Here is a 144,179-nt window from a genome sequence, read left to right as displayed (position 1 = left end):
TCTGGATGAGCACAGATACAAAACTCCTCAACAAAATATTAACAACAAAAAATATTAACAAAATTAAAAACACATTAAAAGGATCATACACCATCATCAAGTGAGATTAATTCAGAGATGCAGGAACAGTTCAACATTTACTAATCAATAATTTGACATTCTGAATTAACAAAGTCAAGAATAAAAATCATGATCATCCCAGTACATGCAGAAAAAACATTTGACAAAATACAGCATCCATATTGTGAAAATTTTCAACAAATTAGGTGAACAAAAGTGAGTATAAAGTGAACAAAAGTGAATATAAAGTGAACATACCTCAATATAATAAAGGCCATAAGTGACAAACCCACAGCTAACATCATATTCAATGGCAAAAGGCTTTCAGCCAAGGACAAGACAAGGATGTCACTTTTGCCACTTTCATTCAACGTAATACTGGAAGTCCTGGCCACAGCAATCAGACAAGAAAAATAAATAAAAAGTATTCAAATTGGTAAAAAAAAAAAAAAAAGTAAAACTGTCACTGTTTGTAGATGACACGATACTATATAGAGAAAACCCTAAAGACTCCACCAAAAAACTATTAAAGCTATTATATGAATTCAGCAAAGCTGCAGAATACAAAATTAATATATAGATATCAATTGCATTTCTATATACTATTAAACTATCTGAAAGAGAAATGAACAGTCCCATTTACAATTGTATTAAAAAATACCTAGAAATATATTCAACCAAGGAAGTGAAAGGGCTCTCTACTCTAAAAACTGTAAGAAACTTATGAAAGAAATTGAGGATAGCAAAAATAAATGGAAAGATAAATTGTGCTCATGAATTGGAAGAAATAATATTGTTAAAAATGGCCATCTTGGGGATCCCTGGGTGGCTTAGAGGTTTAGCACCTGCATGATCCTGGAGTCCCGGGATCGAGTCCCACTTTGGGCTCTCTGCATGGAGCCTGCTTCTCCCTCTGCCCGTGTCTCTGTCTCTGCCTGCCACCCCCCTCATGAATAAATAAAGTCTTTTTTAAAAAATTGCCATCTTAAAGCAATATACAGATTCAATGCCTTCTCTATCAAAATATCAACAGCATTTTTCACAGAACTAGAACATATAATCCTAAAATTTGTATGAAACCACAAAAGACCTCGAATAGCCTATAACCTTGGGAAAGAACAAAGCTGAAGGTATCATTCTCTCAGATTTCAAACTATACTACTTATCTATAGTAATCAAAACAGCATGGCATTGTGATGAAAACAGACCCAGACCCATAGATTAATATAACAAAATACAGAGCCGAGAAACAAACCTATGTTTGTTTGGTCAATTAATCTACAAGGAAGCAATTAATCAAGAGTAGGCAAGAATGGAGAAAATACATTCTCTTCAATAAATAGTGTCAGGAAAACTGGACAACGTACAAAAGAATGAAAATGGACCACTTTCTTACACTATACACAAAAAGAAAGTCAAAATCGGTTTAAGACCTAAATGTAAGACATGAAGTCATAAAACTTCTAGAGGAAAACATAGGCAGTAATCTTTTGGATATCAGTCCTAGAAATATTTTTATGGATCTATCTCCTCAGGCAAGGGAAATAAAAACAAAACCAAACAGCTGGGACTACACCAAATTAAAAAGTTTTTGCACAGTGAAGAAAACAATCAACAAAATGAAAAAGCAAACTACTACATGGGAAAAGATATTTGCAAATGAAACATCCAATAAGGGGTTAACATCCAAAATAATAAGGAAATTTTACAAAACCAAAACAAACAAAAAACAAAGAACAATCCAATTTTTTTAAGTGGGTGGAGGATTTGAATAGACATTTTTTTTCAAAAGAAGATACACATATGGCATTAACACATACATGGAAAGATGCCCAACGTCACTAATCAGGGAAATGCAAATCACAACCTCAAAATAAGGTTTTATGATATCACAATGAGATACCACCTCACAGAATAGCTAAAATCAAAATGATAAGAAATAACAAGCGTTGGTGAGGACTTAAGAAAAGGGAACCTTCATGCTCTGTTGATGGGAATATAAATTGGTGCAGTCACTATAGAAAACACTATAGATGCTCTTCAAAAATTTAAATGTAGAAATCCTATGGAATTCAGAAATTCTACTACTGGGTATTTATCCAAGAAAAACAAAACACTAGTTTGATTAGATATGTGCACTTTTATGTTCATTGCAGAACTATCTATAAGAACTATCTGCCAAGATACAAAAGCAACCTAAGTGTCCATCAACAGATAAATGGGTAAACAAATGTTGTATATACACAATGGAATATTACATAGTTATGAAAAGGAATGGAAACTTTTAAAAAAGTTTAATTCAATTAGCCAACATATGGTACATCATTAGTTTCAGATGGAGTTCAGTTATTAATCAGTTGCATATAACACCCAGTGCTCATCACATCACATGCCTTCCTTAATGTCCATTACCCAGTTATCCCATCCCCCACACCCACCTCCCCTCCAGTCACCCTAAGTTCATTTCCTATAGTTAAAAGTCTCTCATGGTTTGTCTTCCTCTCTGATTTCTTCCCTTTTAGTTTTTCCCTCCTTTCCCCTATGATCCTCTGCATTGTTTCTTATATTCCACATATGAGTGAAACCATATGATAATTGTCTTTCTCTGACTGACTTATTTCGCTCAGCATAATACCCCCTACTTCCATCCACATCATTGTAAATGGTAAGATTTCATCCTGTTTGATGGCTGAGTAATATTCCATTGTATATATAAACCACATCTTCTTTATCTATTCATCTGTCAATGGACATCTGTGCTCTTTCCACAGTTTGGCTGCTGCTATAAACATTGGGGTGCATGTGCCCCCTTTGAATCACTACATTTTTATATCTTTGGGGTAAATATTTAGTAGTGCAAATGCTAGGTCACTGGGTAGCATTATTTTTAACTTCTTGAGAAACCTCCATACAGTGTTCCAGAGTGGTTGTACCTGCTTACAAAAAGGAATGAAATCCTGTTTTTTGTGACAACGTGGATGAACCTAGAGGTATTATACTAAGTAAAATGAGTCAGAGAAAGACAAAGACTGTATGATTTCATTTGTATGTGGAATCTAAAAAAAATGAACAAAACGAAACAGAAACAGGCTCATAAATAAAGACAAACTGGTGGTAAGAGGGTAGGTGGATGGGTGAAATAGGTGAAAGGGATTAAGAGGTACAAACTTCTAGCTACAAAATAAGTAAGTCACAAGGATGTAAAGTACAGCATAGGGAATGTAGTCAATATTTTAATAATTTTATATGCTGACAGATGGTAACTAGACTTTTTCTGGTAAGCATTTCATAACGTAAATAAAGGTCAAATCACTGTGTTGTACACCTGCAGCTAATATGATATTGTAGGCCAACTATAGTTGAATAAAAAAATTAATTTGAGCTAGGAAACATGAGTAATGCATCAATAATATGATCATGGATACAAGAATTATAAGAATAATCATGTAGAATTGGGCCAGGGAAGACACATTGGGCCAGATGTTGATGAAAGCAAAACTGTGGCCCTTTTCCCCTAAACATTTACATTGGGCTATGAAACTGTGGGCCAATCCTAAGTTTTTCACGATGTGTCAGTACTTTGAGCAAATGGCAGGAACATAAACCAGCCATGCTATTAAAACTACTGTCTTTATACTAACATCTGTCTGGGTGGATGTTTTCTCATGGTGTAAAACAAAAAGCACAACAAATTAGGTTTGCCACTCCTTACTGTTTTTTCCAATGTGCATTGAATGAAAGATTTAAAACAGAATTTCAGAAAAAACAGGTGGCATGGGAGCCAGAATTGATGTTAGCCAAATACTCTGTGGCACAGATTCATCCTTTAACCAATTGTCCATCCCATGAAAGCCCTTTACTATCTATCTATCTATCTATCTATCTAGATTTTATTTCTTTATTCATGAGAGACACACAGAGAGAGAAAGGTAGAGACACAGGCAGAAGGAAAAGTAAGCTCCATGCAGGGAGCCAGATGCAGGACTTGATCCCAGGACTCCCAGGATCACACCCTGGAGCTGAAGGCAGCTGCTCAACCGCTGAGTCATGAAGGCATCCCAAATAAAATCTTAAAAAAAAAAAAAAAAAAAAAAAGACAGAGGAAGTGCATGACTTGTTGAATTTCCAGTTCTAGTTTCTGCCTGGCCTTGCTCTACTTGGTTTTCTATTCTTAAATGTTTATGTCTACTCTAACTTAAGTGGGTATTTAGTCTTATAAACAGTAAACTTTAAAAAAAATAGGGTTTCTTAAGTGGTCCAGTTTACCAATTCACATGCAAAGTCAAATTGTGTACTGTTTGGGAATGAAAATACTATACAACAGAAAGGTCAAGAAAAAGCATTCCTGAGCATCATGGGTGCTTTCCTTTTTACTGCACCTAGGAACAAACAAAGCCTTCAGCAGTATTTCCATCCTCTCCCTGTCACCACTTCTGGTGTTGTATAGCTTCTAGATCATAGAAATCATGTCTCCAAGGTTCTTTGGTTAACACCATCATATTTAATTTTACCGTTTGGAGCTATTTGGTCTACTCCAGTGACACCAACAAATCTTTTGAGAAAGAGAAGAGTGTTTCTTTTCCTTTTTTTTTTAAACATTATTCAGATTATTTTCTCAACCCTTTGAGAGTCTCACAAAGATAGCCTGATTTTTCAAAAATTTACCAACTCCTACTCTGATCGCCCACGTAAAAAACAGGTGACATCAGAGGAAATTTTGGGTACCATCAGACAGTCTGAATAAATGACATAAAATATTAGCAAGCTTCAGGAAGCACTGGTTTTACATTTCTCTCTTCTTTTCCCACCTACTAATACATACACCTAAGTTAATTCCCTTTCAACACACCTCGCTTTGCTGCTGAACCACTCCTACTTGAATGAACCCAGCACTGCCTTGTGGCTTGGCATATCCTCTCTTACTTTTTCTCATTGTGAGGCCCAGCTTGTTTTACTCTTTTTGCCCTGTATACGTTTTACATTTTTCCCCTTGGTGTTTCCCCCAACATATCTCACCTACATCCTCACTTGGTCAAAATCCCCCATAACACGAGATGTTCAGGAAAAAGAACCAGACCAAAAAACAGAAGACAACAGCTACCAGTCCCAGCTCTGCCATCAACAAGTTATGCAATCTATTCCTTTGTTTTCTAATTTGTATAAGGATAAAGAGTTCAAACAAGTGATCATCAAGCAACTTCCTAGTTCTAATATTCTGTAACTTAATTTTTTTCAAATGAAAAAGTCTTTAAAAGGTATTTTTCTCATTACTAGTCTTTGTATCCTTAGTACTTAACACAGTATCCTGTACTTACAGTCTGCCTAATAAATACTTGTTTGGTGAATGAGAGTATCACCCCAGCCACTGGTTTGTGACATAAGTGTCAGCAACATTACACTTTTATGTCATCATTGTGATAAAATAGAAATATGAAATATAATGCAATAGAAAAGTGTATTTTCCATAATTCCAGGTGTAAGAGGCAGGTGGAATAAACTGAAGAGAATATTCTCCATTAAAGGAGGAGTCAAACTGATGGGAATCAATTAGAATTTTTAGAGGTCTACAGATCATGAGAAAGGTCTTTTGTCAGAGCCGTGGGCCTTTAGAAGGAAGCAGAGCCTGACAAGTGAGGCAAAAAAATTGATCAGATTGTGTGATGTGATCTCTCCTAACAGCCCTTCAAATTTTCAATAATGCTACTTAATCCACAAAATCATAACCGATTGGATTTTTTCATGGAAAATAAAAAGAAATGATGAAGGTCTTTATATTGACTGGTATAGGCTAAATTATAATGATATAAATATGCTAGGATCGATATATAGGAGTAGCCATGAGAAATAAGTACGGGAAGGGGTACCTGGGTGGCACAGTCAGTCTCTCGGTTTTGACTCAGGTTGTGATCTCAGAGTCATGAGATGGGGATTGGTGTTGGCCTCCACCTCAACGTCGAGTCTGTTTGAGAATCTCTCTCCCTTTTCTTCCACCCCTCTCACCACCTATATGCTCTCTCCCTCTGAAATAAATAGATCTTGAGGAGGAAGGGAGGAAGGGAGGGAGGGAGGGAGGGAGGGAGGGAGGGAGGGAGGGAGGGAGGGAGGAAGAAAGAAGGAAAGAAAGGAAAGAAAGAAAGAAAGAAAGAAAGAAGAAAGAAAGAAAGAAAGAAAACAGAAATTTTGTGGAGAATTCTGTATACAGAGTAACTGAGATATTGAGGGTTTGAACCAAATTTACCTAAATCTTCCAAAAACACCAACTGATATCTGGGTTATACATTCATTTTTAATAAATGGACACAAATGCATCCCTGGTCTACTATTAAAAATGTAATTATAAGGAACTAGTATATCAAAATTACGTATACACACACACACACACACACACACCTTTATACCTGTGATATATATAAATATGTATACCTTCAATGTATAACTGTAGGTAGATATATGTCTACAATGGAATATTACTCAACCATCAAAAGAGTGAAATCTTGCCATTTGCAACAACATGGATGGAGCTAGAATGTATTATGCTAAGTGAAATAAGTCAAAGAAAGAAATACCACATGGTTTCATTCATCTGTGGAATTTAAGAAACAAAACAGATGAACATAGGAGAAGGGAAGGAAAAATAGGATAAAAATAACAGAGAGGCAAACCATAAGAGACTCTTAACAAGAGAACATATTGAGGGTTGCTGAGGAGGAGGCGGGTGGGGGATGGGCTAAATGGGGGATGGGCACTAAGGAGCGCACTTTTGATGAGCACTGGTTGTTATATGTAAGTGGTGAATCACCAAATCCTACTCCTAAAACCACTACTACAGTATACATTAACTAAGTTGAACTTAAATAAAAATGTGGAAACAAAGATTAACAGAAAAAGGGAAATTACCTTATCTTAATAAGTGAGACTATATTTGCTTTTACGTCTATCCAAAAATCCTAACTAAAATTTTAAAAATTAACTCTGGATCTCTGCTTCTTAAACTTTTATCATACCAGTAACAACTGAACCAAAGCAGTCAATGAGAGGAAACCATAAAAGAACCACTTGAATAGGTCAGCATTATTTTGAGGAGCAGATTGAAGCAAAAGATGTTCACTCATCTAATTACTAGGCAGTTTTCAAACTGCTCCAGTTCACATTCAAAAGGAGATCTAACATAATTCCATGTGGTATTAGCCCTGTTTCATACTTCTAACCACTCTTATCAGGAGCCACTTATCATAACATCTACGATTGTCCATCTCAGGATGCACTTGACTTATCAGTGAAATCATTACTTGAAAGGGTAAAATCATATAAGTGGCTGGGAGATGACAAGCCAGAAATTTTTTTTACTGGTGTTATGCTGAGGTTAGCTTTTGAAAATTTTTTTCCCCCGGAACAAAAAAGATAACATGTTTACTGTAGAAAGTTAAGCAATATAGAAGAGTTTCAATAAGAATAAGGTTAAATGTCAATCCAAATCCACCAGAGATGAGCACTGTGTCACTGGTGAACATCCTTTTTCACATCTCTTTACGCAAAGATGTAATTGTAAAAGCATATATAAATAACTTCATAATTCGTGTGAACTTCTTTCTCCCCTTGACTTATCTGCTTAGGCTGCTACGACGAAATATCACAGACTGAGTACCTTAACAAAGGAAATTTATTTTCCCACAAATATAGAGGCCAGTAGAAGGCCAAGACCAAGGAGACAACAAGGTCAGCTTCTGATGGAATCTCTCCTTCTGGCTTGTAGATTCCTAACTTCTCACTGTGCCTTCATATGGATTTTCCTTCATGCATGCAAAGAAAGAGCTCTGGCGTCTCTTCCTCTTCTCATAAGGATACTAGTTCTATCAGATGAGGGACCAACCCTAGTTACATCATTTAATTTTAGTGCCCCTGTAAAGGCCATGTCTCTAAATGCAGTCATATTGGGGGTTATGATTTCAACATTTGAATTTTGGGAAGACACAATTCAGTCCATAACATCACCCATAAAAAATTAAAGATATTTAAATTCATATCTATAGATCTATATGATCATTTCAAGGGTTTCCTAATATTCCCTTGTATAGATGCACTATTGTTTAAACAATTACACGGTTGTATTTTTTTTCTTGATACCATAAAAAATGCTGCAATGAAAATACATATATTGTATGTGTATGTATGCTTGTGCTCTTTCCAACAATTTTCTTATGATAGATTCCAGGTAAAATTCTCTTTGTGGGAAATGAGTCTTTAGGAAATTGGTACCAAAGATGCTGTTGTTCTGGCTCTTGTCATTGATGTGAGTAATACAGTCTTCTTTTTCTGACTCAGGCATTCATGAACTGAGACAGCCTAAATTGTTGGTTTTGCCAGTAATGTAGAATCTCAGATGTTTCCCTGCTCTTGACATTTTTTTTCTTGACAAATTTTTACCACAATTTATGATGCCATCCATTATCCTTGGCAATATAGGGCATTCTCTACCTCAAACCTCACATGGTTAATAGTTTTAAAACAGTAGAATCTTGTTTTATTTGTAATTTGTACAGGTTTATTGGGTATTTCTATCTTTCTTTAAGTATTAATTTTTCTATTATGTCTCATGATTGTTGTATAAAATTGGAAAAGTTCTTTGTACGTGAGGAATATTGGCATTTTGTCATATAGGTTGAAAGAAACCAGTTTATAAGTATTCAAATGTGTGTTTTATTTTTTAATCAAATCTAAACATCTTTTGCCTTGTGGTTTTCACCTCTGTGTCATGTCCTCTCCTCTTCAAAATACATGAACACTGACTTATACCTCTCTAGAAATTCAAGTGGGTCATGGATTAGCAGGAAGAGTGCACAACAAACACACAGACACACACACACTTCTTGATTTATTCATCCACTTCGGTGAAAGTGAGGTCACTGCACAAATGAAAAGCAAATGCTTCATATCTCAGTATAGCTTCCTTGGCCCACACCCCAATACACTAATGACAGGGAGCCCAGTGACAATATTTTGTCCATGCTAAGCCACAATCCTTTTATAGTTGGAACTTATATCCCTATTCAGGAAAACTTACACGAACAATTCCTGAACTTAATTACACTTACAGAGACCCAGATCTCATGTACCAAAACTCAGCTTAATCCTTTTAATCCCCTGTCAGAGCATTAAGCTATCCTCATACTTTCACTTGTCCAGAAAACTTTAAGATTCATTTTTCAAACTTCTCCCTTTCAGTCTCCATCCCTAGGAGTTTAATTATGATTGCATTAAGTATACTATTTTAAGAAAAAATGATATCTGAACATATTGTATATAACTATACATTTTTTCCCCCAAGAATCCTTTCATGTCCCTTACATCTTATAATTTTCTCCTTATTATCCTATACATGTCTTGGTAACTTTGATCTTTATTTTTTTATTGTTGACTGCTAATTTAAGTGGTCTGGACCAAGATTGTGACATAGGGGGCTCCTGAGCCTACCTCCTCCCATGAACATACCAAATCTACAGCTACATATAGAACAAATCACTCTGAAAGAAATCCAGAAACTAAATGAAAGACTACTACACATTAGTGAAGCAAGCAAACACCTACATCAAAACAATTAGGAGAGGCTGAGACACAATTTCTCCATAAACCTCACCTCTAATGCAGCAACTCATGACCAGAAGGAAACTCCTAACTCCCAGCTTCTCCTTGAGGAGTGAAGGGTTACACTTACATCTGGTACTCCAACATTTCAGACTTCACTTTGAGAGAAGGACCCCCAAAATATCTAGCTTTGAAAATCAGTGGGGCTTGAGTCCATGAGGTCCACAAGGCTATGGCAGACTGTGAAATAGTCCTTAACAGGCTCCCATGGACTTACTGAGTTTATCTCCCTGGGGCACAGTACAGAAGCAGCAGACTAAAATGGGCCCAGTCATTCTGTTAAAGGGGCCCATTTTCTTATAAGCTTTGGTCTGAGGGGCAGGCTTCCAATTTAGCACACATCTAGGGGCCAGAGATTAGGGTCTCAATCTCCAGAGACCACAGAGGTTAGCAGTTGCCATTTTCATGCTCTCACTCCGCCTCATTCCAAGTGCCAGTATCTCCCAAAAATGAATTTGTGCACATGACTCACACCCTGACTTTTATGGCTGCTAAGGGAATGCATCCCTTGATTATGTGGATCTGATGGCCAATGGGGCTTAAGTTTGAAATTTTAACAGGACAGTAGCAAACAAATCAAGCAAACTACAGTCTTTAACTATCCTCCCCACCAGGCTCAGTGCAGAAGGAACAGACAGAAACACTCATCTCCCAGTCTCCCCAGAAAAAAAGGTATATTTGCATATTTTAAAAGTGCTGCCTGGGAACTCTAGCTTCCAATCAGCATGAATCTGGACACTGACTGAGATTCTCAACCTTAGAACACTGAGTGGTCTTGGCACACCCTCACCTACTGGGAGCCACTACAAATAAAGAAACTTGCATGGACAATCAAAAGATTCAAGAAACAACTAAGAGTTAGGGTAGAGTAAAACAGTAAGTTTCATCTCCTGCACAAAACAACTTATTCAAGACTAGGAGAGGTCATTGTTTTATGAAATGCATAGAAACCAACACAGAGTCAAGGAAAATGAAGAAACAAAGGAATGTGTTCCAAATAAAAGAACAAGATAACCAAAGAAAAATACCTTTAATTAAATGGAGATGAATGATTTATCTGAAAAAGAGTTCAAAACAATGTTCATAATGATGTTCACAGAACTCAGAACAGTGTGTGAACAAAGTGAGAATCTCAACAAAGAGAAAACATAAGAAATACTCCCTCCCCCCCAAAAAAAACAGATCTAAGGAAAACTAAATTTAAAATTTTAATAGAGGGGTTCAAAAACAGACTAGATAAGGTGAAAGAAAAGATGGGTGAAATCAAAGACCAGGCAGTGGAATTTATCCAATCAGAGAAGCAAAAAGGAAAATAATGAAAAAAAAATGAGGAAGAGGTAGAAAAGTCATTTGATGGAAAAATAGAAAAAAAACTCCCCCCCTCCAAAAAAAAAAAAAAACTTCCCTAACCTGCAGAAGGCAGAGACTTCAGATCCAAGAAATCCAGAGTTCCAAATAAGGTGAACCTAATGAGATCCACACCAAGACACATAATTAAATTGTCAAAAGTTAAAGAGAATGAGAGAATCTTAAAAGTGGCAAGAGAAAAACAACTAGTTGTATACAAGGAAACCCTCACAAACCTACCAGATATTTTCAGCAGAAAAATTGTTTCATCAGAAACAAAGTACTGAGAGAAAACCACTGCCAACCAAGAATACTCCATCTGGAAAACTGTTCTTTAAAATTGGATAAAGAGTTTTCCAGACAAATAAGAGCTGAGGGAATTCATCACCATTGTACCAGTCTTACCAGAACTATTAAAGGGACTTCCACAAGCTGAAACAATAGGATGCTAATTAGTAACAGGAAAATACATGAAAGTATAAATATTAACAATAAAATACTCTAATGTTGTAATAGTAGTGAATTAAATGCTTATAAATTTAGTATGAAGGTTAAAAGACAAAAGTAGTAAGAAAAACATTTTTTAATGGATATACAAGATGAAAAGAGGTGATGGCAACAATCAAAAACATAAAAGGTAGAAGAGAGTAAAAATGTAGAACTTTAGAATGTGTTCAAACTTAAGCTGTTATTAACTGAAAATAGACTATAAATATGTTTTATGTAAGCTTCATGGTAACCAAAAAGCAAAAACTTATGGTAGATACACAAAAGATGATGAGTAAGGAATATAAGCAAACCACTAGAGAAAATCATCAAATCACAAAGGAAGAAAACAATAGAAAAAAAAGTTACAAAACAACTAGAAAACAATAAACTGCCAATACTTACATATTTATTAATAACTACATTAAATGTAAGTAGACTAAATTCTTCAATCAAAACAGAGTGGATGAATGTATTAAAAAAGCAAGACCCAACTATATATGTTGCCTACAAGAGACACTTTAGTTCTAAGGATACAGACTGGAAGTGAAAGGATGCAAAAAAATATTACATTGCAAATGGAATCTGAAAGAAAGCAGGCAGAGGTAGTTACTCTTATATCAGACAAAATAGACGTTAAGCACCGTAATGAGACAAAGTCATTATGTAATGATAAAGGAGTCAATCTGAGGAGAAAATATAACAATGGTAAGTATTTACCCATCATAGGAGCACATATATATATATATATATATATATATATATATATATAGCAAATATTAACAGACCTAAAGGAAGAAATAACCAGGAATACAATTTACACAGGGGACTTTAACACACTACTTTCATCAATGGATAGATTATCCAGTCTGAAAATCAATAAGGAAACATTGGACTTAAATACAACATTACACAGATGTGCTTAACAGACATTTCCAGAACATTCTACCCAAAAGCAGAAGAATACACATTCGTATATGGAACATTCTCTAAGATAGATCATGTATCGGGCTCAAAACAAGTCTCAATAAATATAAGACCAAAACCATACTAACCATCTTTTCTAACCATAAAATGGTATGAAACTAGAAATCAATTACAAGGAGAAAATGGAAAACTCACAAATATATGGCCAATACAAAGCCTCCTCCTGAGCAACTAATGGGTTGAAGAAACCAAAAGAGAAATAGAAAATATCTTGAGATACTTGAAGATGAAAATAAAACATACCAAAATGTATATGATTCAACAAAGGCAATTCTAAGAGGAATGTTCATAATAAACACCTACATTTGGAGAAAAGAAAGATCTCAAATGAACAATCTGACTTTATACTACAAGAAAGAAAGAAATAAAGCAAGCCCTAAATTAATAGAAGGAAGGACATATCAAATATCAGAGTGGAAATTATTGAATTAGAGATAAAAAAAAGACAGTAGAAAAGTTAAACTAAACTAGCATTTGAAAAGACAAATGAAATAGACAAACCTTTAGTTAGACTCACTAAGAAAAAAAAGAGGGGACTCAAATACATATATTCAGAAATGAAGAAGACATTACAACTGATACCACAATATGAGGGATTGTAAGAGACTACTATTAATAATTTTATGCCAAAAATTGGACAACCTAGAAGAAAATTTCTAGAAACACACACCTACAAAAACTGAATCATGAAGAAATAGAAAATCTGAACAGATCAATTACTAGTAAAGAGATTGAATCAGTAATGAAAAAACTCTCAACAAATTAAAGTCCAGAACAGGTGAACCTTACCAAACATTTGAAGAATTAACACCAACTGTTCTCAAAATCTTTCAAAAAATACAGAAACTCATTTTACAAGGCCATTATTATTTTTATTCCAAAACCAGACAAGGACACTACAAGGAAAGAAAATTGCAGGCCAAAATATTTGATGAACACAGATGCAAAAAACCCTCAACAAAGTATTAGCAAACTGAATTCAACAATATATTTAAAATATCATACACCATGACCATGTGAGATGTCTTCTAGGGATGCAAATTAATCAGGGTGTAGCACAATGTGTATTAACAAATGAAAGATGGTCTCTTCAACAAATGGTGCTGGGGAAACTGGAAAGCTACATGCAAAAGAATAAAACTGGTCCATTTTCTTACACCATATACCAAAATAAAGTCAAAATGGATTAAGGATCTAAATGTGAGACCTGAAATCATAAAACTCCTAGAAGAAAACATAGACAGTAATTTGACATTAGCTATAGAAACATTTTTCTAGAGGTTTCCTCAAGCAAGGTAAACAAAAGCAAAATTAAACTACTGGGACTACACCAAAATGAAAAGCTTTTGCATAGTGAAGGAATTCATCAACCAAATAGAAAGGCAACCCACTGAATAGAAGATATTTGCAAAGGATATATCTGATAAGGGCTTAATATCCAAAGGGCATGAGGAACTTGTACAACTCAACACCACAAAAAATAAGTAAATAAAATAATACAACTTAAAATGGGCAGAAGAGCTTAATAGATATTTTTTCCAAAGAAGACATACAATGGCAAACAGACACATGAAAAGATGCTCAACATCCTTAATCATCAAGGAAATGTAAATCAAAACTACAATGAGATATCACCTCACACCTGTCAGAATGGCTAACATCAAAAAGACAAGAAATAACAAGTGTTGATGAGGATGTAAACAAACAAACAAAAAAAAGAGTGCTCACACGCTGTTGATTGGAAAGCAAATTGGCCACTGTGAAAAACAGTATGGAGTTTCCTCAAAAAAATTGAAAATAGAAATACCATATGATCCAGTAATTCCACTACTGGATATTTACCCAAAGAAAATGAAACCACTAATTTGAAAAGATATATGCACCCACATGTTTATTACAGCATTACTTACAATAGCCAAGTTATGGAAGCAAACCAGTGTCCATTCATAGATGAATGCTTAAAGACATGGTAAACATATACAATGAAATATTATTTACCCATAAAAAAGAATGAGATCTTGCCACGTGCAATAACATGGATGGACCTGGAGGGCATAATGCTACGTGAAATAGAGAAAAGCAAATAGTATATCACTTCACTTATACGTGGAATTTAAGAAAGAAAACAAATTTTAAAAAGAGACAAACAGAATAGATTCTTATATACAGAGAACAAACTGGTGGTTGCCAAAGGGAAGGTAGATGGGGGGAATGGATGATAAAGGGGATTAAGAGTACGCTCATTCCAATGAGCACTAAGTAATATACAGAATTGCTAAATAATTATATTATACATCTGAAACTAACACTGTACATTAATTATACTTTGATTAAAAAAATAAAAGGATGAAAATTAGATGATCATTTCAACAAATGCAGAAAAAGCATTTGGCAAATTTCAACATCCATGATAAAAACTCTCAACAAACCAACTATAAAAGGAACATATTCCAACACAATAAAGGTCAATATAACATGAGTTCACAGCTAACATCATACTCTAACAGTGAAAAGTGCAGAGATTTTCTTCTAAGATCATGAACAAGATGAAGATGTCTGCTCACTATTTTTTTCTTTATAGTATTAGCAGTCCTAGCCAAAGTGGTTAAAAAGATTTAAAAAAAAAGATGCCACAAAACTGTTGGGACTAATAAAAAAATTCAGCAAGTTTGCAGGATACAAAAAAAAAATCAATATAGAAAAATGAGTTTGTATTTCTATACACTAATAATAAACTATCAGAAAGTGAAATTAAAAATAAAATGCTATTCAATTGAATCAAATAAAATACCTGGAAATAAATTTAACCAAGGAGATGAAAGACCTGTACATTGAAAACTGCAACACATGGATGAAATAAGATATGAATAAGTGGAGATATTCAATGCTCATGGATTGGAAGGATATTAAAATGTCTGTAGTATTCAAAAATATACAGATTCAATGCAATCTTTATCAAAATTTCAATTGCATTTTTCACAGAAAGAATAAAGGATCCTAAAATTTACAAAGAACTACAAAAGATCCCAAATAGCCAAAGCAATCTTGAGAAAGAAAACTGCAGACATCACAATTCCTGATTTCAAACTATATGACAAAGATATCCTAATCAAAACAGGATGGTATGGACATAAAAACAGACATATAGATCAAGGGAACAGAATTGAAAGCCCCAAAATTAAACCACATATATATGGTCACTTAATTTATAATAAAGGAGCCAAGAATATATACCATGAGGAAAGGTTAGTTTCTTTGATAAATGCTGTTGGGAAAACTGTACAATCACATTCAAAAGAATGAAAATGGACTATTTTATCACACACACACAGTAAAGCGAACATAATTTAAAGACTTGAACATAAGATCTACAACCTAAAACTGCCAGTAGAAAACATAGGTAGTAAGTAAGCTCTTTGACATTGGTCTTGGCAATGATTTTTTAAATTTAGCACCAAAAGCAACAAGAACAAAAAGAAACAAGTGGGATGACATCAAACTAAAAAACTTCTGCACAGCAAAGGAAACCATCAACAAAATAAAAAGGCAACCTATCGAATGGAAGAAATTATTTGCAAATCCTATCTGATAATGGCTTCATGATATATATCATACAAATAGCCAATAGTTACCTGAAAAGATGCTCGCTGTCACTGATCATCAGGGGAATGCAAATCAAAAACCACAATGAAATATCACCTCACACCTTTTAGAACAGCTATTATAAAAACACAAGAAATAACAAGTGTTGGCCAGGATGTGAAGACAGAAGAACCCTTGTGCACTGTTCGTGGGAATGTAAATTGGCTCAGCCTCTATAGAAACAGTGTGAAGGTTCCTCAAAAAATTAAAATAGAATTACCATAGGACCCAGGAGTCCCACTTCTGGGTATATATCTGAAGGAAATGAAATCACTATGTTGAAGAGATGTATGCACCGCCATGTTCAGGGCAACATTATTTACAATAGCTAAGGCATGGAAACAACCAAAATGCCCATTAATGGATAAATGGATAAAGAAAATGTGGTATGTGTATACACACACACACACACACACACACACACAATGGAATATTGTTCAGGGGTAAAAGAGATGGAAATCTTGCCATTTGTGACAACATGGATGGACCTTGGAGACATTATAAGTAAAAGAAGACAGAGAAAGACAAATACTGTATTATCTCACTTACATGTGGAATCTAAGAACACCAAACTCATAGAGACAGAGAAAAGATTGGTGTTGCCAGAGGCAAGAAGGGTTGGGGGTTGGGCGTGGAAGAAATGGGTAAATTGGTCAAAAGGTACAAACTTGCAGTTATAAGATTAAAAGGTACTATAGACGTAATATGTAGCATGATAATTACAGTTAACAATATGGCTTTGTATATTTGGAAGTTGCCAAGAGAATAGATCTTAAAAGTTCTCATCACAAGAAAAAAATTATAACTATGTGTGGTTATTGTTGTTAATTAAACTTATTATGGTAATCATAATATGCATATATCAAATCATTATGTTGTACACCTAAAACTAATGCAGTATAATATGTCCAATATATCTCAATTTAACAAACTTAAGAAGTACTATTATCTGTTACATTTTCCAACTAATTACGACTAGTGTATGCAAAAGTCATTGACTTTTATATATTTTATCGCCATTTAACTTATCTTCTGTTGCTACTAATAGTTTTTCAGTTGATTAGTTGCAAATTATAGTCCTATATCTTTAGTTTTCTTTAGTCCATCTGCCAGATAAAATAAAGGACCAAAAATTATTTGTTCAGTTAAACAATAGATTATTTCCCATCCAATATTTTACAAATATCAATACTCAAAAATTATTTTGTTTTTGTGAAATTCATATTAAACTGGCTGTCCTATATTTTTATTTGCTAATTCGGGCAAATCTAGTTGCATTGCAACTACAAGTGTCATGGTAAATAATAATGATTATAGCATTGATGTACTGTTTCTGATTTTACTAGGAATACTCTATAGTGTTTCTCTACATACTTTGATGATTGCCGATTTTATAAATTCAGCGGGGTAGGGACCACTCACAAATCTGTAAACTCAATCCCAGCATAGAGCCTGCCATGCAGTTAGTTGTTCAATAGATTCTGGCTCAGTGAATGATATGCTTTATTATGTTAGCAGAGTTTGAAAAAGACAAAATTATATAGCTTAAGCTTTATTATTTTGTAGAACTATGTAGGAATGTTTAGCTTGAGTGGTAAACAAGATGAATGCATAATCAGCTGTGAAAAAAAATATAAGAAATCAATAGCCATGAAGAGTTTAGGCTCTAGAATCAAACTGCCTGTGTTTACCTATCACCTCCATTTTTCATTCACTGCCTGATTCTGGGCAAGGTTCCTCTGAACTTCAGTTTGCACGTCTATAGAATGAGAACAATTATTGCATCCACCTCATTGAGTTAATATGAGGCAAATTCATTGTAAATAATTAGCACAATGCCTGGCAGAGAGCATTTTAGGTAAATGTCACCTACTCATGTAAGTTATTATTACAGCTACTCATTACTGAACACTCAGCAAGGGCTAGGTACTCTTCTAAACATTTTACATATAATTTCATTTTAAGTAATAAAAATAGCAACCTTCACCTTAGTGTTTACTCTCTAGAAAAACAAAGCAAATGAATAAACTTTTTTAGAAGTTGTAAGTTGGTAATAAGATTTATAAAAAAAGAAGCCAGTGATTCTCCAGTTGTGTTTCTGGGACCAGCAGCAGCGTTATTACCATGTGTGTTAATTTTCTATTGCCACTCTAACATATTATCACAAATTTAATGATGGAAATAACAGAAATTTATTATCTCACAGTTTCTGTAGGCCAGATGTCTGGGCATAGCATGGCTCAGCTGGTCCTCTGTTAAGAGTCTCACAAGGCCAAAATCAAGGTGTCATCAGGGATGCACTTCTTTCTAGAAGTTCTGGGAATGAATCCCCTTTCCAGCTCATTCAGGTTGTTGTCAGAATTCAGTTCCATGTAGGACTAAGGTCTCTTTCCTTGGGGTGTTTGAAGCTGTTCTCAGTTTCCAGAAGCCAACCACATCCTTGGCTTACCGCTCCCTCTATCTTCAAAGCTAGCAAGGACAGAGTGAATGTTTCTCATGCTTGAACTCTCTCTGACCTCCCCTCTTGCTTTTAAGGGCTCATGTGGTTACATTGAGTCCACCCAGATAAACCAAGATAATCTCCTATTTTAAAGTCAGTTGATTAGCAACCAGAATCCCATCTGCAAAGGCTCTCCACAGCAGTTCCCAGGCTAGATTCTAATTGTATAACCAGGGGATGGGATTCCTGGTAGGACATCTTTAGAGTTTTGCCCATCACACCTGGGAACTTTTAGAAATTCAAATTCTCTGGCCCTAACCCAGACTTACTGAATCAGGACTCAGAGTGGGGTCCACCAATCTGGGTTTTAACAAGCCCTTCAGCTGCTTCTGATTCATGCACACCAACATTTGAGAACAATTGAGATAAGTGGAAGGATTAAAGCATATGGATTGATTTCAAAACTTAAAGCCAAGAAAATCTGTTCTCAATTTTAAAGTGAATCTCTGGAACTTACTTTAATAAATTGTTTTTAATACATGGCTATATTAATTTTATCAACTATTACTGATTCCAGTTTTATTCAACAGTGATGGATCTCAATTTAAGTTTTTTTTTTAAGATTTTATTTACTTATTCACAAGAGACACAGAGAGCAAGAAATGCAGAGACACAGGCAGAGGGAGAAGCAGGCGCCATGCAGGGAGCCCGACGTGGGACTCGATCCTGAGAATCCAGGATCATACCCTGGACTGAAGGTGGTGCTAATCGCTGAGCCACCTGGGCTGCCCTCAATTTAAGTTTTAATGGATACAAATGAAATTTTTATTTCCCCCAAACAAAGTTTTGCCATGTGTACCTTCTTGAAAAAGAGTCTGGTTTATGGAGGAAAGTCCTTAAACATGAGAATACTTTGTAATTAAGAACACATGAGGAGCTCCATACAGGAGCCTCAAAACCTCTTTAAATATGGTTGGGGGGGGGGGTGTCTGAGCAGGACTTTCCAGGCATGACTTGCCTTTATTCACTGTTTACCTCCTTCATTTGCAATTTTTAATTTCTTCTTAACTTCTTCTGAAATATCAATTCTAGTTCTCAAATGAAAAGAGATTAATGTAGAAGAAATGAGATACAAAGGGAAACAGGAGGGAGACAAAAGTGAGGTGCTCGGGTGCCTCAGTCAGTTAAGTGTCCTACTTTTGATTTCGTCTCAGGTCATGATCTTCCAGTTGTGAGATCGAGCCCCACTTCGGGCTCTGTGCTCCGTATAGAACTTATTTGGGCTTCTCTCTCTCCCTCTCCCCCTGCATCCCCCCTTTAAAAAAAAAGGGAAAAATTCCTCTAGAAGATGAGTCTTCAAGTTGGTTTCCCAATTGGCTGGACTGTGTGTACAGACAGTGTGCAAATATAGACCAGAGGGGAATTATTTCCTGACTAAAATATGCTAAACAGACCCTTTTATCCTATATAACTATACTAGATAATTATATCAAATGCCCTAAAGATGTTTTTAAATGAAAGAAGAATAATGTAGCATGAAATATCTTTGCAAAAGAAATGGCAAAAGATTGACAAAGCTGCTCTTGTCTATAATAGAATATACTTTCCTAAATTGTAATGACTTATCTTCACTTAAATTTGCCCATTGCCTATATAAAATTTGAGGATGTGCAGTCATAGTAGGTATTAAATTTGACATAGAAATCATTATAGAGGGCAACTGCGATGGCTTAGCAGTTTAGCTCCTCCTTCCGCCCAGGGCGTGATCCTGGAGACCTGGGATCGAGTCCCACGTCAGGCTCCCTGCATGGAGCCTGCTTCTCCCTCTGCCTGTTTCTCTCTCTCTCTCTCTCTCTCTCTCTCTCTCTGTCTCTAATAAATAAATTTTTAAAATCTTTTTTTTAAAAAAGAAATCATTATAGAATATTTCCTTGAATTTCTTTCCATGCACCTTGAGAAAACTACCAGAACCTCAGTGACTTTGGACATTCAATTAGCTTCTTTTATCATATCTCACACCATAGGATCCAGGTTCTGGATCAAGCTCAGAGAAAACCACATTAGGCTTCTAAGTCCACGATTATAGTTGAGCTAGTCTATCATAATTGCTGGAGACTGAAGGTTTGTGTACCCTCACATTCATATGTTAATCCCTAATACCCATCATCATGATATTAGGAGGTGGAGCCTTTAAGAAGTGATTAGATCACAAGGTTAGACTCTCGTGAATGGTATTAGTACCCTTATAAAAGAGACTCCAAATGTGAGGGCATTAAGAAGAGAGTCACCTATGAGCCAGGACTCTGGCTTTCTTTCATCAGACACTGAATTTGCTGGTGCCTTGATCCTGGACTTACCAGCCTCCAGGACTGAAATAAATTTCTGTTGTTTAGAAGCATTCTGTTATAGCAGCCTGAATAACTAAGGCAATAATGGTTTGTGGGTGTTTTTTGTTGTTGTTGTTGTTTTGTTTTTTGTTTGTTTGTTTGTTTTGCTGTTTTAAGTTTCTTAAATACACAGGACAATTCTCTACCACCAGCCCACAAATCTCAAGAAAGAGTTCATGTAAAACTCCCAGCAGAATCAACTCTATCTCAGGGCACACATACTGGGGACTTCCAGGAATGATGGGTCAGATATCTTGTGCAAATTATTTAAACACACGATGGAGGAATGGACTCCCTTCAATTTGTTTTTTAAAAAATCCCCACTAAAGCAATTTCACAGCCAAACTTGTCACTTGAAGGGGGAGATTAACTTAAAATTATATGAAATGGTCTTTCCTGCTAACCTTTTCTTTTCCCTTGTGTGTTTCTGAAGCAGAAACAGTCACAATTCGATTTCAAGCTTAAAAAAATAAAATAAAAAGGCTCAACCTCATGGTCCTGGCATCGGACCCGGTTTATCCCGTCCCCCCGCAGGCATTTACACAGGAGTATTACCGTTAATGTGGCATGTCAGTAAATGGAGACTCTCAGAGTTAAGGGTTAATCAAAATAATTGAGGTGATAGCAGTTAACTCTCGGGAGAATCGGAGTCCTCATCAGAAGCTGGCTGTACATGAGAGGGGAAGAAGGAAAAAAAATGTTAAAGCCACGGCTCTTTGAGTAGAAACCTCCAGGTCCCAGCTGGCACACGGGCTCAATTATCGGCTTTTAGCTTAGTGGAAAGTCAAGCCTCCCCAAGCCCACTGGTGCTCCAGGCATTTTATTGGCTCATTAAATAGAGGATTTTGCTTTCAGGCCCAGCCAAATGTGATGTGCTATCCAAACAGAAAGTCTGATGAGAAGGGCAATAGCTGCCATAAGTGCTTCCTTTCCCCTGCTCCGTGCTTCTCTTTTTTCCACCCACCTCCCCTACCCTTGATTAGCATCCTGGGATTCTTAGGAAAGGAAACAGCAAGAGGCTCTACCGCAGGTTCTGCAGATTCAGAAAGATGCGAACTTAGTCACTTAGTAGGTACGTTTTCAGCGTGGGTGTGAGATTGTCATTCAGGTATATTTTCCTACCTCAGATGGCTCAGAGACATAGAAGGTGAGGATGAGGAAGACAGACCCAGAGGACTTCGATGTTACTAAATAAATGTCACTTCAGTGAACTAAAATGTCTAAAAGTCAGAAATCATCCATGAACTCAAGAAAATGTTGGAAAGCTGCTTAACCAGAGCTGGAAAAGTTGAAAAAGAGGGTTTGCCTCAATTACTCATCCAAATTAAGGATAACCTCTCTAGATTAATCTCATATACAACAAAAGTTCGACTCATCTTTGAAGAGTGACCTGTTTGAAAGTCCAACCCGAGGCAGGTTGGACTTCCAATGCTAAAATAATAAGCCAATAGAATGAAAGTGGGGGAGCACTGAAGAGAAATGTGCTGAAATTTCTGGATGTGATCCCAGCATACCCTGGAGGTTCCTCCTTCCCTGCACTCTTCCAGATTTTTCCTTTCTCTTTTTGAAGTAAGCAGCTTAGAAAAACTGAAAAAAAATCAATCTAAAAACAATCTGCCATGCCATTTGCCATGCACATAATCCTACTAGATTATTTTTAAAAATAATAAATATTAAAACCATCCAACAGATATAAATGAAGTTGTGGTAATATTGAATGCATTCATATGGTACTGCTGGCATTCCGAAGTAATGAAACGCTTAACTGGTGACATCCTGAGAGCAATCTGGTCATATGTATTAAGAAGCAAAAGTATGTTTATACCTTTCGGCTGAGGGAATCCCACCTAGAAGAATTTATCTGAAAATGAATAAATACATAGAAGAAAAAGTCATATACTGAAATCCATGTAAAAATCAATCAACCAACCAACCAACCAACCAAAAAACTACTGAACTCTGACTCTGTGCTAAATACTTATTACCCCACAAAGATGAATGGGAAATTGTCTTCAGTTACAAACTTCAACCCCTTTACTCTCTAATGGGAGAAGACGGGGACATAAAAAATGGCCATATGATGAAAAAAAATTGCATCACCTGAGGCATTTTCCAGATATCGTAGTTAACACAGAGGAGGTAGGAGAAGAAATAAAGGGGGGGGGGCATTTATTCCACATATATTGTAAGTGCTGCGCTAGGTTCTGAGAATAAGTAAGCAAAACAGATAGTACATGCGTTCGAGATGGCCACAGTAGCCAGTGGTTCCAGGTTCAAAGAGTGGCATATGGCCCCATGAGAATGAAGTACCCTAGTATATTTTGGGGAACTGTATGCAGCATGGTATTTCTGGAGCACAGAGTCAAGGGGTAGGGGAAAGTGAGTGATGAGAGAAGAGAGGGCAGGCTGTGGGGAACTCGTGTGCCAAGAAGAGTGCTGAGACTCCATTCACCCTGTACTTGACAGAGCATCACTGAAGGATTTGTAGAGGAATGACAAAGTCAGATCTGCATTTTTAAAGGCGGGTTTGTCACCAGTGTAAAAAATGAGCTGGGTCAGGGCAGGCATGGGAGTGAGACCAAGTGGGAGTTTGCTCTAATAGCCTAGATGAGAAATCACAGAAACTTGAACTAGATTAGTGCCAGAGGGAACAGAGAGAAGACCAATTCAAAGGACCCGGTACAACAGGCCTTGACATTCACCAGGGATTGGTCCTTGTAAATCACCCATCTGATGACCATGGCAGTGCCTACAGAAGTATCTGGCTTTCTCCCAAATAACTTTCCATTTCCATTTAGAGCTTCCTATCCTGTGCCTGCCTAACTACTATAAAGTAAATAATTTTTCATTTTTTATTAGATCTTGCTCTTCCACTTGAGTAGTCTTGCACCTAAGCAGGAATGCCCACTGAAATTCTTTCATAATGATAAAGTTGGTTATGGAGCTGGCCTGAAACACTGCCAAAATGACGTGCCACTAATTCATCTACCCAAGTGATTTTCTTTAGACTGTCTTCTCTTTTTCTCTTCATTCCTGTCATTAGCAATAAGTAGTTAATATTCAGTTTTAAATAGAACTAATATTTCATAAGAAGTCAAGTCTTGTTTTTGTCACTGTAAATGCTAGGACAAATAAGGAAACACAATGCTGAAGGCAGAATGGTTTTGGCAGACAGCTCAGAGCAGCGATTTGCTTCTGCATAGTAGCCTGAAACATCCTACATTAAATTTTGCCTCAGAATGTAATGCAATAATGCTTATAACGCAGTTAGTATTAGTATCTGGTATAGAGGAAGCATTCCAGAAGTGTTAGCAATCCAATGTAATTCCGAGTCATATGACTAATTTTTTTTTTTCAATTAATGAATATGAACCCTCCACCTCAGGCCAAAAGGATTTTAACTACAATTTCAAAATGCATAAAAATGTTTTTAAAAGGGTTACTCAGGTATCAAAAACCATATGCTAAAAACTATAGTATCCATAAAAATGCCCAATATCAACATTAAGTGAAAAAAGTGCAAGCTGCTGATGTACATATAGCATGATCTTCTCCAGGTAAAAAATATATAAAAATTTTGTCTTAGGGATATATCAGCCTTTACAACTCTTTGCATTTTCAAAATAAAGTGATGAAAAACTTCACAATTGTCTTAGGGGAAATACTCATGTGTTATGTCCAGGATAACTAGGTTTGTATTGCCTGATGATGTTTTTGGAGTCTTTTGCTGTCCAATGGAAGCTCTCTCCCACTGAGAGTGGCTAAGGAGGTTGGAAAGTGACATTTCAGTGGCTGTTGAAGGGATTTTATGTTCACACGCTGTGAACACATGTATTCCCAGAGTGGTGTTTTTCTTTCTTATTTTTTAATCTTTTAAGAGTTCACATGTCTGTAAAATGTCACTTAATGCCCCTGGGATTCATGCAAGTTGAAGCTTCTACCCTTGGTATAAAAATAGAGGTTATTACCTACCATGAAAAAATGTGAATGGGTCATCTCTCTGAGGGATTCCCTTCCAGAGGGAAAGTAGCAGCACATTATCGCTAATCTGTAAGAGCCAAGACTGAAACCTCCTCCAGTAGGATAGAGATGATGTGGGGCAAGAATTCTTTGAAATGTGAATGAACAGGAGCACCTAGGTAGCTCAGCAGTTGAGCCTCTGTCTTCAACTCAGGTAGGGATCCTGAGGTCCCCGGATCAAGTCCTGCATCAGGCTCTCCACAGGGAGCCTGCTTCTCCCTCTGCCTATGTCTTTGCCACTCTCTCTGTGTCTCTCATGAATAAATAAATACAGAAATAAATAATTTTAACAAAAATAAATGCAAATGAACATAACTTTGGGTTGACAGGCTAAGGTCCTGTTACTGTAAGTGTGGTCTTCTAGCCAGCAGTCTGAGCATCACTGTGGGGCTTAGACTCAGGCCCTATCCCAGACCAACTAGATCAGAATCTGCATTTTTATCAAGGTCTCCAGGGAACTTGTGAGCGCATTAGAGTTTGAGGATAGCGAAGCTTGAATCAGTAGTTTGTTGGGTCACTGTCTTTAACACTTTTTTAATGAAAAAAAAATACTTGGTACATTTATTTTTCTATAAATTCTCTATAGTTTACATGACTACAATATGGCTATTCTAACTTATTTGGATAGATATACCTCTGATGCTGCCACTTTTCTTACAGAAAATTCATTTATATGTACTTTTAAATTTTATTTACTTACTTGAGAGAAACACAGAGCACGAGCAGGGAACAATGGCAGATGGAGAAGCAGACACTTTGCTGAGCAGGGAGCCAGATGCAGGGCTCCATCCCAGGACCCCAGAATCATGACCTGAGTGGAAGGCAGATGCTCAACTGACTGAGCCACTCAGGCGCTCCCTCATTTGTATTTTTTTAAATGACTCACTTTTAGGAAACTTAACATCCCTTAATTAAGAAATTACTCTAGTTGGTGGACTTTAAAAGAGCCCAAGAATAGTGCAAGCCACAAAGTCACAGGTTTACTGAGAGGTAGAACTGGCCTGAGTGATACTAAACACAGAGGCAAATAGAAGAGGAATCGCTAAGAGTAACTCCCAGGTTTCTGGCTTAGGCATGCAAATGGACGCTGAAACCCATTTGTGAATGGAGGTATATGATTTGGAAAGAAACATCATGAGTTCAATTTTGGGACATGCCAACCTCTGTGGATTTTCCAACTGGAGATACCTAACAGTCAGTGAGACACACAGGTCAGGCTTGGGAAAGAAGTTTGAGTTGACAAGATAGTGGCCACTGATAAAAGGCCCAGAACAGGCCACTTGAGCATCAGGATTAAGGTCTGGTTCCTTCTCTCCATCTGTCCTCTATCCTAGCCATTTAATAACAAGAGCACCTCTGATGTTCTCCACAATGTCCATACAATACTGAACATGTCAGCAAGATGTGATGTGCCCACCATGAAACCATATCTTTACTCCCTAGCAGTGGAGGGCCTGCTAAGTCCAGTCTAACAAGGCCATTTGGGCAGTTTCAGGAAGTCTGAACTGCAGTGGATTGGATCCAGGCAGGGAAAATACAGTTTCCTGATATTATCCCAAACCAAGTTGAAGATTGGACCTCTTCCTCAGGTTCTCCAGCCTAAACCAGAGGTAACCATAATCACTTCACTGACATATGTGAAGTGTGTGTTTCCTCTCATACCTCGTGCGTCCTGGTTTTCTATGAGATGTCTTCTAACAATTGCATTGGCACACTTGCTTCTAAAATAAATATTGACCTTAGACTAAAGTAGAACTTAACCCTGAAGGGTAAATTCTGGAAAGCTGCAAGTGAGAAAAGAAGGAAATGTGTTAGGTAATGTCTCCCACTATGAAATCACTAAAAAATCTTTCATAGAAAAGTTAACTTTTCGCCATCCTTTATATTTCTTGGTTGTTCAAACCTGACAGTCCAACAAGTGAAGGTATTTCTTTCATTGGCACAATAATACATTCAAATTATCTCAAAGAGAAATGATTCAGTGTGTTTGGGTTTTTGAATTTTTTGAAGTTACCTACTATGCAGTATCAATTATAGAGCACATGTTTATTGGGATAATTTTTCTTTTATAGACAGCACCCACCTAGAAAACCCAACTGCTGCAGGTGTGAGAGAAAAACTGCATTCAAACCTATTTCATAGTGTCTCTTTAATGAAAGAGGATATTTAAATTCTAAAAATAGACAACCAATTCAAGCATGAATGAAACAGCACATCTTGGATAGTAGTTTGTGTTTCAGCTGAGCTTGGCTTTTGGGGGGACTGACTGCTTCTTTCTGCTTGGGGAATACTTTCTCACAGACCAAGAAGAGGGGCTCAGAAAGGATAAATACTACTTCAATGGAGCTTTCAATTGAACCCTATGTCTTGCTTCTGGTACTCTATAATTTCATCAAAATCAATGAAGGAAAGAGAGTCATGTCAGAAAAAAAAGTTAGTCAATAGCCATATGCCTTTTATATAAACTCAAGGAAAATGTCCAAATAATTTAGTCATTTTGCTAGCTAGCTTTAAAAAAAAAAGATTTTATTTATTTATTCATGCGAGACACACAGAGAGGCAGAGACACAGACAGAGGGAGACGCAGGCTTCCTGCAGGGAGCCCGTTGCAGGACTCGATCCCAGGACCCTGGGATCATGACTAGAGCCAAAGGCAGATGCTCAACCACTGGACCACCCAAATGCCCCTGCTAGCTAGATTTTCAAACAGCCATCTACTCACAGTAAACATCTATGGAAAGCTCCAAAGGGACTGCAGAGACGGAAGGCAGGACGGGAGTGTTCACCAGCTGGGCAGAACTTGATCACAGTAACATCAGCTGCTGAGGTAGGTCCTTTTCATAGTGGCCACTTCAGTCACGAAAGAAATTATTCAGAGACATGAGATGATAATGTTTCTGTGAGCTTCCTTCTCTGATGATAAGTGCAAGAAAATACAATTTCAAAAGATTCAGTGGATGAGCTTTAATGGCCCTTGTCTATCAGCTGTATTATTTCACAGTCTCCCATTTCTTGAGCTGCATGCCAGGCCCTATTCCTCACGTACATTATCTCACTTGATGCTCAGCAAGTCAAGTTTCAGTTATAGAGAAACCTATCCTTTTCTATTTGCTCCCACATCTTTACTGTTAACATTCCATGAAGGGGTTGACCTTCATATGACAAGATCCTTATCTACCAGGTCACAGTTGACTTCAGACCTGACATTAGGTAAACTGTGCCAATGAAATTCGTTCTGGTAAGAATTTGTAGTTGTATATAGATCACCAAGTTGGTCTCTGTTAAACGTTATAACCAATAAATGTTCTACTGGAGAGGCCATGTTGGATCCATTTTCAAGTCTTTGGAGAGAATGAAGAATGATACAAAGACCATTTGGCCTTAATTGACTCAGAAGTCACATCAGTGCCAGACTGTATTTCAGTTCCCAGATTCATTTGTTTATGAGGCCCACTACACTTCCTGTCCTTAGGGGTTCATAAGACACCCATATCCTTACAATTATTTCTCCTTTCTTCTTAAACTATCTTGAGTAGATTTCATTCAATACTACACAGTGATCTCAAAGAGAGTATTCATACCCCCACTCTACTGATGAGGAAAGAGACTCAGAGAGTTTAAGCACATTGCCCACGATCATGCAGATAGTAACAAGTAGAATTTAAGCTCAAATCTATATGACTCCTAAATCTGAGCTTTTCACCACTAGATTAATTTAGACCTCAAAATTTCAGCATACATCGAGGACTGCTACAGCCATCTGTGTCTACTCAACTAGAGCCTTTGTGATTTTCAGAAGTCACTGCTGTGTCTTCTTGAAGTTTAATATGCAAAATGAATGTTCATTGGAAACAGACAGACATAGAATGTCCATATTTTTATCTTCATCATTACGTGGAGGGAAGTGAAACTTCCTGCTTTCTAGCTGAGTTGGCCTTCTTTCAAGGACTCCAATTCTAATTGCTTTTGCAGAACATGTATAACTCCAGTAAGTTAGACCCATCTCCTTCTATAAACAAATTTCATTTTCTTCTGATCAATTTTCTATGCACAATTTATCATCACTAGACCATCTTTATTGTTTATCTTCATGGACTGTTTCCCAGAAGAAATTGACATGTTTTTTTTTTTTCTCTTTGTAACTAGCTGCAAACCCAGTACTCCTGTAACTTCTGAGCAGCCCAGCTTTAGAATTTAGCTATTAGCCCTCCTTTATGGAGAAAGAAAGCTCACTTAAGTGATCCTATTACCAACTTCTGAGCTCTCTTGGCTCTTATCCTAGGATGTGAGGCCTCACCAATCCATCACCCAATATAACTGCTTGGCTCAAAGAATCTGGATTTGGGCCACTCTGATTCAGTGATTATGTGCATGGTTTAGGTTAAGATGTTTTTATTGTAGTTCAAGCAAAAAACCATCACTTGCTGTAAATCCATCAACTTTGGTTACTTTAAATTTGTTACACTCATAATACTATAACATCAACAAGAATTTTTTAAAAATTATCTAGATGCCCACCACTCTAACAATCACCTTCCTCAGTCTGGCTACTTTCTTTTGTGTCCTGCTTGTATAAATGTATACATTTCCCCCACTTTTAACCATAACAGATGCTGCTTTGTATTTATGTTCCCGTCACCAAATTTGTCAGGAAGCACTTTTCTGTAGTGCTAATTTTTAAAATCGTCATTTGAGTGGCCACATCCACCAATGTTAGATGTTAAACTCATCATGTTTCCAGTGACTTCTTTAAACAATTCTATATATGGTAACTACCTGGCCTTTAGGTAGCAAGCTCATCGTCATCCCCCCTTACTCTCAGGATTGACAGGCATTTGCCATACACAAGCGAAGGCCAAACTGGCAACAGGAGAGTTAATCCCAGGATAATAATCAGTTAATCATTTGCCTGGTAGGGGGTAAATATGGGTCTATCACTTTCTTGGAAGTAATCTTGGCAGAAGATTTTGAGAGTTTCCTTTGTAATTAATTTAGGGCCCAAAAACAACAGAAAAAGAATCTGGGGATAATGGCAATGGTGCCTTTTATCCTAAGGGCGATGCCGTTCAGGAGGGGATATGCAGTCCTAATTGAAATTCACGTTTTCTATGAGCACTTGAAGTTACCTGCCTCAATCTTCTGTCCAAATAGGTCTCGATACGTTACAGAGAAATTGAGGATGCAGTTTTCTACCTTCTGATCATGGCTGAAGCTCAGAAGGACTTGAGGTGCCTCTAGTACTATTAGTGGACATCTTTGAGTTTTTCTCATCCAGAGCCTCAGTCAGTGCTTCTAGAAGGCCTGTGTGACTCTTTTGGCTAGTAGAAGACACAATGATTTCGGCCTGCAGAAATGTAAATCTGGGCAAGAAAAAACCCCACTATTTATCCTAAAACACACACACAAACACTTTTCAGAACAAATCAGTTCATTTCCTTATCAAATACAAATACACGGAACCACACAATAACAACAACAAAAGGGAGCACAGGGAGTAAGGAGTATCCTATGTTTCTTAATGTGTGTTTTGCCGACCCTCAGTTTTACTTTCCATAAGGCGTTTCACCCTTATTTACATCAAGTCTGGTGTTTAAAAAGCTAGACAATTTGCTACTTTGTTACTTGGTTGCCATCAACTACAATGTACTCAATTCACTTGTTCTGAGTCTTTTTCCACCCTCAGAGAAGCCTTATCTCCCATCAGCTCCATTCTTCTGGGCCACACTTCAGTCTGACTAGGGTCCCTCCTTTGCCCGAAGGTCTGCATGCCAGCCTTCCTGGAGCTGCCTGAAATACCCCCTTCTCCTATCTTTTGTAGTGGCCACGATGATGTTCCTTCCAGCTGTTTCTAAGCTGGTTCCTAAACTCAACACTGACTCAGCCGGGATCAGTAAACTCACCATTAAAAGATCAGACTATTTGAGCCATAACCAATGTAGATTTAATGCAGTCAATCCCTTGCCCAACAATTCTAAATTAAACACAGACACTGAACATGTGTGTTCTTAAGAACTAAAGGAGGAAACACCATTTGCCAAGTTCCAAAAAGTTTTAAAAAGAGATTTCATTACAGGTAATCTGTTGAGGATGGTAGGTATCTTTAAAATTACCAGTGGTAATGCCAAAAAAAGAGAAGCTAATCTTAATTAAAAGCTTTTTTTTTTAATTAAAAGCTTTAATTAAAATTAAAAACTAAGTTCAGTGGGCTTTCCTTCGATCTCATTCTCACTGGCCACTCCAGTATTTGAGTGGGCTAGCCACCTGTCCCTCCAGTCTCACCTCAGTTCCCATGCCCCCACCCCCGCCCCAGCTTGATTTTGCATTCATTCTCATTCTCACTGCACCTTCTCTGTTCCCTTCCAGGTACTTCCTATTCCTTCAGGGAGTCCATTCACTCCAAACACCTGCAATTATCACCTACACATGGCTTCTTGGTATTAGTTGGGAATTTGCAAGTAATAACAACCAAACTTGAACCAGCATAAAAATTTAAAAGATACTTAATTAAAAGTATCCTAGACAAGAAAGAAGTTGAACCTTAGCAAAGCCTCAGATCAGGGACTCAAAACATGAAGCCTTTCTTACCTATTTTTCTTTCTTTTTCAGTATGTCAGTTTCATTTTCCTTTGTGCAGAATTTATATCTGTTTTGACACAAAGAACGAGTAGACTGGGCTGTAATGTCTTGGTCACAACTCCAAATCTCTAAAAAAAGATATTGATTGGCTCAGCTTGGGGATGGGTCTTGAATAAATCCATTTTAACTGGGAGTACTATCATGGGAAAGGGGTCAGGTGCTCATCTTGGATGGATCAACTATGACTGAGCTGTCATAAGAACATGGTATCTCCAACTGTCACCTACTGACTTAACCTTTTACCTGAACACATAAAGATACTGTCACATGCTAACACTTCAAATTTCACAAGCCTGACACTAACCTTATACTTTCTCACCTAAATAATGTGTCACCCTACCCCACCTGGTGTGGTACTGGTACTGTTACTCTTCATCAGTGAATAGCACCAGCATTCTTCCCACATCCCTGACCAAAGCCTTGAATCACCCTATCTCATCTCTTTCTCTCTCTCTCCTCTCTGATGCAAACATCAGCTTATATAGAGTAATATTTAGTGGACATTCACTGTGTGCCACTAAATGGTCTATACATTATTGCCCTTAATTCTCAAAACAAACCCACAAAGTAGATACTGTTGGTAAAGTCATTTTCCAGTTAAAGGAGACGGAGGCCCGAAAAAATTAAGCAACCTGCCCAAGCTCACACAGCTACTAAGTAATGGTGCTAACAAGCAAATTTATTTTGACTGCAGAACCAAAGCTCTTAACAATCATGCCATATCTTATTACTTCTGAAATACGCTTGTTATTTAATTTTCTGATATATCCTACAAATTCCTCTCCAATCACCTTGTATATCCATCCAAATAGCCTTGGCATTGCCATTCCCCTATAGCCACTAAGAATTGTGAAACTCTCCTAAGAACCTGGAGTTAGGTATGACACCCAGACCTTCAGTGGTCACAGTGTTATACTCCTTGACACATGTGGGTTAAAATCTCTAATAGTAGTTTAAAGTTTGGGGTTTTTTTGTTTGTTTGTTTGTTTGTTTGTTTTAAAGCAGTTAAATGTATTAGCTTGTTCTATCTTCCCTTTGAACGATTCATCCCCCTGTATCTTCTATGTTTTTCATGCCCCACCAGGCACCTTACAAAAATCCCAAAGCATAAAATGCTTTAGTTGGACATTATTGATTGATGACCTATGGGACAGATTTCATCTTTTCCTTGACTGGATGTCCCTCACTTTAAGACTCCTATTAGTATTTCTAGGAAAATATTTCCCCATAATAGCCTTAATAGCCTTAATTTTCTTTCTTTTTTTTTTTGTCTTAATTTTCTAGAATAATACTTTTTTTTTTTTTTTTTTGAAATTCAACTCAGGTAAACCTAACAAATTCTCTGCCACAGTCCATTTTCCTTGGGAATATGGCAGTACTGACCTCCTGTCACACACAACCTTCTGCTGGCCTATGTTGAATTTGTACTGATTATGGTTAGTGGTTGTGGGAAGCCGACTTTCATGGTGCCCAATGATCCTTACCTCCTAGTATCTACTCCCATGCTTAGTCCTCTCTCTTAAGTGTAGGCTGAACCCAGTGACTTGCTTCTAGACAATAGGATATGGCATGGTGATGTGATGTCACTTCCACGATTAGGTTCCAAAACATTGTGATGGCCATCTTGCTAGGGCACTGTTTCCTTCCTGGCTTGCCCATGGAAGAGGCAAGCTGCCCTGTTGGAGAGGCTTCCATGGCAGGGTACCCAAGGTGGCCTCCAGCCAATAGCTAGCAAGAAACTGAATCTTCCTAACAAACATGTGAGCACAGAAGAAAATCCTTCCACGGTCCAGCTTTACAATGACCCTGAGCTAGAGGACCCAGTTAAGCCCTGACTGTGTTCCTGACCCACAGAAACTGTGAGATGCGCGTTGTTATAGTCTGCCAAATGCTGTGATAGTTTATTGTGCAGAAACAAAATTAATAAAGTAACAAAATTCAAAAAAATCAGTTTTTAAATAACCATTTACTTTTTATGGGTGGTAGACAATAGAGCTATTTATGTTCATTATTAGAGTGTTTCTAGTTGATGTTCTCAGTATACTCGGCTAGAAACAAAGAGGCCGATGCAAATCTGAGCCTATGTTTCCCTTGTCATGCTCCTCCACTGTTTGGAAATGGAAGCAAGCACACTCCCAACATAATCATGGGCTCCTCAGTCTAAAGGTAATCTGATGATTGTTCTTTCATGGGAGTCTTTCAATATGACTTCTTGTCATGGTCACTCAGCTAACATTCTTTCTACACCAATTTTTTTTAAGATTATATTTATTATTTGTGAGAGAGAGGGAGAAATGAGAGGGGGAGGGGCAGAGAGAGAAGGAGAAGCAGACTCCCCGCTGATCAGAGAGCCCGATGTGGGGCTCTATCCCAGGACCCTGAGATCAGGGCCTGAGCCAAAGGCAGACGCTTAACTGAGTCACCCAGGCACTTCTTTCTACGACAATTTTTTGATGTAATATTCTTTTGCCTCAATTCTACGCAATTGTGATTGAAATTTCAATATGTAAAAATAGAGCATATTAGTTCAGAGGTCTTGAGTAAATGAGAATAGCAGGGAAAATTCTCTTTAAGATCTGAGATCACTCCAACATCAACCCCAGACTTAGTGCAAATCAGGCTGCCAAATAATCAAATTCTTAGTTGCAGTGAAGAAATTAAAATTATCAACCTCTTATGATGTTGTCACAACATTGTTGTTAATGACCATGTGATAGTAAAGTGCAAAAAAGATACCCTCTCCCTACCTGAGCTTAACATTAGTTCCTTATATGTGAAGTTACTGTACTTGGATTCTCACAAATTACAGGAAGATAATTGCTTTTGTGAATTATTTTCTTGGGAGCAGAATTTTTACACTGATTCTGTCATCAAAGGTTTATGTCCTATTAAAGCAATAGCCAAATTTCCGTTTGTAGAGAATATAAACAAGGATTTGTTGTTTTGTCCTTTCTTTCCTCCAAGAGGCACCACCTTACACGATACATATGGGTGACCAAGAATGTCAAATATATGTTATAATAATGTTTGCCAGTGGAGGAAAGGAGGGTAAGAAGCCAAATGTCATTTGGATGTAAAAATTATCTCCTTTCTCCAGGAAACTAGTACTAATTGAAATTGAAATTTTATTCTAAGCTGGACACTCCTGTGTGCATGTCAGTAAGTGTTTGTCACAGTCCTCTCAAGTATCCAACCCCGAGGCCAGCCCTTAACATTCTTCACATAATATGTTTCTTGTAATAAATTGCAAAGAGCTTTCATGGGATGGACAATTGGTTAAAGGATCAATCTGTGCCACAGAGTATTCATTCAGCTAACATCAATTCCGGCTCTCACGCCACCTGTTTTTTTTTTTTTTTTTTTGGAATTCTGTTTTAAATCTTTCATTCAAAGCACATTGGAAAAAAGCACCAAGGAGTGGCAAACCTAATTTGTTGCACTTTTTGTTTTACACCATGAGAAAATATCCACCCAGACAGATGTTAGTATAAAGACAGTAGTTTTAATAGCATGGCTGGTTTATGTTTCTGCCATTTGCTCAAAGTACTGACACATCGTGAAAAACTTAAGATTGGCCCACAGTTTCATGGCCCAATGTAAATGTTAATGGGAAAAGGGCCACTGTTTTGCCTTCATCTCTTTCCTGTTCCAGGTATGAGATACTGGGCGCCACAGACCAGAAACATGACACCAAAGATGAGCAAAAAGTTTATTATCAGACTCACACACAAAAACTCAACATAATTTTGCCTGGAAAAGTGGCTGTAAGTCACTCAAAAGTATTATTTTTCAATTTTCAATAAAAATTTGGACTGTGGTAAAATTCACATTAGGATTTGAGAGCCTACCAGGAAGTCCATATAAATAATATTGTTTTGTATTAAAACCACAAACATTGGGATCCCTGGGTGGCGCAGCGGTTTGGCGCCTGCCTTTGGCCCAGGGCGCGATCCTGGAGACCCGGGATTGAATCCCACATCGGGCTTCCGGTGCATGGAGCCTGCTTCTCCCTCTGCCTATGTCTCTGCCTCTCTCTCTCTCTGTGACTATCATAAATTAAAAAAAAAAAAAACAAAAACAAAAAACAAAACAAAACAAAAACCCACAAACATTTTAAGTAACTGCTAGTTGGGAAAAAATTTATAGCCAAGAATGGCAAAATTTTACATATCTTCATTTCCACAGTCATGACAAACACATACACAAAAAAAGATTTATTTATTTATTTTAGAAAGAGCATGAGGTGGGGAGGGGCAGAGGGAGGGAGACAGTGAGAATCCTCAAGCAGACTCTCGTCTGAACCGGGAGCTTGACTTGAGACTCAGCCTCAGGACCCTGAGATCCTGACCTGATCCAAAATTAAGAGTTGGACACTCAACCCACTAAGCCACCCAGGCATCCCAACAACACAATTATTTTTAAACAGACACCTCACAAAAGGGCAAATGATTACGTTTCTAGGTGTTTAAAGGTGGCAAAATCCACAGGAAAGCATGACAAAAAACAAAAGCAAAACCAAAACGCCAGGCTTGGATTGAGAAAATATAAGTTCTGGTCAGTCTCCCCTACCTGCTTGCTATATGGCTTTAGGCAACCAAACTCTCTAGACTCTACTTGCCTCATCTTATACGCAAGATTCTTTCCAGTTCAAAAAGCAACCTATAGCCTATAGCTATAGTAATTTCGGCAGATTGCTGAATTACATAAAATCTATTTGTAAGCGGTCAAGTATATTCTAGAGATGACACTACTACCACTGATTCTAGTACGTGTTTTGAGGGACAGGAGGATAGAGGCTGGGGTGGGTACTGGTAAAAATCAAATTATGGCTTGAGAACCTTCCAAGAACTTCTAACGTCTTCATGAATAAATGAGCAATTTTAAATTCCTCTAAAAATCTAAACAAAAGCAGAAATCAGAGGAGCAACATTTGATATTGTAGAAAGAAATGGAAAAACTAAGTTTTCTGTGAGAAAATTATTCCCTGAAATACAGTTTAGATAAGTGGAATTTTAAGGTCACCAGATGCCCTTTAAAACTAGTTTTCATGAGAGTTCCTCAGCTAAACTATTTATAATAGATCCACATGGATTGCATTTTTCTAATTTCTCACTATATAATATTCTCATCTGTTCTATCACTCTCTCAAGATTATTCAGGTCTTCTAGCACTATACTTTCTCATGGTATTTCTAATCTGAAAACAAAAAATGTATTACTTCTACTTTCAAGTTTGGGAGGTCAAGTTTCAAACATGGAAGTTACTATCAATAATTATACTAGAACCCATGTAGGAAGACATTCTGGAAGAAGAAATTTAGCCTTTGGGCCCTATTTTTATTTTTAAGTGTTTCATGTTTATTTTTGTCCCATACTCCACAAAAAAGAGCAGCAGTAAACATGTGATGATCAGCCTTAGAATTTTCACAATTAAGGTATTGTTTCTATGTAAGTTAAACTTTTCTTCCTGAGTATTAGAGTAATCTTACTTTATGTAATTCCCCAAATGCCTTACATACTAATAAGAGATAAGATCCTTTTCAAAGAATCTTTCTTTCTGGATATCATGTATTCACTTGGAGGGAGGAAAAAAAAAAAGGTAACACTAATTACTGTTTCAGAAAGCACAAAATATTCTAGGCTGATATATAGAATACATAAAAAAATGAAGGATCAGGTTTTTTTTTTTTCTTTTCTTTTCTTTCCTTTTTTTTTTTTTTTTTTTTTTTTACACTGGGCAGATGTTTACTATATTCATTTGGGACTCCACAGCAAAAAAATAAAAATAAAAAAAAATAATAAAATAATTTGAAAAGCATTTCAAACTCTCAATAAAGAGTACACTTTTAGGAACCAAGAATTCCACAACTTGGCGAAAAGAAATTTAATACTTACCTTTATACCTGAGATTTATGAGGAGGTCTCAGAGTCCGGTGATCAGGCCCATATATAGTAAAAATAAAATAAGATACATTAAAAGTACTGTTATATTAGATGTGTTAAATCTCCTCTTTTGGAGATCCCTAAAAGGAATAGGTTGTTATATTTCAAAGATATTACATAGGCTTTTGGAAAACAGCATGGATAGCTGCTGTTTTCCTCAAATGCTTTTTTTGATTTCAGTAATGGAACACTGAATGCAGATGCAAAAGGCCTATGATTTCCGGGCATCCACTTGACCTCTAAATTTACTTAGTGTAATAAATATAATGGAAAGAATATCTGTCTTCCTCACAGGATGTTGTATCAATATAATACAACAAACATGAATTGTTAATGTGTAAAACAAAAACTCCAAAACTGTCATTATACAATCTCTGCTTGCAATGAGTTTATAATCCAGCAGTAGAGACACTAGGAACAACTTAATGGAAGCCAGAATGACCCAGATCCTGGGCAAGAGGGATAAATCAATAGTGCCATTCTCCCTCACAGAGGAGAAAATCATTCATTTCAACATGAGGGTTGGGGAAGGTGTCACAGAAACGGCCGCATTTGAGGTAGGCTGCGAGGATGAGCTCAAGAAGCATCGTGATGCCGTGGAAGGACGTCATCCCACCGTCTAGGAGTCTGCGGCCTCAGCTGCCTTCCCCTCCGCACGCCCTGGCACCAGCAGCTGGCAGGAATCTCCCGCACAGAAGGGGCTTCGACCATGTGCCTTTCCCGCCTTGCTGTTGGTTTAGGCAGGAAAGAACAGCAAAGTCCACTTGCTGATTAAACTGCGGACTCGGTGAGAACCCTTGCTCCTCAGCATAGTGATCCCTGATCTTGCCGACTGCAGGTCCTCCCAGTGGAAGCCTCTGCCATCCACCTTTAGCTGCTTTGACTGGAGAAGTCTCATTGCTTGCTACTCTTTCATGATTTCTTTTAAGATTGTACCGGTCCTGGGTGCCTGGGTGGCTCAGTCGGTTAAGCGTCTGCCTTCGGCCCAGGTCATGAATGTGGGGAGTCCCGGAATTGAGCCCTGCATCTAGGCTTCCTGCTTGGCCGGGTGTCTGCTTCTCCCTCTGCCTCTCCTCTGTTCATGCTCTGTCTCTTTCCCTCAAATAAATTAATAAAATCTTCAAAAAATTTAATAAAACTGTACTTGGCCTTACTAGATTTTATCCATTTTTAATTTAGGGTGTTAGTCTTAAAACATTTATCTTACTTTTCATTTTTAAGTTTTGACAGACATCAGGAAGCAGTAACATAATACAGTCCTTATAGTTAGTTCTGCTTGAAACAAGGAAAATTAGTATATTTTGCCCCTGTTTCCTCAGTTATCTCAGCATAAATATTTTCAGGCCCCAGGTTTAGATGTTTTTATTTGAATGTGGGCTTACCTCTTTAAATTTGGATGCAGTATTCAGGATCCAGTTTTTGTACCTAAGACTATCATGTACATGGATAAAAACATTCAGATCCAGTAGACAAATAGGTGAAGAAAATAAACAGAACATTTATAAGACACTATTACTAGTAAATACATAAGAAAAAACTCAAACCTATTGTGAACAACAATATCCTGTCATCAAAGGGTAGGAAAAAAGAAACTAGAAATCTCATCTATTGCTGGTGCTAATATGGAACAACCCTTATGAAGATCTCTTTGGCCCTAAAATGTTCTTATTCTATAACTCCATCTTATGGAACTTTTCCTAAGAAAATGATCTCAAGCAAGGAAAATCTGCCAGTTAACCAGATTAGTATGGAAACCTCCTCACTGATCTTCCTGTTTCTATCCTTGCCCTACACTGCCCCCAACCCCTCACGTCCAGCACAATCTGTCTTCAACACTGCAAACAGAGTGACCTGCTCCTCTGCCTAGGACCCTGCGTGGCTCCTGATTTTATCCGGGTGTAAGGCCAAGTCCTTACGCTGGCCTTCAAGGCCTTGTCAGCTCTGCCTGTTTCCTTGGAGACCTCACCTCTGCTGCACTGGCTGTTCCTCCAGCAAGCTGGCCATGCTCCTGAAGGGTCTTTGTTTTTGCTGTTCCTTCTGCCTCGGTGCTTTTCTCCCAGAGACCCATGTGGGCCCCTGCTTCTCCTCAACCCTTCGCCCAGCTGTCATCTTCCCACTGAGGCCTGTCTTGACCTACTTGATTTAAAATTTCAATTCACACTCCTCCCCCTGAACACAGGCTGGATTGCCCATTCCCCTTACCCTGTTCTTGCTCTTCTACATACTCTATAAATTGTCTACGGTGTTCATGCTCTGTCATCCTCACAGAGATGCAAGGTCCAAAGGGCAGAGGTTTTTGTGTTTTGCACTGACACAGTCTAATAACTTGGAATAATACGGGGCACATACATAGGTAGTCAATAAATAACTGCTGAATTTTAAAGTAGAAAAAAAAAAAGGAAACATTTCTAGAAACAGAGCGTTGACTAATTACAATCATTGTAATCAGAGGCATTTAGGACTGATGTAATTAAACCCCCCTAATCTTTCAGCACGATTCAGCCCTTTGCAACCAGGTACTTAGAAAGGGGAAAGAGTCCTTGATGTATTAGGTATTCTTCATAGAGAAGAGGTGCACTGACAGCTTTTCTCTCAGGGCATACCAGGATACCTCGAGAGTCCTGGCATTCAGGGTATTACTGATAGACGCATTGTTGGTCCTGACGGAAAGAGTTCAATAAAGATTTTTTGACTGGAGGAAAGAACAGCTTATACCTTCCATCCTGGCTGCACTGGGCTCCTGGCTCCTTTTAAGTTGGGGAACAATCTGGGAAGTGGAGTTTGTTCTCAACAGGTCATCGGAACAGGGTAAATGTCGGGTCAACTGCAGAAGCCCTGACCTGCGGCGAGGGCTCACATATTTTACAAAGCTCTTGTGTTTCGTCGCCACCATGGTCGTCTTCACTCCTGTCAGTGCACAGCCCCCGCTTCACTGTTTTGACTTCTGTCAGGCTGTCGCATCAGAAGCAGAGGCTTACCTGCCATTGTGCCTTAGGAAGACAGATGCCTCAGTGCTAGTGGGCGCTCAGTTCTTACGGGCTCAGTTACTTTATCCAACCAGTTTGATAACTCAGAATTCAAGTTATTCTCACGGATATAAATTTTTTTCTGATTTGAAACCAAAAACATTTAATATTAAACACTAAACTTAGTATTAACTTTATTCCCTTTTGGGTTTTTTGTTTGTTTGTTTGCTTGTTTGTTTTTTCTATCAGGAGGCAATGAGAACATTCTGTGCCTGAGCCCACTACAAAGACAGACCTCTAGTTTTCTTTCTTCTCTTAGGGGAATAGTCTCAAACAGAACATCAATGTGGAGAAATTCCCAGTATGATCTATTCCTTGATTATTTAAATCAGTGGGTTTAAAACTTTAATGGGGATGAGGGGAAAACATGTTTGGGGGCCCTGCCTCCAAAATTCTGATTTAACAGATTTTTAGGGAAAGCTCAAAGACTTTTAAGAAGCTTTCTAAGTGATTCTGAAGCTGGGGTTTCAAAGACCCCACAGATGAACCTTGATATACATGGGGACAAAATGTACAAGGAGGATGAAAGACACTACCCAGAATTTATAGATGTGATCCACTCTATAATAAAATAGTAATAATAAGTAATAAAGATAAATGAGCAGTCACAAGACATATCTTTATCTATGACAATGCGATGATGTCTCTTCTCGGAATAAATCATCAAATGCTGCTATTAATGAGTACACAAACTACTAAAAATACATGTAGTCCCTGATGGAAAAATGGATTTTATGAAATTCAATGCACTCCTTCTGCACAAAAATAGAAATTAAATGCACCATGTATGAAATGATTCTGTATGTGAAAAATAAAACCTCATAAAAGTTTCAGACATTTATAACAGCAAGTTTGAGAAAAGTGAATCATTGATAGTCTACCCCTTTGATTTTTCACATCCACAGGTATTGGCTGTGGGTGTTACTTAAATCCATCCACGGGTCACTTTTGGTTTCCTGATTTGTTGCAGGCAATTTTAACATTGATTTCTTTTTTTTTTTCCTAGGAGTTTTCCTTTATAACTATATAGTATAAAATCTATTCAATTTAATTGTTCCCTGGGAAAGGGCTGGCAGAGATCAGGCTAGTCTGGAAGACACTATAAAATGATCATGAAATAGCCATTCAATTAAATATAACTATTATAATGATAGCCATGTAGCAATGTAGAAAGATGCCTATAAGAGAAAAATTAAAATTCAAGATTATATATTAAGATTAAACTATGTAAAACCATATACTATGCCATATACTATGACAATTTTGATTAACTGTACTATAGTGAGGAAGGCTCACTAGGTAGCAGCTAAGAACTACTGACATCTAGAAGAAGAGTCGTCAAACGTATTGAGTTGCCTTACCAGACATGGCCTCTCTCTTCCAATTCTCAGAAGATTAAAACACTACATGTCACAAGCCCATTTATTTGTTCTTTGATAATTCAGCTTATTGTTCACAGCTACTGCAATAATAGTTGTTCCTGATTTTGTTTCATTATTTTCACAACATAAAAAAATCAATAGATCAATAAATAAAATAAAAAACAAGATTCTCTCCTCACATTCTTAGATGTCCTCCAAAGAAGTTTACACATTCTTTTTTTTTTTTAAGATTTTATTTATTTATTCATGACAGACACAGAGAGAGAGAGAGAGAGAGAGAGAGAGAGGCAGAGACACAGGCAGAGGGAGAAGCAGGCTCCATGCAGGGAGCCCGACGTGGGACTCGATCCCAGGTCTCCAGGATCACAGCCCGGGCTGAAGGCGGCGCCAAACCGCTGGGCCACCGGCGCTGCCCAGTTTACACATTCTCAAAGACATCTCAAGTGAACATTACCATGTCACTTGGGCTAATCACTTAAACTCTGTGCCTGTTTCCCCATCTGTAAAACAGGCCTACTCTGAGCTTTTCCTACATCATAAGGCGGCTTTATGTGGGGAAAAAGCACATGTAGCTGGGTAGAAAAACACAGGATTTAGAGCCATACTGTCAAGAGTTCTAATTCTGGCTCTGAAACTTATTGTGTGACCTTAGGCAAATTACAGAACTTCTCAGAACATCAATACGAAGTGGGCAATCTCAACCTTCTAGGGGATATGCATGCATGACATCGAAAACAGCACCTACTACACAATAGATGCTGAAGAAATGGTAGCTATTGTAACAGTACTTTTTAACTTCAAAACATATTACGCAAAAAAAAAAAAACCCAAACATATTATGCAAATAGAACATGCTAATAATGGTATTACAAAGAGAAAAGGGGAGAAAAATACCTGAACAGGATTGGCAAGAGAAATACAGTAAGGGGAGTGTGAACACACACAGTTTGCTTGGAGAGGGGTGAGTAGCATGGCATGGCTGGAGGGTGGGGCCCCTGAGGAAATTAGAGGGTCTGATTTTTATTCTCCAAAACATGGAAAGCCATGGAAGGCATTCTGAGAAAAATGTAACAAGGCAAGACCTTTGCTTTAGGAATAACTGGAAATGTGGAGGACGTTATGAAAGGAAGAATAGCCAGAGACAGAACAACTTATTTAGGAGACAAGAAGGCATGAAATAGAGCTGCAGCAATGGGAATGAGGCAGAGGGCTGGGTCAGAGAGGCATGGAGAAGAGCTAGGAGGCTGCTGTAAGGATCCAAGTGAAATAAAGGGGGGAAACCAGCACATGGTGGGTGTAAAGCAGTGGAGAGAGCCAAGAAACATTTAGATGATCTTCACAAATGAAGACAGCTGAAGGAGGTTCAATATGATTTCAAGGGTTTGAGTTGGGGCCTAGGAGAATGTCCATCCCACTGCTGAAGAATGAGGGAGGATAAGAGAGTTCAGTTCTGGACCAGAGGGGTTGCAGATATTTATTTATTTTTTTTTTTAATTTTTTTTTTTATTATTTATTTATGATAGTCACACACACACACAGAGAGAGAGAGAGAGAGGCAGAGACACAGGCAGAGGGAGAAGCAGGCTCCATGCACCGGGAGCCCGACGTGGGATTCAATCCCGGGTCTCCAGGATCGCGCCCTGGGCCAAAGGCAGGCGCCAAACCGCTGCGCCACCCAGGGATCCCGATATTTAAAGAGATGTCCAAGAGACAGACCCCAGGTGAGAGACCTGGGCTTCTTATGGAGACTGGGGCATCATCGCCAGAGAGGAGAATTTAGACAAAGGGGAACAAATGAGAATCAGAGAGTTTAGGCCCTCTAAAATAATAAATTCTAGGAAAGAACCTTAATAAATGTAAACACATTTACACAAGACTAATAAGAGGACAGAGTCTGGCTAAAGAAAGTTTTCATCAGCAACTTGAAAAAAAGACAAAATGGTATGAAAATGAGAATAAAACCTACAAAAAACTAACTTACTAAATTTGTAATTTCTACATTAACCTATAGAAATAAAAGCTAATAATATTGATGGGTTCCTTCAGCCATAGAAATTAGAACTGGTCAAACTCAATGCTTCTAAATTTCTGTTATGATATTAAACAAAATCTTTTCATATCAATAAATATGCAAATAATTTTAAAATATCGGTCTTTATTTACATATTGTGTATCTCAAAAAAGGCTGGAAAAACAATGAAGTTTCAACAGGAAATCAGTAAATCCTCATAGATCTGCCTATTGCTAGCACTTGGAGGAAAGGGAGTCGTGGAGTCCTTGGAGATGGGAGTCTTGATAGCCAAACTTCAAATGTTCCATCACTTGCCAAGGAAGTGCCACACTTGATCTGTGTTTGAATGGGAAAGAGGATGTCAGGGAAGGGGTAGAGAGCAAGGGAAGGAGGAAAGACAAATCTGATTTAGACCTTGAGGAAGTACTTAGGCAGATAAAAACAATCATAAGCTTGGTCCGACACTTTTCCCTATTTCAAGTAACTCCCCTTTAAACTTTTGTCCTAAGTTCTCTTACTTGGCTAAAGCCTTATATAAAACTGTGCTAAACATTCCAGAGCCTTCCCATTTTATTCCCTACATCTTTCTGGATCATTTTAGAATAATATAGAAGTTAGTCTAGGAAAACCTTGCACTGTAAAATTTGCCTGTCAAATATCCAAAATGGGATAGTATTGCAAAGAAACAATTTGTTAGTTTCCCATATAAGGAATATAGTTTGCTTTCCCATGAAATGTCTACAGATCTGCTTTTTTCTAAACATTGTAGAACTTGACACAGTAAATAGTTCTCATTTTTCCCCCAATTTTGAGAGTCGAATGCTCTTCTTATATTTTATATTAAATTTACAAAGGGCCAAAGAGTTTGCAAAGTTTGAAAGATCAATGAAATGCACCTATGCTTATATTTTGAAAATTTTAATACACATTTTTACTTGTTTCTCAAAATGGCTTCAAATAATGGTAACAAGAAATATAGTATTTTCAATCCTACTATAAATTTTGATTTTAAGATATTTACTTAAAATGAGTGATTCAGCTGTTCCTGGGTGGCTCAGGCAGTTAAGCACCTGCCATTGACTCAGGTGATCCCAGAGCTCTGGGATGGAACCTCATGTCAGGCTCTCTGCTCAGTGAGGAGCCTACTTTCTCCCTCTCCCTGTGCTCTGCCAATTTGTGTGCTCTCTCTCTGTCAAACAAATAAGATCTTAAAAAAAAAAAAAGTGAGCGATTCATGAAAACAATGAGCTAATAAAGAAAATCTCCCAAATTCAGATATCTTGAGTCTCTTTAAATTTATCAGAAGTACCTGAAACCTCTCAGTATGTCACCAAAAAGTTACTAACATAATCAAACTATTTTCTAGCCTAAAAGTAATATATATGTGCTCCTTCTCTTTTTCTGAAATTAGGAAATAACTAGTTTCATCTGAAAATTTTAACATGTATTTTAAGAAGCATTTTGCTTGATTTATACCACCTTTAAATTAATCTATTGTACTTTTTCTGATTTCCACCACTATAAACAAATTTGCACATCTAGTTCCTCAGGAACCAAAATATATCATACCTTCTGTATTACTTTCTTGATTCGGTGAAGATGACACCTGAAAGATAGAAGCAGAGAAAAGTCTTTGTTATGAATATTTAGATGTGGAAATCATATCCACAGTGTTTTTTTTTTCATGAAATTATAAAACAAACTTTATACACAATGGTTCTCCAAGCTGAAAAAAGTTAAGTACTCTTCTTTGCCTTAAATTATCATTGCTGCTTCTTTCGGATAAACAAACCACAGACTTTACAGTCAAATAAAAAAAAAATGCTTGAAAATACTTTTCTCATTAACCCACAGGAACTACTGAGAATGCAAAGAGGAGACAGAATGGTTTTCTTTCTCTGGCTGAGGAAGAGAGGACAAAAATCCAACATACACACATTGATAGATATGCATGTACATACACATTATATAATGTATTTAGCTGTCTTCTAGAGCATGTACATTAATTTTCCTGTTTATTTTCATCACTGAGCCAAGATTTTTTAGAACAGATGTAGTATAATCTGTGGTAAACAAGTTCAAAAGAAAGGCTTTTCTGAGATATCAGATATTTTTTTTCCTAATTAAGAACAATACATTTTTTAGCTTTTTTTTTTAAGCATTTTATTGAGATCCCTCATCCATGGAAAGGAATGTACAAAGCCCAAGAATAAACCTCTATGTAATCATCACCCAAGTCGAGAAATGGAACAGGCCACGTCCTTCTCCAATCATAACTTTTTCTTCCCTTGGGATAATGAAGTGGAGCTCATTATACTTTATGGAGTATACTCCATCCTATCTTGGAGTATCTCCATTCCTTCTAATGACTTGGAAGCCTTCCTCTAGCATTCTAGACACGTCAGAGACTGCCCGAATACAGAAGAGTAAGGAAAAGAGGCACATGGCCCTCAACGGGCCCTACTTCTATTCCATCTGTATTGAGAGCCTCAGTTGCACAAGGGCAAAAATTCAGCCCAACATCTGTATACTTCCTGCCCCCAAAGATCCACCCAATGGTCCCTGGAGAATTTAACAGCAAGCACCCTCTCCCCAAACAGGCGTATAGGTACCTGGGCAAAAGATTCCAGGATTTTGAGTAGCTAGAGGATGGTATGGAATGGGGGGCTTGGTTTCTGGTGAATGCACAACTTTGATCCCTTGCTCTTGCCCTGTGGGGAGGGATGTAACTGGATGATGAAGGCCAAAGCATAGTAGGGCTCTCCTTGCTTCGGTCTAAGGCAGTATGAAACAAGTCAGCAGGAAGAAAAACTTAAATTTCAGCAACATTAAGATAGTCCCTGTGATAGTTCATGTCACCTTGGAGAGTGTTTTTAGCTGAGATTAACATTTAAATTGGTAAACTCTCAGTAAAGCAGACTGCTCTCCACAGTGTGGGTGGGCCTCAACTAATCAGTTGAAGGTATGATTAGAACAAAGACCAGCCTCCCTAAGCAAGAGTAAATTTTCCCAGCAAAATACTTTTGGACTTCATCTACATCACTGGTTCCCCTCTGTCTGTAGCTTGCTGACCCACTCAGCAGATTCTGGACTTGCTAAACCTCCACAATCACTTTTTTCATTTATCGATACATCTTATTATTTCTTTGGAGAACCCTAATACATTCCTCTAAATCATAACTAGCTTAAAGTTATTTTTCCTTCTACTGTTTAAGAAAAAGGCTAATCAAATATAGTTTATGTTCTGTCATAAAAATTATGTAACAATGTAAATAAAACATCTGTATAAATTATAAGTAGAACATCCTGGAGATTTCCAAGTACTTCATAAAAACAATAAAAATTCTATTTAGCTTCCTAGCACAGAGAAAATACTTAATGATGGTTGGTTCTCAGGATGATAGAACTTACATAAATCTGGGTGTAAAAATAACACCACAATATAAAGATTACACTCATTGCAAGTAGGCCTTGGGATTTGATGGTTCTGTTTTACTACACAGACAAGACAGTAACTTGTTTATTCTCTGAAACTGGTATGCTCTTTCAATTGTGCAGGACATCTATCACAAAGTTTGTCGGAAAGTTAGCTGTTTAGATTTCCTGTTTAAAATAAGCAGCTGCTTCTTGCTGGAGCTGTCAAACATTTCGGAGGAAGGAAATGTATGGTATATAGGCATACATCATAGATGCTGCGAGTTTGGTTCTGCCACTGTAATAATGCAAATATTGCAATAAAGTGAGTCAAATGAATTTTTTATTTCCTAGTAAAGGTTATGTATATACCAGAGTCTACAAATGTGCAATAGCATTATGTCTAAAATAATATTGTATATACCTTAATTTAAAAATATTACTAAAAAACACTGTCACCTGAGCTTTCAGTGAGTTACAATCTTTTTGCCAGTGGAGGGTCTTGCCTTGATGTCAATCAATGACTGCTGATTGATCAGGATGGTGGTTCCGTGGGTTTGGGTGGCTTAGCAATTTCTTAAAATAAGACAACAATGAAATTTGCCATACCAATTGATTCCTCCTTTCATGAATAACTTCTCTGCAGCATGTGATGCTGTTTAATAGCATTTTACCTGCAGTAGAACTTGTTTCAAAACTGGAATCAGTACTCTCAAATCCTGCCACTACTTTAGCAACTGAATTTATGTAATATTCTAAATCCTTTGTTGTCATTTCAACAATCTTTACAGAACCTTCACCAGGAACAAATTCCATCTCGAGAAAACAATTTCTTTGTTCATCCGTAAGAAGCAACTCCTCATCCATTCAACTTTTACCATGAGATTTCAGTAATTCAGTCACATCTTCAAACTCATCTTCTAATTTTAGTTCTCTTGCTATTTCCACATCTGCAGCTACCTCTTGCACTGAAATCTTGAACCCCTCAAAGTCATCCATGAAGGTTGGAGTCAAGTTCTTCTAAGCTCTTGTTCATGTTGATATTTTGACCTCTCCCTATGAGTCACGAAATGTCTAGAATGGTGAAATCCTTTCTAGAAGGTTTTCAATTTACTTTGCCCAGATCCATTAGAGGAATCACTTATCTATGGCAGCTACAGACCTATGAAATGTATGTAGTTAAGTAGTAAGACTTTAAAGTCAAAATTACTCCTTTGATCTATGTATGGGCTGCAGAATGCATGCTGTTTTAGCAGGCATGAAAACAATATGAACCTCACTGTACATAACCATCAGCTGTCTTGGGTGACCAGATGCACTATCAATGAGTAATAATATCTTGAAAAGAATCTTTTTTTTCTAAGCAGTCAGCCTCAACTGTAGGCTTAAAATATTCAGTAAACTGTGCTGTAAATAGATATGCTTTGTTGTTTCACTTATAGAGCACAAAGTAGATTTAGCATAATTCTTAAGGTCTGAGGATCTGTGGGATGGCAATGAAGTCACCAGCTGCATTGGCCCCTAACATAACAAGTCAGCCTGTCCTTTGACACTTTGGAAGCCAGGCACTAACTTCTCCTCTGGCTAGGAAGGCTGTAGATGGCATCTTCTTCCAATAGAAGGACTTTTTCATCTACACTAAAATCTATTGTTTAGTGTAGCCACTCTAATTATCTTAGCTGGAGTTTCTGGTAATTTGTGGCAGTTTCTGTATCAGCACTTGCTGTTTCACCTTGAACTTTCGTGTTAAGGAGATAGCTTCTTTCCTAAAACCTCATGAACCAATCTCTGCTAGCTTCCAAATGTTTTCTGCACCTCTCTTTTCTTCCTCACCTCTCTGAGCCTTCACAGAATTGAGAAAAGTTAGGACCTTGCTCTAGATTAGACTTTGACTTAAAGGAATGTTGTGGCTGGTCTGATTTTCTGTCCAGAGAATTCAAACTTTCTCCAAATCGTCAATAAGGCTGTTTTACTTTCTCATCACGTGGGTGTTCACTAGAGTAGTCAAGAACTCTTCCTTCGCATTCACAATTTGGCTAATTGTAGGAAGAGGCCTGGCTTTCGGCCTGCCTCAGCTTTCGACATGTGCCTTCCCCTTAGTTGGTTTTAGCTTTTGATATTTATATCAAAAAGGATGGAAGGATGTGGGACTCTTCCTTCCACTTCAATACTTAGAGGCAATTATAGGGTTATTTATTGGCCTAATTTCAATATTGTATTGTCTTGGACAATAGGAAAGCCTCTCTTTGGGTTAGATAGAGGAACAGCCAGACAGTAGAACAGTCAGGATACACACAACATTTATCCATTAAGTTCACAATATTATGAGTGTGGCTTGTGACACCCCAAAGCAATTACAATAGCAACATCAAAGCTCCCTGATACAGATCACCATAACAAATATAATGATAATAATCAAAGTCTGAAATATTATGAGAATTACCAAAATGTGACAAAGTAAGCAAATGCTTTTAGAAAAGTGGCACAAAGCCAATAGACTTGCTTAATACACCGTTACCACAAACCTCAACATGTATACAATGCGTATCTGTGAGGCACAATAAAGTGAACAGCAATAAAATGAGGTATGCCTGTACAAAATAGAATAACTGAGCAACTTCTCATTAACCAAAAAATACTACAGGACAGAAATGGACAAACTACTCTAGCCAAAACATTTATCATTACATTTTATTTAAAAGATAATTTCCAGAATGTTATTTCTTCATTCTTTTTTTCAAAGATTATTTTTCAGTAATCTCCACACCCAATCTGAGGCTTGAACTCACAACTGCAAGATCAAAACTCATGTGCTCTACCAACTGAAACAGCCAGGGACCCCCTTATTTCTTCAACCTTAAAATATATTTCTTGGTTAGTAGAATATATTCAGTATCTACAATGCCTTATATAAAAGAAAACAAACATCAACAATAAGTCTAACACTCAGAGATAAGAACACTTAAAGTCTGGGGGTCATTTTATTTTTCTACATTTTTCCATATTAACATATGCCAAAAGAGAGACTAACATTTACATTCGAACAAGGGGTTCATGATACACATCTGTTCTTCACCTAGAGGCAATGGCTTCCTGAGTCTTAAATGGAACAACAAACCACAGCTGCTTAAATAAAGTGAAGGAACTAAGAGAAGCACAGAGCAGCACCTAAGTGACCCAATCCCAACTCTGTCAAAAGTCACCATCATGACATTTTCAGGGTAAGAAACAAAGAAAGGATTTTCAGTTACTTGGAAAAATGTGGGCACTCTAATCATTTAATATAAATTCTCCACAGAACAGTATTACTTTATACCCTTATTCTAAAAATGCTATCTTCTCTCCTTTTCCCACTCCAAAAATACTTCTCATGAATATTCATATCTTTGATTTCTTTCAAACTAATCTAGAGTTTGTATTACCAAAGTATTCCTCTTTCTTTTATCCACTAAAGAAAGCTTACTCTAGCCTCTGTCCCTATTTATGATTGAACTGTATTTTAAGTTGATATGAACCACTAATACAATCACTCTGTACTTAGTGTCTCTCCCTCAACCCCACCAGGTCCCTACAAGCATCTTCACTTGCAGTTTACATTTGTTCAACTTAATTAACACGATACATTGAAACAATATAAAATTGTGCTTTTACTACATGAGAATTTATATTCTTTCACTTTATTTTAAGGGTTCACAATTAAAGGGAAAGAAGTTCCTGGCTTTTCATTCAGGTATAGCAGGGTTGTAGTTGAATTAAGTTATCTTGAATATTCTCCTCCTGCATTGTATTTCTATAGTTCATAAGGTAGTTGCTGTACATTAATTTTACTTTTACATTTCTTTTCTGATTTTTGCTTTAGAAATCCAGCTAAATATGACTAATTCTTAGTTATCCATAGACAGGATGTAGAAGTATTTTAAGTTAAGTTTAATTTAATCTACTTCCTCTTCCTTTTAATAATGTATATAATTGGCTAGAATCAGACAAAATGATTTTATTTTCATTTGTTTTGTCCACCTTTGAATAGTGATGCAGTTAGCTTTTAAGAAGCCAAAAAGGAATATCTTTACAGCAATTCATTATTAAAAATTTTAAAAATAATGTCTTTTCTTGATAAATCAGGATCTGATTCTAGTGCAGGTGCTCTTTAACATTCAGCCAAGAAGTCCTGACATCGAATAGAAAATCATCATCCCAAATTTCACACAATGCTACGGATATTACTGCTTCACTGAAGAAATAAAGTCTACCAAAGGTAATCAGCACATTTTTAATTAAAGTAGAAATTTCCCCCTTGCTCTTCTCCTTCAAAGCACTACTCATTTAGCATCCATGAACCGTCATCACGGCCATCTCTGAGTTTTGTGTACTCCAGGTTTTCCCGAGACTGCTTTTAGGGGAAAACTGGCCAAATGAAGGTAAAAACAAAGTCAGACTGTGACTGCTGAGACTTCGCTGGGAGGTACTCTCTCCTCCCAGTTCCAGAAGTTTCTAGTTTCTTTAACTCCTGTGAGTTAAAGGTTCACTGTATTAGGAGATTGGGCCCTGCAACTGAGGAGGAGTGTGCTTACTTATTCTCCTTGCCCTGAATCCCAGGTTCTAGAATTTTAATCCCTGTGGCTACCAGGCTGTGAGGGTATGAGAATTTCTTTAGTAATGAGTGTGGTTCTTTCTCCATCCTATATGCACTGAGTTTGTGTGTGCAACCTTACAAAGTTCAATTCCTTTCTTTCCCCCAGTAAAATGACTAGTCACCAAATACTAAAAAACCTTACAAATTACCGAATTCAAACTTTCCCCAACTTCACATGATGCCTAGAGGTTTTCCATTTCCTCAGAGAGCAGAATACAAGGAAAGTGCTTAAATAGAAGCATGTGGGAAAATTCTGGGGAAAAAAATCCCAGATGGGAAAAGTGGTTAAGTTTTAGAATAAGTTGCTATGTTGTGGAAACTAACTTTTTCTTTTTCCCCTTTCCCTTTTTACTGTGTAAGTCTCTGAATATTGGACTAATTCTCATTGGAAAATTTAAATTATCACAATGACTTTTCCAATATCCAACAATGGGATGGGCTATCTCATGAAGCAGTGACATCTTCATCACTGGAAGTATTCAAGAAGCTGGAATAGAAGGGACTTTTCTCTCTGTGGTCAATATAATTCAACATCAATGCCAATAGTGACAATAAAACCCAACATTTATGAATACTTTCTAGCTGCTCCACATTTTACGTGGATTATCTCATTCAATTCTCTACAATAACTCTTATAAAGAATCTGTTATTAGTTCCATTTTATAAATAAGGAAACTAGGCATAAATAAGTTAAATAATTTGCCCTAAGGTATGAATAAAAGACCTGGGATTTGGACTTAGTCTAACTCCAGAACCCCACCCCCCCCCCGCCCTTTTTTTTTTTCCCATAAAGAACTCCACTGGACTAACACTGACTAAAATAAATGGTGCATACAGTATTTTTAGTATAGTTTAGTAAGTTTTGACGTATATACACACTCATAAAGTCATTATCACAATCAACATAATAAACATACCACTATCCCCAATTTCCCCGTTCTTATACAAGACATTGTGAAATCTTTCCTTCCTGGCTCTCTCCCAAACTCCCCAACCAATGATGTTCTGTGTCACTCTAAATAAGCATGTGCATTTCCTAAAATTTTATATAGGCGATATAATAGGTATATATCTGCCTTTTTTCACTCAATAGAATTTTTTTTTAAATTCAGCTATGTTACATAGCAGATATCAAATATTCACTTTTTATTGCTGAGCAGTATTCCCACTGCTAACCATATGGTCCGAATATACCACAATTTATCTATCCATTCATCTGTTGATGGACTTTTGGGTTGTTTTCACTTTTTGTCTATTATAAAGAAAGCTGATATAAACATTTGTGCACAAGTCTTTGTATGGACATATATTCTCATTTCTCTTGGGTAAATACCTAAAAGTAGAATGGCTCGATCATTTGGTAGGTATATGTTTTAACTTCTCAAGAAAATTCCAAACGGTTTACTACAGTGGTTGTATCATTTTTCATTACAACCAGCAGGCCATGGATGTCCAGTTCCTCCACATGCTTGCCAACAACTGGAATGGCCAATCTTTTAAATTTTTAGCTAAAAAGTGTGCATAAGCATGTTATTGTGTTTTTTTAATTCATATTTCCTTAATGACTAGTCAAGTTAAGCATCATCTCATGTGTTTTCAGTATGTCTTCTTTGGCAAAGTGAACATTCTTTGCACATATTCTCTGGGGGTGAGGGGATGTTTTATTTTATTAATGAATTGTGAGAGTTCTTTATATATTCTAAAACAAGTCCCTTTATCAAGTATCTGATTTTCAAATATTTTTTCACAGTATGTGGCTTCTTTTCATTCTCTTAAGAGTGTTTTTTTTTTTCAGAACAGAAAATTTGAATTTTGATGAAATTGAATCTATCATTTTTAAAAATAGGTTACGCTTTTAGTCCCATTTCCAAAAAACTTTGCCTAACTAACCCAAGATCAAAATAAGTTTATAGTTTTATGTTTTAAATTTTGGTCTCGGACACATTTTAGACAATTATCACATATAGCACAAGGTATGGATTGAAGTGAGGTTTCTTTGGTACCATATGGAATAACCAACTGTTCAAGTACTACTTGTTGAAAAGATTATCATTTTAAAAATCAGTTGTCCACATATATGCAGGTCTATTTCTGGATTTGGTTTCATTAATTTGTCTAGTTTTACAGCATTACTAAATGCTCATGATTATTGTAGTTTTATAAATGTCCTGAAATCAGGAAGTTACTATTCCAACTTTCTTCTTTATAAAGTTGTTTATTCTAGGTCTCTGGTATTTATATACATGAATTTGTTAATTTCTATAAAAAAGTATATTAGAATTTGATTGACACTATACTGAATCTATGTATCAGTTTGAAAAGAATTGACATCATAATAATGTAGTCTTCCAACCTATAAACATGTCTTTCCATCTACTCAGTTCTCTGATTTTTGCTGGCAATGCTTTTAGTTTACAGGTTCTTCACATATTTTTTTCAGATTTATCCCTAAGTGTATGTTTCATATTTTTGATGCCATTATAAATAATATATTCTAGTTACCAACTGTTTATTGCTAACATATAAAAATAAAATTTTTGTATATTGTGTTTTGTATATTGATCTTATATGCTGCAACAAACTTGTTAAAGTCACTTATTCTAGTAGCTTTCTGGTAGATTTTATTAAATATTCTACATAGATATTCATGTCATTTTTCTTTATAAGCTGGGTGTCCTTCTTTTTATTGCACTAGCTAGAGCCTACAATGCTGACTAAAAGTATGGGAGCCAAGTAGGCCAACTATTCTGTTTATGGAAAGATTTTAAGTACACTTTAATTTGTTTATGCCTATTTCTTTTTCAGTGAACTCTGGTAATCTATGTATCTCAAGGAAGCTATCCATTTCACCCAAGTTGTCAAATTTACTGGTATAAATTTTTCACAATATTTTCCTATTGTTCTCCTAGTAACTGTAGAATCAGCAGTGAGGTCCCTGGTCTCATTCCTGATGTTGAAATTTGTCTTCGATCTTTTCTTTCCTGATCATTCTGGCTAAAGATGTAGCAATGTTATTGATCATTTCAAAAGAACTTCTTCATTCAAATTTTGAAAATTATGAATACATAAAACATGCAGAAAATGCAGAGACAATCATGACACATGCTTACACCCTACACTTTTTTTTTTTTTTTTTAGATTTTATTTATTCATGAGAGACACAGAGAGAGGCAGAGATACAGGCAGAGGAAGAAGCAAGCTCCATGCAGGGAGCCTGATGTGGGACTCGATCCCGGGACTCCAGGATCACACTCTGGGCCAAAGGGAGATGCTCAACCACTGAGCCACTCAGGTGTCCCCACTTGTAAAAGAGTTCATGTTATTTCAGAAACTTTACAACTGAAGTCTTTTTCTCATTACTCATCAGAAATAAAAATCGTATTTATTTCCCTTCTCAGAAGTAACATCTAACCACAATGCTAATGCTGGTATTTACCGTTCTTATTTATGTTTCTAAAATGTGAATATCGTTATCAATTTGTATCCATTAAAAATATATGGTACTGCTTTGGGTGTTTTGCATACTATACACTATGTCTTGATGCAAAAGCTTTTTCTGCCCAACACTGCACTTTCAGGTTTTATCCATGTAGAGCCACACAGTTCTAATTTACGTATCTTGCCTGTGGCATAGTATTCCACCATATAAATATACTATAGTTTATTTACCCAGCTCTTATTCATAGACTTTTATTCAGTTTCCAATTTTCCCATGTCTGCTCACATAAACACACGTATTAGTGTCTCTGAGAATGTGTATGTAGGAGAGTTAATTTCTGAGTAGTGCATTATAAGTACCTTCAACTTTACTTAGTTACTTAATTGCTCTTCAAAGTAGTTGTACCAATTTATACTCCCATCAAACATATCAACAAGTATGAGAGGTGTCCTTTCCTCAATTGCTTAAAAACACCTGGAAAATCAAACTTCTAAATGTTTGCAAACCTGGTGACTATGAAATTATATATTGTGTCTTAGTTTGATCTCAGTAATCATTGGTGAGATACAGGAAATCTTCACGTTTACTGGCCATTTCTGTATCTTCTTTTGTGAACTGTCCATTTATATTGTTTGTCCATTTTTTTTTCCTACTAGGTTATCTTTTTCTTGTTGATCTGAATAAATTGTTAAATCTTGTCATTTATATGTAAATATCTTCTTCCAATCAATGGTTTATGTTTTAACTCATTTTATGGTATCTTGTAACTGTTTACAGCTTTGTTTTTAAAACTTCATTTAAATTTATCAATTCTTTCTAAGTTATTCCCAGCCCTGTACTATTCCACATAAATTTTAAAATCATCCTGTCAAATTCAATTAAAAACCCCATTAAGATTCTGATTAAAAATCAACTGATTTCATTAATTACTAGAGAGAAATGGCCATTTTCGGGATAAGTTATGTATATTTGTTTTCTATTTTTTTTTAAATTCCCTATGCTGTATTTTTCTACTTATTCTTGATTCAATATTGATAATTTATATTTTAAACAAAATGGTCAATTTATCTGTATTTAGAAAGATATTGCCAAAAACATCTCCTAGTATTCCCTTCTGATTATTTTTAAATATTTCCTATGTCCATAGTTATTTCTTTAATTCTTGATATTTTTATTTGTGCTTTCTCTTTCATCATCCTTCCTATAATAGCTTTGTCTATAATTCTTTTTTTAAAAATCAGCTTTTGTTTTAACTGATCCTTGCCATTATCTGTTTTCTTTCATTAAACATTTGCTGTGGGGGGATGTGAGTGGCTCAGCTGGTTAAGCATCTGACTCTTGATTTCAGCTTAGGTCATGCACTCAGGGTCATGAGATCGAACGCTGCATCAGGCTCCATGCTGGGTGTAGAGCCTACTTACGATTCTCTCTCTCCCTCCATCCTCTGTCCCTCCCCCCCTAAAAAAATAAATTTGCCCTACTTTTTGTAATTTTCTTTCTTATGTTAAAAGAAAAAGAACAGAATCATTGTTGAGTCCAGTCTTTGGCCTCTCAATTTTCATTTCTGCTATATCATTTTACTGCTCTCAAAAACTTTTTGCTACATTACACAAGTTTTGATACATAGCAACCCAGTTGTCATTCAAGTTTAAATTATTTCACGATTTCTTAGAATTCGTTTTTTTGAGGCATGACTTACTTAGAAGTATTTTTAGTTTCCAAACATATGGATTTGGGTTTTTTCTTTTAATATTTTCATAATTGATAAGTAACTTTATTATACTATAGACAGAGAATGTTGTCTACATGACATCAACTCTGACTTTTTTTTGCAACTCTCCTTATGGACTAATAGAATACTCAATTTTTGGAAGTCTCCACATGTACTAGAAAAAACTATGCATTTTCTAATTATATGTCTATTAGATTAATCTTGTAAACTTTGTTTCAATGACTCAAAATAATTTCAAAAAAAATTTACCTACAGTAATGGATCCTAAAGGTAGCATCTTAAATCTCAGTAGCCAAATAAACTGTCATTAATAGCAACTAATATTAGAACTGAAAGACAAATCACATCTGTGCACATACATACAAAAACACAATTTTCTTTGTTCCCTATAAATGCTCTTGCTCTTCCCTATCTTGTTCCTGGAAATAAAGTTCCAATTTCTAGTTACACCATCTTTAAGAAATGGGAAAAAGTCCCCTATTTTTGGCTATAAAGGTTAAAAAAAAAGTTGACAAAATATCCCCAAACATGTAATTGTGTGGTCCTGTGGTTGAACTATTACAGAATGTTACTCCTGTTGCCAGAGACTCATGCTGTGGCCTGGGCATCCAGAGTAACAGGGCAGTGGTCGTTTCCTCTATGGATCCCTAGTGTGTTGAGATCTGCACAACAAGCATTGCTTTTGACATAGCCCTGCCTTTCTGGTTATAAATAATTCAAACATCTACATTCATAAACAAAATCTCATAATTATTTTGATCAATTCCATTCTCTCTATATTCCTCAGATCCACTATCCTTAAGACCTGACCATGACAAATTACTTCTTTAGCTATTTTATTTCTCAAATGCTTCCAAGTAATACTTGTCAAATTGTTGGCTTCTATTTTACTCTTCTTGGTTATGACAGTATTTTTCCTACTTGACCTGTACATACTGTCAGGTGACTATTTATGATTTTATCTCAATGCTATTCCACTTAATTGTGCTTTGGTCAATATATATTCATAAGTATGCTTCCTCCAACAGTTCTACTAATCACTCAAAATTTTAATCCATTTCTTTTTCTTTTTGTATTTTAAAAGTATCCATTCACCAAAGCAGTGAACTTATTCTAAAATCTCACCTAACCAACTCATCTTGAGTATTCTATCAATATAGATCTTTTTGATTAAACTGAATTATCAGAATGCATTCACTCATTCCAGTAAATCCACTAATAAACTTTGGAGTTATAATCTGATTCCACATACCCAGGATTGATGTGGTTAGAATATGAACAAGTTTAATGAATAACTTCAATGTCTTAAGTTTGAAAAACCAAAGGACAAACAAAAACTAATAGTACTTTGACATCAATGCAATGCTCAGTAGATAGCAAAACAGAAGAGATCTGGAATATATACCAGGATAATTTTGATTCAAACATCTCAGTGTGGCTCTGAAGAGATGATATGCCAAGTCAAAATACTGTGACTACAAAGAATTTCATTATTACAAGTTAATAAAATCTTCACAAGAAAGTATTATTATCTATTCTGGCTTCCTGAATCACTAGATGCTGCTAATAGAGCAATTCTTTGACTTATACATTGAAATCTCGTATAGGACACGCTCCATTAGAGATAGTGAAAATGGACTGAGTTCTCTGTATTTTGATTTTCTACTGTGGATGCTCAGTGAAAAATCATTTTCGCACTTTCTTCATTATTATGAAACACAACAAAGTTACCATACATGTAATTAAAGCTGGATGTTAATGTTCTGAATTCTAATCTTCTTCCTCAGATCTATCTAGACCACATCCATATCTTCCAATTAATTTTTTTCCAAGAGGATTATTTTCCTACTAACATAACAGGAAAAAAAAAACCAGGATGTAAGATAGAAACTTTAATCTTGTAGCTAATTTTAAGACAACAATGTATTATATCTATTATTTATAAATCTTAAACGTAATAGTCTTAATCTGAGATTACTGAAAGACTACTTCGACAAAGATAAAATTTTTTGTTTTCCTTTTATTTTTCACCTTAAAGAAGTAATAACAAATATTGATAAGAACTAAGTTTATAATATAATCTACATGTATACAAAATTAAAAACTTGGAGAAAATAATCTGATACTGTGCCCTACTATAATGGCTTCCCTGATCTTCCCTTACCTCCCTATTATCTGTTTTCACCAATGCAGCCCAAGTGATCTTGTCAGAATAGGAGTCAGTTCATATTCATCCTCTGCTTAAAACCAGCTAGTGGCTCCATACCTCATTCAGAATAAGAAACAAATTTCTTAAGACAGTTTTTACATACTGTTTTACAGGGTCTTTTATAATAATTTGCCACCACTTCCACCCCTAGATGCAAACATTTCTATCTCACCTCCTTCCGTCCCCTTCTAGACTCTCTTTATACCACCAATTACTGTGGTTCTTGGGTTATTTCTTGAACGTGTCAGGCATCCTCTTGTCTCATGGCCTCTAGGATTGTGGCCTGGGATGCTCTTCCTTCAGATGGTCACTTGGCTAATAATCTTACCTTCTACAAATCTTGACTCATGTCAGTCTTCTCCTAGTGAGGCTGCCCCTGACTTCCTTTTTAGTAACTACCTCTATAATCCCACTCCTGGCACTTTATCCCCTCTGCCCTACTCATTTTCCATAATAGCACTTCTTGTATTCAGATATATTACATAATAGGGGTTTGAATTGTGCAAGTCGATTTATATGTGGATTTTTAAAAAATAACTACAGTATAATACCATAAATGTATTCTCCTTATAATTTTCTTAGTTAACATTTTCTTTTCTCTAGTTTATTATAATAACAAAATATAATTCATATAACATACAAAACGCATTAAGCAACTATTATGTTATCAGTAAGACTTCTGGTCAAAAGTAGGCTATTAGTTAAGTTTTTGGGGACTCAAAAGTTATACATAGATTTCCAACTATTTAGAAGGGTCAGCACTCTTAACCCCCTGCATTGTTCAGGGTCAACTGTATACATTTTACCTGTGTATTTATTATCCATTTCCCCAACTAGAATGTTAATTACATACGGGCAGAGGTTTTTCCTGTCTTTTCTTTCTGCATCCTCAGTACCTAGAATTTTACTATAGGAGATACTAATTAAACAGCTGATGTATTAGTGGGGAAAAAAACTGAAAACAGCCATAGTGAGTAAACATTTTTACTGTCCCTGAAGTAAAGATCTAAATTCACCAGTTTTGATCTCATAATTAGTTTAAGATCAAAAAGAAAAACGTTAATTTATAAATGGGATTTCTAGCCTAAGATGGCTCCTGAACACACTATACAGCAATGGTATCTGATTATCTGAATATGAATTTTCTTATTTAGTGGTCTCTAAATCAAGCATTAATTTCCTAATAGATTATTGCCTCCAGGTAGCCTTATCACTAAGATATGTAAAAATCCAAGGATTTCATCTTAGCTAGAAGGAAAGCTTGCAAGACAGCCCAACTGAATGGACAAAAAAGGAGAAATAGTCTTCTTTCACTTTTCTCGAGCCAAAATGCACCCGTACCAGCAGCCAATCACAATTTAGACACTGGATATTGGATCACTCATGGCAACAGGACAGTAAAGGAGAGAAAATGCATATAAACAATAAATTAGTGATATTAAGAAAAGGAGCTTCATATTAAATTATTTAAGTGGTTAATCTACCTTTTTAAAAATTTTTATTTGAGAGAAAGAGAGAGGCAGAGAGAAAGAGAGAGGGAGGGAGGGAGGAAGGGAGGGAGGGAGGGAGGAAAGGAGGGAGAGAGAGAGAGAGAGAGAGAGATCTCAAGCAGACTGCCTGCTGAGCACAGAGCCACAACTGAGAGATCATGACCTGAGCCAAAGTCAAGAGCTGACATTTAATCATCAACTAAGCCATCCAGGTGCCCCAATGTGGTTAATGTACTCTAGAAAAGAGAATTTAAAAGTTCAACTAAAAGATTCTCAAGTTTTTTATTTAAATCCCCTGATTTAAAAAAAATAGATTCTAATCTTTTTTTAAAACTATGCTTCCCAAAAGACTTGATATTATTTCATTGCTAGATTTTTCAGAATTTCTGCCAGAGTTCCCCATGACGTTTGTAAGATTAAAGGATACTTTAAATATTTGCCCCTTACCAGTTCAACTATTGATCTTGCTTCCTCTTGAGTACAATGGAAAGGGCTGTCACATATATGCACATTTGTGCTGGAAAGGAAAGGACAATGTTATTAATTGGGATAAAAAAGAAACAATTACCAAAAAAAAAAAAAAAAAAACCAACTCCAAATATTACAACATTGAACGTAGAATTCCAGTTAATATAGTGCTCCACAGCAATGCACATTCTAGAATTTTTAAAAAATTTAAATAATAATATGCAAATCTATATAATCTCCCAATATATAAAAGACTATACAGCACAACTACACTTCACCTTTAGTGAGGAAAAGCAAAACCAAATTTGACCCCTGGAACGATGACTATAAGGAAGAATTTTCATCTAAGTGAGGTGATACACTGTAATTGGACAGTGAAAGATGCTACAAAATCTCTTTCTCAGGTATGGAAGGCTAAGCTAAGAGTGGTGAGAGGAAAGCATGTGAACATGAAAACTCAGTTTTCTCAAGGGGAGGGAGGGTCAGGGAGGCATAAGACAGGAGCCCCTTCCATGGTCAAAGCCTTCCAACACAATGGAGAATGGCAAGCTATCTCCACAAGTATGTTGCCCATTGTGTATTTCCTACTTCCTGGATGAAGCAGAGGCATCATTCCTCAGAAATATTATGAATGATTTTTAAAAATTTCATCAAAGAAATTACATTAAAATTGGATACAGAAAGAGGCAGTAGAGAAGGGAGGCAAAGCCAAAGAAAAAGTAATTAGCAAATCCATCGAGAAGATGAAACAAACACATACACACATACACACACACGCCCTCCAAGTGGACCTAAGAGATATATATTATCAAATGCATTTTCATAATGGCTTTTGTGAAATATTTTGGGATATACTGATAATAAGATTTATCTAGTTATTTATCTTTGTAATTACATCTGTCTGTAATCAGACATTGGGTATATAGCAATTACAGTGGCTGTTCTGCTTTCTATCCAGACTCAAAATGTGGGATTTATTTTCATTCTTGGCATGAATAAAATTTGATGCAAGTTGGCATTATCTTTAAGACTATTTTGTGTTCTCTTTCAACAGCTCATATCTAAGCAAGCTAAAAACTCAAAAAGGTAAGGCCTTAAAAGTCAGATGTTTCCCTAAAGAATATGAAAACTAGATTTTAAAAGAACAAGGCAGAGAATTAAACACTGTGAAGTCTTAAGTGCTAGTCCTCTGAAGAAAGCATGGTATATGCTAACTATACTATGCACTATCTTTTTTTTTTCCACTATGTTTTTAATGTTATAACTAAACCAAAGTAAAACATACCTTGGAAATTCTGGGAAAATTATGGTAAGAGAATAGGAGTCTTCTCTAGAATAGTGCTGCCAGATAAAATACATTAAATTTGAATTTCAAATAAGATCAAACTATTTTTTAGTTAAGTATGTCTCAAATATTGCATGAGACACTTATGTTAATAGGATGTACTGCTCTGAAATTTAGATTTTACTGGGTATCCAGTATTTTATGTTAAATCTGATAACCTATTTCTAAAGTAACCCTCTACTCCTACAACAAAGAGTCAATATTAAAGCCAACACTAGGTTTTAAAAATTCTGAATAACTTCTAAATATCTCCAGTAAAATATCTTGACAAGTAACCAATGGAACCAAGGAAAGCCAAGAGGCTCTGCCATTCTCACTTTGCACAAATTATCAGTATGGCTGTTTCAAGAATGAAGTGGAAGGTACACACAAATAGACTTAAGAGAATCTTGCAAGACACACCAATATAAAGATGAGAGATTACAAAGTCTCTTATATACTATTTCTCTAATAGGCTCTTACACTAGCATTCTGTTAGCTTAAAATAGTGCCAACTTCCTCACTGACATCCTTTTAGTTAATAAAGTATACAATCTGGGTTGTAATATATTTATCTTAGGATTTAAGGTACTTTGAATGTTTGAAGGCATGTTATCAAGAAACATTTTTATTTTCTCTAAATTGGCCCTTATGTAAAAATAGTTGATTCATATTTAATGATTCAAACAATTCTTATACTAAATGTTAGGGACATTTGTTGATGATGGGAATACAATAATGAACCAGGGAGCCCCTATGGAGGTTTTAATATTTGAGTCCTTTTTAGTCTTAAACTATGATTATGGCCTGTAAGATGAAAAGCAGTGTAATCATTTAAAGGAAGGATGACTAAGGTGAAGGTGTCTATTATAAATGAGATTTAAGAACAGGACAAAGGAGAATGTTCTGCTTTCCATTTTATAGTAAGATACTAAATATTTTGTTCTTAATTTATAAACATTATATACCCTATTCACAATCTTGCTGACCCAAATAAGCAGACATGACATTAGATGATCAGCAATACCAAAGATCTATGGATGACAAACCAAACTGCATTTAAAAATAATAATAATAAAAAGGTATATTAACAGACATATAATAGTGCAAAATAAGTGACTAAATAAAAAGATACAGAAATAGAAAACTGCCTGCAAATGAATAATAAACACATACAAGATGAAATTTACAAAGCTAGTAATTGGAATTTTTTAGTAAAGAGAAAATTATTTTCTTCAAAACAATTTCAAATCAGACAAAGGCTCACACTCATGAAGCTCTTCAAAGACAGTGTTCAGGATACAGATTTGTCAAGGCTTTTCATTCTAAAGCAAAGTAGTCAAGAAAAAAAGGAAAGAAAAATTTAAAGAGATAAGAATGACAATGATTTTGCATCACAACGTCCAGAGTTTATAGAAAAAATACGGACATGGAAGTAAATCTATAGAAAGCTCAAAGAATTGGAGCTATCCATACATAGATCAAGTCCACCTTCGTCTACAAAGGTAAAAAAGAAACAACTTAAAGGCCTAAATAATTTGGAAGAACACATTTTTATATATGTAATATATCTGGTCATGCAGTAAGCATGTATCAACTACCAACTATGTGTCAAGTTCTTTCACTAAGTGCTCAGATACAAACTCAATTTAGAGCAAGATCAAAAAATAAATAAATAAAACACTCCCAGGTTCTACACAGCAGTGATATGAGAGTAGACGTAATCCAGCCCAAAAGAAATAAAAATTCTTGGGAGAGGTACCATTAAACTGCTTCTTCAGGCACCTGGGTGGCTCAGTCGTTTAAGCGTCTACCTTCAGCTCAGGTCATAATCCCAGGGGTCCTGGGATTGAGCTCCCTGTTCAGTGGGTAGTCTGCTTCTCCTTCTGCCCTTTCCTCCCTCCACTTATGTTCTCTCTCTCTCTTTCTCAATCACTCTCTCAATCAATAAATAAAATCTTAAAAAAAAAAAAAAACCCACAACTGCTTCTTGAAGAATGAACAGGCATTCATGAAGAGAAGACAATGAGAGAAGAGAGGACAGAACAGGAGGCTGGAAAAGTAGGTCTGGACATGCTGTTTAATATACAAAAGACCTGGATTATATCCTATGATCAAAGGGAGCTACAAGGAGTTTTTAAGCCAAAAACATGATAATCACATTTGTATTTTTCGAAGATACTTCTGACAGTACTAGAGTATATTAAACAAGAAAGAAACTGCAATATAAAACAACTTCTGAGTAAATAAATGACAGTAACTGAATTAAAGTAAAACTGAAGTAATACTGAATTAAAAATTGAGCTAAAAACCTCAAATATTCTACAGGGGCTTCTGAGAATCATTGAAAACGTGAAAAACTTGGAAAATAAATGGGTCAGAATAATAAATGGTTAGTGAAACTGGCAAAATGAACAGTACATTTCTGATTTCTTTCTTTTTTTTTTAAGATTTTATTTATTCATGAGAGATACAGAGAGTGAGGCAGAGACATTGGCAGAGGGAGAAGCAGGCTCCCGGTAGGGAACCTGATGTGGGAGTCAATCCTAGGACCACATGAATATTTGACTTAGAATATCTTAGAATATCATAAAGAATAGCTAGGTCTACTAATTTCTAGGATAGTCAGAATTAGAAGGTATTCAGTTATACTCAAGTTTTGTTGTTAATAAATTGTATTACTTAAATTAGAAACAATCACCTAAATTTTAAGATTATGCTGAAAGAAACAGTGGTCTACATAAGCAGTAAGAAGAAAGAAGATCAATGAGTTGACAGTGTTACTTGAGCTTACAACGGAACAGAATCTGAAGGTATAATGACTAAACATTTATGTGTAGACAAGATTAACATCTCAGTGACATGGATATATTATTTCTTGAGACTATTTGCCTGGTTATTCTATTATTCATTCATTCATTCATTCATTCATTCATTCATTCATTCATTCATTTATTGGAAAGACAGAGCAAGTGTGTGAGTAGAGGCAGGGAGAGGCAAAAGGAGAGGGAGACAGAGAATCTCAAGCAGACACTGCGCTCAGTGTAGAACCCCAAGCAGGGCTCAGTCTCACAACCCTCAAATCATGAGCTGAGTTGAAATCAAGAGCTGAACACTTAACTGAGCTACCCTGGCATCCCTATTCTAATGATTTCTTTAATGTCTCTCTTGATTCCCAGACTTCATGTTCCAAAAGGGCAGAGACTCTATTTATTGTAGTCACAGCAATAATCCTAGTATCAGTACAGTGACTGGCAACAGACTCTCGAATCAGTATTTGTTGAAGAGTGAATAGCTTCCCAATTTCTCCTGATTCAGAGAAGACGACAATGAAGTTGGGTAGTACTCTACAGAATGACTAAGAATATTTGCTTCCTATAGTTAGGCTTACCAGGAGTTCATCGTTTTTGTTTCTAAACCTGTTTAAGTGAGTTGCCCTTGTTACTTTCATAATTTAAGCAGTAATTATGCTCATCAAAGAAGGGAGTGTGGAAAGAGAACAGATTCTATGAACACTAAGTAGGCTGTAAAACTACTAAGGCTAAAAAAAAAAAACCTCGATAAAGGTGACTATAATAACTTGGTGTCAAAGTAGGTGTGGCTTAAGATAACTGTAAAGAAAGTTTAGAAAAAAGAACCTAAAAATCTGTAAGGGTTTAACTATAAGAGTTTAAGGATTAGATGATCTTATCTTGGTTTTCTATTCTATATTATGTTAGAATATATACAATTTATTTGGAAACTATATAGATAAGGCCTTATCCAAAGGGTAAATAAATATATACTTAATGGTTTTAAAAGAGAATAAAATGTTTGCGTATATGTTACTATCATTTGACTCCCTTTCATTAATCAGCTAGTGATCCATATCATGTTGGAAAAAAAGGTTTATTACTATTTTGTTAAGAAATGAAGTGGTAGTTACACATAATTAAAATAACTATGTTTACATATAGCATATTTAAAAATGCTAATTTTTCTACTCCATCTTTGCACATATCACAGTGTATTATAATTAAAATGTCTTTTTACTCAACAGTATCCCCTACTAAACTATAAATCCCTTGGGAAACGGGACAATGCCAATTCCTAGTTTCATAGTGTGCAGCACTTGGTATTACTTTCCATATTTGTACTCTGTATTTTTTTTTTAACGGAAAAAAAAACTGCAATTCTCTTTTTAAAAAAATCAGATCTGACTAGTGTAATACGGCTGTCTAGTGGCATTAATAACAAAGTAACATCACATAGAAAAGACAAATTCTTACCACTTTATAGCTCCTCCATCACACTTCTTCATAAGCAATGCTTTCCAGCATTCATGAGTAGATTTAATAACATCAAGAGCAAAAGCCTAGTTCCAAACCAAAAACGGACATAAAGATCACATCATTATACTAACATGGAACTATTCTCACTATGACACCTTATTTTTAAGAACATGAGCTCTGGAGTCAGGCAAACCTGAGTATAAATTCTGGCACCCTTATTTACCAGCTGTTACTTTTGAGCAAATTACTTAATCTCCCTAAGTCTTAACTTCTTTATCTACAAATGGAAGGTAATGAAGATAATTTATAGTTGGGATTGTCAAACTAGGGCCTGTAGGCCAAATCTAACTCACCACCAATTTTTGTAAATAAAGTTCACTGAACACAATCATGCCCACTCATTTGTGCACAGCCTATGACTGCTTTAGCACTATAATGGCAGAGGTGAGTAGTTGTGACAGAGACCATATGGCCTACAAAGTCTAAAATATTTACTATCTAGTACTTTACAGAAAAAGTTGCCAACACCTGATTTAAGTTATCCAGCGGTTGAGGGATGTCTGGGTGGTGAAGCGTCTGCCTTCAGCTCAGGGTATGGCTCCAGAGTCCTGGGATTGAGTCCTATATGGGGCTCCCCTCGAGGAGCCTGCTTCTCCCTCTGCCTATGTCTCTGCCTCTCTCACTGTGTCTCTCATGAATAAACAAAATCTTTAAAATAAATAAATAAATTATCCAGCTCTTGAAAGGATAATCTGTATGCAAAGTGCTTAGGCTAGTCCCTTGCCTGTAAGTAAGCATAAACCTATTAATTTCATCATCATCAAAACTGCAATCTAACTGCATAGTCATTTTAGAGTATCCACTGTCTAAAGGCATTTATCATTCTCAAATATTTTCTTGGTATAAATTCATATAATGTCCCCAAATGCAAAATCAACAATATATACCTCTTAAGTGTGTCTAAAGGAACACTTATTAAAGCAGTATATTCTTTTGTTTTTTTACCTCCAAAGATTGCTAATTTTCTAATTTTCCTTAATAAGAGTCCTTTATATATTAACTAATTCATACTACCTCCTTTCTCCTTAATTGACAACACATGCTAAGAAGTGAAGAAAATCCTTGGTTCCAAAGGAACCAAGATGTAATAATAATGAGAAATTTACTGCTGAAAAAAAAGCTCTCTCAGCTCTCTAGTTGCTGGAGATGAACAAGTATGGCTCAGTGAGGTCATGTTGGGGAGTCCCAGCCAAGATGTGGGATAAAAAAGACAATATTGTCCAGATAATATAAGAAAATATTTTTAACCAAATCATTCAGATAAATATGATTATTTAGAATCACTTTCCCAGTACTTGCTTAAAGAGGTCAGGAGGAAAAATCTAGATAGCACAGGAATCATCTTTTCAAAGATGGTGAAAAGATACAACTTAATTTTCCTGAGATAGGCACAGTATTTTAAACAGAAGTGGTAAAAACCAATGCATAAGATGATTATGCTCTAAAAATTAGGTTGTATAAATGATCTAGTCTTCATTCAGAAAGAATTAATATTTATCAAAACCAAGCAAACAAAACAAAACAAAACACCAAAACCCATCAACTCCTAAACCACCTGACTCTATAAATTCATGATTTAGCAATCATATCCTGAGGCAGAAAGAGCTCAAATACAAAATACAACATTTTTTACAGGAAAAAAAGATAAAAATACAATTTATCTTATAAATTTTCAATATTTTACTTTTAAGTAAGAGTATCCAATTGAAAATAAGAGTTTTATAACCACATTGAATAAATCTTAGACAAACCCCTCAAAATCTTAAGGCTTCTTTTAATGTGCCTTTTCAAAAATACTAAGTCAAGCAATAAATTCTTATATAGCAAAATATTTATTATAATTTGTAAGTTTCCATTAACATGGCTCATTTTACTTACAAAACATGTATTACTTACGAGTACCCACTTAAATGTTGGGGTATACATAATGTAATTTATATAGTGGTGATAATTTTTTAAAAAATATTCTATGTCGGGGATCCCTGGGTGGCTCAGTGGTTTAGCGCCTGCCTTTGGCCCAGGGCATAATCCTGGAGACCCGGGATCAAGTCCCATGTCGGGCTCCCTGCATGGAGCCTGCTTCTCCCTCTGCCTGTGTCTCTGCCCCTCTCTCTTTCTGTGTCTCTATCATGAATAAATAAAATCTTTAAAAAAAAAATATTCTATGCCTTAGACTTGATGTCTTTGGCCCATTTTCTCCATTTGTGTCACATTAGAACACTTCATGGTAATTTTGTAGTATTCTAATAGAAAAATCCTATGACAGTAACATAATTCAAGTGCTTTCCTAATTGTTAAACAGCTTAAGTCAGAAATGGTAGAATGTACACTTAAGGGGGAAGCCCTCTTTGGATTTACATTATGGTAAGTAACTTTCTCCTGTCCAGAATAGTAAACGGAAGGTTCTTCTTCTTCATACACAATTTGCAGTTAGACTGATAATAGAAATCCTTCATTTTCTGAGATGAAGGAGTTATCAATAAAGAGATGAATACACATATGTATCAAGTGTTACTGATTCACTTACATCTCCTGAAAAAAAAATCCTTTTAAATAAATATGATAAAATAATGCCCTTAAATATTAGTCAGTATAGAGCACTTTTGTTACCATGTTATATACAAATACTCACATAAGAAACTCTCACAAACTTCAAGTATCATACAAGCACCACAAGGTAAAATAATGTCATTAGAGTCATATAAAGCACTTTTGTTATGTTATATACAAATATTCACTTAAGAAAGCCTCGCAAACCTAAAGAAGTATCAAAGAATCATCACAAGGTACGTTTTATAATAAAGATCATTATCTTTACCTTGTTTTTGAATTCTCCATTGAAAGCAAACTGGTTTTCTGGTTTTCCTTCTGGCACCTTATAAAATCTAAACCAATTAAGCGTAGCTTCCAAGTAACCTGGTTTGTACTTCTTAACATCATCAATATCTGCAAGTGAAGAAACAAGATACTTTCTGTTAAAAACTGAAATTCATTCTTATTAATGGTAGAACACTGGACTGAGGGAGTCCACCTTTATGGCTAACTTGCAGCATAATAATCAACATGTATCACACCGCCTCTGGACTTGAGACTTTTTTCCTATGTAAATATATTACTTCTTCATTCTACAAACATTTCTTAAGCACCTTCAGATACTATGTTAGGTAGATAAGGAGATGAAGACAACATAGTTTTTCAAGAAGTTCAGAGGTCTAATTAAAGAGACAACAAATAGCAATGTAGTAAGATAAAGTGAGAGATACTTAAGGACTTATGACATTCTGTGAGCAACGGAAGGCTTAAGAGTAAGGTAAGTTACATCAGGACGTGTTTCAGAAATATTAAGCTAAAGGACCACTGAAGATAAAATGGATAGGACAGTCCCCAAAGGAGAACATACTAAAGTCAGATGAGAAGGATTTTACATACTTACACACCAAATACTTAGTAAGTTTCTCATTATGTGTCAGACATTGTTTTAAGCAGGTAAGTAAAAGAGTAAACAGAAATAAGCCCCTAATCTCATGGTTTTATATAGTAGGAAGAGACAAACAGAGAAACAAATATACAATGTTAGGTAGTGAAAAGTCTGATGAAGAAAAATAAAGCAGAGTACGAAAGAGAATGCAAACACAGCAAATTTAAACAGTGGTATCTGGATGGTTCAGTTTTTCATTTCAAATTCTGTAATGATTTCCAGGATTTATTTTTAAGTTCTATTATAACAGAAGCAGCTCAACCATCACATTTTGAGAACATTCTTTTAAATATAATTGGAAATATTAGTGTAGTAATAATAGACCCTTCCCCGAAAGAAGTCTCCAAGAAATGTATCCCTTCCAATAAATATCAATTCAAAAAACATGCAGAATACCTAGAATAAAACTAGCAGTCTTTACTCTCTGTCAGACTGACTTACTTGGAAATTTAGTAGTCCTTTATGCACAATATATTATAACAGACTTGACAGCACTTGAAAAATTAGAAACTTGTAAAAATAGGAGATGACACAATGCACTGCGATAATTTAAAGATCACTGATTTCAGACTTGCCCACCCAAGTCTTGCAGGAATCCCCTCACTAAGCATAATAGAGAAAGGTAAGCATTTTGTAGGCATGAGTTAGACAAGAACTATCATTTTGCTTTTAATGTTTGCCTTTTGCCTGTTATGTAAAGGTTCAGTAAGAGTTACGTATGTCTCCAGAACACAGATATTTCACGTAAGTGAAATTAGTGTGGAAAGGCTGAGAGCACAAAAATGGTAGAAACCATGGTAAACAGAAGATTGAGTATGCTGTCTAAAGGCACTCAAATTTAAAATTTTAAAATACATCAATGGGCCAGACATCTATTTACAGTAATTCTGGGGCAAATAGGAGAAATAGTACAACTAAGGGAAAAAATAACCACTTGAAACTGAACACAGGGCACATCTACTCAATCATAGTCAATACATACTTTTTAAGTAATGGAAGATGTTTAAAATAGTGAATTCTAAGACTAAGATCTTTTTAGTATTATACATTGTATCTTAAGTCACAGAGTTCTTTGTCAAGATCAAAAGAGAACACTCAATATGTATTTCACTTAATATACACTGTTTCCTCTTCAAATTCTTATTTTCTTGTTATAGGATTATTAAAAGTGCTTCTTTCTAAAGTGAGCTGTCTAGTGATCATTTTCCCACATTCTGTATTTTTGCAAAATAGCTCTTACATTAACTAAGTTCCTCCAAATTTTCTAAGTTCCTCATTGTTTTCTTAGAGAGAAAAACAATCTTTTAGTTCACTAAAGGTGAACCATCAGAAAATCAATTTAATCATTGTTCAAAATAATAATTTTCTATTATTTAATTCTGATTTATGACTTTATCATTGTACCTTACCCAATCTACTGGTCGTTCCTTTTTTTTTTTTTTTTGTAAAAGTAAAAAAAAAAAAAGTGACTTCAAAAAAGAAAGGAGAAGCTAAGTTATCCAAAATCTATCTTGGCTTAGGGGGTTTCTTTTCAGACATTATGATGAGGGCTTGTTAGGAAAAGAGACCAATAACAGAAACCCTGAAAACTGAATACTGCCCAATGAGACTCTCCAAACATAAGATAAACATTTCATTCTCAATCACAACCTGGGGAAAAAAATAGCTGTATTTTCATGCAAAAAAAAAAAAAAAAAACCCAAAATTCAAAATATGCAGCTTAAATATTTTAAAAACTTCAACAGCAAATGCCTCAAGCCAAGTCTTACCCAATACCAATAGTCACTTCAATTAATTATTCTGAAAATATGAAAAGTTATACCTACAATCTATAAACTGATTTACAGTTTAAAGTCCTCATTTGTTCTTCATAAAACAGAACTGAGAAGTACATTCATATTAAATATAAGAAAACTACAACTAAGAAAATGTGAAAGACTTGCCAAAATGTAGCCAATATATTCATGGCATAATTAGTATTATATAAATACAAGTCTTCTAAGTCCATGGATTATTTTTTCTTCTATACTATACAGTTATACTGTCACAGGTTTTCTTTATGTTAAAAGAATATAAGTATAAATTTATTTTTAGGTTTTATATTTATTGTGGCAAAATATACATAACTTAAACCTTATCATAATTTTTAAAAGTACAATTCAGTGGCATTAGGCATATCCACAATGTTGTATAACCATCACTTTCATCCATTTCCAGAATTATTCATTAGATGTATTTGTTACAATATATATTATGAAAAGCTACAATTCTCTAGGAGTCATTTATTCCCATTCTTGGGAGTTAACTTTACATGGTCTATTATAATAATTATACAATGTATTTTCAAGATGAACTAACCCAACAATAAAATCAGAATAATATAGAAGAGTTGTTTTATATAATCGTGCTAAATTTATTTCAGTTTGTTTTTAATTAAAAATCAAACTCTTTTAACTGAGATCTATTTGATCAGCTCCCCAGATGATTAACAAAGGCTTTCCACTTCTGTAATATATTCTGACTGTGTCCACAGTGGTCTGTAGGTTGAGTCTGTTAGACAACTCTTGAATGAAGCCTATACGTTGTACCAGTTAAGTTTTAGCTTTATCATCTATCAGATATGTTTATTCCCAAAGCATTTATGCCAACTGTATCAGTCATTATAATTATGAGAATTAGTAAGATATTATATAAGGCAATGATTTTTACCAATACAAAAAAGATTTTGTTTCTGTAAAATTAGTTTGTCTTGAAAGAATTCAATAAGACAAGTTGCTAAAAATATCTGCTGACAAACTAGGCCTGAATAAAAAAAATAGTTGAAGATGAGAAAAACACATAAAAATCCACAATTATGTATTTAGATTGCTCTGCAAGTGAGGAAACAGGATTTCTGATAAGATATATTTTAGCAAAATCTTGGATAGAGTGTGGGAATAACTCATTCAAATATCTAGAAGAGGAGGAGTCCTAGGAGGAAGATAGGAAGTGAGGTATGAGTGTTCCTAAAATGTTTAAGGTAGACAGTAAGAAAGCCCTGTGTTCAGAGCACAGTGAAGAAAGAGTGCTAGGAGATGAGATGAGAGAAGCAGCCACAGGCCAGCTATGAAGGGAGTCCTTTGAGATGAGAAGCCATTTAAGGGCTCTGGGCTGAGAAGTACAGGTTTTATGAAGATCATTCTTTTTGCTGTGTAGGGAAAAGACTGCATAGAGGAAAAAGTGGAAGCAGCAAATCCAGCAACAGGCTGCAGAGAGTATACATGAAGATGAAATATGACAAGGCCCTAAATAAACAGTTGCATAGAGGTGGTGACAAATGGTCAATTTCAGTTATTTTTAGGAATGAGAACCGAGAGGAACTGCCAATGAAAGAAAATAAAATTACGTAAAATTTAAAGTATCCAAGAGCTAAAAAGGCAAAATTAAGTAATAATCTAAATTACAGTACAATTAAAAGCAGTCATCTATTATCACCTTTGTTTTTTAAAAGCTTCATAAAAGCTTTTTTTTAAGCTTCTACAAGTAGTGTACAGCACTATTTACTTTATAACAAAGCTGTTTCCAAACTTGAAAGTTTAATTAACAAAGATTATATGGAGTTTCCTTAAGAGAATTTTTATATTAAAACTAAGGTACATAATTTATAAATAAGCATAGTTCTATGTAAATCCATTAAAAAATTTATAAATTTCTTTATTAAGTGCCAGCTATAAAGCAAAACAAGATGATGCAATATGATAAATACATTTTAATGTTCAAATTGGCTTTTCCAAGTTCAGTGCTCTCCAGTTTAATTTGCTTTTAACTAATTTTGGTTTAGGAATTTATAAAAGCACAGAAATTAATTTAAAATATCTTAGTCAAAGCCTATCATTCTCCCTCTGTAGACATGAAAGGATTCTAACACTTGATACTTTTTTAAAGCAATCTTCATGACATCTTTCCTTCATCAGAGACACTGGTATACTTTTCATATAATCAGATTTCTTTTCAGTATAAACAAATTCACTTGTTTCTAAAACCTAAAAGAATATCACAAATTGTGATCTACCAAACAAAAAGGAAAAAATAAAAGAGGTTTGTGAATTGAAGTTTCTTCTGTTCTTTTTAAGCTAAAAACATAACTCTTTCACACAAGGGGGAATTTCTAGTCACATGTACATGCCAAGACTTCAATTTTACCCAGATTTCAGAAATAAATGCTGTAAAAGACGTGAAAAAATTGAGCTGATAAGGTTCATTTCATAGACAGCTCATCAAGAGTGAGAGAGAAATACTTAAAGCATGAGATATTTTTAATCGAGACATATTAAAGCAACGATGAACTTTAAAAGTGATTACGCATTAAAAACAAACAGAACTTTAAGAAATTTTAAGCATGAGAAAACGAGGACAACGCACCCAGTAAGCAAATATAATAAATCTGAAGATCAACAATAAAAAGTTTTAAATAACTCTCTTGCCTACCAAAAAAGAACCACACCCAGTCTACTCAATTTTTTGTATAATTAAAAGTTGGATACTAAAAACAACCAAAAACCATATTCTCTGCTATTAACAAAAACCTTTTTGGGGGGACCCAGGTTGCTCAGTGGTTGAGCATCTGCTTTCGGCTCAGATCCTGATCCCAGTATCAGGTCCCAGATCAGGCTCCCCATGAGGAGCCTGCTTCTCCCTCTGCCCCTCTCTCTGTGTCTCTCATGAGTAAATAAAATCTTTAAAAAAAAAAAGAAAGAAAGAAAGAAAGAAGGAAGGACATCAACAACTTTTTTGGCCCAAAAGAAAATAATAAAAAATCGAAGAATATTCAGAAAATGATGAAAATAAGAACAAAGTTGGGGTGACTGGGTGGCTGTCAGTGAAGCTTCAGCCTTAGGCTCAGTTCATGATCCCAGGGTTCTGGGATCAAGCCCCATATCAGGCTCCCTGCTCACTGGGGAGTCTGCTTCCCCCTCTCCCTTTGTTGTTCCCTTCACTTATGCTCTCTGTTCTCTGTCAAATAAACAAAATCTGTTAAAAAAAAAAAAAAAAACCCTCAAAGTTTATAAGAATAAAGTAATCAAGGAAAAACATCCCATTTGGAATCAGAGGGCACTAAGTTCAAACTCCAGTTCTGGCACTCCCATATTGCATCATCTTGGGAAAATATATTAGTCTGTGTGTTTCCTCAAAAACAAAATGGAGAAAATTAACCTTGTTGTGAGGATTAAATAAGACAACATATTAAAAATCATTAAATAAAAAATAAGGGCTAATTCTTAAGAAATATTATCATCCTTTCAATCCCCTGAAACCTTTTCCATATAATGCAAGCAAAGTTATATTTACAGATAAACCCAGAGCCTTACATGCTCAAAAATAAACTAATAAACATGAATTAATTTAGAAAACTATTAGATATATTTTCATTAATACTGACAGTTACTTTAGGTTTAATGTGTGTAACTCTACGGAGAATGTAGCTAGGCACAGATATAAACACTGTAAACAAGCACTAAAAATAACATAAAAGGCATCTGGACATACACACACATACACATAGCATACCTAATCATAACACTTTTCTACAAACGTGCTTTTCCTTATGTTAAAGGTCAGGCCCCAAATGAATTTGTAATTAATTTCCTATTTAATGACACATTTACTTTTATTTCTAGTATTACTGCAGTTTAGTTTTTACAAAGTTTTTTCATTTCTACCATGTTTAAGTTAAATTTAAACAATCATTTTTTAAATGAGACTCACTCAGTTCAAGTACATTAACCAAATTATCAATAATTAAAAACAATGCCTAACTTTCTGAAGCATTTCTCTTTACAGAAAACAGAACCCTCTGACAAAGATGAGAAAGTATGTTTCAACATATTCCCTCAGGTTTACCTACACCAAGACAGAAAACACAAAAATTGAAAACCAAAAATACTCAAAAACAAGATAAGCACCCTGAAGACTCAATATGGAACAAAAATACCTCAGGTAAAAGCAAGATGACCATATGATTTATTGCACATACTAGAATATTTCTGGGACTACTAATCAAGAAAAAAAGTCAAGAGAAATCAATCCTCAGATGACCCATGCAAATGAGGATTTTAAAGTATTTTTAACAAATATGTTCAAGGACTTTCAAAAAAATATGGTTATGATGCATTGAACAAGTGGAAATTTCAGTTAAGGGGGAAAATTATAAAACTATCTGAAAAAAAGAACCAAATGAGGGAGTGTATGAAATGAAAAATCAGAGGAGTTTAATAGAACTTGGATATGGCCAAAAAAACAAAATCACAGAAGTAGAAAATAAAAACAATAAAAATTATCATGTCTGAAGAATAGTAAGGAATAAAGACTGTAAAGACATACGAGAAACTTAAGTGACCTGTGAATTAATTAAAAAGTAGTCTAAAATATGTGTATTAGGAATCTCAGAATAAAGATGGAGAACGGAGTAAAACAAAATTATGGCAAATAATTACCCAAATGTGGTAAAAACATGAACCCATAGATTCACAAAGTTCAGTATACCTTAAGCAGCATAAATATAAAAGAAATGACACCTTATCACAGAAGAAACTGCTGAAATCCAAAAACAGGAGAAAATCTTTAAAATAATCTTAGAAAAACATTATATTATATACTGGGTAACAATACATTAACTACTGATTTCTCATCAGAAACAGTGGAGACCAAAAGAAAATGGAACACCTTTACAAAAATCCCTTTAACTCAAAATTCTGTATCTAGTGAAACTACACTTCCAAAACAAACGCAAGAACAGAGGGGCACCTGGGTGGCTCAGTGGTTGAGTGTTTGCCTTTGGCTCAGACTGTGATCCCAGGGGTCCTGGGATAGAGTTCTGCATCAGGCTCCCTGTGGGGATGTCTCCCTATGCCTATGTTTCTGTGTCTCTCATGAATAAATAAATAAAATCTTGAAAAACAAAAAAAAAAAAAAAGGTAAGAAAAGACAATATAAGATTGATGAAATGGAGAGAATTCGTCATCAGCAGAACTGTACTACAAAAAAATGCTGAAGTCTTCAAGTTGAAGGTAAATGACACCAAATGGAAACTATAGATCTTCAGCTTCTTACTCTGTAACAAAATATATGGGTGTGGACTTGGCAAATATGTGGATAAATGTAAGAAAAAAAATAACGTGCGTGTGTTTCTTCTAGTTTCTTTAAAAGACATTTTACTATTTAAGACAAAGATGGACAAAGGTTCTGAGAGCAATCAGATCTCTCATACAACCGCTGGTAAAAGTGCAAAATGATACAGCCACTTTGGTAAACAGTTTAATAGTTTCTCACCATGTTAAGCATGTAATTATCATATGACCTAGTAACCCTATTCCCAGATATTTCCCTAAGAGAAATGAAAACATATGCTCACACAAAGACTTACATTTAAATGTTCATAGAAACTTTATTTGTATGAGCCCCAAACTGGAAATCCATATTTCCATCAAGGAGATGAATGAACTGTAGTATATCTATACAATGGAACACAATTCAGCAACCAAATGGAGCAAACTACGGATTACACACAGCAATACACATGAATCTCCAAAGCACTGAGCAAAGACTACATATCTACAGGTATAGAAATGTATACATTACTCCAAAGAAGTAAAACTGCAGTCATTAAAAATTCCAGGATTTTAACTATAAACATTTTCTCCCTTTAAAATAAGTGAAAATTCACCTATTCTGGAGTTATTTTCAGACATTGCTCAACACATTCATCTTTTTATCAAGTATATGTATACATTCATTTATTCATCAACTTTAAAAAATTGTTGAGCACCTATAATATGTCAGGTGCTGTACCAAGCTTTTGTAATGGAAAAATCAGTATTAAATTCCTAGACACAGATCTTCACAGTAATCTACAAGTACTTTACTAAAAGAAATAAAAGAAAGGCTGAATAAATTGTGAAATATATCAATATACTCATTGATGCAAACACTTAGTATCTTAAAGACAGCAGAAGTCCTTGACAACCTGATTCCAAAATTTGCACAGAATAAAGCATAAGAAAAACCAAAACAAGTCTGAAAAAGTAGAACAAAAGATTTGCCTTGTAAATATTTTATTAAGAGGCTATAATAATTAACATGATATGGCACTGGCACAGAAATAGATCACTGACACTAAACAGAATCCAGAAACAGACTCTTTGTATAAATAAGAATGCAATACATGATAAAGGAGACATTTCATGGGAAGAGAACAGATTTTTCTGCTAAGTAGTGATGGGAAAATTATACATATAGAAAAAGTAAAATAAATTCCATATAAATTAAAGATCCAACTGTAAAAAAGTAAATTAAAATACAAAAGAATAAAAAGAAAAACATCTTTCTGACCAAGGGGTAAGAAATCCCTAAATAAGAATCAAAATGTTAAAGTCATATATAAAAATGATAGATAAAATGGAACACATCAAAATCGAAATGTCTAGAAGCCAAAGGCAACAGTTTTTCTGCAGATGGGGAAAAATATTTGCAACCTAAATAATAAAATATTAGATTTCAAAATATCCAAGGAATTTCCATATATCAGAAGAATATATCAACTCAATAAAAAAAATGATGAGTAGTATGCATAGGCAATTCACAGAAAGGAAGATACAAATAGCCAATAAATATATGAAAAAGACACTCGATCCCAGCATTAAGTAGAATAATGCAAAATTAAAACAAGATACATTTTTCATCTATCAGATTGGCAAAACAGTGAGACTTCTCCCTCTGCCTATGTCTCTACCTCTCTGTGTCTCTCATGAATAAACAAAATCTTAAAAAAAAAAAAACAGTAACATAAATGTAATGCCATATCCCTTTGCTTGTAAAGAAAGACACTAGGAAAGAGTCACATGCTTGAAATTTTGTCCAGAGAGGGTTTAAAAAAAAAAGGGGGGGGGGAGTTTCTGATTCTATGAGATCTTACAAAGGAAATGAGCAAAATGCACAAAGCTCTCATTCCAAGAGTGAAATATGTGCGCAACTGGCCTCTAAACAAAACCTGTGGGAAGCAAGAATGTATGTTTCTGGTATCTTATCCACATGCAAAAGAAACAACAGTTCCATTGCATAACACTCACTGTATTTTCTATATCACCAATACAGGCTCTCAGTGAATTAATAGTTTGAATAGTTTCTGTTTACTCAGATCTGTAAAAGATTTTGTTTTCCACACTGCTCTACACATCTGTGCTAAAGAGTACACAGATTGAGGGAGAGTAAACCACATTCTGACCTTTCCTTCTCCATTACCCCATTCTACTCTTATCAACACCTGTACTAAACTATATACATATATATATATATTAATATCAAGAAAAAAATGGAAATTAACGCACATCGAAATAAGTAATACGTAACAAGGTAATTCTTCACAAAGGCCAATTTGTATTGTATCAGCAAAACCTGGAGAAGAACTGGCAGATTTTTTCCAAAAATGTAAATATTAATTGCCATTTCACAAGAAACTTTATATATACAGTAAAATAAAAACCAACCTTGTACATAGCAGAAATTCAATATTTTTCTAATCTAACCTTTGAAGCACGTAACAAACGGGCTAAAAGCTCAGGTTTTGGGTTGGAAAGATCTCTAAAGAAGTTCCAGCTCCATCATATAAGAGCTACCCTAGAGTACTTAAAGATGTGCTAGGTGCCTGGGTTGGGTCATTTGGTTAAGTGTTGCCTAAGCTCAGGTCTTGATCTCAGGGTCCTGAGACTGAGCCCCAGGTAAAGACCCCTGCTCAGCAAGGAATCTGCTTTTCCCTCTGTCCCCCACCCTCCTGCTCATGCACTCTCTCTCTCTCAAATAAATAAAATCTTTTTTTTTAATTTTTTTTTAATTTATTTATGATAGTCACAGAGAGAGAAAGAGAGAGAGGCAGAGACATAGGCAGAGAGAGAAGCAGGCTCCATGCACTGGGAGCCCAACGTGGGATTCGATCCCGGGTCTCCAGGATCGCGCCCTGGGCCAAAGGCAGGCGCCAAACCGCTGCACCACCCAGGGATCCCTCAAATAAATAAAATCTTAAAAAAAAAAAAAAAAAAAAGGATGTGCCAATATCTCCAAGAAATCTATCTCATAATCCTTTAATTTAAGCTGTTTCCTTCAGCATTATCTTTGAAGATAATTTAATTAGGTGTTTCTACTTTAAAGAAGAAAGGCTAAAAATAATGAATTAAAAATATTTCCTAGAACAACTGAAATTTAGAGATGGGAAAAGCACTATGAATCATTTACCAATTAGAGGATCAATCCTACACCTTTAGAGATGAAGAAACTAAAGCTCCCAGAGATTACATGACATTTCCAAGGTCAGATAACTTACACAAGAGAGGATTTTAGAATTTAGGCCCTTCCTACTCTTCACCACATCACAGGAATATGACTAAAACTTAACAAGCACTGGAAGAGGTCAAGGTTTTAAAAAAGAAGAGACTCCCAGTAATTTTATTCTTAATTATAGTACATTTCACCCAATTTATCACTATTCCCCAAACTGCCTCCTCCCACTCCCCATCCCTACACACCCATGCCTATTAAGGTGTACCAATTAATGAAATTAAAGGAATGAAGATCAAAAAAAGCCATTTTTTTTAAATTGGGACCTCTAATCATAGGTATCCCAGTGATGCTGAAATTATTTAAGAGCAAATGGTCAGTTCTCCCAGAAAGCAACACTGTCCAAGGCCACAGATACACTCAACTACCCCAGTGGGATACAGTGGGAGGGGTGGTGGGATACAGCATCAGCTCTGGAACCCAAGTGGATTCCAGTGGCTCCCTCTAGGACTTCAGACAAGTTACTAACCCAACCTCCCCCTCTCCTCTTAGTGCCTCAGTTTCTTAACCTGAAGAAAAAGGGGGTGAGAACACATTTTGCTTGAGCTTGCATAAACATTAAACTGATATGCCAGAAGAAGCACTCAGAATAGTTACTAAGACATGCAGGAATTGTTGCAGAAATGTTAGAGAATTTTATAATGTCAATGGTGACATGCCAGCCTCTTTCTGTACCAAAGACTACATGCAAAGAAAAGCAAACTGAACTCTATTCTTTCTGGTTATAAAGGTAAACACAAATATTTTCCTTCAAGATTTCTATGCTATTGTCTATTTTCCCCCCAAATAACAGTATTAAATTGTGTTTTAGAAAGGAAGGAAATCAAACACCATGTTAATTTGCTTACTTTTAAAATAATGATTACAGGGACACTAGATGTTCATTTAGCAGATGAAAATTTGAGCCAGATTTGGTTTTCACATGTTTATTATTATTGCCTTAAAAGACTCAAAAGAAACTAGTAGTTTTATTTGACTTTTAGATTTTTTCTTAACGTAGACTGAAAATCTACATATAGGAAATACATATAAATTCTAATAATTCTAAGATAAGTACAATGTGAACTTTGGAAGATTCCCAACAGACTCATTTTAAATAATTTTTTTACTCATGCAATTTATTCATCCTAGAATGTATCTACATCAATATAATTGTTCTGATTTCAATTTTTGTTTTCTAATTTTTCATTTTATAAAACTGTAATATCACTGAACAAGCAACATTTAAAAATAGGACAACAGACAATAGTTTTCATTTATTTAAAGACCAAACAAAAGAAATCTTTAACACTCTGTAAGCTGAAGTAGCTTCTAGGCCTAAATTACCTCCTATGATGTTACTTCACCTGACATAAAGTCCTTAGGCATCACTGAAGTGAGTCTGAAGAGACTCAAACATCTGTTTGGTGAATCTGTGAAGCTTTATATTATAGAAGGTGGTTAATTTAACCGAAGGAAAAATTACACATGCCATAGCATTTCAATCTTCTTAAAAGGTTCTGAACTTGAAGAAAAAAAAAAAAAAAGTTCTGAACTTGGGTTATTCCATAACCAAGCACTATTATTCCTAATGGCCAAGGCATTCCCTAGTAACAATTTAGGTGCCCTGGGAATCTTATTAACTCTTTCAGGCCATTAAAGTTCCATTAAGAGCATTAGAGCTTGGAACCTAATTACAGTGTATTAAATGGTCTTAGTGCTCTTCGAGTGTTAATGAGCAAGCCAAAGTGACTGATTTTCTAACAAAGAGTACAAGGAATTTGTTTTTGAATGTTACTGAGACTATTTTTAGATTTTCACAGTGGCTACTCCTGTTTCAAAAGGCAAAACTTCAAGATTTAAATAATAAGATTAAATTTATAGAAATGTAGCCAGCAACTACAGCTTCTTCTAACTGAAACATGTTTTCTGACGCAATAGCTAGTTTTAGTTTAGTCATGTCAAAGTTAAAAACTATAAATATTAAAACAGGATATTATAGTCTTTAGTAGGACTGCACATGTTAATTTGGATCAAAGAAGTTATTTCATAGTAAAACAACCCTAAAACTTCCTTGCAGAATCATAAATTAAGTGAATTAATATAAAAATATATATGGAAATATGGAAGGACATACTGTCTATAAATTAGAACAGATTTCTTTGTTCTCAAAAAAATAGGTACTTCTCATGTCAAAAAACAGTTTATTTTTCTTAAGGTAGTGGAAATTAACAAGAGGAATTTGTTTTTTTAAATGTCTAAGTAACCATGAAAATGTATAAAAATTCTCTAAAAATTTCTGTATTATACACATCATCAGGAAACTACAGAACTAAAAAAAATTCCAGACAGCCACCCTTTCCTACATGGTTTTAATCTTTCCCTCTGTTGATCTATCTAATAAAAATGCCAAGAAATATAGATAACATGTTTAAACTGTTATAATATCACCCCTTTGTGATTAAAACTATCAATTCATACACACTAATTTATATTTAAAGTTACTGCATTATATATCTTAAAGTTATTTAAGGAAAAGGTGAACAAAAAAAAAAGACATTTTCAACATGTATGGACTCAAAATCCATCTCCCACGCATTTTCTGTAAAAATTTTGGAAAATGTATATTGGCCAACAATGAAAATGGACAACAAAAAAGAGGACATGAAAGAATTTAAGAAAAAATAGATTAACCCAGGGCAATGAAAAGAAACCCCATGATGATCGCTGTGCAGCAAGCTGTTCTCTTATATCCATAATCAGTCTTTAAAAAAAAAAGGATAAGATAAAGGAGGTAACTAATTTCACAAAGACTATAAATGCTAGTTGTTATTTTTCAATTTTCAGACTCAAGAGATAAAACAGGAAAAACACTAAAGGGTAGAATTTAAATATTATAAATTTAGACACTATAGAGCTAACATATAGTTCAGAGAAGCTGGTCTGTAAACGACAGAGAAATAGTACAGAACCTCAACGTCCCATTATTATACTGGGCAACCACAAGTTATTGTTCAAAATTAATGAAGCAATAGAGCTCAAAGTGTAATACTTAGAGTTACTAAGATAATTGAGGACGAAATACAGTAACAAAATTTTAAAAAGTATAAGAAGTTAAATTCCAAAGTTTTCAAAGCAGCAACCTGAGTTAAAAGGGAAAAGACAGAAATTAAGAAACAGAGGTGTAAGCACAATGCTTAGAGAAGCAACTACTCAGGAGAACTAAAAACAGAGAAGTTGTTATGAAAAGTCAGGCTGAGGGTGAGAAGTGGGAAGGAGAATTTTACTTTTTGATTTTTTTTTTTACACTTCTGAGTTTTTTATTTCTAAGTATATGATTATTTTTACAATTAAAAATGTCATCCAAAGTCCTATGGTTGTAATTTTAAAAGGGACACATAATAAAATGTTTAAATGCTGCCAAATTTAAGATTAAATAGTATTAAATTTCCAAGATGTACAGTAAAGAGAGAAGAGCAACAAAATTTTAACATCTGTTAGCTAATATTATTGTTAGCTAATATTTATTTAATCATATGAATCCAAATATACAGTTTTCTCTAACTGTAATAAAATCATACGTTGTTATATGAAGCATTTCATCTATCTCAAAATCAAGAAATGATTCCTTTATTTATTTCTAAGGTCTCCTTCTCCCCTACCAAGGTTCTATTTTTAATCTGTAACATCATATAAAATAAGCTATGTGCTTACAATATTTAAGCTCCTACTGAATTATGTTACATACCTTTAGTAGATAAATTATTGAAAGACAAAGCTATTAAATAGTGTAATCAAGTCACATAAACTGATCTTTTTTTTTTTTTATGATAGTCAGAGAGAGAGAGAGAGAGAGAGAGAGAGAGAGAGAGGCAGAGACACAGGCAGAGGGAGAAGCAGGCTCCATGCACCGGGAGCCCGACGTGGGATTCGATCCCGGGTCTCCAGGATCACGCCCTGGGCCAAAGGCAGGCGCCAAACCGCTGTGCCACCCAGGGATCCCCATAAACTGACCTTTTAAAAAATTCCTTCACAAATTTAGGAAGCTTTCAACCCCTGCAGTTCCTGAGCATCTCTCTGTTCTCATCCTCTCCAATGCCCGCTTTATTAGGTGCTAATGAAAATAGACAATACCTGGCTAAGTAGTGAAGAAAAAAGTTAAGATGAAGAATGATTTCTGTTCATTAACATTTGCTTAAGCAGGACAACAAAAACTCTTTTGTCTGAAATAGTTGAGAGAACAGCTGGATGACATTTGAGAGAGATGATAAATATAAATCAAAACTTGAGTTTAAATTAAAAATAAAGGCTCCTACATAGGAGGAGTATTCATCTAGTATTCTATGACTCATGATTTAAGAAAAAAATATTTATATTACAACTTCTTCAGTCTTTTATTTTGTACCTACATCTATTTTTAACTTGGGTCCCTATAAAATGAGAGAAAGAAAATTCAATAAGGATACATAGAATATATTACAATAATGTGAAGGTGAAAGGAATGGGAAGTAATAAAACACTTGTAACTCTTAAAACTACAAAATTAACTTTACAAAATCTAGATATATAAGAGTTATTAATTAAGGTGCTACCCACAGTGAATACGCAAATATCCTTAAAGTAAATAATATCCATTTTTTATGTCTATCTTACTCATTTAGGATATAAATACAAAACACAATGTCGGCATACCATTTCAGAGCAAAATATGTCAGTAACACTCATCTAATCTTTTAATTTTAGGATTTTAAAAAACATTATGAAGAAGCACTGTTGTATTTATCATGATGAAGAAAACGTGTTCCTTTTAGCAGAATGGAAAAAAGTCATTTTTTTTCCTTTCAAAACAAGTTCTTGTAATTATTCTAGTCTAATGTCACCTCAACCTAAATAAGCTTCAGTATCTCTGCGTGTATTTTCGTACAAACATATACACCAAAAGAATTTAGAAGATGCCAAAGTGCAAAGTCATCTCCATTCAGGATAGAAGCAGAATTAAAGTCAAAAGAGAGTTAACATTTTTCATTCTAACCCTTAGGAAACTCAAGAGGGAGGTAAGGTACTTAGCCTTACGTAATCTGGTTTCAATACTGCTAGTTACAGAAACCTTATTACTATAATCAAGTATGCATTGCTCATTACAGTATTGTAGATGGACCATGGAATTTTTAATCAGAAAATGAGTTCAAATTATGGTTCTACTATTTAATGGATGTGCAAACTTGAGCAAGTTATTCAAATCCTCAAGTACCTTTAAGTTGAGAATAATAATATGTACATAACAGGTACCAGTGCTTTGCATATGGTGAGTTTAAAATGTTAAATCATATCTCCAACAATACTGGGCTAAAGAATAGTGTATTCCACCTAACAAATAGTTTCATTCAGGTTTTCAGCCTTTCCAACCTAAGGGGGGAATCCTTTAGCAGAGTTTCATGACTTCAGTGTGTTACATCACAAATCAATTAGAGGACTCGTTTTGGCTGGCTGTTGCACCATTACATCATCAGTTCTCATCTGAGGAGCAGTTAATGCATTAAAAAAACTTTGTCTATTTTACTCTTCTTACACACTTACATATGAGAAATATGATAATAAACCTAGTGTAAAAAGACAGACAAGAAATCTGTATGGTTATGGACTCAAGGCTCATATTTTAATTGTAGTTTTTATGCTTTAGTTTTGTTCCTCAAGTCATTCATACTTTACCTTATCAGACCCTTTCCTTTCTCAATTACATGCAAGAATGGCATCAAATCTCTGGCTGTTCCATGTGCAAGAAAAGGTTTTAAATGCACATAAATTAAGAGAGGTTAACACATAAGTATCAACGAGTTTCAGTCAATTCAGAAATGGTATATTCTCCAAATAAGAATTGAGATCTAGAAGGAACCAGGAATCTGGAAAAGAATCAAACTGAAAGAAAAAAGATTAGAAAAATAGGGGGGGAAAGAGTCAAAGAATAATATAATAGGGGCCATATTTTCAACACTTGATATATGACAGCCAGATGCTTTAAGTAAATCATCTCTTTCAACAAGCTCACAAGTAGGTATAACTATCTCCCTTTACAGGTGACCAAACTGAAATTGAGGAAAGTTAAATGATCTACTCAAAGTCACTCAGGTAGGAAGGAGCACAGAACTCTAACTGAGGTCCATTTGACTCCAAAGAAAGTCAACTCTATCATAAAAAACTATTTCTGAGATATCAAAATTTTGTCAAAGGCAGTTACCTTTTCCTCCCATTTTTGCAACCAGACCAAAACTAGATATAGAAACTGCTTATGTGCTTGATGAACACTTCCCCCTTAGTTCCTGTTACTCAAATGAACAAAAGAAGAGATTAAAGAAAAAACAAAGAAAAAAGAAAGAGGGAGGGAATGGATGGAAGGAAGAAGGAAATGTACTTTCTTAGTCTGAAATACCACCTGTCTGCCTATATCCTTTTCTCTCTTGCTCTTCCTAGCACTATGACACAACTCAGACACAATAATGGACTGCCCTTTATATTCTGTGGATGGAGAGAAAACAAATAAAACACATAAATTTAACTCCCAAATATACACACTGTATTTTAGAATATGCGCTTTTTAAATTCTAAGAATTCTGCTGACACATTATTTACTTCTATTTCTAGAAAGTTACAGACTTACCATGAAACTTTGAAGCTTCAGGATCATTCACATTGATAGCAATTATTTTCCAATCTGTTTCACCCTGATCAATAAGAGCCAAAATTCCAAGGATCTTCACAGGAATAACCTCTCCACAAGAAAGAACCTTTAAACAGAAAAGAAATTCAGTGTTTTGCAAAGCTTTGGAGAAATTTACTCATATATCATTAAAACCCATATGAAAGATTAAAGCGCTATAGGCTGCAATTTAATAAAGCTTTAATAATTAAAGATAATGTAAAAAGTCATAAAGCCTTTTATGATAGCCTTTTAGAATTAAGTATCTTGATCCCTTTTTGGAAACTGAAGTTATTTATAGATCTTGAAATTTAGTGTACTAGGCCTAGAAGTTCACACTAAACAGAAAATAAACCTATGTATATCATTACATAGTATAAACCTCGCTTTTGCTGCTGGGGATAAAAAAGAGACCTGAGAATCCTTCTAAATTACTTTTTTTTTTGCAAACATTTATCAGCTACTAGTGAAAAGTAGATTTTTAACATATTAGAATACAACCTCAAGAAGATAATGAATGATAGTAAAAGAATTAATATGTTAAAAATACAGATAAAACAGGTTTCAAAAAACGCTTTAAAAAGATTTTAAAAGAAACCAAGAAATGCATGATGTTGAAGCAGATGTTCCAAGTGTTAAAGTTATTTCAGTGGTTCCCTCAAGTTGCCAATGACAAGTTTATATTCATGCATTCTTTCTACATCCCTTTATTTTTAAAGGTTTGGTTTGCTCTACAGAATTCCACTGCAGGCTAAAATTTGAATACATGCTTCAGAATAAATCCCCCCATGACTCAAAATGCCGCTTTACATTTGGAAAGCAAGATATGCAAAAGAAAATCACTTTTGTGTCTTGAAATCTGAAGAAAAAAATAAGATATCTAAAACCATAAAATCAAATAAATCCTTTCAGAAGATGTGCAAAACGAATCTAAAATCTTAAAACAAATATACAAGAACTTGCAATTAGTTAGAACTAATTATATAAAAGATCAGTGTGACAATTTATAAAGTAAACAAAATCTCACTTTTAGGGAAATATGCACAATTATATTAACCAGACTCACATATTTAAGTTCTATTAAATACCCATCACTATATTAAACACTATGTATATAAAAAGAAACAGTCCGTTTCTCAAAGGTTTCCAGTCTTATTGGGGAGACTCACACAACTAATGCAAGGAGATCCTCTATAAACAAAAATATTCAAATGTGAAGTTATCACATAATTACCAGTGTAAGGCTGGACACGCTGGTTAACTCAGTGATAAACTAGAACACTGGTTCTCAACCAGAGGCAATTTTGCCCTCTAGAGACTATTTGGCATGTCTGGAGGTATTACATTACTAGCATCTAGTGGAAAGAAGCCAGGAATGCTGAACAGGACAGTTCCCTATAATAGAATTATCCATCCAAGATGTCAATAGTGCCGATTGAGGACCCTGCAGAAGACTGGTGGCAGGGATGTCTTATCAGAAATCCTAGGAATCATGTATAGTTTTAAAAGCACATTGTAAATTATTTTATTTTTATTCACAAAAATTAATAATTTACTTCGAAATTTCATACAACATAAGAGCAGACATGAGATGTTTAGTTACAAGGGCAAGCAGGAAACATGTCTGGCGATTGTCAATTCATCAGAATGAAGCATGCTCTCTGATCTCATAAGCAACATAAAAGGATTAGATAAACCATTGTCTTGGTATATAATACCTTTAAAGACTGGAAAGGAAACTCTCAATCAAACCAAAAACTCGGAATAAGATACTTAAGAACAACTGGTAAAATTCTTATGAACGCCCTACAATTCAATTTATTCTAAATCAATTCAACAAATTTATGCAGAACACATGGTATTAGATATCAAGTGAATAATACATAATCCCTCAAGGAATTTCAATAATCTTAAAAATATATAAATATGTTTTTAACTCTATTATCAACTTCCAGGGCTTTGCTCCCTTCCCTTTGTCTATTTACAACATAGTGTTCAAAAATACTTTCTACTACTATGTTCCTTAACAGATGATTTAAGGACTCTTCACACAGCCAGAAAGAAAAGAAAGAAGTGCCCTACCAACAACCAAACTATTCTTTACATGGTGACTGACACTTACTTCATATTTACTAAATGTTATTTCAGGTCTCATTATCTAAAGGAATAAACTGCACTGGCTATAAGATGAAACCTATTTTCCCAGTTCAGAGTCTGTCACTGATTCTTTGGGAATCACAGAGTTCACCATGTTTGAAAAATGAGTTGAGATTCTGAAACAACAGAGATGTGCCTCAAATGTTTTAGGTAGAATCAGACTAGGGTTATCACCAACTTTTCTAGCTATTATGGAAAAAGTTTCAAAAGATAGGCTTTTTAAGTCCTAAATACTATGAAGCTGAATTCTTTCCCCACTATTCTTAAAGGTGACCTTAAGCAAATTACTTCACATGGTAGTTTAGAATTTGGTTTCTCAACAGTAAAATGGAGACTGTATCACTTATTCCTTGAAGTAAAAAACAAAGGCTATAACACATACATGAACTAGAACATAAGAGGTCTTCTACAGATATTAATATTTTTTTCTGGGATCCCTGGGTGGCGCAGCGGTTTGGCGCCTGTCTTTGGCCCAGGGCGCGATCCTGGAGACCCAGGATTGAATCCCACATCAGGCTCCCGGTGTATGGAGCCTGCTTCTCCCTCTGCCTGTGTCTCTGCCTCTCTCTCTCTCTCTGTGACTATCATAAGTAAATAAATAAATAAATAAATATATATATATATATATATTTTTTTTCTCTCTCTGGTCTCTACATAGATGTATCAGCTCACACTTATCAACTGTGAACCTCTCAGGAGCCTAATATGAGCAGAATATAAGTGGTGATCTACAACAAAATTTCTAGGTTGATTCTGAATTTCAATGAGGTAAAACTTCAACTGGACCTACACAATACAAGAAAACCATGGAAAGTAAAATTGCTCAAATACTGTTATCCTGTGTTTCTACTGTAGTATAACAAATTATGACAATCCTAAAGGCTTAAAATAGTATAAATTTATTATCTCACAGTTTCCACAGGTTAGAAGTCCAAGCACAACATGGCTAAGACTGATTACAACCTGACAAGGCCAAAATCAAGTTGGTTCACAGATTGGGATCTGATCTGAAAGCTCTAAAAATGATTCCACTTAAATTCAGTTCCCCGTAGGTGTAGGACGGAGGTCCCCATTGACTTGCTGGATGCCAACCAGTGACTGCTCTCTGCAACTAGAAGCCAAGTGCATCCTTTTCAAATGCCCCCTTCTCCATCTTCAAACCAGCAATGTCATATCAGTACTTCTCACACTTTGAACCTCTAAGTTCCTCTTCTGCCAGTAGCAAGAGAAAGCTCCATACTTTTAAAGGTTCATTTAATTACACTGGATCGGCATATGGGAAATCCAGGATAATCCTACTTTAAAGTAAACTGCTATATAAAATAATACAATCATAGGAGTAACATATTACCATATTCACAGATTCTAGGGCTTAGGGCAGACATCTTTAAGGGGCCATTCTAGAAACCCTGCCTTCCATATCCAGTTATCAAAAAAAAAATTACAAAGGAAAAGCTAGGGGCACCTTGGGTGGCTCAGTGGTTGAGTTGCTGCCTTTGACTCAGGTCATAATCCCAGGATCCTGGGATCAAGTCCCATACCGGGCTAACCACAGGGAACCTACTTCTCCCTCTATGTCTCTGCCTCTCTGTGTGTCTCTCTCATGAATAAATAAATAAAATCTTTAAAAAGTGGGGGAGGGAGAGCTATATTCAGGAAGACCTTTAACTATATTAAGTGTAGAAGAAAAAATAAACTGGAAAAAATGTCCAACAAAATCGAAATGTTTATATATTTATCCCAAGAGGAAAAAGCATGGGAAGATAAAAACTGTATGACTTACTAGGATAGGAGGATTGTGAGGGAAGGTTTATGCTTGATTTTATTTCCATTAATATAAGTACAATTTTCTTGAACAATAAATATCACTGGAAAAAAAAAGTTCTAAATGCTGAAGGAATTTGAGTCAAAGAAAAAACAAAACAAAACCAGGGAAAAATAAAAAATTTGTTTTCAGAGAAGAAAAATCAAAGGAAATCCAGTTAGAGAAGAGCTGGACTAAGGCATAAAGTCCTCAAGCCAAATAATACCTATGAATTAGAGAGAAGGAGCTTGAAAAGAAACCAAGAAGGAAGCAGAATTAGAGTACAACCAAGACAGTATGATACAGTAAAAGTAAAGGACAGTTTCAAGAAGGAAGACAAAGTGAACAGTATAAAATGCCACAGTGAGTTCAAGTTAGACAAAACCTATAAAACAAGCCTGCTCGATCTGGCTAGAAGAAAGTTAGTAGACCTTGGTGAGAGCAGTTTCACAGAAATGCTGGGGGCATGGAAACAATTTTGAAATAGGTTGCAGATTAAGTGGAAAGTGCAGATGAGTGTTGAAAACTCTTTTTATGAGTCTTCATGTGAAGGGGAAGAAAGCACAGAGGAGGGTGCCAATAAAGAGAAATTGTGAATACAGAACAGGGAAGGGATAAGAAAATACTATCACTCATGAGGCAGGAAGGGACAGGATCCAGAGTACAGGTGAAAGCCTTGGTCTTACATGTTGAGATAGTTCTCATAGCAGAAGAGATGGAAGATACAATGTTTGTAAACCCAGGCAGTTTGACAGTCCAAAAAGAAAAGATGAGGGAGGAGCTCGTTCCTGTGGCCTCTACAAAATTACAAGACAATCTGTTCTGCTGTTAAGTGAGAACAAAATGCAAGGAACTGAATGTCTGCAAAGAAGAACAAATATTTGCAATAAATGCAACAGAAAATAGAAAAACATCAAAAAACACATAGAATTCTATAAATAGTAGCAACCTATGAAATTGTAGGTTTTGTTCTTCCCCAGTAGGTCTTAGCAACCTGGAAGCAGACACAAAAACAAGAATATGAGTTGGCTTTGTTCAGTATTGAATTTCCTGTCTGGATAATGCTGTGCAAGGAAGCTGAAAACAGGACTCGGCAAACCTTTTCTGTAAAAGTCAGAGAGTCAGTTACTTTAGACTCTGTGGATGGTATAGTCTCTGTGGCCACTCGTCAATTTCAGTGCAAAAGCAGCCACAGACAAAAACACAAGTGAATGGGCATACCTGTGCTACTGACAGAAATAGGTGGGACACTCTATTTGACTTGCAAAGGGTTGCAGTTTACAAACCCCCAGTATAAGAGAAGGAAATAAAGATACAAAAAGGGACTCCTATCTCAGGGAGCAAGAGGCTAGACCTTGGGAGAGCTGAGGAACTGGTTCCTTCCAAAGAGAACTGAAATTTTATGGCATGAACAGAGTAGAACACATAATGGAATAACATAGTCTAGAAAACAAACCTTTGAGCCTATTTCACAAACATCAATAGGATCATTATCTCCACAGCAGTCTGTACTCTTATCTTTTCGATGGGGATCTTCCCAAGTCTAAAAAAAAGGAGAGAAGAGAGGGAGAAACATAGGTTAATACCCACTATAATATATCTTAATCTTTCCACATGATCACAAAGTTTTATAGTCATAATCCAAAGGGAAAATTCTCAAAAATTGTACAGGCTCGATGTCAACATGCCAAGACAACCCTAAATATATAATAATTAAGACAGATTTACATCATTTCCTCCCTCTGGTCTCTCATTTTTCTGTATAATCACATCTGAAAGTGGGCAGTATTTCCAAACATACTCTTCTTCCAAGTTGAGTCAGCATGTAAATTCATGCTCTTTTCAAGTTTCAGTTCAGAGGTTTCCACTGTCTGCACCGCTTCCACAGGCTCCCCAAACTGTTGCTTCTATCATTCATTGCTTCCTTGGGCATGGTAATAGCATTAGGTCTGCCTCTCTGGGTATGAAAATAAGCTTCCAATTCTTTAAGTAACTTCTACTAGAAGAAACCTAATTTTCCCTTTATAAAACTAAAGAACAAGACAATCTACACCAAACAAAAGAAAAATCTATTTTTGTCTCATTTTATTCCATTTAAAAAATCCTCTACTTTGTCATCAAATCTCAAGACCTTGACAAAAGCATGAAAAGATGTCAACTCTTAAGTTTACTGTAAAGATTATACCCTGTTGGTTACAAAATATACACATGGGCATTTTTATAAATGAACAGCATAACACAAATTTGTTACCAAATTTAACTATCCCTTAGGCACCATCCTTCCCAAAAAGCCTCATAATTACTGGATTCTAAATGGAACTGTAGAAGTTTCCTAAAGTTATTTTCCTAAGATTTACATTATAAGATGTGCAGAGATGGAGTGACCTCAAAATTGTTATCTAGAGATAATTTCAGATTACCCAAGCTTATTGCCTCTAATTCTATACTGATGATTAAAAAAAACATACTCTTATTTATAGCTGATCATAAATATTTTCCTTCTGGTCCAAATTATAATATATTTAGGAATAAAATGAACCCCACCTTGCTAAAAAAATAAATCAGTAAACCAACATTTCACTACCTCAAATACTAATATTAATAGTAAAATACAAGAATAAACAAAATTGTTAACCTCATATACTGGTTATAGGTGAGAGACACTTTCTAAGTGATACAACCAAACACACACACATATACATACACACACCACCCCATGAGGAAGATACTATTGTTGACCTCATTTACAAATAAACTGAAGCACACAGAATTTAAATTTGCCCAATGCTCACATTTTCTAAATGGTGGCAATGGGATGAGAATTCAAGGTATTAACCATTATGTTATGATATCCAAGTTTTGATAACAGCAGCAACTGAATGGCAATTACTTTCAGATATAATCGTATTCTATTTCATGATTCTCTTCTCTTAAATACCTTCTCTTACAGAATCTCCTAAGTACGCATCCATTCACACAGCAAATATTTATTGAGTACCTAGGTACTCTGGGACAGAAGTTAGAAACAGAGATGAACTGGAGGGTATAGCCAATACTATGAAGAATGTCAAGTTAATAAATGGTACAGCATTTGTCAAATATGCTATAAAATTAATCTTGACGTGCTGGAGAAACCAAGATGGGATTGAGTGAAGACTGAAATCAGAAAACCTAGAAGCAGAATCAGAAAATATCTGCGAGATTCTTCCTTCCTGATATGAGAACCCTCTCTTGAACTTCCCTTAAGTTTACTTCCACTCTCAGAAGGGGACAAATGTGATAGGTAAAGTCATTCTGACCTAAAGGAAGATACTTAGACTCCAGTTCTCCTTCAGTCACAAATTACCTTGGCCCAAATATCCAGACCTCAGTTTCCTCACCTACTAAAAAAAAAAAAAATGGCCCACATAAGACAATTGCTAGATACATCCCAGCCCTGAGTTCTATGACTGTTAGTGGTCATTTATCATCCACATGAATATTACCAGTGAATAGGAAGCTTACAAATTCATGAGACAACTTACTCTATTTTGATCAGCATTAATTTTAAGAAACTCCTTCCTTAAACTGAGACAAAAACAAAAAGCTTCATATAAGCTAGACTTCATTTGGTTTCAGTGGGTGCTCCCTAATTATTAATCAGTTCGTCTACATCCCTCTCAGAACTCCACTTTCAGTATTATCTATCAATTTATTCCTCCCATCAAGTAAGTGCATAATTGCAAAATTCCTAAGCTATATAATCTTGACACTTTATTATTTTTTTTAATTTACTTATGATAGTCACAGAGAGAGAGAGAGAGAGAAGAGAGAGAGAGGCAGAGACACAGGCAGAGGGAGAAGCAGGCTCCATGCACCGGGAGCCCGACGTGGGATTCGATCCCGGGTCTCCAGGATCGCGCCCTGGGCCAAAGGCAGGCGCCAAACCGCTGTGCCACCCAGGGATCCCAATCTTGACACTTTAAAGGCAAGTTCTTCATGATTTCCCTTGCAGCAAAAAGACCAGACTGTTCTATTTCCAGCCCTGCCTTTAATACTTTATGCACAGGCCTCTGTTGTTATTACAAAAGCGATTCACATTAAATGACTTCTAACTTAACTTGAAAATATAGTATAATTTTAAGCAAGCACCAGGAGAAGAAATCTTGACAAATTTACAATTTTGATTACGCCCTCTTGTGGAGCTTTAACTATATAACTAGGCAGAGAAAACAACTAAAATGGCTCAATATCCACAAGAGGAAATTCCAAAATTTATTATTTGCTTCACAAAAGTAAGAAACAGATTAGCATCCAAAATTTAGAAATAACTTCTACAACTAAATAAGAAAAAGGGCAACCCAATACAAAATGGGCCAAAGACAGGAACAGGTAATTCAAAGAGAAAACATAAATGACTTATAAATATATAAGAAGAAACCTAGTCTGATCAGAAAAATAAAAATTAAAACCTTAATGAGACACTATGTCAAAAACCTAAAATCCAATAATGCCAAATAGAGCTGACCCTTGAACAACTCAGGAGTTAGGGATGCTGAACCCTGCACAGTTAAAAATCTGAGTATAACTTTGACTCCCCCAAAACTTAACTAACAGCCTACTGTTAACAGGAAGCCTTATCAATTACATAGACAGCACTATTTTCTATGTTACATGCATTATATACTACATTCTTAAAGTAAGCTAAAGAAAAGAAAACGTTATCAAGAAAATCATAAGGAGGAGAAAATACATTTACAGTACTGTACCATAAAAATCTGTATATAAGTGGATTCAAACCCATGCAGTTCAAACTCATGTTCAAGGATAAGGATATAAGGCACTTAGGACACTATATACTGCTGGTAGGAGTGTATATCAATACAATTTCTTTTGTAAGCAATTTGGGAATTCCTAGTAAAAAAAAGTGTGTAACTCACAATTAAGCAATCTGACTTATAAGCATACACTTACCAATAAATACCTCTATATATTACATATATAGAAAAATTTTAGCATGGACCCAGGAAAAGCATTTAAAAAAGAAACTATCAACAGAAATATAAATAATGTTAATCTCATACAAAGAATGGTTATAAAGCTATGAAAATAAATAAATTTGAATATACAGATTATTAATCTAGCCATACAGATAAGAAAACAAATCTTTCTCATCCTTGTGCAGACATTTGAGATGATTACCTTACAATCTACAAATATTAAGCAATACATTTGCAATCCTAATACTCTGGTCCTTAAGTCAAAAAAATCATTGAACTATACAGAGCTGTATATACAGGGCTTCTCAAGAACTACTTCTTGATTAATCAGGATTCCTATAACCCAGTCAAGGGAAGTAGGATCCACCTAGCCACTACCTGTACTTTAAGAGATTCAATGTGGAGCAAAAGCCACTACCAGTTGTTTCACTATTAGCAACAAGTATCAACGGCAACAGTAGCATCATCAAGAAAATACTGAGAACTCACTACGAAGTTAACCATTTTGCCTTATCTCATTCAATATTGACAATAACCTTGTGGGGTAGATGGTATGATGATATAGATGTACAAATAGGCTTAGAGAGATTTAGTCACTGGTCCCAGGTTATAAAGCTAATAAGTGGTACTAAATGATACTTGGGGTCAATGAACCAAATTTATAACGAAATTCAAAATAAAAACAGAACCATATTACATTATGACTGAAGAAATTTTGGTGGGGGGCTGGCATACAGGGTTGGCAAAATAGGTAAAGCGGAGTGGGAGAGGTACAGGCTTCTAGCTACGGAATGAGTAAGTCACAGTGATGAGAGTACAGCATAAGGAATAGAGTCAATGGTACTGTAATAGTGTTGTATGGTCACAGATGGTAGCTACTCTTGTGTTGAGCATAGCATAACCTACAGAGTTGTCCAATCACTGTGTTGTACAGCTGAAAGTAATGTAACATTTTGTCAACCATACTTTGATTTTAAAAAAAATGTTCAATTGCCAAGAAAATAAAAAACACTAAGAAAATCTTAAATTTCATGATTCCTTTAACATTATTTATTCCATTAACATTAATGGGTCTTTTAACTATTCATTCAGAAGATGTAACACTGAGTAATCCATTATACACAGAAATAGAACTGTGAGAAAACAAAATTTTTGCTCAGGCCAAACACAAATTTTGGGGAAGGCATTACTGATAGTGAGGGAGAAGTTATTAAGGTTCAACAGTATAGACAGCTAAAGATCTGAAATAATGACAGCACACTGACAAATCACTAAGGAAGAGAGACTGCTACTTAAGCAAACTGCTGTTTAATGTTCTTCCAAGTGCAGTTGGCCTGGTAACAATTTTGAACAAATTTCCTTCTGTTAAAAGACAAATCATAAGAAAACAGAAAAATCCAGTATCTATATGTACCTATGAAACAAATATAATACACACAATAAATTCATCATTCTTTCATCAAGTATTGATTAATCACCTACGCCGTGCCAGGTACTAAGCTAGGCAGTTAGTTGGAAGACGCCAATGAACAATACAAACAGAATACCTGTCCTCCTGGAGTCTGTATTCTAGCTGGAAGAAATCAACAATAAACATAATAAATAACTAAATTATGGAACATGTTAGAAGTTGGTAGGTTCTCTATCATTTACATTGATGTGGATGGACCTGGAGAGTATTACGCTGACTGAAATAAGTCAATCTGAGAAAGACAATTATGATATGGTTTCACTCAATGTGGTGTGGAATGTGAAGTAACAAACACTGAAAGGGACCATAAAGGAAGAGAGTAAACTGAGTGGGGAAAAATTGGAGAGAAAGACCATGAGAGACTCACAGCTCTGGGAAGCAAAGGGTTGAAGAGGGGTAGGTTAATGGGGGTATGGGGTAACTAGGTAATGGGCATTGAGGAGGGCACATGGAGCACTGGGTGCTATACTGTATGCTGGCAAACTGAATTTAAAAAAAAAAAAGTTGGTAGGTTCTATAGAAAGTGGCAAAAAAAAGTAGGGAAGCAAAATATGAATTCAGGAAGCAGGGTTAAAATTCCAAAGGATTTTCAGGGCAGGCATCACAAGGAAAGTGATTTATGAGCAAGCATGTAAGAAAGTAAAGCCATGTTCCCAGCAGAAAGTGTTCTAAGCTGGAGGACACAATAAATATTGTGAAGGCCTGCAGCCTAAGTGTGCCTGGAGAACAAGAGGAATTGTGAGAAGGCCAAGGTGGGAGTGAGGGAGCAAAAGAAGGATGAGAAGCTGGAGAGGAAATAAAAAATATAAACAGGACCAGGAGCTGGCTATCATTTTAATAGATTCATTCTGTCTTGATACTAACAATGAAGTGAAAAGATATTAGGTACAATTATTCTTTCCCATAAACAAATGGCCTAATTTAAACTTTTCATAAACATTAATTAGTTTAGTTATTGTTTGGTAAATAACTTCTATGCAATCTACAGTGTATTCTTTTGCTGAAGACTAACACACACATACTCATATCATACATGCACTTATGGGTGTGGGTTTAAAAGGATGGTAAGGATTCTGGTTAAAAACGGCAGAGAAAATACAGGTCTATTTTCTCTTCCTCACTTCCATTCTAGCCACATTGGCCTGCCTTTCTTTCTTTCTTTCTTTCTTTCTTTCTTTCTTTCTTTCTTTCTTTCTTTCTTTCTCTTTCTCTCTCTCTTTCTTTCTTTTTTTATGATAGTCACAGAGAGAGAGAGAGAGAGAGGCAGAGACATAGGCAGAGGGAGAAGCAGGCTCCATGCACCGGGAGCCCGATGTGGGATTCGATCCTGGGTCTCCAGGATCGCGCCCCGGGCCAAATGCAGGCGCCAAACCGCTGCGCCACCCAGGGATCCCCTGGCCTTCTTTCTGATACTCAAACACACCAGGCCTACTTCCACCCTGGGACCTTTACACGTGTTTCTTGTTGGATTCCCTTAGATATGCATACTACTTGTCCCTCACTTCCTTGAGGTCTTCGCTCAAATAACACCTCCTCACTGAGGCCTTCTCCTTATCAAAATTACAACATTCCCAACATATCCTAGTCCCATTCCCTACCACTATCTGACACATTACACATTTTTTTTTACTTTTTTGTCACTCTATCTAGAATAAAAGACCCAGAAGGATTTTTGTCATTCTTATCACTACTTTACCTACAGTACTTACAACACTGCCTGGCAAACATCAGGCACTAATATAATATGTACTGAATGAGGACCTCCATGAAGGTTCGGTATAAAACCAAGGGAAATTAGAAACACTAAAGAAGTCACTGTGGTAGAATGGAAGCAAGGAAAGACAAATGCTGTAAAAGTTTACAGAGGCCAGATTAAGCAGGGTTGAGGAGTCATGTTAAGAATATTATATTTTACCCTTTTGGCAATAGGAAACCACTATTTGGTACTCATATGACCAAAACTATAGCAGATTTAAGTTTTTCAAATGCTATTTTTGAATGCTGGATGGAGTAGTAAACTTCAGTAGGCAAGAGTTCTGGATGCTTTAAGAGACTGCTACAGTCTAATTCTGTTGTAATTAATGTAGTACTGTACCTAACAGACTAATAGTAGTTGGAACATCTTGAAATTCTAACACATCCAGAGGAGCACAAAAATTCTCAGGACTTTAGATAGAAAAACTACAAAAGCTCAGAATTAGTACATGGATTAACAGCACTTATGCTCCATGGTAACCAGTGGTTTGGTTGATTATCCCCTCTAAATTCCTTTAGAGGAAAGACCATATAATAAAAGTACCAGTAGCGGGATGCCTGGGTGGTTCAGCGCTTAAGAGTCTGCCTTTGGCTAGGGCATGATCCCAGTTTTCGGATCGAGTCCCATGTCAGGATCCCTGTGAGGAGCCTGCTTCTCTCTCTGCCTATGTCTCTGCCGCTCTCTGTGTCTCTCATATATAAATACATAAAATCATTTAAAAAAAAAAACAAAAACAAAAAAAACAGTGCCAGTAGCTATAATAATGTGATCACTCTCCTCCCGGCACTCTTCTAAGATTAATGTGCAATAACTCATTTAACCTCAACATGACCATATGCACTAGGTACTTCATCATCTCTATTTAACAGATGGAGAAAGTGAGGCACAGAAGGACAAAGTAACGTACCCAAGGTCACATTACTAGTAAATGCTATCTGCTCCAAAACCCACATTCTCAGTCACTTACTATGCTTCTTTGATCTTATATTTGTATATTGTTTTTCTTTGTGTACCCAACATCCATACACTGCCAAGCACATAAATCCTTAATAAATGTTTCACAAAAAAAAATACATGAACTTGAGTTTATCCCTTGCCTATTCTACTTTATATGTCTCTGTTTTTGTCTTTCTCTAATTCAACTGCTTCTTTGGCCTTCCCATCATCCATATATCCTCTCCTACAAACAGTATCCCCTAAGCTTAACAATTTTTTTTTTTTTTTACCTTTTTACTGATAGGTCGAACAGAATGTCTACTTAAGCACCTGGGGAGTCAGAACACCTGCATTCATTATTTCAATAGACATTCTCATTCTTAGTACATCATTTTAGAAGTGCTTGTTTTAACCAAGAATCTATCCATGTGGATGGTCTAACTGAATCAAAGGCAGGCTGATCCATTAGAAAACAATTTTCTTTCTTCTTTTCCTATAAATATTTATTCTACATGGGTAGCTGTTTTCTTGAGTGGGATAAAGCAAGACTCCTTTTTCTCAGATATTTCCCCAAAAGCATTTTAAAATCTCACACAAAATATTAAAATTAATAAATAAAATATAAAGTTTAAATATCCAGATACATGGTCTGATATAGATGGGTTTCATAATCATAAAAATAGATGCTTTTCTACATCCCCTAAACCTAGACTTTTCATTCTGACTTTTTACTCTGAGTTTAGATCACTAAATAATATGGAAGGAGATACTATCTCCTAGGAGTGAGGAAACTTGAGAAGAAAACAAAAAGGGATAAGATAGGATACTATCATATATGAATATATATAAAAGTATAACCTGTCACATTCAAAGACATGACTAAAGATAAAGCAGGTAAAACATTTTTCACTGACTCTTAACAGCCAAGCCCTCCCACCCCCACCCCGAAAAAAAGTGTTTAGAGATGCTTGGGTGGCTCAGTGGTTGAGCATCTGCATTTGAGTATCTGAGCATTTGGCTGAGGGCATGATCATGGGGTTCTAGGATCAAGTCCTGCATCGGGCTCCCTGTGAGGAGCCTGCTTCTCCCTCTGCCTATGTCTCTGCCTCTCCCTGTGTCTCTCATGAATAAATAAAATAAAATCTTAAAAAAAAAAGTGTTTAAATGCCAAATATAAGTGTTCTATATGCCTAACTCCAAGAACTTGAGTATAGACATATATATAGTTTGAAAAAATTTATTGATACAATAAAACTCCACATTAAAAATTTTTTAATTTACAAATCTCTCAAACTGACATGCCCTCAGAACCAATTTAAATTCAAGTAGTTCACAGGATTTGCAAGGCAATTTTTTTCAGAAGACAGAGAAGTTTTACCATTACAACAAAAATGTTACCTGTGGGAGGGCACCATAATTCCAAATATAACCCTTGTAAGGGAAGATATTTGCCACGTAGCGTAGCTTGCCATCCTTCATATCTTGTTTAATGGGATTCAAAGGCTCCTTTGTGGCAATCTAAGCAGATCATGGAAAAAAAGAGGGAGCGGAGGATGAGACATGATTAATCCTATATTCAAAATGTAGGTTTTAAATCTGCTACTACAGGCTAAATATTTATATTCCAACTTACTGATCAAAGATACTTTCAAATAAACTAAGCCAACTCTTATTTCTACTTTAGAGTATTGTGTAAGGAAAAAGTGTCCAAAAAAGGAAACACCAGATTATATATTTTGGTACTCTATATTATATACGCACTTATTTTCAATGCAAATAACAGAATGAAATGGCAAAAGGATAAAGATTAACCTACTTGCTATTTGTTACTAATCTGGGGTGTGTTATCAATCTTAAGATAGTAAGGATGACTTAAAGATTTTCATCAAGTAATTTTATTTCAATTACCTTTCTATAAAATATACTCAAATTGCTTTGCAAAAAAAAAAAACTAGGCTATAAATAACTTAAGCCATTTTGTAATGAATACAAATGGCTTAAAACAGGTAGAATCTCACCAATTCTTGATTCTATACCTAATTGAGATAGAAAGTAGCCAGAATGCTAAAATGTTCTGAAGGAAGACAAAAAAAAAAAAAAAGTATTATTTTTACTCTTCCCTAGTAAAATATTAACCAAAAAAGTTCTTCTAGAACCTGGTAAAAACACTGGCAATTCTCTAAATATAAATTCTGAAAAATATACAGCTATCTAGCAATCCTTTTTTAAAAAATATTTTTTAATCTATTTATTCATGAGACACAGACATACACACACACACACACACACACACAGAGAGGTAGAGTCATAGGCAGAGGGAGAAGCAGGCTCCCTGAGAAGAGCCCAATTAGGACTCTATCCCGGACCCCAGGTTCACAACCGGAGCCAAAGGCAGAACGCTCAGTGATTGAGCGTCTGCCCAGGTGTCCCTCTATCTAGCAATCCTTAATTAAAATACTTGAGGGGCACCTAGGTGGCTCAGTCAGTTTTGCCCAACTCTTGATTTCGACTCAAGTCATGATCTCAGTATCCTAAGACTGAGTCTGCACTGGACTTCAAACTCAGCACAGAGTCTGCTTGAGATTCTCTCCTCTCCTTCTGGCCCTCATCCTGCTTGTGCATGCTGAAAGAAAAGAAAGAAAAGGAAAAAAAAAAAGAAAAGAAAGAGAAGAGAAGAGAAGAGAAGAGAAGAGAAGAGAAGAGAAGAGAAGAGAAGAGAAAGAAGAGAAGAAAGAAAATCTTTTTTCAAAAATAAAAAACTTCAAGTAATACTTGCCATCTCATCCAAAGCTATATAAAAAGGACTTAAATAACTAAAGAAATTAAATGCCATAAATTAAATTTCACTCAACTATAAGGAATCTTACCTAACTGAAGATATAACAATAAAATTCTGAAGGACAAAAGGGAAAAGTTCTTGATAGGTTCATGTTTCAAGGAAGATACAAAAGGGAAAAAAAAAAAAAGGTAACCACGGGAACAGCAGATGCTCTTAGATAGCACTTATCAAGAGCTGGCCAGGAAAATGCTTTCATTCCTGGTAGAGTAAAATCTGAAGGACAATTTAGTCTTTAGAAACTAACTTGACATCAATCCCAAATGAATACATTTCAATTATATTTGTGAACAAAATATATCTCACAATCTGTTTTAAAAACCTTGAATTTTTTTATTATTTTCAAAGAAGAGTTAAATAAAATTAAATAAATATGATATATGTATAACTAGAGAGGCCAAAATGGAAAACATACTCTTTAAACTATAAATTCAGCTTTGACTAACATCTTGCTATTTGAAATTAGATTCAAAATCCACAAAAATGCTTTTGTTTTTATCATAAAGAAGATTGTTAACCATCCTAAATTCAAAATATTATGTTAAGCAACTTAAAACAAAGTTTTTATATCATTAATTATAATTTCCACTTGATCATAAAAGAATATATCCATACCTCCATTTTAGCATTTGTCCACCGAGGTACTTCTACAACCATATTAAACAAATTCTGCAGTTAAAAAAAATAAAGGGAGAGATCATCTTTAAAATTTTACCTATCTTTTATTTTATCACTTCTCTCTTACGCAAGAATGCTGTAGTTTCCTTCCCTACAAAAATGTGTGGAGACAGCATCATACATCTACATATGCCTTAAATTTCTTCTGAAAAATTAGACAACTTTTCTAAAACACAGTAGAATTTAAGCCATCAGGTCACGTGAATACTACTGAAGTGTTAGAAGTTGCTTTATTTTTGGAAATACGTTTGCAATATAGTGACAGAACTAGAATGGAGTCAAGAAACTTGTTTCAATTTTTATTTTCCAACTAAAACAGAAGTGAGAGACAGTATCCATTATGTAAGCTAAATGTCTCATTTTTCCAATCTGTAAAGTAAATGGAATAATCTCTGTCCTACTCACCATATAAGGTTTTAATAAAACCAATTATATAATTTAAATGAAAATACACAAAAATTATTATGAAGTAAAATATTTTGAAAATCATAAAACAATATTTAAAGCAAGTTATTATGATCATAATATAAAATTAAGGATATCAGCATAGGTAGATATCAAGTTTACAAAGAGTCAGACAGAGGCCTTTCTACATTTAGCTTGCTTATATAGTGATCTCTGATTTCCTAAAGTTACAAAAGGGCCACTGCTTCTTTTTATCATTTTTGAAATTTGCAGAGTGTTTAAAGCAAAAGAGACTAGTTCAATGGTGAGTAAAAATCCTTTCCTGGAGTACTTAGGAATGTAAGTCTATAATTTCCTATAGTTTGGGCCTGACAAAGAGAAAGTCTCAAGGTTAAAGCTGACCTGCATGCTATTTTGATGTGAGTAACTAACAACTTACCATAGCAAAGCAATGGCTTAATACAGTGCTACACCAAGTGTGGCCAAGAACCAAAGCTAATATGCAAGTTGATTGTTACTGATTCGTTTAGAAACATTTATAGCAATTTGATGGAGTAATTTTTAAGTCTGTTGAACTCTGAATTACAATTGTCTAATAATTCATTTTTACTGTATTTTTAAAGTATATCAGTTCACAACAGATAAAAAATAAACCAAAAAAAACCACAAAACAATCCTTTAGCACAGATCATTTGAAAAAGCAGTGATTGAATACTTATTCTCAATTGTGCCATACATCAAAATCACCAGGATAGCTTTGATCAACTAAAAAAAAAAAAAAAAAAAAAGGTTTCCTAGGGCCCACCTCCCACATATTTTAATTCAATAGTTTTGGGATAGAGCCAGGGCACTGCTTATTTTTAAAAGCTCTGCAAGCAATTTTAATACACAACCAGAGTTGCAAACCTTTGGTTTTACAGCATTGCTAAACGATATCTGGGGGCTTTCTTAGTGAAACATGTACGCTATTAATTCAAAGAATGCCACTTACAAAATTAAATATAAATTGAGCCACAAACGTAATGATGATTGTTAAGTTTTTCTGGTTAAGACTAAAGTTTGCCAATGACAGAAATGCAAATCCATAATGAGATAAAGAACAAAGCCAAGAATAAATTCTCAACAATTGCTCCATAGAAGTATGTCTCATACCTATCTTAGCAACCTTATACACAGTCTTGCTGTTGTTTCATTTTCTATGCTCTTTTATGAGATACCCCAGCACCTGTTTAAATATTTCTCAAGTAGCTGTTAAAAAGAAAAACCTAAGTAAATGGCAGATGTTCACATAATTTATTCATCCCTGAAAGCCTGGCTATAAGAGAACAAATGCATACAGATGAATACTCAGAGGTGACAGAGAAGACCAGGCTAGGGACAATTGTTTTACCCAATGACACCTACCAAAACCACTCATAGCGACTTGAATTAGGCCAAAAGAACAAAAGATAAGGTTTGAATTTTAAGCCTGCAAACCATCTCTCCTTTATCATTTTTTCCTGATCTCTGAAGGGCGAATTTCAGCCTGCTTTTTTTCCTCTCCAGCTAAAATGTATATTACGCGTAATTTTTTAAAGCCAATGTTAGTCTGGTTATCCTGACATTATTGTTAATTATAAACCAGTAATGGTCTGCTGAAATATACTGGAAAATTAGAAAGATACACGGAGACACATTTCAAGTAGAAAGCTACATATGAGCAAGAATCATTTACTTCCTCCAAATGTTTTCTTTCCCTTCATTTCCTTCTATTTTTTTTTTTTTTTGCAAAAACCAAAAAGAAAAACTCATAAGATGAAAAAAGTCAGTAACTTTTATATACTTTGGGAAAAAATGGGAGGAAATCACCCCTTTCCTCAAACTCTTAAAAGATCAAATAAACCTTGGATTTGATACTAAAAGCAAATGCAACAAAAGCAAAAATAAACAAGTGAGACCAACAAACTAAAAACCTTCTGCACAACAAAGGAAACCATTAACAATATAAAAAGGTAACCTATAAAGGGAAAAATAGTTGTAAATCACGTATCTCATAAGTATTAATATCCAAAACATAAAGAATTCATGCAACTCAAGAGAAAAGAAAAAACAATCTGATTAAAAATGGGCAGGGGATGCCTGGGTGGCTCAGTTAAGCAGTTAAACTACTGACTCAGTTTCCACTCAGGGCAAGATATCATGGGTCATGAGATTGAGCCAGGCCAGTGGGCTGGCTCTGCACTCAGCAGGAAGTCTGCTTGGAACTCTCTCCCTCCCCTCTCCCCCAATCCCATGCAGGTAAGCATGCATGCACTCTCCCCCAAATAAATAATCTTAAAAAAAAAATGGGCAGAGGAATTGCATACGTGGTTTTCCAAGAGACACGGTCAAAAGGTACATGAGAAGGTGCTCAATATCACAATTATCAGAGAAATGCAAATCAGAACCACAATGAGATATCACCTCACACCTGTTGGAATGGCTGTCATTATCAAAGGACAAGAAATAAGAAGTGTTGGTGAGAATGTGAAAAAAGAGGAATGCCTGTGCATTGGTGGGAATGTAAATTGCTGCAGTCACTATACAAAACAGTATGGCAATTTTTCAAAAAAATAAAAACAGAGCTATCATATGATCCAGCAATCCCACTTCTGGATATTTATCAAAAAAAAAAAAAAAAAAGAAAAAAAGAAAAGAAAACAGGATAGTCAAGAGATATCTGCATTCCCACATTCACTGGAGGATTATTAAGAATAGCCAAGATGTGGAAACAATCTTAAGTGTCCATTAATGGGTGAAAAGATAAAGAAGATATGCTTAATATAAAATGGATTATTATTCAGCCATGAGAAAGAAGGAAACTTGCCACTTGTAACAACATGGCTGGACTGTTAGGGCATTATGCTCACTGAAATAAGCCAGAGAAAGACAAATACTGCATGGTACCACTTATAAGTGGAATTCTTTTTTTAAAGGAGGAGGAGGAGGAGGAGGAGGAGGAGAAAGAAGAAGAAAGAAGAAAGAAAAGGCCAAAACTCATAAAAACTGAGAGTAGAAAAGCTGCTGCCAAGGGCTTGGGGTTGGAAAAAATGGGAGAAAATTATAAATAAACACACTAACTACAGACTAAGATCAGGCAGTCTCTGACATATGAATCATGTTCGAAGAATTAAATTTTAGGTTGGCTGTATATAAAATCAGAATCCCACTGAAAAAAAACTATTTGCAGGTTAATACACAAAGTCTCCAGGAACCTATAAAGCCTCGAACCCTTCAATATCTATTCTCTCCCATCTAGGGCAGCGGTTGTCACACTTCAGTGTATATAGAATGCCCTGAAACACTTGTTCAATATGTGGACTAAAGAGTCCCCATCAGAGATTCTGGTTTAGTAGATATGGAACAAGCCCTGGAATCTGAAATTTTAACAAGTGCTCTATGTTATTCCAACATAGATGGTTTAACGACCATTTTAATGGACACCAGTTTAAAATACAAGATGGATGGCAGGCAAAGGTGGTAGGGATTAAATAGCAGCTATTTTTGGAAGTAGATTCAAAGGCTGGGGTCATAAGTTTCAGTTAGAGTAGAGAAAAAAATGGAAATAAGGTTGAGGGGAAAAGAAGGCTGAGGAAGGTGTCAGGAAAAACTGTCTGGCATCAGCAAGATAAAAAGGCATCAACAGCATGAGATGGGATGACAGACATCAATCAAATGTTCTGGTCCTAAGTCAAGAACTATTAAAGGTTTGACAGTCACATATTTAAAAGATATATATAGAACACATGTATTTTAACATATAGTTGGTGTAACTTTTTTTTCTGCTCTATTCCCAAAAGACTTGTTCCAGAATTCTAAAACAGCCTCTCAAACCACTTTTTCCCTTACAATAAAAAAATGATACAGTGACCAATTTTCATAAGTACCTTTATTTTAGACTATCTACCACGATAAATAACTTGCTACTAAAATCTGGGTTCATTTCCTGATTCTCTCTGGTTTTTCACTTATAAAATAAAATAGTAAAGAGGTTCCTAAAATAGATTCATAAACAGAAAGTAGAATAGCAGTTACCAGGAGCCAGACAGAGCACAGAATGCACAGAGTTAGTGTTTAATGGGTAGAGCTTCAGTTTGGGAAGATGAAGTTCTGGAGATGAAGGTGGTGATGGCTGCATATGTGAAAGTGCTTAATTACACTAAACTGCACACTTTAAAAATTGTGCAATAAATAAAATGGTAAATTTTATTTTATGTGTATTTTACCACAAGAAAAAAAGTGAAAAGATCAGATCAGCCTTAGCTGCCTTAAACAGATACCAGAAGAAAAGAAAACATCAGAACACACACAAAAATCTTGTAGGGAGGAAACTTTAGAAGCACTTTACAAATGCAAACTATCATCAAGGTCTTTAATGGACAATAGAAGTGACTCACAAAAATAAAAACCTTTAAATATACCTCATACTCATCACTTCGTGCTCTCTTTGTAGGAATGCCATTTTCCTATAAAAGAAAAAAATAGTATTTATAATTGTAATATTTCAGCAAAGAATACAGCTGTATTGCAAAGCAATGAAAGTAAGCCTACTACAGAAACATTCCATTACAGAGACTGTCCAGAAACTTGACTCAACAGAGAACCTACCAAATGCTCAGCTCCTTTTCTCTCAGCATTTGCATTCCCAGTACATGAGCATCAAAGTATTTCATAAGATAAATTAGCAGAAAAGTTAAATCTCTTTCAAGAATATTTTCCTAGTTTTTATCAAATAAGCAAAGGCTCTTTGGTCTTTAAGGAAAGACTGTCACTTTCCATTGATTACACTTAAAACAGTGATTTCATTATTGAAATGAAACTCTAGGGAGCGCGACTAACAAGCCATGAAAGTACTCAGCTGCACACCTCCTGCCTGTAAATTCCACCAAGGTGTGATTACTATGCCACCATCAAGCACTTACAAATTAAAACAGAATATGTGATGGATTGAAAAGAAAAATTATGCCACTCACAAATGCTCACACTTACATGTAACTCTCACACACCAAAAAAACCACTAACGAAGGAAACAAAACAGAAAAATGATTATTCCCAGTAGGCTGTGAAACATTATTTCTGTTCCTAAAATACCGCATCCCAAAGTACAACATGCAAGAGTTCTAACCATCATGGTTGAGGATGGAGGAAACCTAGTCACACAACCACCGTGCGTACCGATCTCCACATGTCCAGAATTCACTGGCATATCCTGTTCTATTTTGCCCTGCCCTATTCTCAACTCTGACTAACCCCAATTTCATATTCCCCAAAACCTACTCTCCTAAGGCAGAATATCATGCCCACTGGGATATTTCTAGTCCACTCTTTGTTTCAGCTCCCCATCTACCTACTAGAGGATTCCCAAAAATATTATTTTGTTAAGTAAACAGATTTTGTCATGGTACACCCCCACATGAAGCAGCTGACCAGTTCCTCCTTCTTTCATTACCCTATGCCAGTTTTATAGCACTTCACATTACTGATCCACTTGTTTTCTGGTTGTCTGTTTCCTCCAATCAAGTACAAACTAGATCTATGACTCTCTTATTCACCACTGCAACCCTAGTACCTGGAATGCTGTCTAGCTCCTAATGCTGCAATGACTGTTTACTGAAAGAATAAATGAATAAATTAATGCATGAGCTTTTGGCCAAAAGCAAGGAGAGGTGTTGGAAGATATGAGATATTTGGGTTGGACTGTTCTTTGGCCAAAATAAAACACACGGGGACAGACAGACACACACACACACACACACACACACACACACACGAGAGAGAGAGAGAGAAAAATGGAGTTCTTTCTGCCCTATCTTTGGCTTCCTTCTCTCTCCAGATTATATGACTTCCTGTCCTGTAGTTGACTACTACCTAGAAGTAATGAGCTGGAAGGATTACAGAAGAGCAATTAAGAATACCACCTTTGGAGTTAGAGCACCACCTAAATTCATATTCTACCTCCCACAACAGACAACAGATTTGTGACCATGGGCAAAGTACTGAACCTCATTAACAAAATAAGGGTTATAACTGTAGCCCTAGCCATACTCAGAAAATGCAAGTCAAGCTCTCAGTACACTGTTTGGATAAGCCCACCATGAGCATTTAATAAATCTTCACTATTATTCTATTGCCATCATATTGACAGTCCAGTCCTTTGAAGGGCTGGAAGGCAGCACAAATCCTACATCAGAGTTCCATATCTTCCTCCTGTAAGGATCCTATTCCCATACTAATTCTAATTCATGAAGGAGACTTATTATCCTATTATAACTGTTGTCCTTCTTGACTTCCAACCACATTCCTTCGTTTCAAGATGCTTCCAAAAAGCATTTTGTGATATTAGAATTATATATTTTCACCCCCAAAACAAGTTAAGACAGTACCTCTGTTGAGTCCACCTTCAGAGGAATATCATGAAAGGGGGAAATGTAGTGACCAGCTACATTCTCTGCAAAGGGAAAAAACAAAAATAAAAATACAGAATTAAAGCAATAGACTATTCCATTCTTCAGAACAATTATATCCTTATCCATTTTTAAACTTTCTAAAAAAGCTATTAAAGATTTTTCAAATTAATCTAAACTCCCAATTTAAAGTTTAATTCAACTTTTAAAATTTGCCCCAATAGGATGACCAAAAATAATACATACAAACATACAAATACATACAAACATACAAATACATACAAACATTTTGGTTTGCCAAAACAATTTACAGTTGACTCTTCAACAGTGTAAGTCTGAAATACATAAGTCCACTTATACAAACTTTTTTTTAAATACTACAAGTGTAAGTTTGAAATACATAAGTCCACTTACACACTTTTTTTTAGATACAATGTAGTACTGCAAATATATTTTCTCTCCCTTATGATTTTCTTAATATTTTCTTTTCTCTAGCTTACTTTATCTTTTTTTTAAGATTTTATTTATTTATTAGAGACAGAGAGAGAGAGAGACAGGCAGAGGGAGAAGCAGGCTCCATGCAGGGAGCCTGACATGGGACTCCATCCGGGTCTCCAGGATCATGCCCTGGGCTGAAGGTGGCGCTAAACCTCTGAGCCACGGGGGCTGCCCTCTCTAGCTTACTTTACTGTAAGAATACAGTATATGATACATATAGCATACAAAAATCTCTGTTAATTGACTGTTTATGTCACTAGTAAGGCTACTGGTCAACCTAAGTTATTAGCAGTGAAGTTTTTAAAGGTTTACACAGACCTTCAACTGTGTGGTAGGCAGTTGTCCCTAACTCTGTATTGTTCAAGGGTCAATTGTATTTAATCTCTGTAGCTTAAAACATCCAAAGCAGAAAATGTCTAAAACTAACACCCAAATATAAAAAATCTCACTTTTGAAAAGAAATTCATTAATAAGCGATTGGATTAAAACTGATCTCAATTTTTCTGAGGAGAAACCTAACAGGAGAATTCCCAGTTTCTGTCTACAATTCACATGAACAAAGATGTAAAGATCCTACCCAATTAAAAGAAAAGAAACAAATCACTTGTTCCCACTCAGTGATAAGAATGCTTATATTAAGGTAAGCTTAAAACAAAAATGAACTTTAATAATAGAAACTATCTTATCTTCATTGCATATTTTAAATACTTCTAATAGCATATATTATTTAAACAAAATAAAACAACTTAATATGCACTTTTATTGGAATGCATCTCTTTCCAAAAGCTGGACTTAATATAGCCATAAAATTTTTTCAGTTTATAGTTTCCTAAGTCAGGGTATGTTTTATTTCTGACCTGCTACCTCTTTGGTATAATTTTCAAATTCAGACTTTAAAAATATTTTAACAAAATAAACATGGACTGGCTGACAGCCCATTAGCAATGAGTACACTCAGCACCCAAATCCTGGTTTCCAAATACCATTCTCCAATAAAAAAGAACTAGGGACTTCTTAAAGAAGGCTGGGACAAAGAATACACAAGATAAACCTGATGGATCTTGTAGTACCAGCAAGCAAACAAGTGCTGAAAGAAACAAAAGGTTGGTGGTATGTCAAAAGGAAATGGAGCCAACGTATAAGAGATCCCAAAGGCCAAAGATGTAAAAACAGAGCAACAGATTAATATTTGATTATAAGCCAAAGTATAAAATAAATACACATAAGACCACTCTAACACAAATAAATGCATAAATAAATGAAATAAAATAATAAGACAAACCTTCCTTATAGAAAAATTCCGATGCGCACGCACACACACACACACACACACACACACACATACATTTGTCCACCCTCCAAAAAGTAGAGCTTACCCTGTTCTCTCTGCATATAGACTAGACTCAATGACTCACTTCCAAAGAACAGAACATGGAAAGGGGGAAACAGTAATATTACAATAGAGAACTTTGGCAAACAGCATCCTTAGCCAAATGATCAAGGTTACCATCACCAGTGAAAAATCACATTGATAGCATGTACCTCCTGATATACTGTGATGAGAAGGGTACTCCATTTCTGCTGTATTTCCCCCCAAAACCCATAACCCATCTCATCATAAGAAAGACAGCAGACACCTTAGGGACATTCTACACCATAGCAAATAGTTACTCTTCAAAAATCTCAAGCTCATAAAACAAACAAGGAAATACTGAGTAATTGTTAGACCGGAGGGGAGGAAGGAAATATGACTAAGTGTAATGTGGTACCTTGAACTGGATCCTGGAACAGAAAAATGACATCAGTGGGCAAACGAGTGATTTCCAACTAAAATCTGGAGTGAACAGTAGGTATCAATGTCGGTTTCTTTTAACAAATATACATTGGAAATGAGAAACGTTAATATCAGGGAAAGTTTTGGTAAGAGATAGATACACTGGAATTCTGTACTATCTTTGCAACTTCGCCAAATCAAAAAATTATTTCAAAATAAAGTTTAAACAAAAACAAGCCATGCTTCAACCCACTAAAATTAAAGCATATAACTTAATGGCTCTGGCTTCACCAAAACTGTATTTCTTCTTCTCATGCTCTGTAGGTTTTCCTTAGCACTTATTTTAGTAATACACCTTGAAAGAAGGTGTTTTTGTTGTTTGCTTTTATTTGTTCTGTTATACTCTGTACTGGGTCCCCGGCATCCAGAAAGTACCCAGCACTTAGTAGACATTCAATAAAAGTATTTCTACTACTGTTTCATTTTTCCCTCCAAACAGTTCATGAAACTTTTCTTTTCCACTCTAGCAACAAGGTAACTTCTGAAGGACCCATTCACAAGGTAGGATAAAAATGAGAAGGAGCACACAAGTGGCAAAGTATATATAACCTTGCTATGATCTACAAAGTTCTTTTTCATTAGTTAAAAAAAAAAAAAGATGCACCTTTAAAAATAACCTTTTGCATATCAGATCAAACTTCAAATTCTCTGCCTGAATTTGAAATCATCTATGAGCACAAGAAACAGAATGATCAGTGTGTTTCATGATTATTTACTTTTCTATAAGTAACACAGTACTTAAATGGGTAACATTTATTTTCTATTAAAATATGGCAGTGGGAATTGAAAATGATACAGTCACTTTGGAATATACTTTGGCAGTTTCTGATAAAGTTAAACATTTGATCCAGAAATCCTACTGCTAAGTATTTGACCAAGAGAAATGAACTAATGTTCCAGGAAAACCTCTAAGTGAATATTTATAGGTGGCTTTATTTAAAATCACCAAAAACTGGAAGCAAACTAAATGTACAAACAGTTAATGGATAAGTGAACTCTGCTACAACCATAGAATGGTGTGTTGCACAACGAATGATATATTAGTGCCCAATAAAAAAGAATGAACTATCAATATACACAACAAAATGGATAAATCTAAAATGCATTATGCCATGTGGAAAAAGCTAGACTTAATTCCATTTGGATGACCTGTTAGAAAAGGCATAAGTATAGGCATAAAGAGCAGGTCTGTGATTGCCAGGGGTTGAGGGTAGAGGTTAAAGGTGACTAAAGAGAGACCACATGGAAACGGTTTTGGAGTGATGAATTGTTCTGTACCTTGATTGTGATGGTGTTTAAACAATCTATATTCTATCAAAACTCAGAACTGTTTACAAAAAAAGACTGAATTTTATTGTATATTATATTAAAAATAAATATGAAGCAAAAATAAAGAGGTTAATATATGTATAAAAGTATAAATGTAATAAGCTCTTGTTCCAATGAACAATTACCAATCTGTGATTCTTTTCTCAGCTTTACGTCACAAAGGTAGGGTAGTTTTGAGGAAAATACAATCTTTTGGAAGGTTTTGTCAACTATTACTTTTGAGACCTATCACTGTGATGGGAATTAACAATAATCTCAGCTTTAAGAATTCAGAAAGTTGCACAAACCAGGGAACTTCGTTATTAAAACTGAGGAAATATAAGAAATTTGACATAATAGCTGGGATGCCTTTGTAATTAAGAATAAATGATACCTCCAGCACACTGATTTACTGTTAAATTTCTCTAAAGATCCATGCTCTTGTTAACTGGACACGAGCCCCAATAAACTTATTAAGATGAAAGCCATGTTACTCCAGCCTGAGTTAAAAATAGGACCAGCCTAAGTTGTGATCACTAAAAGCTAACGATCTATGAAATGTGCTGAGGTATCTATCTCTTTAAACCAGGATCTAAACATGATATTCAAATACTATGGTTATGCCAATACATGGGTTTAAGTTGTTATCTGACTGACATCTTGGAAAATTAAGAGTATTAGCAAGAGAATGGTCCGACTCAGATAACTAATACCTACTAGAAGCCATTTGGATCACAAAATAAACAAATGAAGAAAAAAGAATAGAAAGAATTACATCCGCAAAAATAAAACATGGCTTTAGATGTCAGATAATGATAATACTTTGATGGGCAATATACCAAAAACTCACACAGAGCAATGCATACAGAGAAGAGAACCTGACTTCTAGTTACTGAGCTTGATAAAGTCACTCAGTTTCTCTGCAACTTAATTTTCTCAATTTTTTTTTCTATCAAGCAATATGTAATTTAGTTTGTAAAAGGTAGTGTATTAGATGTCGGAATGCAAAAGTGCTAAAAAGTGAGCTATGCCCATAGCCAAGACAGGGCATGCACTACATCATCCACATCAGCATCATCCAGTAAGTGGAAAGACAGAGGAGTCCTCTTGGCATAATCAGGAAGCTAATCATTGACCTAATGCCGGAAAGGAAGGATTAGAACCCATTAAAGTTTTCTTTAGGGTCAGTGCTATTTGTATACTAGCATGCTCCATATAGAATATTGAGACTATCTAAAGATAGATTTAAAGATAGGTGCCATCTATCCTGACCTTCTATAAAATGAAAAGGGTAATATATATTATACATATGAGCCATAGACAGAGAGATGTGATACATGTAGCAAGCATTGGAGTAATGTGTGCCACTTTGTAAAGTTGACAGACTATAAAGCACACAGTATAGACAGCCCTTTCTCAGAGTCTCAAAATAAATCAGTGATAAATCCTGAGTTAGAACTTCATTATTTGAAGCTCAGACTGGTTGTTTCTTTAGATTTGAACCAAGCTGTTGCTACCAATTTGCTTTTTAAAATTGCTCGTTTGCTGTTTAAACAAAGCAATTTATGTTCATAGTTTAAAAAAACTCTGTCTCCACCTCTCTCCAATCCAGATTTACTCTCAGAGCAAAATTTTTAACTTTAGGTCTAGTGATTATCTACATAACTCCAAATAATGTTTCTATCATTAGTTTTTACCTTATCAATTTTTGAAATTATCTACTGATTCCAATTCTAGAGATAAGTTTATTAGTTCATTTGACCCCCAACCTATTCCTCTTAAATTTTCTAATCTTAGTACTTCAGAGCTTTATTCCTTATTCACAAACACACTATATTTGACCCTACCACTGGCTTTTTTACCTCATTCCCTTCATCCTTCTCTCTCTGAATTTTTATCTTCTTCACTTTTATTTTTTCATTTCAAGGTTGATATTCTATAATCATACTGAATTTTCTATGCTCTTCCTATTAGTATATTTCCAACTTTTTTCTAAGGATAGGAAAAACCTGGAGTGTTTGCTAAACAGGTCTCTGGACCTTCCATATACCTAGGGAATCAGAATCTTAAGAAATCTGGATAACTAGATTTTTAACAAGCACCCACAAATACTTCTTACCCTGAAGTAACTTTGAGAAGCATTATCCATGTATTGAGTTTTGGCCAAGTATAATGTTTTAATTAAATTTCCTCTCCTGTTCAGCTTCTGTTTTGACTTGTGCTTCTAATTATGTTTCCTTCATTGTCAGTCATAATCATAACTATAAATTATTCAAACGTCTCACAGATTCCACAGACTATGGAATTCTCTCTTTACACAAACAGCTCCCTTTGGAAATCTCTATCCTCTAGCTGCAATATGGACTGGATTTTTTTGGCATCCTAAGACTTTGTTTCTTTGGTCTCCAGCTTAGATCTGTTTTCTAGATCCCATACATTCATCCTTTTTGGTTTACTTAGTTGTTTTGCAGGAGCACATCCCTAACTTACATTCTGTATGAAAGGATGCATATAAGGTAAATTTCCCAAGTTCTTAAATGTCTGAAATGTCCTTATTTGGTCTTCACCCTAGATTGATGGTTGCCTGGGCAAATTCTAGGAAGAACATTATTTTTCTCTTAAAACTCGGAAGGCACTACTCCAGTCATTAAGCATCTGTGCGTAAGTCAATCCAGTTTGATTCTCATTCCCTTTCACGTGACCTGTTCTCTCTCTCCTGCCCCATGCCCTAGGGCTTTCAGGATCTTGTTTATAAAAGCCTCAGTTTTCTGAGATTTTTATAATGTGTCTGGGACTCAGAAGACTGAGATCCCAGAATTCTTAGATCTCTTCTACCAGCTCTTTGGTAATGAACTCTCCATTCCTTCTGGCACTCATATTAGTCCAATATTGGACTTCCTACATTAAATCTCCATGTCTCCTCTTTCTACCTCCTTTTTCTGTCTCTTTGGCATTGTGTTATACTTGCTGATAGATTTACCTTATATTCTAACTTTCCTGTATTAGTTTTCCAGGAGTGCCATAACAAATGATCACAAACTCGGTGGCTTAAAACAAAAGAACACCATTTGTCCCACTATACCTTCTACTGAGTTATTTGTCTTTACAATAACAATATTTTAGTATGTCTGTGATTATGATTTCCTCATAGCTTCCTCTTCCTCTTTAATGGATACAAGAGTTTCTAAAATCTCAGAGACACTCATCGGACTTTTTAAAATTCAAATTCTCTTCTTTCTACTTTTTTTTTTCTTTTTTACTATTGATAAAATTTCCTCAAATTCATTCACATGTTATTTACTGGACACGTAAGTCCTGGGTATACAAATTCCCTATTCTTATGGAACTTATATTCTAGTAGGAGAGGCAGGTATAGAAGCAATGAATAGGACTATATTCTTACTATATTGGATACAATAAACCCCATAAAGGAAAACAAATGAGGGCAAGAAAGGAATGAATAAGGGAAGGGACAAAATTTAAATGGAAAGGACAGGGAAGATCTCCCTAATAGGTAATATTTCAGTACAGACCTAAATAAAGTAGGGAAGCAGGTCAAGCAGATATCAGGGAGGAACACTGCAGAGGCCAGGATGACTGGAGCACACCAATCAAAAGGAAGAGTGGTAAGCAAAGAATTCAGAGAGGAAGCCCAGTATTAGGTCACACAGGACTTTGTATACCGTGGTGAATATTTAAAATTTATTTTGCACAAAATGAAAAGCCACTGGGGTTTGAGCAGAGCCTGGACACAAATCTAACTTACATTTTAAAAGGATCAAGGTAACTTCTGTGTGGAAAGCAGTCTACAGGGGGACAAGGTGGCAGCAGGGGAAGAATCAGGAGGCTACGACAATTGGTCAAGTGAAAGATGGATAAAGTGGCAAGGATGGGAAGTAGAGAGAAGTGACTATCTCCTGAATGTATTTCAAAAGCACAGCTGAAGGGAGAAACTACTAAGCTAGAAGTGGGGTTAAGAAAGGCACCAGGAAGGATTGCTAAGTTACTGACTGCAGAAGTTGAGAACAGAAACAAGTGAGTACGGAGAAGAATCAGTTTTGTAGGGGGATCCCTGGGTGGCTCAGCGGTTTAGTCCCTGCCTTTGGCCCAGGGCGCGATCCTGGAGTCCTGGGATCGAGTCCCGCGTCGGGCTCCCGGCATGGAGCCTGCCTCTCTCTCTATCATAAATAGATAAATAAATCTTTAAAAAAAAAAAAAAAAGAATCAGTTTTGTACATGGTAACCTTGAGTTGTCTCTGAGACATTTAGGTGGGAAGACAATATGTTTATTGGATGTGTAAATCTTTAGTTCGAGAATAGATTTAGGCTGTTACAAATCTGGGAGGCACAGATGGTATCTAAAGCTATGGGACTGAAAGGCATCACTTAGAGCAATAGCTATGGACAGCAAACTTTGGTCCATGGCCTGTTTTTATTTGTGTAATACAGTTTCCTTGGAACAAAAGCCACATTCATACTTTTATTCTCTCTGGTTACTGTTGTGCTACAAAGGCAGAGCTAAGTAGTTGTGGCAGAGACCCTACGGCCTTCAAAGCCTACTATTCACTATCAGGGCCCTTTACAGAAAACATTAGCCAACTTCTGTCTTAGAGAATAAACAGATATGTGGGCTAAGTACTGAGCCGTGGGGCATTTCAAAAGTTGAGTTCAGAAGTAAGAGGATCCAGAAAAGGAGACTGCTGGAGAAGCCATCAAAATAAAAGAGTGCTGTCCCAGAGACAAAAAGAAAAAAAAATAAAATGTTTCAAGGAAGGCAAAGTGATGACTGTGAAAGGTTCTGCTGATAATTCATGTAAGATAAGAACTTAAAACTGATCATTTTCTTTGTCACGTGGAAGTTGCATTTTGACAAAAGCAGTTTGGAAGAGTAGTAGTGAAAACCTGACTAAAGGTGATCCTTGACAACTTGGTTGATATTTAAGATTACACTAGAAAAACTGATGTGTACATGCGAAAAGCTTATTGAAGGGTCAGCTTCCCAAGGAGACATATGGGTAAGAAGTTGGCTATTCCACTGGGAGGTTTCCTAAGTGAGAATGCAGAGAGCTCTGCTGGAGCAACACCACTATTGGGCGTCTACTTTCCTCTTTCTTCAATTTCTGTAGAAGAAACCAGCCCATTCCACAAACCCCAAACCTGCATGATAAACATCTGCGTGCTATTCCATAATAAAAGTTACATTAACTGCCCCCCCCTCCTGTAAAGCACCACATCCCACTCTCATCCTCCTCTCTCCTATCTGACATCAACAAGCCCACAACCACTCTGAGGTTATGCAAAGCAGTTTGGCTTCTTCTTATACTACAGACCTTTCAGCACATACACTTAAGGTGGTACTTCCTCCACAGTTTCAACAATAACTGCATCTCCGACTGTTCATCAAATTCTATAAATATTTTGAAATCTCCAGCTCTGAGGAGTCCTCCTTATTTGTTGTTTCAGGATTATCCTTTTTTATTCACTTACTATCACTATAATAGGATATTCACTAGAAGGAAGAGCAGACAAACAATTGTAGTCCCGCTTGCCATCTTGTCTCAGTATTTCACTTTGTCAAAAATAATAAACTAATTAATTCTTTCAGGCCCATCTATATACACTGGACATGGCCAAACAGTGTCAAGACTTTCCCTTCAACTAGACTAAAATGAGATTTTATTCTATTATTTTGCAAATTAATCTGTATTTTTCTCTCATAACAGCAAGTTGTATTAGGATGAAAGTTTATTAATGGTAGTAGCAAGTGAGAAAATTGAATGGAGTGCAAAACTTGTATTTGATAATATGTATATACACCAAACAGCTACATGTATGCCAAATACCATCATACTACTGCATATCATTACTAAAACCATTTATAGGGATTCTTACTAGAGCCTTAAGAATGACAAACACCAAATACAAATAATTTTTCAATGTTCACATAATAACCATTATGTTCTATATATATAATTCAAATTCTGTGATATGAGCCAACTTAAAAAAAACTTTACAGGAATTCATACACTTTAGACTCAAACACATATTGTATGGATTATTCTCAGGAAATTTTATTACGTCCAAATGTACGGTACATTCAATGGCAGATTCCATCACCTACTACTCAAATGATGTACTCAAAAAAAGAAAACCTATAGTAATTTCAACTTAAGCATATATTATGAATGATACAACAAATTCATTTTAAAGAACTATAGGATTCATTCTCATTCCAAATAAAAGCAACATGAATTACCTACAGCACAGTGTCTCTAAGTGAACCAGTCACCTACACTATGTAACAAAAATGCGAACTATGAAAAGCATAGCTTCAACTCATTTTTTTTTTTGAGGAAAAACGCAAAAAAAAAATGTTTTTTTTTTTTAAGTGAGACAGTGAAAGTGGGGGAAGAGGGGGCAGAGGGAGAGAGAGACAATCTTCAGCAATCTCCATGCTCTGCATGGAACCTGATGCAGGGTCCATCTCAAGACCCTGAGATCATGCATGACCTGAGCCAGTATCAACATTATCAAGAGTCAGAGACCCAATGCATTGAGCCACCCAGGTGCCCCCATGAATTTTCAAGTTATTAAGAAAACAAACAAGGACATACAGACTATCAAAGTAATATTGACATGCAGTAGCGCCTTTGGTCCTATATAAACAAGTCTAACTTCATTATGATTTCACAATTCAGAAGACTGCAGGGCAGTATCCATTAAAACTGAGATGGGGGGGCACTTGGGTGGCTCAGTGGGTTGAGCAACTGACTCTTATATTCAGCTGAGGTCATGTTTTCAGGGTTGTGAGATCGAGCCCTGCAAGGGGCTCCATGCTCAGAAGGGAATCTGCTTCTCTCCCATTATTTTTACCCTTCACATAATATGACAAGACCTTTGGTCTTCTGTCTTGAAGTCAAAAGGAAAAAAGAAATGACATTTATTAAATATTTACTATGTGCCATGTGTGAGACACTGATAAATCTTACACACTTGATCTCATTTAACTGCCACAGCAATTCTACATTAGTAGTGCTATCCCTATTTTGTAGATGAAGAAATTGAGCTGAGGGATGTCAAGTGAAGCCCAAGACAGTCAAGCTAGGCCTACCATCTAAGTGTTTTGACTATTAGTCTAAAACTCTTTGACACACTTGTTTTTTAGAAGTTTCAGAAATCATCTCACCCAGCACTTCCTCAACTGAATTCCATGAAACTCTAGAGTCACTAAGATATTAACAAATGTTCTGAGAGATAAGGGCTCTGGAGTTCAAACGTTTAGGACAAGTTACTTTGTATCAGGATTTCCCAGAAATTATGCACATTGTGCATAATTTTTATATGCATAGTTTATTATGCACATTGTGACTCTCTAAGAAGGTGATAAAATGGGAAGTGTTCTGCTCATTTATCAAATACTATGAAGGACTGTGTTTAAAGAAAACCTAATAATATTCTATGGTATGTTTTTGCTCAACTCAGCACACTTTGGAAAATGACCATCCAGTCCAATCTCCCCTTTCCATGGTTTAATAAAATTGAGATACAGATAAATGACTCAGTCAAGGCCACAAAGGAAGTTAATAAATGGCCAAGGCTGGTACCAAGGAGATCTGATGATTCATGCCAGGACACTCTTTCCCCTCTATCATCCTGTCTCACTTCAATACTGTTTGTAGAAACAAACTCCAACCCCAAGTAAAACCGGGGGAAAAAAAGTATTAAACCTATCATTTATTCTGGTTCTTCTGAGTGGCAGTATAGAGAAACCATTTACAGAAATGAAGCTCAAAATGGTCTACCTCTGAGTGTACCGGTATTTCAGAGAACTGGGATATATTTGGAAATGTGGGAAAAGATGCCACTGTAATAATGCTGAGTAACACTTTCAGCCAAGTTGTGCTACATTCAGGTTTTTCTTTTTTTTTTTTTTTAAGATTTTACTTATTTATTCATGAGAAATACACTGAGAGAGAGAGAGAGAGAGAGAGAGGCAGAGACACAGGCAGAGGGAGAAGCAGGCTCCATGCAGGGAGCTGGAAGTGGGACTGGATCCCGTGACCCCAGGATCACACCCTGGGCTGAAGGCGGCGCTAAACCACTGAGCCACCCGGGCTGCCCAGGTTTTTCTTTGAAGTGCTGTAGAACTACACCCTGGTCCTGCATGTGTCTACATGCAGGACATTTTGCCAAAGCTCAAAATATCCAATTTGAGACCATTTTTATACAAAACTATTTGTTCAGTTTTCCTCTTACTCTTTTACCTTAAAGGGGCTTCCTTTCACTTTGTCCTCCCCTGCCAGCAAGCAGTAAACAGCCCCAAGCCAAGCATGCCCCCTGGCGGTTTAGATCAGGAACTGCTTAATGTGACATCCCTTCCAATTAGTAGCTCACCTCCTGGCCCCTCCCCCAAGCCACACTCTTCTAATTCTTACCCATTTGCTTCAGTAAAACCTTCTCTTTTCTATCATTTATCCTCAGTGAAAAAAAAAAAAAAGCACTTTTGGCATTCTAGTTACTTAAAAAATCGTCTAAGTACACTTGTAGCTAAAGAAACAAACCACAGTGAAAGTCCAATAAAGCCTTGGAAATGCCCTAAGAGAACCCTGCCCCAGGGGAGAATGTTAGAATACTTAATATTTATCCAATGCTTTCGAGGATAATTGGCACTGAGAAGGACCTTGAAGATCACTGCTAGGTCTACTGCATTATTTTACAAGTAAAACAAACAAACAAAAAACAAGAAATGAGGGAATTACCTGCCCAAATAACACAGAGTTCATGGCAAAGTCAGGATGAAGGCCTAGGAGTTGTCATTTCAAAGCCAGTGCAATGTCAACTAGGCCATATGCCCCAGGCTCCTCAAGACTGTTTTCTTATCAGTTAACATTCAAGTAAAATATTTTTTAGTGTTTACATATTTTTCCTTAATTATTTATACTGATATTATGGCTCTCTTGAGAGCAGGGCCCATAAACCTCCTTAGTGCCGTGTCGAACAGTATCCAGCACGCTTCATAAATATTTACTTTCTTCATCCATTATTGCTGTACTTATTGCAAATCTAGAATATTTTCCCCATGTTATGCGTTTAGACGAGCTAACAACCTAACTACCATTTCACAACACTCTTTCTATAGGAAACTGTGCCCCAAATTGATGGGGAACAAAAGGCTAGCTGAGGACAAAGCAGAAGCTCACACCCTGCAACCCCCCTTCCCCACCCCTACCCCACCCCCGTGCGTGACATTCCTCAGGCACTCCTGGATGTCCTAAAGCTAAAGGAAAGGAAAAACAAATAGTTAACTTAGAGCTATTATAGTCCTAGAGACGGGAGTCTCCCACAATTTACAAAATGCTTTAGTGATTTACAAGAAAAAAGCATCCTTACCTAAATTCCAGAAGGAAACTCCCTACTGTCTTAATGTAATGATTTACTAGAGAGAAAAACAACCTTAAACTTGACTATGGCAAGAGCTCCAGTGTCTTCTAGGTCCTCTTTAGCATATGAAAATCCTTTTGAAACCTCCCTTTCCTTGCCTCCCCCAACTCCCAGATACATAATGAGCTACCCCTCAAAGCCCAGGACTGCAGTCCTTCCTGCCCCAGGGTCCCTCTCCGTGCTTTCATAAAAAACGACCATTTTGGACCAAAGATGCCTCAAGAAATCTTTCTTGGTCCTCGCTTGGGATCTCACTCCTACCAAACCTCACCTATATTCCAAAACTACATTAAAATCATCACACCATACATAACCTACTGGAACACATTCCATTCAGAATTTGGGACGTCTTGCTAAGGGTTCCTCTCCACCACCTGATGAGTCCTGACTGAACAAGAATGGGAAAGAATATGTACCATAGAGGGAAACAGCAATCAATTTTGAAGACCCTGGTTATTTTAGCATCAGTTGCAGTCATAATCGCAAAGCTATACTATCTCAGTTTTCTCTCCCATAAAATACTACTCTTCGATCCTAAGTTCATGTAAGAAATGTCAAGCATTTTATAAATCACGGGTATCAAGAATGATCACAGGTATTACTTATAACACCTGTAGTATAATTTATATTCTGGACGCTCTGACTAAATCACCTGTAATATAATTGATATTACAGGCACTGACTCATCACTTTCTATACGCGTTATCATGAAATTCTTACAGCCCTGTTTTACAGATAAGAAAAAACAAAAAAACAAAAACCAAGGCGTGGCAGGTTAAGAAACTCGTCCGGAGTCGCTTGGTCACAGAGCTAAGATCTGAAAACTTCAGGATTCGAGCTTCGCTCTGAAAGCCTCCAAAGCTGGTGCTCCTAAAAGATGGGAATTAAGGCAAGAAAAGATTTTACAGGAAAGAAAAAAAAAGGGGGGGGGGGACGCCTGGGTCGTTCAGTGGTTGAGCGTCTGCCTTTGGCTGAGGTCGTGATCCCCAGGTCCCGGGATCGAGTCCTGCATCGGGCTCCCTGCGTGGGGCCTGCCTCTCTCCCTCTCTCTCTCCCTCTCTCTCTATTTCATGAATAAATAAAATCTTTTTTTTTTTTTTAAAGGTACTACTCCCTTAAGGGCTCGGGAATCAGTGAGGCACGAAAGCAAGTCTTCCAATCTGGGCTACTGTCACCTACACACAGTGAAATATGTGGGTGCAAAGAAAAATGAGAATGAACGACGGCGACCTGGGTCCTTTCCTGACTCCGGCGGCCAGCGCAGCGCCCTGCACTGGGGCGCGCCCGTAGAGGAGCCGGGGCTAGCAGCCCGCGGCCGGCGGGAAGCGCACTGCAAGTGCAACCACGTGGCCGTGAATCCCAGCTTCTGGGAGCCGATCCCTCGCGGGAGGCCCCCGCCCGCGCCCCCCCCCCCCGCCCCCCGCCCGCGCCCCAGAACGCGCGCTGCACGCGGCAGCCGCAGGGGCCCGGGGGGAGGCGCGCGGGGCCGCGGCCGTCTTCCGGGAGCCCCGCGCCGCAGCACGGGCGGGGGATGGGGGGGGGCCTCCGCCCACCGCCCTGCGTGGCGCCCGCAGGCGCGGAGGTGGCCTCGGCCGCTCCGCCATCCCCGCGGGGCCGGGGGAAGGAGGGAGGAGGCCGCTCGGGCGGCCCAGGCCCCACCCCGCGCCTGCCCTGCGCGCCGCCCGCCGGGGGCCCCCCGCGAGCTACTTACGGAAGAAGAGGCGGTAACCGGGGGAGCGGGGCTGGCCGCGCTCCTCCGTGCGGTAGGAGGCCATGGCGCGGTGCGGGCCAGGCCCTGCGCGCGCTCCCCGGGGCGCGCGGGCGGCAGCGGGGGGCCCCGCGCGCCAGCCCCAGCCGGCGCGCAGGAGCGGCAGCAGCGCGCGCATGGCGACCGCGGCGGTCGGGCTCCGCGCAGGGCGGCGCTGGGGGACCCTGGCCCGGCCGCGCGCCGGCGCCCCCTACTGGCCGGAGCCGTCACCCCCGCCCCGGGCTCGCTGGGGAGCCCCGCCCGCCCGCCCGCCCTCCTGGGGGTCCCCTGGTGACCGCGCGGCGGGGTGCCCTGTGCCCTAGCGAGGCCGGGGTTCAAGGCTGAGCCAGAGAACGTCCAGCACCCCCCGAGGAGCTCACGGCCACGTAGGACCGCATATATGCGTTCGTGCCTTCGCTCGTGCGCTCACTATTCACTAGCACAGTATTATCCTTATTACAACGATTCAATATTGAGTGATGGTGCGCAGCCCCGGTGGCCCAGAGGTTTAGCGCCGCCTGCAGCCCGGGCTGTGGTCCTGGAGACCCGGGATCGAGTCCCACGTCGGGCTCCCTGCGTGGAGCCTGCTTCTCCCTCGGCCTGTGTCTCTGCCTGTGTCTCTCTGTCTCTCTCTCTGAATTAAAAAAAAATATATATATATATATACACACACACACACACACACACACACATATATATATATATATATATATATATATAGAGAGAGAGAGAGAGAGAGAGATTGTTCTGTGCCAGGCACTGGCCCAGAGCCCGTCTAACGAAGGAGACAAGCTTCACACCCACAGAGACGTCGTTGTAAGAAAGACATCATCAGACCTTGTGAAGATTTGACCTTGACGCTGACTTCCAGAACAAAAAAAAAAAAAAAAACATGAGTAACTTCAAACGCCGTCTCCTTCCTTCATAAGGCTTTTTCCTACTTAACCCAACTAGAGGTGATTTATCCTTTTAATTAATTAACTTATCCTTCTGACGTTTTCACTTCTACAATGGCACTTAATGAGCCAGACCCTCAGGAATTAAGATTTAGCGTCCTTGCAGGATGCAGCAGCCTGCCCTGCGTATAATGGCTCCTTTGTTGTGGCGGTAAACTGCTCCTGGAAGTCCCTTTTACCAAATCTCTCTATTAGCATGTGACATTTTGATTATCCACTTTACAGAAAAACTTGGAAGAAACAGTTTTCCAAAGGCAGTATCTCCACTTCATACTCTCTCCCCATCTCAATTCAAATATGCTTCCTCTACCTTCTCCAGATCACCGGTGACCTCTAGTCAATGTGAAGTCCAAGTCTTACAATAGATCTTTCTTTTCCAGAAGAAAGCAGTAAAAATAAATAAATAAATAAATAAATAAATAAATAAATAAATAAATAAATAAATAAATAAAACATCTAAAGAAATTTAAATATGTCATTCAATCTGAAAGTGAGCAAAAATAGCAATTTTGCAAAAAATAGGCCAAAAAAAAAGTGCACCTATGCTCTTTGCAAAAATTAAGTGGAATGTTTTTAATTAAAAGAGAAAGCATCTTTTGGGGTCCTTCAGTGGCTCAGTTAGTTAACTGTGCTTTCAGCTCAGGTCATGATCTCAGGGTCCTGGGATGGAGCTCTGCATGGGGCTTCATGCTCAGCAGGAAGCACGCTTCTTCCTGTCCCTTTGCCTGTGCTCTGCCTGCTTGTGTGCTCTCTATATATCAAATAAACAAATACAATCTTTTAAAGAGAGAGAAGGCATTTTTAAAATAATCTTTTAAGGTACTGTAATAAAAATTGGCTTCTAAGTGAAATGTTAGTATACACAATGAATACATAAGTTCATGAAAAATATAATTCTAACTTAAAATCCTGGCTCTTGCAACATAAGACAAACATATTTGCAAATATTAATTTATATTAAGTCATGATATGGATCTGATTTTTTAAAATTAGTTGAAACAAACCTTTACTTACAAAATCTGCAAACAGAAATCTTACCAAGATGGTTCTATAGCCACCATATAACTCTACATAGGTTAATACTTACATCTAGATGGTGGTCAGAATTTTGATCAACATAAATGTCTGGTTGTAGGTGATATAGGGCTCTCCCACGTGAGAGAGCCAAGTTATTTCTATTTGTTACCCTTACGTGTTTAATTTCCATTGCTAAGGTCACCCTCATAGTTCAAAATGGCTGCTACAGCTCCAACCATCACATCTTCATTTCACCTAGGAAGAAAGAAAGAAAGAAAGAAAGAAAGAAAGAAAGAAAGAAAGAAAGAAAAAGAAAGAGAAGGCTGTGCCCCTCCTTTAAGAACACATCCCAGAAACTGTAACATTACTTTTATTTGCATTATATTGAGCAACACTTAGTCTACTGGCCACAACTAACTCTAAACTAGCAACTTTTTTCTGAATCAACAGAGGCCTAGATAAAAACTGGATGTCATACTACTACAGAAGAAAGGGAAAATGAATATTGGAGGACAACCAGCAGTCTGCCACAAATGTCATTTTCTTTCCCTATTGTCCAACTTCCTTGGAAAGATCTGTGAGAATTCTACATATTTCTACTCCAACTGTGAACTGGGTTCACATTCTTCCCAGCTAGACACCTGGCTTCTTTCAATTTCACCAATTACTTCACGGCAGTTAAAATTAAGAGACTGATTTACCCAATTTCCAGAAAGGATCTCTGGGAGATATTGTCAGTAACCCCTTAGACTCTACTTAGATTGCAGATCGTAAAATGTTTTTGTTGAGTGTGGTGGCTTCATATGTAAGTCTGATTAGGTTAAACTGTGAGTCAGACTCTCCCATAAAGGGGGGGAGGGGATTTCTTTTGTGCATATGTCATAGCGGAAATTTAGTTTTGTTTCCTCATGTAGAAAAAAAAGCTAATTGTTCTATTAACCTTTGAAGTTCAGATGTTTCAATGAGATAAACCCTACTGAGACCAAGTTGTGGCTAATTTCTAATGATCTGTAGATTCTTAGGATAAGACCAAACCTGGCAGAGTGTTCTGGAGCTGAAGTGGGTTGTCCAGTGAAGAGCCTTTATAACTCCAATGACTGGACTGGTATGATATGGATGAAGCAGCAAAGGCCACCCCTGAGAAGACTGGCAATCAAAAGTCTTTCATGAAAGGTGGCACAAAACCAGCGTCTCCCATAACTATGAAACTATAGTAGAGATAGGAGTTGGTGCTAGAGAAAAATGAGATAATTATTGAATCCCAATTCTGTTTCTGCTTTTAGTTTTGGTAAATGTAACACAAAATCCAACTTGGATAGAGTTGTCATCTTCTGAAATGCTGGATTATCCTGATAGGACATAAAAGAATTTTGGAATTGTGGAGTAGTCATTTATGTGTGATATTGTGTAAAAGCAGCATGTGTCTCTAAAATTAATTGTTATCCTTACCTAAAACATGATAAATAAATAAATTTTAAAACCTGCTAATTGCCATCGCTCACGCTTGCTAGCCAATAGCTAACTTAGGGCCTGGGCTATGAAATATAGTCGGATTCAATATAAGTAATGAGAATTTTAAAGTAATTTTGAATATTTTCTAATTTATCTGTTTAGGAACATACAAAATATTTCTCTGGCCTTTTGAATACTTTATCTAAAGGGCAACTTTGAAAATATTTTCATGTTACCAACTATTTAAAACATCTGTCATACTATCTAATAAATGTTGCAAAAGTATGTCTAAATGTTACTTAGAGTTCATGTTCATCCTCCATTTGTGAGCCACATTTTTTCCTTCTAAATACATGTCGAAGTTCCAGATCACTTCTCACTTAAAAATTGACTATTAGGGGATCCCTGGGTGGCGCAGCGGTTTGGCGCCTGCCTTTGGCCCAGGGCGCGATCCTGGAGACCCGGGATCGAATCCCACGTCGGGCTCCCGGTGCATGGAGCCTGCTTCTCCCTCTGCCTCTCTCTCTCTCTCTCTCTCTCTGACTATCATAAATAAAGAAAAAAATTTTTTTAAAAAAATTGACTATTATTGTACTGAGGAACAAAGTTATTATCATGACAATACAACGAAACAACAGGATTTTTATCTGCTAACTTTAGATCTTGAAATATCTTATATTAAATGCTGTCTTGATTTTATATATTTATGGTTTTTTAAAAGATTTTATTTATTCATGAGAGATACAGAGAGAGAGGCAGAGACACAGGCAAAGGGAGAAGGAGGCTCCACGCAGGGTGTCCACTGTGGGACTCAATCCCAGGACTCCAGGATCGCGCCCTGAGCGGAAGGCAGAGGCTCAACCGCTGAGCCACTGAGGCGTTCCTATATTTAGTTTTATAAAAGCTATGATACCTCAAGAGAATAAGAGAAGCTGCAGATGGGAGAAAATATTTGCAAAAGATATACCTGATAAAGTACTATGGCCAAAATGTACAAAGAACTCTTAAAAATGAAATATAAGAAAATAAACAACCTAATTTTAAAAATGGTTAAAAAGGGATGCTTGGGTGGCTCAGTGATTGAGCATCTGCCTTGGCTGAGGGAGCGATCCTGGTGTGCCAGGATCGAGTCCCACATCAGGCTTCTCACAGGGAGACGGCTTCTCCCTCTGTCTATATCTCTGCCTCTCTCTGTATCTTTCATGAATAAATAAATAAAAATTTTAAAATAAATAAAAATGGTTAAAAGAAGGAAAAAACAAAATAGGGAGAAATACTGCAGTAATTAAATAAGTTTGTGGGTGACAGAACCTATTAGTTGCCCCCCAACATCAGTACTCTTCTTTTACAGAAAAAGAATGTTGACTTTTCCAAATAAAAACTATACTTTCCAGCTTCCCTTACAATAGGTATCACCACATAATTAAAGTCCACCAATGGGACATCTAGGGACATTCCTTAGGAAAATCTGGTATACACACACATACACATACACACACACAAACACACACACAGCAGAATATTGTTCAGTCATGAGAAAGAAGGAAATCTTGCCATTTGTGACAACATGGAAGGAACCTGAGGGCATATTATGCTAAGTGAAATAAGCCAGACAGAGAAAGACAATACTACATTATCCCACTTACATGTGGAATGAAAGAAAGAAAAAGAAAGAAAGAAAGAAAGAGAAATGCCGAATTCACAGAATCAGAGTAGAATAGTAGTTGCCATGGACTAGGGTCTGGAAGAAACAGGGAGATGTTGGTCAAACATCACAAATTTCCAGTTGTAAGTTCTAGGGCTCTACTGTACACCATGGTGACCATAGTCATGCTAAGAGAATAGATCTTAAATATTCTTAACACACACACATAAAAAAAAGAAAAAAAGGAAATCATGTCAGGTGATGAAGCTATTAACTAACATTATTTTGGTAATGGTTTTGCGATATATATGTATGCATCAACTCATCACACCGTACACCTTAAACTCGCATGATCTTAAGTGTCAGTTTTATCTCAATAAAGCTGAGATGGGGAGGAGACAGAGGCAGTTAACTGTTCCTTTACATCTTCCTCTTCATCATTTCTTGCATTCTGTTACTTAGAATTTAGATACTACCTTGTCCATAAAAAAAGGGCCATCCCCTTGATGAACAGAGCTGTGAGCTAAAAGAAGTTTATACTCCAGAGGCTTTTGTGAAGCAAAGCTGCCACAAAGCTCTAGAATATATCCCTTTGAACTTTAACATGAAAGAGAAATAAATATCTATCTTATTTACCCACCAATATTCTTTTCTTGTTTGTTTTCTGGTTCTCCCAGCTGAATTTAATTCTAATCTTAATTTTTTTCTTCTTGCATAGAAAATATGTTGGGAGAAATTCTGACTAATTGAAAGCCCCTTCTTTACTACCTATATAATTTCATTCAAAATGTTGCAAAAATATTGCCTGAACTGTTGCTTATGAAGTATTTAAACTAAGTTACTTGTATTAATAAGAAAAAATATGTAATAAGTTCAATGCTAAAAAAACTAACTGAAATTATATTAAAAGAGCATTTTAGTTGAAATCTTAAGCAGACTGGCAGAAATTTTTTGCAAGACTCATATGTAATAAAGAACCAGTATCCAAAATATACCCAAAGGACCCAAAAACTTAACAACAGGAAAATAAATAACCCAACTAAAAAGTAGGGAAAAGCTCTGAGGAGACACCCGACCATAGAAAAGATCCCCCACATCATTTGTCATTGGGGAGATGCCAATTAAAGCAACAATGAGATACCACTACTCTCAGAATGGCTAACATCCAAAAAATTGACAACACCAAATGCTTCCAAGATGTGGGGCAACAGGAACTCTCATTAATTGCTAATGGGAATGGAAAATGCTACAGTGACTTTGGAAGATAGTTTGGCAGTTTCTTACAAAACTAAACATATTCTTACCATACAACCCAATAGTCATGCTCCTTAGTATTTTTCAAAATGAACTGAAAACTTATGTCCACACAAAAACTTGCACATGGATGTTTATAACCACCTTATTCATAATTGTCCAGACTGGAAAACAACCACGATGTCCTCCAAGAGGTGAATGGGCAAAGAAACTGTGGTCCAAAATAATAAATAAATAAATAAATAAATAAATAAATAAATAAATAAATAAATTTTAAACAAGTGTCCTAATTATACAATTTTACCCACCTCTTTTACCACCCCCAACTCCGATATCTTAATAGAAGAGCTTAAATTTTCAGAGGTCCATTTCTGAAGAGTTACTGAACATCTACTTTGAAATATACATTTTCCTCCTACATATACAGCTATTAAATAGCAACTAATTTTAGCTCCCACTTTGAAGGCTTCTTAAAATGGATTAGATGGGCTTCTGAATGAAGCAATAATTCACCAGTAATCATTTTTCTCTTCATACTTCACAAATATCAGATATATCGGCCAGATCCATGCCAGTTGGATGGATCCAATTCAGTTGGATGTTTTTATGAAAATTCTCGATAAGATTGTTCAACTCAATATTAGGACATAGGTCTGGTACCTTGGATCAAGGGAGTATACTATACATTTGGTCCAAGTGAAAAAGAAATTCCCAGTGGGTTTGGCACCTCTCACTACCCCCAACAGAGAGCAAATGGCAGCAGAGCTCTGCAACTTTAGTCTTGGGAGCTCAGCCTTTGGGATGACTAACGGCAAATTGTACATTTTTGGTTTTTTTTTTTTTCTAAAGTGACATTGTTTCAAAGTTCTTTGTGTAACTTTCCACTATCACAATAGTCACTGAGAACAAATCTGTTGGTCTTAAAGCAATTTTTAAGCAGCTACTTGGAGAAAAGCACCATCGGGTGTCAACAGTACAGCTTCTTGCACATCAAACAAGCCAGGACTTTGGAGGAGGCCCAGGCAGGGCTGCAGAGGGCCACTCCAGGGTCCACGTGTTCCTAAAGCCCAGAAGCCTTGGAAATGAAATCCCAAGTGCCCAAATACCTTGCTAGTACCTGGAAGCAACAAAAGGAAACAAATATCAAGATACCTCCTTGAAGAGTCTGCACCCCTCTGGAGGGGGAGACCAGGAAACTTGATCACAGGATTTTATGTGTATATTGTTTATTCTGTTGGTTGGAATGTATTAAGGTACAAGACTTAGAAAGAATTATAGAAAGATCTGAAGCCAGTCTGGCAGGAAAAGCTGAAGGATACATATCTGGGGCAAGAAAAGGACTTTTGTAAAAAGAGCAGAGATTTAAAATGGATTTTTTTTATAAATTTATTTTTTATTGGTGTTCAATTTGCCAACATACAGAATAACACCCAGTGCTCATCCCGTCAAGTGCCCCTCTCAGTGCCCATCACCCATTCACCCCCACCCCCTGCCCTCCTCCCCTTCCACCACCCCTAGTTCGTTTCCCAGAGTTAGGAGTCTCTCATGTTCTGTCTCCCTTTCTGATATTTCCCACCCATTTCTTCTCCCTTCCCTTCCATTCCCCTTCACTATTATTTATATTCCTCAAATGAATGAAAACATATAATGTTTGTCCTTCCCCGATTGACTCATTTCACTCAGCGTAATACCCTCCAGTTCCATCCACGTTGAAGCAAATGGCGGGTATTTGTCATTTCTAATGGCTGAGGAATATTCCATTGTATACATAAACCACATCTTCTTTATCCATTCATCTTTCAATGGACACCGAGGCTCCTTCCACAGTTTGGCTATTGTGGACATTGCTGCTAGAAACATCGGGGTGCAGGTGTCCCAGCGTTTCATTGCATCTGCATCTTTGGGGTAAATCCCTACAGTGCAATTGCTGGGTCGTAGGGCAGGTCTATTTTTAACTCTTTGAGGAACCTCCACACAGTTTTCCAGAGTGGCTGCACCAGTTCACATTCCCACCAACAGTGTAAGAGGGTTCCCCTTTCTCCACATCCTCTCCAACATTTGTGGTTTCCTGCCTTGTTGATTTTCCCCTTTCTCACTGGTGTGAGGTGGTATCTCATTGTGGTTTTGATTTGTATTTCCCTGATGGCAAGTGATGCAGAGCATTTTCTCATGTGCATGTTGGCCATGTCTATGTCTTCCTCTGTGAGATTTCTCTTCATGTCTTTTGCCCATTTCATGATTGGATTGTTTGTTTCTTTGGTGTTGAGTTTAATAAGTTCTTTATAGATCTTGGAAACTAGCCCTTTATCTGATATGTCATTTGCAAATATCTTCTCCCATTCTGTAGGTTGTCTTTTAGTTTTGTTGACTGTATCCTTTGCTGTGCAAAAGCTTCTTATCTTGATGAAGTCCCAATAGTTCATTTTTGCTTTTAAAGAAGTTTTGCTGTAGTTGTAACCCTGTCCCAAGACTTTCTTGTTCTAAGTTACAAGGAGGTCTGTGTCACTAATTAAGGCTGTTGGAGTTAGACTTGTGCTTTAGGAAGGAGATGCAATATACTCAGACTGGCCCCAGTGTAATTCAGTTATATGAGAATTACATGTGTATTCAAACAGGAACACTCTACTGTATTCTAGAACACACATATGCATTTAATTCTAAGGATAAAACATGAATCTTCAGAGAAATGTCAAGATTCAGGGAGTAAACTTTGGGTCATATGGTCTCTATGGATCACTACTGCTCCCAAGGAGGCCTTTTTGAAATTGCCAACGTATTTTCTGATGTCAAAGTGATTGAGGAACATTACTGCCAGGTAGTGATACTGTATGTGCTACAACAATTAAGACAGCCCTACACAAGAAAGTGTTATCCTGTGCTTTTCATTTCTCTACAATGTCCCATAAGACATTTGTATAAATTAAAATCTATTTCTTAAAAAATTATGTCAGCCTAAAAACTAATGACATTTTGTATATAACAAAGTATATTGTTTTAAGGTGTGCATGGTATCTGAGACTCTGATTACAACACACTGTATTAGTCTGTGTTTATAGCTCTTAATTCATGGTGATTCTACAGATGGATCCAAGCATATGACTGTTTAATGTATCTTTAGTACTAGTGCCTGAGCATTTGCATATTGAAATACATATAATTGTATTACAAATTATTTTTCTTTTATGTTTTCTTGATAAGACAGCCATTACATTGATTTTTTCAAATTATATGCAGTATGTTTTGTTATCTATCAATTTTATTTCAAGAGAGTAAAGATGCTGTTGCAAAAGACTTCTTATTAAAAGAAAATTTTAGTTTATCCATTCACCCATAAGAAGAAATGAAGTTCTGATCCATTCTTGGATAGACATCAAAAGTATTCATGCTAAGCAAAAAATGCTAGGCACAAAAAAAATCACATGTGTGATTCCTCTTGTATGATATATCCAGACTAGGAAAATCCACAAAGACAGGGAAAAAATTGGCAGTTGTCAGAAGAATGGGAGAAAGGCAGAATGAGGAGTGATTACCTAAAAGGATATGGGGTGTTTTTCTGGGGTGATGAAAATGTTTTGAAACTATAGAGGTGGTGGTTGCACAAGACTGTGACTGCTACATGCCACTGAATTGTACACTGTAAAATGATTAATTGCATGTTATATGAACTTCACCTCAATTTTTAAAGAAAGTCAGGTCTAATAACTTCAAAAATAACTGCTTTAGGAGTTCCTAACCATTTCTGTTCTATAGATCCCATTTAGCAGCCCTATGAAGCCTATGAAACACTTCCGAAAGTAATGTTTGTAAATACTTAAAATATATTGTTAAAGAGAAAACCAATTATATTGAAATATAACTATAAAAATACTTTCAGAAAAAAATGTTGTGATCCAATAACATACTCAGTTCTTCACTGAGGCATTAAGTGACTAGATCCAACAGCAGATTTAATAACTACCATCATTTTGATGTAGTGATGGATGTAAATGACAGAGACACCTACAACATTAGGAAAATGAAGTAACAATTATATATCATTTCTCCTGGAAAAAAAAAGCATAGATAGTAGTCACACTACTAAAGGGTTTGTTGTTTACATTTATAAATGCTAAATTTTAGTTAGAAGTAAATGAAAATAAAGGTGCGATCTTTTTTTAAAATCCAAGTTTACTGACCCCCTAAATTCTCCCTCAGAACCCCTGGTAGTAAACACCTAGTAAAGGAAAGGGGTATATATTCTTTCCCTTTTGCCCTTAGAGGTACTTTGGTGGATGATTAAGAGCTGAATAGAAGAATAGAGGACAAAGAAAAAAGTATGTTGGTGTTCTAGATTTCTCTGTCATGATTGTCATGATTGAAGAAGAGATAAGAGATCCATTTATCCTCTACTTATTTTTAAAAATGTTTTTCTTCCCTACTTTAAAAGATAGTTTGGGGGCACTTGGGTGGCATCAGTTAAGCGTCTGACTTCAGCTCAGGTCATGATCCCAGGGTCTTGGGATGGAGTCCAGCATCAGACTCTCCACTCAGTAGGGAACCTGCTTGTCCCTCTTCCTCTGCTGCTCCCCCTGCTTGTGCTTTCTCTCTCTCTCTCTCTCTCTCTCTCTCTCTCTCTGTCAGATAAATAAAATATTTTTAAAAGATATTTTGATCCAAGTTTTGGTGAAACAAATGGCTTGAGAAGCAAACTCATCCAATATAGACATGATTGGCTGAAAGATGAAAAATTAGTTTTATTCCCCCTTGTAGGGGGTGGGGAGAGGGGAGTTGTTGTTAGCATGCAGAAATTCTTTTCTGAATAATTGTGGGTATATATGTGACAATAAGTCCATGTTCTGAGGCCCATATATCTCTTAAGAGAAGGAAAGAGTTGTTTTTAACCAAGGCCCAATGATATGCAGAATACATTTGGTATTAAGCTTTCAGTCTTTCTGGCTAGTTACTAAATTGGATGTAATAAAATTCATCCATCATACAAGAATCACATGTGATTTAACTACACATTGTTAAATGGCATAAAAAAATAGAAAGTTTTGCTTGATTAAGTATTATTACTGCTTCTAGGCTAAAATAATCATGAGAAATTTCAGCTGCAAATGACACATTATAAATCCCTTGTAATATTATAAATATAGTAATCATGGTAATACTCTAATCCAATTCAAGGGTGAGCTACTAAATTGGTAATAATAGGTCCTGAACAAAATCTAATGAGACAACCCATTTTCTCTGCCCACTTTCTAGATTTTCCCTTTAGGCCTTGAGCAGTGGGAATTAATTTTGTTTTTAAATGGTTTAACCATAAAACTCCTATTTTTTCCCCTCATTTATACTATTCTAATTACACAGAATAATGGTTTTAAAATTGGATTCAAAAGAACCCTGGGTTCCATAGGCAATTCCTTGAAATAAATTTCAAGTAATCCATTGCAAGAAAATATGGACAGGATTAATTTATAAGCAAACCTCAGGCCCACACCACAGAATAATTTCAGGGTCCCCAAAAAGAATGCAGGATGATTTCATAATGTCAGTTGGTGATGTTTGTGTTAGAAACTCAGTAGCCAATGAGTTTTCCTTATTTGAAAATCATGTCTTTAGAAAGAGAACTCATTCTTGCCTTCACCCCTTTATTCATTGCTTAATTTATTGAACTAATATTTACTAAAGATGTTGGGAAGTCTGATATTAACTAAAAATAGAATGATGAAGAAAGTATTTTAAAATATATCTAACCTCATGGTATTTATAGTCTGGTAAAGGATTCAGGCATTCAACAAGTAATCACATAAATCTTTTGATAAGATTAAAAATGAAATAAGTGCTGTGGAAAAAAAAATATAAGAAGCCATGACAGAAAGTAATAGGAAGACTTGATTTAGGTTGAGGATCAGGGGATGTCTTGGTAAGGATATGACATCTTACCTGATACCCAAGGAAGTAGGAGAGAGTCAAGGGGAAAATGGCATAGGGAAAAGAATGTGCAAAGGTCCTGAGGCAATATTTGACAAGAAAATTTTCTAAGAAAATATTTGCTGCAATATAAAGTATATATTTTTCACAGATTGGGTCCTCCAAGAAGTAGAAACTGAGACAGAATATTTTTTTAGGAAGTAGCCCTAGGACCAATCCCTGCAGAAAGTAGGGGAAGGACTCAGGATTTGGCTGAGGGAAAAGTCCAGATGCAATGCAGACCCAAACAACAGTTTTGGCTGACCACAAAGGGGGTTCTGGAGATAAAATGGGCTGTCAGAATTGCCTTCTAATGGGCCAGAATGGCTGGATCTTTATAACCTTCCTCTATTATGTCAGTCATTGGATGTTAGCTATTAGGGTAGAGGCTGTGACCTTGGGCAAGGTGGCTCTCCAGCTGATGTCATCCCACAAGAGACCAACAGTTGATGGTTTTCTGCTAACAGTGCTCCTAGCAGCTAGCTGGGGAGACGAGTCCTTCCTTAAAGGAGTTCTGAGTGGCACCTCTCCACGAATATCACAATATTCACATTTATGAAAAGCTTTACAAATCAATAAAAAGAAAAATATCCCAATAAAAAACCGAGTAGACAAAAAGTAGGCAATTTACAGAAAAACCACAAATTATCAATAAAGATGTAAAAATATGCTCAACCACTGCGATTTCCCTAGCGATAGGGAAAATGCAAACTAGAAAGAGAAGCGTTTAGCTTTGTTGTTTAGCATTGCATTGGCAAAAATTTAATGACTGATAATACCCACAGTCATTGGAGGTATACTTACACTGCCCCTCCTCCTGGGATTCCTGGACAATGGTCCCTCTCAACATGATCTAGCTCCCTCAGTGAAGGAGCATCTCTGTTAGATAGCATATCATGGTTTTCACCCAATGAAGGTGAGTTTCTGCCCTGGGGGGTAGGGGTGGGGAGCCAAAATTAAAGTAATTTTAAAATGGACTGATTCATGGGACAGTCTCCATAGCCAGTGGGAAAAGCAAACATGATTCTACAGGGGTTCATCATAAATGCATCCCAATTTCTAACTTTCTATTCTTTTTTCCCCCAAAATTTTGTTTTAATAATATAAGGAGCTTAAGAAAGATGCCAACAATGTAGCTCCTTTGTCTCAGATTATTTTAGGTAGGTCCACACATGGGGTTGCCTTTTAGACACAGCTTTGCTGAAGTCTATAGCCTTTCCCCCTCTTTTAGAGCTTTCAGTTGGCTTCCCTTTGCAATCAGGGCATCTACATTTTTTTAAAAAGATTTTATTTATTTATTTATTCATGAGAGACACACAGAGAGAGAGAGAGAGAGAGGCAGAGACACAGGCAGAGGGAGAAGCAGGCTCCATGCAGGGAGCCAGACGCGGCACTCCATCCCCAGTCTCCAGGATCAGGCCCTGGGCTGAAGGCGGCACTAAACCGCTGAGCCACCTGGGCTACCCAGGGCATCTACATTTTTAAAATCAAGTTATTTATTTTAATTCCAGAATAATTAATATACAGTGTTACGTTAGTTTCAGGTGTACAGTATAATGATTCAGCACTTCCATACAACACCCAGTGCTCATCACAAGTGCACTCCTTAATCCCCATCACCTAGTCCACCAATCACTTTCCACCCACCTCCACTTTGGGAACCCTCAGTTTGTTCTCCATAGTTAAGAGTCTGTTTCTTGCTTTGTCTCTTTTTTCCTTTGTTCATTTGTTTTGTTTCTTAAATTCCACACACGAGTGAAATCATGTTATCTGTCTTTCTCTGACTTATTTCACTTAGCATAATACTCTCTAGCTTTGTCCATGTTGTTGCAAATGGCATGATTCGACTTCTTTTCATGGCTGAGTAATATTCCATCACACACACATGCGCGCGCTGCATCTTCTTTACCCCTTCATTTATCAATAGATCAATCGACATAGGCTGCTTCCATAATTTGGCTGCCATAAATAATGCTGCAATTAATATAGCAGTACATATACCCACTTGAATCAGTATTTTTGTATTCTTTGGGTAAATACCCAGTAGTAGAATTACTGGATGAAATGGTAATTTCATTTTTAATTTTTTGAAGAACTTCCCTACTGTCTTCCACATGGCTGCACCAGTTTGCATACCCATCAACAGTGCAAGAGGGATCCTTTTTCTCCACGTCCTTGCCAACACCTGTTGTTTCTTATTCTAGCCTTCTATTCTGAGGTTCAGTTATTTCTGGGAGGGGATCCCTGGGTGGCACAGTGGTTTGGCGCCTGCCTTTGGCCCAGGGCACGATCCTGGAGACCCGGGATCGAATCCCACGTCGGGCTCCCGGTGCATGGAGCCTGCTTATCCCTCTGCCTGTGTCTCTGCCTCTCTCTCTCTCTTTGTGTGTGTGACTATCATAAAAAAAAAAACCAGTTATTTCTGGGAGAGGAATTATAGTTTTTGTTTGTCCAAAAACAGAACTTACCTGTATTTGCATATATGCTAATAAGTGCAGAGAAACATCTGGAAGGACATCTTCTATGCTTGCTTTGGTGTGGCTTTTCATTATTGTTACAATCAGCATGTGTTATCTTAGTTTTTTAACAAGGCTTTAGATGATCTTCCAGCAAAAGGGATGCCTTCCAGTATAGCTAAACCACTTTCAGAGCTTCATCCACCCCCATGGGGACAGTCTTCTTTTGAACATTCATTAAGAATCACTACACTCTGACCCTTTCCCCCTCCAAAAGAAAGAAACAAAATGAAAGAGAGAAAACAAAACAGTACCTACTGGTGGATCACAGTGAGTAACAAAGGAGAGTAGTAGGTGGGTCACATAGAGCCTTATGGGAGATTTTAAAGACTTTGGAATTTATACCATATGCAATGGGAACCCATTAAGAGGTTTTTTAAGTACAGAGTCTAAGAGGAAGAAAGACAAGGAAGACTGAGTAATGGAAGGAGGAAAAGGAATTAAGAACTGTGAAGCCGAGAAAAAATGAATTAAAAGCAAAATGAAAATAAGGTTAAGAAGCTAAACCATGTAATTTGGCAGCCATGAAACAGTAGTGCTCTATATCTTTAAACACCAATTAAGGAAAAATTAAAATGTTTGTGTACTTTCAAAACAACTATTATATCTTCTTAAAAATTTTTAGTAGGAAAACCAGTATCTGCCACTATTTTAAGCATGTTTCATTTATTCCCCTTTTGTCGAAGAGTTTCTCTTTAATTATAAAATACCAAAATAACATAACTCACATGCTCCATGGTGCCTGGTATGATGCAACACGTTTGAACAAATTTTGTAGTTAAGACAACACTTCTAAAGCTTGTTTATTGTGTCTTTTTTGACTTACCTTCCAAGCTACTTTGTTCTAGAATATTTTTCCCATGGAGACAATATTCTATTCTTTAAGATATTCTTTAAGACTTCTCTATTGCAAATGAGATAAATAGTAGTATCTTTAACAGGAAGAAGTTTGCCTTCATCAACATACTTTGAATTAAAAGACTTTCATGGCAGTAGTTGTACGTGGAGATATAAATTTTATGTAATAAATAACTCTCCTCAGACCCATCTGGATCTTAGGTTAGAAGCCCCCAAGGAGAGGTGTCCTAGAACTTAGGATGTGAATTCTCAAAGGACCTGGAGCAAGGGAGCAGGAGCAGCAATCACATGTCCTATTTATGTGATAGAAACCAGCTTCAGTTATCAGAGTGATTCATGGGTCCTGTGCTCACCAGCCCTTCTCATTAAAGACCAGCCGGGGCTCAAAACCACCTATCAGGCTGCTGCCAACCATATTCTTTTTATCTGCTAGAGGAGCCAGCAGCTCAATCAGCGGGGACGTGAGCTGTCTGAGCCATCTAGGACTGAGTGTTGCCTCATCTGAAGAAGGGCAGAGGGGAATGGTCAACAGAAATCAGATAGAGGCCTTCCCCGCAAAGCCAAGGAGACCATAAGCCACCCAAGTATCACTGGTAGCTGTTCACTGCTTTTCAGGTTTGACAAGAATTGAGTGGGTGTATAAAGGTCGTTAGTGATCTTCTTAGGAAAATGCAATCAGCTAGAATGTTAATCCAGTGTGTAATTCTAGAATATATGCTTACAGAAGCTCTGACCTAATTCCAGTATGTATATGTGTCCTATTATATATCGCTTATGTGAATTATTATTTATTATATGTAATTTCATTTTTTTATCTCATTCTTTTACATTTTCTCTCCTTTAAAACACTTTTTTCGAGATGCCTGGGTGGCTCAGCGGTTAAGCGCCTGCCTTTAAAAGCCCAGGGCGTGATCCTGGGGACCCAGGATCGAGTCTAGTGTCGGGCTTCCTACATGGAGCCTGCTTCTCTCTCTGCCTGTGTCTCTGCCTCTCTCTGTGTCTCTCATTAATAAATAAATTCTTAAAAAAAAATAAAATAAAAATAAAACAGCTTTTTCCCCTAAGTTTTACTCCAAATGAAAATATCAAAATTGCCTAGTCTTCTGAGACTCTTTTTTTTTTTTTTTTTTTTTTTGCTGGCTTTAATGTCACAGTGCCATCAGTTTTATCACATGAGGTTTCCCCAGAGAAAAACAACCACTACCATATGCCTTTAAGAAAGAAAATGCTGGTAACTGATGAGCTCCATTTGCTGAAATCACTTTCCTTCTTTTTAATTATTTTTGTTTCAGTAACTAAGAAATCATTTTTTGAAAATAAAAGAAAACTTCAAAGAAAGTAAAAAAAAAAAATAACTTCCCATTCATTGTCTCCAAGATTACAAAAAGAAGAAAATGTGTAATTAAAAAAATATCTAAGTAATTGAACCCTAAAGGATAAATTTAAAAGTGATGATTGCAAATGCCTTTCTCATGACTTTTGGAAATTTACAGCTGGTCCTTAGCTATCAATATAATTATCTCACTTAATCCCTGTTGGCTTTTCTTTTAACTGATCACCAGTAAAATTCAAATTTCCCCATCCTAGAAATGAAGCTTGCTTGAGTCTTTCCTCAGACACTGGACAAGAAAAAAGATAAAGCATTTAATCCTATTCTTAAACATTCAAATGAGTATTTATCCTGCATTTGCAGCTATCATACGGTTATTTCAATTCCCCTGCCTTCTCTCAAAACACTTTCGGTAATCTTTTCTTGGAAATGTCATCCAGACCAGGTTACCAGCCATTTTAAAAATATCAGTCTCATAATATTATAATGATATCTCATTTTAGACGCCAAAATGCTATTACCCACTGAAATCATGCTCCAAAATGACCTTCACATCTTTCCAAAAACCAAATTATTCAGAGGACAAAGATTTGACATTACTGAGAATATTTCAAAAAGAATGCCATAGGCTCTGAAAAAAAAGGATAAGAATGCCCATAGAAGCCTGCCCTTTCAAATTTTCCAGACATCTTCGAGTCTTTCATTTCATTGATTCTTCATGACTTTACTTAGGTGTTATTAGTCCCATGGGAAGAAACTTGAAGCCTGAAGAAGTCATTCTATGCCATTCATTCATTCATTTGATATTTATATGATACCTACCATGGACCAACACTGGCAGATCAGATAATGTCTAAAATTACACAACTAGTGAGTGGCTAACCAGAACTAGGACACAAGTCCAATCTTCTGCTCTATCATACTGCCTGTGGAAGATTATATTTTTTAAACCAAAAATATCTCATTCCATATCCCCTAGAAGTTTGTCTCACCTCTATCAAGAAGTGAAGTCTACTATACCTCCTTTGGAGCCTGGGTAGGCTGTGACTCACTTGTAACTAACAGAATACAGTGGAGGAAGTGAAGTGACAGAAATTCCAAGGCTTGCTTCAATTTCACCACTAGACTACTTGCTCTTAAGTCTTGTTTTAAAAATTAACCATCCATATGCCCTAAAGTCAGCCTTTGGCTCAGGGAGTGATCCCAGAGTCCCAGGATCGAGTCTCACATTGGGCTTCCTGCATGGAGCCTGCTTCTCCCTCTGCCTGTGTCTCTGCCTCTCTCTCTGTGTCTCTCATGAATAAAGAAATAAAATCTTAAAAAAAAAAAAGACCACATGGTAAGTCTCTAAGAGTGAGATATC

At 36.2% G+C, this 144,179-nt stretch overlaps 1 protein-coding gene across 3 annotated transcripts; it reads right to left on the bottom strand.

Annotated features, from left to right (window-relative positions):
* Positions 1 to 44,132: 44,132 nt before the first annotated feature.
* Positions 44,133 to 125,993, bottom strand: PPA2 (inorganic pyrophosphatase 2). Of its 3 annotated transcripts, XM_055342334.1 has the most exons (12): positions 125,801 to 125,993; positions 110,988 to 111,052; positions 109,026 to 109,070; positions 104,119 to 104,172; positions 102,066 to 102,185; positions 92,982 to 93,068; positions 87,526 to 87,652; positions 69,867 to 69,994; positions 66,986 to 67,071; positions 61,373 to 61,442; positions 45,578 to 45,614; positions 44,133 to 44,344 (listed from the first exon to the last, which is right to left on the bottom strand). In XM_055342334.1, exons 1-12 carry the CDS (start codon positions 125,973 to 125,975, stop codon positions 44,316 to 44,318), a joined length of 1,023 nt encoding a protein of 340 aa, XP_055198309.1. In that variant the 5' UTR covers positions 125,976 to 125,993; the 3' UTR covers positions 44,133 to 44,315. The 3 variants fall into 3 exon arrangements, with proteins under 3 accessions (XP_055198309.1, XP_055198310.1, XP_055198311.1); XM_055342335.1 differs by lacking the exon at positions 102,066 to 102,185; XM_055342336.1 differs by lacking the exons at positions 102,066 to 102,185; positions 104,119 to 104,172.
* Between the last annotated feature and the right edge of the window lie 18,186 nt (positions 125,994 to 144,179).

Source organism: Nyctereutes procyonoides, unplaced genomic scaffold, assembly GCF_905146905.1.
Source record: "Nyctereutes procyonoides isolate TBG_1078 unplaced genomic scaffold, NYPRO_anot_genome, whole genome shotgun sequence".
Lineage (NCBI taxonomy): Eukaryota > Metazoa > Chordata > Mammalia > Carnivora > Canidae > Nyctereutes > Nyctereutes procyonoides.
The sequence above is the reverse complement of the archived record's forward strand: the minus strand, read 5'-3'. Positions and strand labels throughout refer to the sequence as shown.

What these genes read in the sequence shown, in the direction of transcription:
- PPA2 (XM_055342334.1), bottom strand. Translation starts at nt 125,975, where the DNA reads ATGCGCGCGCTGCTGCCGCTCCTGCGCGCCGGCTGGGGCTGGCGCGCG. An exon ending in TGAAGCTTCAAAGTTTCATG is followed by an intron (nt 69,995 to 87,525) that starts GTAAGTCTGTAA and finishes CTTCACTTGCAG; the next exon opens with ATATTGATGATGTTAAGAAG. An exon ending in ATGGAGAATTCAAAAACAAG is followed by an intron (nt 67,072 to 69,866) that starts GTAAAGATAATG and finishes GTTTGGAACTAG; the next exon opens with GCTTTTGCTCTTGATGTTAT.